The sequence below is a fragment of the Mya arenaria genome, chromosome 10, assembly GCF_026914265.1.
Source record: "Mya arenaria isolate MELC-2E11 chromosome 10, ASM2691426v1".
In the NCBI taxonomy this organism is placed as follows: Eukaryota; Metazoa; Mollusca; class Bivalvia; order Myida; family Myidae; genus Mya; species Mya arenaria.
The window spans coordinates 4414085-4558263 of record NC_069131.1 but is presented as its reverse complement, the minus strand read 5'-3'; the positions used below and the strand labels follow the sequence as shown (position 1 = coordinate 4558263).

The 144179-nt window shown below is 36.3% G+C and overlaps 6 protein-coding genes and 2 long non-coding RNA genes across 8 annotated transcripts in view; 3 read left to right on the top strand and 5 right to left on the bottom strand.

Moving 5' to 3' along the window:
- The window catches only part of LOC128206883 (uncharacterized), a 46236-nt gene extending 705 nt beyond the window's left edge, over positions 1-45531 (bottom strand). Inside the window, exons 1-2 of the mRNA XM_052909591.1 lie at positions 45233-45531; positions 1-873 (exon numbers count right to left, since the gene is read on the bottom strand). The exon at positions 1-873 is cut by the window's left edge and continues 705 nt beyond it. Coding sequence (XP_052765551.1) covers positions 235-870 — 636 coding nt within the window. The 5' untranslated portion in view covers positions 871-873; positions 45233-45531 and the 3' untranslated portion in view covers positions 1-234. The remainder of the gene's footprint in view (positions 874-45232) is intronic.
- A 387-nt stretch (positions 45532-45918) lies between these two features.
- On the bottom strand, positions 45919-49527 carry LOC128205990 (E3 ubiquitin-protein ligase TRIM71-like). Its single transcript, XM_052908107.1, has 2 exons — positions 48851-49527; positions 45919-46828 (listed from the first exon to the last, which is right to left on the bottom strand). Exons 1-2 carry the CDS (start codon positions 49525-49527, stop codon positions 45919-45921), a joined length of 1587 nt encoding a protein of 528 aa, XP_052764067.1.
- Positions 49528-61666: 12139 nt separating this feature from the next.
- Positions 61667-67101, bottom strand: LOC128205989 (C-type lectin domain family 10 member A-like). The gene is made up of 7 exons (XM_052908106.1): positions 67053-67101; positions 66186-66395; positions 65311-65390; positions 64910-65003; positions 64358-64489; positions 62075-62177; positions 61667-61685 (listed from the first exon to the last, which is right to left on the bottom strand). The coding sequence occupies exons 1-7, from the start codon at positions 67099-67101 to the stop codon at positions 61667-61669; spliced, it is 687 nt and encodes a 228-aa protein (XP_052764066.1).
- A 4637-nt stretch (positions 67102-71738) lies between these two features.
- On the bottom strand, positions 71739-92442 carry LOC128205988 (mucin-2-like). The gene is made up of 9 exons (XM_052908105.1): positions 92328-92442; positions 90752-90837; positions 85668-85739; positions 83880-83967; positions 81203-81448; positions 80626-80705; positions 78312-78405; positions 72531-72668; positions 71739-71932 (listed from the first exon to the last, which is right to left on the bottom strand). Exons 1-9 carry the CDS (start codon positions 92371-92373, stop codon positions 71823-71825), a joined length of 960 nt encoding a protein of 319 aa, XP_052764065.1. The 5' UTR covers positions 92374-92442; the 3' UTR covers positions 71739-71822.
- Positions 92443-93580: 1138 nt separating this feature from the next.
- Positions 93581-97902, top strand: LOC128204278 (C-type lectin domain family 4 member D-like). The gene is given in 5 exon segments (XM_052905690.1): positions 93581-93701; positions 94328-94425; positions 96245-96335; positions 96763-96979; positions 97772-97902. Coding segments are annotated over 5 exon segments (489 nt in total). The 5' UTR covers positions 93581-93649; the 3' UTR covers positions 97803-97902.
- Positions 97903-104101: 6199 nt separating this feature from the next.
- LOC128204069 (uncharacterized) lies at positions 104102-105499 on the bottom strand. The gene is made up of 4 exons (XM_052905406.1): positions 105438-105499; positions 104812-104946; positions 104417-104488; positions 104102-104212 (listed from the first exon to the last, which is right to left on the bottom strand). The coding sequence occupies exons 1-4, from the start codon at positions 105469-105471 to the stop codon at positions 104154-104156; spliced, it is 300 nt and encodes a 99-aa protein (XP_052761366.1). The 5' UTR covers positions 105472-105499; the 3' UTR covers positions 104102-104153.
- A 10287-nt stretch (positions 105500-115786) lies between these two features.
- On the top strand, positions 115787-122784 carry LOC128206593 (uncharacterized). The gene is made up of 2 exons (XR_008256511.1): positions 115787-115954; positions 122676-122784. It is a non-coding gene; the product is annotated as an uncharacterized LOC128206593 (long non-coding RNA).
- An 8466-nt stretch (positions 122785-131250) lies between these two features.
- LOC128205212 (uncharacterized) lies at positions 131251-138171 on the top strand. The gene is made up of 4 exons (XR_008256195.1): positions 131251-131359; positions 133449-133600; positions 133817-133991; positions 134782-138171. It is a non-coding gene; the product is annotated as an uncharacterized LOC128205212 (long non-coding RNA).
- The last annotated feature ends 6008 nt before the right edge of the window (positions 138172-144179 follow it).

The window sequence follows — 144179 nt, the reverse complement described above, 5'->3', positions numbered from 1 at the left end:
GTTTCGAGAAATTGGGGCCTAGTCTACAGGTGATACTAACACAATGATATATGTGTTTACCCTCAATAGAAGTTCAATTTAGAAGTTCACAATAAAGTCCGATCTTTCATTAGTTCCACGGTTTCCATCGAACAATTATTTTACCTGTTATAAATAAATATCAACTAGCATCTATAGTTCACACTATAATGGCAAATACGCTATTTATAACAATTATAAATGAGCACATTTTCATTATTGTGTAAAGAATTCAAAGTCATCTCTGTCCATAACATCTTGATCTTGAACGGGCGAATCCACCGTCTCCTTGCTCCGCTTCCCAAGGTCTAGCAGTCTCATTCTGTTGTGAAAAGATTGCGCCTGGACACGACGTCGTCCCTCGGCGGCGAGCATGTTTGCCAGGGCCGATAAAGGGCCGGAGACCGACAGCTGTTGAGTCCGACGTCTTGAAAATGTGGGAGCCTTCGACACGACTGGTTTTCTCAGGAATGAACTACTAAATATTCTGCCAAAGTCATATTGTGGAAAACGCCATGCTCTTTTTGCGTCAATGTGGTCCGGGTGAAAGTCTTCCTTTTTTCTCTGGTTTTGTAATTTTATCATTTCCTGCTTATAGATTATATCCACAAGTGCTTGTATGTCTTTGTCGTATTGAAACGACGGGCCTTTGGTGTTGCCGTTCGTAAATCCAAATTCACTGTCGGTAAAGTCCGTAAATGGGTCGGCGTCATCGGAGCTTAATATCGTATCAGGGATTCCGTCTTCGTTGAGCATGTATTTCCCAGTTGAGAGCGAGATTACTTGAAGGAGAAACATCACAGTCATTATCATGAGCCGGTGTGCCATTGCTGTGTGCATTCTTTCAAACATCCACTGAAAAGATACAAAGAAAGAAATTGTAAAATTAAATAGTAAAAAAAGAACGCATTTTCTATTTATTATAGTACTATTAATGTTGCCACAAACTTCAGTCGAACCCCGTTGGTTCAAGCTCGCTTGGCTCGATTTCCTCGTTGGCTCGAACTGGAAGTAAAGGACCGAATTATTTATACTGAAGGTAATTATTCCCGCTTTGTTCGATTTCCCCGAAACTCGAGGTATTTTAGTCGGTCCCTGGGAGTTCGAGCACACGGGGTTTAACTGTAAATATTTTAGGCTTAACGAAATGGCATAAATTAATTCATTCGAAAATCGCCCACACTTCTAATATTCAATACCAAATCCTATCTCATAAACCAAATCATAAAACCTTAATATAGGAGACGTTAACATAAATATCAATGTCTAGATATTTTAATATTTATTAGATTATCTTTTTGTGTCCTATTGGAACAAAAAGGTGAATTTTTATTCAATTATAAAAAGGGAAAAAAACAAATATGCAAAATGTTGTTTTTCTGTCGCAACAAACGTTATAACGGCGTATAAGAGTCGCTTATTTAAGCTAATTGCTGTGTTTTGTATTTATGTTGCGTAGCAGTGCATACACTGCAAACAGGAAACCATATAAAAAAAATTAAGTCTCCAACGCATTTAGTAAGTTTTTAACTGATCCCAGGGCTTGAAAATAATTGATAAGTATAGATGGGTTGGGTTGGGCACCTAAAATAGAGAAAAAAAGAAGTGTCTATGTTTATTCTATTTTAAAACAGTCACCATTTTTTTCTATCGATAATGAGCTTAGCAAATATCTTGACAATATCCAGTTTAAGAAGGCCATTGTAAAAAATCGCTCTTACACCAATTAATGGCATTTCTCCATTTATAAAATTGTTGTGTTTAATGTACCTTAGACACTCGAACTGACAGTAGCAGCCACGTTTGAAGGGCAGAAGGATGGGCGTGAGAAACGCAAATGAATTTTGGCGTACGAGATTCTCACTTATAGTGATTCGTATTTTGAGGGATTGGGCTCGAAAAATACGAGAAAAATCAAATGTAGTCCTATCTTAAATTGGGGGAAATCCATAACATAATCTGTTCTCGGATAATTTGAGATAGAACTTGTCTCCATGTTTATTGAATGAATGACGGCTTATCAACCTTATGAATAGTGAAGCAACCATGCTCCAGCAAACAAAATTCTGTGTTTATGTATATCTAAATTAGAACGTAGATAGTTCATAATAATGCATTCAAAACACAAGACGGGTTTATAATACATGTACATCCAAAACTCGAGACGGGTTTAAAATACATCCAAAACTCGAGACGGGTTTATAATACATAGAAACTCGAGACGGGTTTATAATACGTCCAAAACTCGAGACGGGTTTATAATACATCCAAAACTCGAGACGGGTTTATAATACATCCAAAACTCGAGACGGGTTTATAATACATCCAAAACTCGAGACGGGTTTATAATACATAGAAACTCGAGACGGGTTTATAATACATAGAAACTCGAGACGGGTTTATAATACGTCCAAAACTCGAGACGGGTTTATAATACATCCAAAACTCGAGACGGGTTTATAATACATCCAAAACTCGAGATGGGTTTATAATACATCCAAAACTCGAGACGGGTTTATAATACATAGAAACTCGAGACGGGTTTATAATACATAGAAACTCGAGACGGGTTTATAAAACATAGAAACTCGAGACGGGTTTATAATACATAGAAACTCGAGACGGGTTTATAATACATCCAAAACTCGAGACGGGTTTATAATACATAGAAACTCGAGACGGGTTTATAATACATAGAAACTCGAGACGGGTTTATAATACATCCAAAACTCGAGACGGGTTTATAATACATAGAAACTCGAGACGGGTTTATAATACATAGAAACTCGAGACGGGTTTATAATACATCCAAAACTCGAGACGGGTTTATAATACATCCAAAACTCGAGACGGGTTTATAATACATAGAAACTCGAGACGGGTTTATAATACAAAGAAACTCGAGACGGGTTTATAATACATCCAAAACTCGAGACGGGTTTATAATACATAGAAACTCGAGACGGGTTTATAATACATAGAAACTCGAGACGGGTTTATAATACATCCAAAACTCGAGACGGGTTTATAATACATAGAAACTCGAGACGGGTTTATAATACATGGAAACTCGAGACGGGTTTATAATACATAGAAACTCGAGACGGGTTTATAATACATAGAAACTCGAGACGGGTTTATAATACATCCAAAACTCGAGACGGGTTTATATTACATAGAAACTCGAGACGGGTTAATAGAACATATAAACTCAAGACGGGTTTATATTACATCAAAACTCGAGACGGGTTTATAATACATCCAAAACTCGAGACGGGTTTATAATACATAGAAACTCGAGACGGGTTTATAATACATCCAAAACTCGAGACGGGTTTATAATACATCCAAAACTCGAGACGGGTTTATAATACATCCAAAACTCGAGACGGGTTTATAATACATAGAAACTCGAGACGGGTTTATAATACATAGAAACTCGAGACGGGTTTATAATACGTCCAAAACTCGAGACGGGTTTATAATACATCCAAAACTCGAGACGGGTTTATAATACATCCAAAACTCGAGACGGGTTTATAATACATCCAAAACTCGAGACGGGTTTATAATACATAGAAACTCGAGACGGGTTTATAATACATAGAAACTCGAGACGGGTTTATAATACATAGAAACTCGAGACGGGTTTATAATACATAGAAACTCGAGACGGGTTTATAATACATAGAAACTCGAGACGGGTTTATAATACATAGAAACTCGAGACGGGTTTATAAAACATAGAAACTCGAGACGGGTTTATAATACATAGAAACTCGAGACGGGTTTATAATACATCCAAAACTCGAGACGGGTTTATAATACATAGAAACTCGAGACGGGTTTATAATACATAGAAACTCGAGACGGGGTTATAATACATCCAAAACTCGAGACGGGTTTATAATACATAGAAACTCGAGACGGGTTTATAATACATCCAAAACTCGAGACGGGTTTATAATACATCCAAAACTCGAGACGGGTTTATAATACATCCAAAACTCGAGACGGGTTTATAATACATAGAAACTCGAGACGGGTTTATAATACATAGAAACTCGAGACGGGTTTATAATACATTCAAAACTCTTGACGGGTTTATAATACATAGAAACTCGAGACGGGTTTATAATACATAGAAACTCGAGACGGGTTTATAATACATCCAAAACTCGAGACGGGTTTATAATACATAGAAACTCGAGACGGGTTTATAATACATGGAAACTCGAGACGGGTTTATAATACATAGAAACTCGAGACGGGTTTATAATACATAGAAACTCGAGACGGGTTTATAATACATCCAAAACTCGAGACGGGTTTATATTACATAGAAACTCGAGACGGGTTTATAGTACATATAAACTCAAGACGGGTTTATATTACATCAAAACTCGAGACGGGTTTATAATACATCCAAAACTCGAGACGGGTTTATAATACATAGAAACTCGAGACGGGTTTATAATACATCCAAAACTCGAGACGGGTTTATAATACATCCAAAACTTGAGACGGGTTTATAATACATCCAAAACTCGAGACGGGTTTATAATACATAGAAACTCGAGACGGGTTTATAATACATAGAAACTCGAGACGGGTTTATAATACATCCAAAACTCGAGACGGGTTTATGATACATCCAAAACTCGAGACGGGTTTATAATACATTCAAAACTCGAGACGGGTTTATATTACATAGAAACTCGAGACGGGTTTATAATACATAGAAACTCGAGACGGGTTTATAATACATAGAAACTCGAGACGGATTTATAATACATAGAAACTCGAGACGGGTTTATAATACATAGAAACTCGAGACGGGTTTATAATACATAGAAACTCGAGACGGGTTTATAATACATAGAAACTCGAGACGGGTTTATAATACATAGAAACTCGAGACGGGTTTATAATACATCCAAAACTCGAGACGGGTTTATATTACATCAAAACTCGAGACGGGTTTATAATACATCCAGAATTCGATACGGGTTTATAATACATCCAAAACTCACATCCAAAACTCGAGATGGGTTTATAATACATCCAAAACTCACATCCAAAACTCGAGACGGGTTTATAATACATCCAAAACTCGAGACGGTTTTATAATACATCCAAAACTCGAGACGGGTTCATAATACATCCAAAACTAGAGACGGGTTTATAATACATCAAAAACTCGAGACGGGTTCATAATTCATCCAAAACAAAAGACGGGTTTATAATACATTCAAAACTCGAGACGGGGTGATAATGCATAAAAAACTCGAGACGGGTTCATAATACATTCAAAACTCGAGACGGGTTTATAATACATTCAAAACTCGAGACGGGGTTATAATACATAAATAAACTCGAGACGGGTTCATAATACATTCAAAACTCGAGACGGGGTGATAATGCATACAAAAACTCGAAATGGGTTCATAATACATTCAAAACTCGATACGGGGTGATAATGCATAAAAAAACTCGAGATGGGTTCATAATACATTCAAAGCTCGAGACGGGTTTATAAAACGTCCAAAACTCGAGACGGGGTTATAATACATCCAAAACAAAAGACGGGTTTATAATACATTCAAAACTCTAGACGGGGTGATAATGCATAAAAAAACTCTAGACGGGTTCATAATACATTCAAAACTCGAGACGGGTTTATAATACATTCAAAACTCGAGACGGGGTTATAATACATAAATAAACTCGAGACGGGTTCATAATACATTCAAAGCTCGAGACGGGTTTATAAAACGTCCAAAACTCGAGACGGGGTTATAATACATCCAAAACAAAAGACGGGTTCATAATACATCGAAAACTCGAGACGGGTTCATAATACGTCCAAAACTCGAGACGGGTTTATAATACGTCCAAAACTCGAGACGGGGTTATAAACCATCCAAAACACAAGACAAATTTACTATACACACCAAAACACAAGACGTATTTATTTTACACTCAAAACACAAAACACACAGAAGACAAGAAGGGTAAACAAAACATTCAAAACACAAGACGGGTTTACCACATTTTAGCCTAAAATGTTATAATTATAGGAACTACTTTTATGCGCAGTCACCCATAGTCGCTTAGGTGTTAATCCGATCTGGTCATTGTTCAGTTTAATTTCGTCCCGTCCATACGTCCAGTTCTTGACTTAAAAAAACAAGGTTTTGTATCCCTGGTATATCTCAGCGCTTACACTGCAAGCGGGGAACCAAAATCGCTAACGTTAGCTATCGTGAGCAACCTGTTAGCATTAACTGAACTCCGGGCTGTGGCCTACAATGTAACCAGTTTGACATATGAGGAAAGATGAAATTGTTATCGAAAAAAACACCTTAAATTAGCATAATTTGTGTTATAAAATTATCAAAGGTGGGAATTGGCAGCCAAAAATATATCGTGGTTCAACAATTGCATAGATGGGCGACACACACTCTCCACCACAGACCGTCACTTTTGTTTAAATGATCAAAATGTAGCTTTGTGTGACATTAATAGGGATGAACGTGATCAAGTTTTAAACACTACATTTTCGCAGTAAAGTAAGAAATGTTCCAGAAAGCGGAAATCCGCTTAATTGTGTTTTGAAACGAGTTAGTTCAGAGGGCGGGCGGGGATGAAAATCAAGCAATTAATTTATAACCGTCTATGGCTACGTAATTAAAATGCATCGCCTTTGCTTCACCTAAGAGAACGCACATTCACCAAATTCAGGTATCAAGTATGGATGAACTATGTCATAAAGAAGCGCATAAACATTCATTTGCTTTATATAATAAATTAAAAGAATATAAAAAATAATCATTTTGGATTTTTTCAGAAATTATTTCTTTAATCTTATTTTTTTTAATATAATTTTTCATAAAATCTGACGTCGCTTGATAATTATCCAAACTGTTCATGTACAGTTAATGAAAAATCTGTGACATTCTGCTTCCGTTAAGTTCATTAAATTCTATTAACATATCAACGACGATTAAGACTCTTCAGCCGTTATCAAAAGACACTCCGTGGGAAGCTGCCTCTTAATGAAAATGTATCACATAAAAGAATCCCGGCGCGTTAACACGCCTTAATGGCCGATTGTGTGTCTACTTCCGGCTTGTGTGGCGAACTGTCAGCTTTACACGCCATCTCTCCATTTTAGCATGTTCTGGGAAAGGCTGACTTTCCATCCTTATTCTAAACTTTAAAAGAACCTTTTTCCAGCATCTCAGAAGTCGGTATGATTTTATAAAATTTCAATGAAAATTAATTTTCTTCTTTTTAGCAGCTTGTTTAACAGAACTCCTTGAAAATAATTCAGAATAATTCATGGCATAATCAAAATGCTCCAAATCCGATACAACAAACAGCCGAAAATCATACATGTTGACATCATCCACAACATCGAATTAGCGTTCCATTGTAAAAAGGTCTCTTCAATCCCCAGTGCTTCCTCAATTCATATATATGTTAGCTAGAAATAAATATACAATCGAACCCCGTTGGCTCGAAGTCCCAGGGACTGGCGAAAATACAACGAGCCTCGGGGAAATCGAACAAAGCGGGAATTCTAATCTCTTTATACAGAATTCGATCCAGAATTCGGTCCTTTACATCCAGTTCGAGCCAACGAAGAAATCGAGCCAAGCGAGTTCGAACTAACGAGGTTCGACTGTATTGTAACACTATAATCAAAACTCACATTATATATAAGCACGTTATGTCCGATTTGAAATTACGTTTGAACACAGCATTCAGTGAAATACCAGTTCACAAAACGAAAATCATCAACACAAGCAACAACAAAATAAGTGAAACGTATAAAATGCTTACGTTTGCTTGTTACGTATTCCGTGTGAATATATAATCCACGACGATGTACTTGCAAATGAACAATGAGTTTATTCACATAAGACAGTTGGCATGCGTTTTTATCCGAAAAATTGCCAATGTGTTATGAACGAGAAGATACAAACTGGCATTTCCACGTATGAGAGTTGTTTGTTTATTTTTTTCACACATACGAACACGATCCTGGATATGGGGAAGTAGTAGTAGTACGGAACGCAGGGGAAGAATATTGTTAGCGAGAATACATACAAACTGTCATTCTACGCTCTAAACACAACGAACGTTTACAAGCACAAGTCTGACTGATACAAACAACCAACACACGATGATGATTCATTCTAAAAGGAAATCTAAAGGAACATTTATATAAGACCATTTGTTCAGTTATATACATTTCAAGGAGAATCTGATGATTTATACAGATACATAGAAATATTCCAATACGCTTATTTTAGGGTTTAAGCCATACTTTACGAAGGGCAGGTGCTGCAGAAGTTCTACAGATTGCTTAGAGCGGGCACATTGTAACTAAGGCCAAATATGGATTCGACAGGTTTCAACTGCCAAATATGTAGAGTTTTGTATGTTTTTATAACGGTGTGTGTACACCACGTGATGAATTGCGTCAGAAATGCTATGTCGGAAGGCAACATTTTGCTTCGAATGAAGACTTTAAACAAAGATAAGTTTTCTATTTCTTCACCATTTTAAATAAAGCATGGCGCAGTCTACGCCGCTGACGGAGCCCCACCTTCAACGTAGCGTCCTAAATAATGTTTTGACTGTGCTCCGTCAGACGGCCGTTTTGTGAAAAGGTTCGTCGAAGTGTTTTAAGAAACTAAACGCTCAATCTAACTCGGGTAAAAGACTGACGGCGGTTCTCCGTAAGCGGCTTAGACTGCGCTATGTTTCATTTAAAATGATGAAGAAATAATTGAGTTATCGTTGTTTAAAGTCGTCATTCGAAAATGTTGCCTTCAGAGTGTATACAGCACGTTCAAGACGTTCACACAGTGTGTATACCTAAATCTTATACATATACACATACGGGTTTACAAATGCATCATTTCATTTTCACTTTTCTTTCAAATTTGGCAATAGACATTTTAACTATTTTATTCCACAGATAAAAAGTATCGTGCTTAATATTTAACCTTTTCAGCGCATTTATCTGACAAATATTACTAAAGTTATACTGCAAAATGAGTAAAACTATTCTTAAGTTGTCTATTAAAGCTATCTGTTATTAGTTCTTATGTAATCTGTAATAGTTAATTGGCTGTTTTCTCACGTTCGAAGTCAATAATTAAAACATGGATGTTGGCCTTGTTGCAAAACAACATCTGCCAGACAAACCGCCTTTCTTAGAACAATACAACGCCGAAAGCGTCTCGTGACTGATTCACAGCGCTTTAATACACAGTAATGACCGTTTGTTATGTATTTCCGGTCTCCACTTAGTGTTGTCGCCATTATACGCACGGCACTTATTCTGGGTCAGCATTTCAATAATTTTTTTCGAGTAAGGATACCAAGGTTAAAGGAGGAAACAATGTTGAACATTGTAAAAGAAACAGACGTAAAAAAACACACAAAAAGACAAACGAAATGGCACGTACGACAAAACCTTTTAGGATCATATTCGTTGACGTTTTAAGCTGCACTCTCACAGACTGAACGTTTTGACAACATTTTTTTCTTGGAACGAGCCATTTTTTTGCGAAAATCCATGGAAACCTGTTATATAAGACAGCTGACAAAAATCATATCGCAGATTTTTATATTTAAGTTCAAAAATGGATGTTTCATGCATTTTTCTTAAACCGTAGGTAACGGTTTAAACCATAAAACATTAATTTACGAACGGAAATATAAAAATCTACGATCTGATTTTTTGTCAGCAATCTTATATCATTGGTTTGCAGATATTTACGCAAACATTTGCTCTTTCCAAGACAAAAAATAAAAAAAAGTTGTTAAAATGGTCAATCTGTGAGAGTGAAGCTTTAAATAAGAATCGTGCAGTTTATTAACATTGTAACAAAACACACCTTTATTTTTGTTATTTAAGAGTGAATCAGCCTTATGACAGACCATAATGGGACTGCATTACTCTGTACTGCTACTGAAGATGTAAACAAACCAATAAACTCTTCTTTCGAATGTCAAAGATAAAAAAAATAAGAAAGGAGATAGCTCATAATTTAACATGCTGGTCTTAAGGGAGATATTAGATTATATTTAGGGCATATTAAAGAAGCAGTTTCGAACGACTTTGAGACGTCTGCCAACGGTTATAATTATATAGATACAAAGGCAAGAAACTCTTCAAAATAAGCTGGACAAAGATTAACTGACGAAAGCGAATAGTTATATAACAATGGGAACTGTAGGGACACGCCCAGCAGACAAACAATAATGACTACCTCGTTTACAGAAAAAGTTATGCCTTACAGAGTCACAAAACACCACACGGTGGCTTTATACAAATATCGTTATCAATAATGTTTTTTTTAACAAATTGGAACCGCCACGACTTTGAACAGCCATACAAACAGGATATTAAACTGTTAAAGGTTTATAATGGTGTAGTGTTAATATATCCACTTGTCACCTAATACATTTTGGGTTTAAGCCCTAACAAGTTATCTTGGCCACTATCACGGATTCATGCAAACATTACCACCGACTACGATGTATCAGTTCAACCGGTTTTGAGTAACTATTCTCGCCATTCGGAACTCCTCGGCCATTTTTTTTTCAAAAACAACCTCGGATGTATGCAGGTACATCAGTTGAAGCAGTTCGTAAAATTTTGAATTATATCATTAATTAATGAAATGTTTTAGAGTTGTATTTATTGATCTAAGTTTAAATTGATTGCCATTGAATTGTATTATTGCAAACATAATTAAGAATCCCAAGAGTCAAGTCACAAAGTTTAACTGCTAAATAAAATTACTACGCGATCTACTTGCAGCGGACTTAAACGTACCACTTTTTAAGTATGTAAACCGTCCAAATACATCCGAGGTTGTTTTCGATAAAATGGCCGAGAAGCTCCGAATGTATTCTCGCACTTTCCTGGTAGTAGTTGATTAATAAAAATAAACTTAAGCGTTTATATTAATTGTTCGGACTTAACCTTGTGCCTTTAACCAGTGCATTGGTTAAGTTCCAGCTAGTGGGCTTGTCCCTGTAGCTTACATTGTATTTTACATCTTGTCGGAACAAACTTCATATGTAACTACATACGAAGAAATTGTACTATGTATTTAGACACTATTGTCATAAAGCGGGAGTAACAGCAGTAGCAGCAGTAGCAGTAGCAGCAGCAGCAGCAGCAGCAGCAGCAGCAGCATGACAGCAATATCATAAGCTTAAATCTTGCAGTATTGATACGAGAACTGTCAGTATAGTCATCTACTGAATAAATATCACGTCAATATGTTACGTTTTTTTAATCTTAATTCATATTATTGATGTACTATAGTATAACAGACTCATAGTATTTGGATTTCGTGCTCGTCAAAGCAGGTTTTGTCTCCATATTGGCACTAATTACTTTCATTACAATGCATACCGTCTCGATTGCATCACAGCACGGAAATTAAATGTTTCTTCGTTTGATCGCACGTGGTTTTCGCGACATATGATATGCTTTCCTAAATATGTTCTTTTACCGTGTACAAGTTTAACGGCATTTTGTGGATATATTTATAACTTGTTCAGCCTATTGTATAACACTACGTCAGGAATTGATTAAGAATAAACCAGAATAAACCAGACTTATTGGTTGAAAAATACTTCATTTTTGAAATCACCCTGGGTAATTCACAGAAATGAACTGAATACGATTTTCATTGGTCATTGTGAAATAAGTCAAATAAAATAAAGGATATCGTAAACGAGCTCTGTAGATCTCTGATTGTTGAAAAATTATAGTATATGTATGTTCTCGCTAAGGATTTTTCAAGAAAAGTGGGACAGGCTATCTTTTAAGGGACAACACAACGAGTAAAACGTTAAAAACGTATAATCACTGTTTTCGGACTTAGTTTGGTGGTAATACGACCCTGCTTTGACTTCCTACCTTGCGCTGAGACCTACTGCTATATATTAAAGTGCTGACCAATGCGCCGACGATATAGAAATATAGTGATACTGCTGACCAATTGCTGACCATATAGATAAAAAGAAGTGACTTACTAGTGAAATGAAAGCAGTATGAAGAGCTATTGTATGTTTAATTATGCACTATTAGTTTGTTCAATATTAATTTTATAATAAATTAATTAATCAAGTTGATATTTGTATATTTGTTTGAGTTCAAAGTTGCAAGACACAAGCAAACTGGCTCACTACCTTCAATGTCGATTAGTGTAGTCTTAGACTAAACGAATGTTCCCAAGAACTCAGTTCATGTTGGTCATATATATTTACGCACTAAAATAATCTAACAATACAGCACATGGCGCTTCGAACCCCTTATAGTGTTGAAAAATGTCCGTATTAAAAAATAACACTTGTTTAGTCAAACATTGCAATACTCTGTAATAGTGTGCATGGCTATGATATGTCTTTTAAAAAGCTCCACTGACTCAGGAATTATCCCTAAAAAATAAAACCAAAACAATCTATATTGCATGTCGAACATTCAAATCATTCGGCCACTAGTCATCCCGCTGGTTTAACACGGCCGAGTATATTTTTTAAAGATACTTCTTGTTTTTATTTCTACTATTTTCACTTTCATTTACACACTACCCAAACAATAGCCTGTGAACAATGATATATCTACCAGGGGCGGATCCAGGATTTGACTTGAGAGGGAGCGTAACTCAGGAGCGTAAAATTTTGACATGCGCCCCTCCCTCCAATTTCTAGTCCAGAATGGCACATTTAATTCCTTTTTTCCTCCTATATTGAAACACAAAATCATAAAAAAGTAAAAAAAAACAACACATTAACGTTGACGATTTTAGAAAGGGAGCTCGCCGGGTCTATAATCTACCAAGCGTTACCGTCTCATGACTGACGTAATAGTTAGATGACATAAGTGAGCGTAGCTGACTTAATATTCAATCTAATTGGCTGACACATTGACAACGCAAAAGTTTGTGTATAGCATTAGTGGCAGTGGGCATATCTGCAATTTTATTGGCTGTAAATAAAGTATGTATTCTAACAACCTTTTGTAAAAAATAATTGTTAGTACATAAATGAATTCGAAAGGACGTACGACAAACTATAAAACGGCAGTTCCAGAACAAACACATGTATATTCATAAAATTCTGTCGTTGACACGTTCTGTCGTTTTTACATTTAAGAGCCGAAAACCCCATTGATTTCAGCATTTCATTCTAGAGTGTCATGTATTTTTACATGTCAACATTTCATGGAGCATAAAACAAACTGAAGGGCGGAAAGCCAGAATATCTTGTGATTCTCATTTTCCATTAAAAATTCATACTCGTAACAAGAAAAGATGGCAAAAGAAGACAACCATAATTAATATAAAAGGACTTAATTTGAAGTGATGGATCTCGTGTAAGGCGTTATAATGACTAACCAATGCATTATACCATTTTCAATATTAAAACAATGGCTTGGATATTCACTGATCACAATAGAAATCCTACAAAGATGTGCGTCAAAACAAACTTGATCAATTATGTTACTTATCCTAGTTTGACCCCCCCCCGGTATTTTATGAAATGATGATTGTGAGCATTCTTTGATATGATCTTAAGAAGGCATTTTGATACAGTTTCTATCCATATCCTTGACGATCATTTGTAGGTAGCAATGCTTTCTACCAAGTTGGTCATTAGTGCGTCTAACTTCTAAGCTAGTAACTGTACGAAGCCTTGCTAGATATGCATTTAATTGAAGAATAGTCAATCAGTATTCTATCATGTTTGATTTTGAAACATTAAATACATTGCCAAAACTGTCACGTAACCGAGGGTAACGTACCAAATACCTCGATATATAGTGTGTGGACAGTTCTAAGTTTGAGAGTAAGGAAAAAGGATCACCAAACTAGAACTTAATATAAAAACGAATCGCTAGGAGCTCATTTATATTAATAAACATGTAGTTATTCTTTATCAAGTTCGGTGTTATCGTGGATAAAAGTGTATTCAAATATATTACATAGACACATTTTGTATAAAATCACCATGTACACTACATGGACAATCCCAGTATTTAACGTAGAGCCTATTTGGAGACTCAATATACACACAACATGACATTACAACGTGACATTACAACGTATGTGACATTCCACGTGATACACACAACATGACATTACAACGTGACATTACAACATATGTGAAACGAAGAGATATACTCAACGTGAAATTACAATACGTGTGACATACTACGAGATACACACAACGTGACATTACAACTTGATTGACAAAACACGAGAAAAACACAACGTGACATTAAGAGATGTGTGACATTCCACGAGATGGCACAACGTGACATACCACGAGATACATTCAACGTGACATTAAGAGATACGTGACATACTACGAGTTACACACAGCGTGACATACCACGAGAAACACACAGCGGGACATTTAAAGACATGTGTGACATACCACGAGATACACACACCGTGACAATATTTTTTACAAAACGAATTCAAACACATAAGTTAATAAATACGTATGTGGGGAAATGCCGACGTAAAAAGGGTTTACTTTAGTGAATAATGAGCGATACTTACAACACAATTCCGATGAGGATTTAAGTGTCATTCAGAACAATTCTCTATATCATTAGCAACAGTAAACCCCGTATCAACACTAACAACACATATCACTTGTCCGTTCTGTGGCCTCGCTGCCGTCGCCATGAATACCGAGGGGAATTCTAACATACCGTTATCTAAACAATTACAGACGAATATTCTTATTACTCCTGGCAATATCATGTTTGAAATATATACATCAAGGTGTGTCAGTAGCATTTTTCTAGATATTATTGCAGCTGCATCAATTTACTAGTGATTAGTCTGACTTTCTGTTGTGTGAAGACGATCTTAGGAAATAGCATCACTGAAAACAATAGTGCCAATGTAGCATATCTATATAACAACGGTTACCAGACACATCAATTGCGCCTGTCCTTTTTGTCCAACTTCTTATAAGATGCATACGATGTCCGTAGCATGAATTTATTTGCAAGAATGTTTGTAATCGCTTTAATTTTGATGCCACTTAAAGGCCTAGTATATTGAATAATATGATACTTTGTCGCCTGTACCGTCAAGCCTATTTGTGTATAGAAATCAAAATCTGATAGGGGAAAATAAAGAAGATAAGGAAACAAAAACAATAATTGTATTGATGTTAGTAACTTCATATCATCACGGACAGATAAACCATATTTTTTTTCACATCAAAGGCTCGGTCGTGATTTTCAATTTATCGATGGTTACAAACAGTACCCCTCCGCCATGTGAATGAGAAGTTAGAAAATACGTGTATACACAACGTCTGTGTAGTGATCTTAATTTAAATGTCCTGTGCTGTCTATTAGATCTCAGATCTGAGTGTCCTGCTGTGAAGTACTGAGGTTTCATTAAGGAAATTAACAAAACATCTTATCTTTTAGTATTATGTTGAGAAAAGGAGTAATGTAGTATGTTATATACAATAGCCCCATTAACATGATTTATATTATAAAACAAATGCAATGAAACACGTTTTACTCTTTTTTATTCATCTGTCATATTAAATATAACATTGGTTATTCATATTGTTTATACAAGAATTTGTTATATTAGTGAGACAATGAGATGATCTACTTTAAAAGTGTCAACTCTAAATGGCGCTAAGCCAAAAAGAACAAATACACACACAATTTGACCCCTGTTGTGACACATTTCAATAAACAAGGGATGCACAGCAGGGAATTGACATGACATACATTCCTTAAACTAGGCCTTTAAGATATTCCCTTCTAAGACATCTTGTTTCTACTACATAGATATATGGCTTCGTTTTTGTACTTTTCCTTCCCTTTCAAAATATTGCAGAACTGTTAACATACTTTAAAGAAATAAGTCCCTGAGAGAATCTGTTTTTATGTTTTATGTTCCTCCTGGTAAATGAAATTTATTTACATTCTTAAGTTTATTTCCATGGCAACCATTACAGCAAATTTGCCTTGATTGGTGTGACCACATTTGACGACAGGTACGTATAAAAATGACACTATCATAGCTGAAAGCTGAAAAATCCTCTCCCGACAGGGACGTTAAATGGGGGTCCCGTGTGACAGTGTTATACACTGGTGCACGTTAAAGAACCAGGGTAGCTCTAACCAGGGTTATATTCTGTCTGTACACTATGCTCCAAAAACCTAAAATGATTATTATTCTTAAAGGAGCACTCGCCGAATAGGCAAGGCCCGAGTGCAAGTATAAATAAGTTTACATACCACCACCACCACCTGAAACCTTTTTTAACTTTCAGTATATACATATAGAGATGAAGAATAAATCTTTACATGGATCTAAAAAAAATAAGCTCTGTATTTCACTCATACATACGCAATGCTCAATGCATTAAACTTAAGTTTCGTTCCGAATTGAGTGGAATAATGATTAATTTATATCGTATTCTTCTAACGTCAATCGCGATGACGAAAACTCAATATCAAATATCATCAGGTAGCTTTAATCAGTGACATTATTCTTGTATTAAAAACGCTATTGCTGAAATCCAACATTTTTCATAAAATACGTGTGATATGATGTCACATGTACCATTACATGTACTATTGTATTACGTTACGATACTGGTCGTTGGTGATCCTCATTCTTAATTAGGAAGAAGTGTAATTGTATCAAATTTAACTATATATATGATATTTCCTTACGCAATGAACTAATGTAGATTGCAATGAAAACGTTAGAATGGTTTAGTGTTACTAATAAATATATAAACTGTGTTTGAACTTTGGTTAATATAGATATAACATATAATTTGGTATAGTATTTTAAAGTGCTGTAGTTTCGTAACGCACTTAAGGTCAACGTATAAACATGTCTTAAAATGTTTATAAGATGATACACTTTCATAAATTCATGGTCCACAAAATTCCACCTAAGGGGGGAAGGAGTGGAAGGCGGTGGTGCAGAACCATTTTCTCTCCTGATAGTCTATATTTAATTAAGGTTGTATTTATAAGAAACATGTTAGAATAATGGTTAAAAAATACCATTCAGAAAATTCCTTCTTATATCATTGTATTCAAGGGTCAAAAAATAAAACCTTATAAAAGGACCAAAATCTTAGGAGAGACAAAGGAGAGAAGAGATATTTGCCTGACACTGACAGCTACTTAATATTTCGTCACTGTCTCAGCAGAGTTTACCCGTTCAAAATAGCGTAAAATGAAATTCTAGTTATATCGAGTAAATATTTAGCATAGAAGAAGAAGAAGAAGAAGAAGAAGAAGAAGAAGAAGAAGAAGAAGAAGAAGAAGAAGAAGAAGAAGAAGAAGAAGAAGAAGAAGAACGTGTATGTAGGTCACGTGATAAGTACAGATACATATACGGATGCTATTTTTAAATTTACTGGGATATACGTGGTAGACAAACCCGGTAAATTTCGAGTTGGAAAAATACGCAAAAACTGTGAAAGATGCGTGTGCCGTAAGCGATGAATTAAGAATATTAAATGCGTTGTTCACAACGCTATCAATTTTATATAAGTGTTTGACAATTTTCTTCTTTTTTTCTTGCAAAGGCATCATCTGGTGTCCAGTCCCTTTCACAATATTACCATGGAAACTATGGGGACAGACCCAGTAGTTAAATAATCAAATGAGTATTCTGTTTAGAAGCACATGGCTAGAGCCCAGCAAACACTTAAATATATATGACACAAGCCGCCACCATACGACTCATATGCATCAAAGCGCCTTTATTATTTACAAGTCAGTAAATGCTACTGACAAAGCTATATATTTCAAACATGATATTGTCAAAACCAATACGAATATTGGCCTGTTACGGTGTTAATGACGGAGTGTTTTATGACGCCCCTGTGTATTCGCGTAGACACTGGGGAGGCGAGATACCACACGTGATATGTATCGTTCGTTTGACATATGGTTTACTCCAGCTAATGATCTAAAAGAACTCTTCTGTCTGCCACTTTTATCCTCTTTGGACATTTCTTGTGGTTATCTATCATAGCTCATTTTACTCTTTGTATTTGGAATACGTAAAAGACCCAATCAATTGTCATCTGTTGTCTGTATTAGTGTAATGAACATTGCATATTATATATCTGCAGAGTAGCGAACTTGAACATGAAGTGCTCATTTTTTAAAAAAATATTTCTGGGTATAATTTGTCCGTTGTCGGGTTAAATAATCGGCTCCTAAATGTTTGAAACCATTTGCAGGCCAGTTTACTTAAATAATCACCAACTCAATATAAAATAGATAGTTTATTTGCGTCTCATCAATACAACATATATACATCACATAATAAATATACCTTAAAACATGCATTGCCACTCAGTGTATGAGTTATAAGAGACTAAAGCACACCAAAAATAAATCTAAAATAGATAAATAAATCTAAAATCGATACATACACATAACACATAGTATTGCACACATATTTGATACCATATATCTATTTACAAGTAAGAAACTAGAAACCCAAGCTAATCTTGTTTTAAAACATAGTTAAATCAAACAAAGTAAAATACTGAAAACATGAACGCGCACAATCATACTTAAGAAATTGGTGTAGAAAATCGATTATCACCCCTGTCAGACCGTAGATGAACTGATTAGCATTTATTTCTAGCTATAGATTCATAAAATACCACAAACATGTATGTTTAAAATAACAACGGCATTACTTACACAAATAAAACATCCTATGATTAAGAATATCGTTGCAGGTTTTGGCACTAAGTCTTGACAACATGTTATTTGCTAAAATATAAGACAACTTAACTATATCGGACATACTTTGAAAAACTGGATTAATTGTGTTCGCCCTTTCTAATAATGGCATTCGTATATTATTATACAACCTACAATATAAAAACACATGAATTTCTGAGTCAATAGAGTTGCAATAAGGGCAAAGTCGATTATGAAGAGCAAGTTTTTCATATCGGCCCGTTTCCACTCGATTAGGGGCTACCCCGCATCTTAATTTACTTCACGCTGCCCTATGTTTTGGTGGCATAATCAATTTACAATAATTTTCAACAGAATAATCAGTTTTATACTTGAAATATTTTCTTAACTTATTTCCACCCCTTCCACGCATACCTTCTGGTCTATTTATAGAATCGAGCCAATCATTGGCAAACGCTGACATCATTTTATCATATAATTGGCTTACAACGGTGGATTTTGGTACATTGTCATTCAGATTAGTATATATATCTAAGTCAAGGCTTATCATTTTCTCATTTACATAAAAAACAAGATTTGTATGTACTACATGCTTTGTTGTTTGCCCAAAATGTTATTCTTTTATTGATACGTGTCTCAGGTGTATTACACAACCTAGACCAATGTCCGACTATAGACTTCCACTGACGGAAAATCGGTGGTACCCATGCCAATTCGCCTGAAACAACATCATTAGGTGTGTATTTCCCAACGCCGAGAAAGAAACGCATGGCTCCATTATGCACGGCGTTGATGCTGGAAAACGATTTTACACACTAGATAGATGCACCGTAACTTATAATTGGTCAAAACAACAGAGTCATATAATTTAGTGTATGCGTCATACGGCATACCACCAACGCTTTTACATTTAGCAATGAGAAGTCCTAGCGCACGGCTAGCGCTTTGAGCAACGGCTTTAGCAGTCACATTATAATCAAGAAATTCAAGTATAACTAGTATGTTATCGAAATTGTTGTAGAGAGCGCATTTTAAATATTTAAACATTTGGACACCGTAGCTATTTTAATAATCATTTTTTTTTTTGGTTGTATCAGTATTAACTTTTAACCCGGAGTTTTGCCGTATATTGCTTAATTTTCCTAATGGGGTTGAATTTCATCAGGAGATTTGCCTACAATGGCCATGTCTCCAGCAAATAGTAATAAAATCAATACAATATCATCTATATGTAATCCTGAATTAATATAACTTTGCAAATATAACTCACTATCTTCTGCGAAGAGTTAAAACAATAAAGGGGACATAATTTCACATTGCCGTAAGCCTACATCCTAGCTTAAATGATCAGAATATGATGGCACAGGTTGTACACATGATTTTACTTTTTGATGCATGTCCCGAAAAGTTTCCCCCGTATTCCACATTTAGACATGTTCAGCCGTTAACAATATTTTGTAAATAGAATCAAACATTTCATTGTATCTTATTTGGAAAGGAAGTGGTTTAAGGCCTAAACCATAAGCGCGTGAATATCTGTTCACAATTTTATTTTGCGGCCATTTGGACGTTGTTTAACAAAAATACACAAAAAATGCACCTTTAAAACACTATGTCCATGTATTTGTTTTTTGTTATTTTTAAATTCAATTGTCTTTAAGATTGATGCATGGCTCCGATAAAAGATACATACACACTCTTTATTTCCAACCGGAGGTGATTTAAATGTTAAACATTTGAAACATACAAAGAAATCCAGGGAAGTGCTAAGTACAGCCTATCAAGTACAAAATTTACATTATTTTATGATCGTAGTATATTTCGTAAACAAGTTCATGTATATAACTAAATAATAATGAATATTTGATTACAGAATAAAGCTTTTTTAGGCTGATAATAGTATCTTTAAAATGAGAAACATACTAAATTTAGCCATGATAAGATAATACAAGATAATTTACGTAATTGTTAAACCATATATAGAAGTATCATTTGCCGTCCGAAGGCGTCAGGCAGCCTCAGCATTTGTAATGAATTGCAACCGCACGCCTTTAGGAGCGATAAACCTGTCATTTTGGGTGCAGACAAACTTGGGAAATATCATGGATGAAAACAATAATTTGTCCGTAACTTAATTCATTTGTAAATACTGCATCTTATTGATAACGATTACCAGACACATTTATTTATTATTTTTCTCATCTTTGTCTTATTCCGAGCAATAGAAGTCCTGTTATGTCCATAGCATTTATTAATTTGTAAGAAAGCAATCTCTTCAAGTGTGTGTCAAGTGTGTGTATTTCGTAGTTTGATATTCGACTTCTTTTATGCATGTTTATTTTCAAAGTGTTTTTAAATGTTTAGCATTTCTTATCTGACAAAAACAAATCTTATCCTGGTTATTTATCAATTATAAAAGAATAATATAAATTATATAAATTGTTTTGACATATTTGGGAATGTTGGTATAAGCCACGTTTTACCTTTCCTTTAATCTCCAAAAACAACAACAATAACAAACTTAATTATAACATATAACAAAAGCCTATACAGCCACAACACCGGATGCAACTATTTCACTTAAGACGGTCTAAAACAGACTGATGAGTTCCTGTAAGAAGTTCGTACATGTATCTTACAATGATATACTTGTGAACATGGATAACGATTTCTCTATTTTGTAATAATTACACAAATAATCTTATTTTAGGTACTAAATATAACAATAATTCCCACGCTTTCAGCTCTCCTAAGATGCTGATTCGCAGCCAGAATTGCCTAATTTGTTTTACATAATGAAAAACAAACACATTACTGGGTATTGCACAATGATGCTACAAAGTACAAGGAACTAGGAGGTTCGAGTCTAGGAGGAATTGCCTTGTAAGCAAACAATAAAGTAGCTCCCTAACGTGCTATCTCCTTAATTGGAATTACCGTACAAAACGCGTTATTTTGATTATATTTCCCATTTTTGAGGGGATTTGCAGTCAGGCCAAATAGGTATTTTCGGTTTGAAAGTGTCCTTGTAATGAATGGCGTCTGGTGTAGTATGAAGCCACGAATCTTATTAACAGTCTTACCAAAATTACCGTTTTGGAGTCTAGAATCAAATCGTCCTTAGCACAACTGTTGACTTCCGTTTCGTCGATACTACAAAGACCTTATTCTTAATTTGTTTCTTTAATATTGATAAAATTGAATCGGTTACTTCGTTATTTTCAGATGGTTGGTCATTTTAATCAAATCGGTGGAAGAATTTCAAATTTTTCAAACAACCTCTATTTATATTGCAAAATGAGGGCTTAAAATGTGTGGGCTTAAACTGGTTTTGAATGTGTGGGTTAAAAATGTGATAAATAAAACAAACAAAACATGGCCTCACGGTTTTCCTTAAACTGGATGGAATACCTATTAAAAGAGACTTCGACCTTTAATTGCTATACTTCCAACGTTGATGATAAGTGTCATTATATTAATGCATTGTAATAACTTTTTATTGGACAAAACATTAATGGAAATACCATGAAGATTGTAAAAACGTAATTCCACAAAAGGACACATTAAGGTTTAAAATAATGTCAAGTGTAAGCCGCATTTCTTTGTCCAATATTGAATTATGCATGTGCACTATGGGGCATTCACTACATCCAGAGAAGGAGAACGAATACGTTTAAAAATATTTCAGGTTTAAATAAACAGCTGCAATTCTGCTTTATAAACTGACCTTTATATATCAGCACATTAAATTGTATTTAATTAATTACTCCAATAATGTACATATTAATGAACCAATTCAATTATAGAATAATTTATCCAATGAAACAGGAATGGTGTTGATAATAACATGTATTATATAAGTGTACATTATAGTATGTGTCTTGACACGTAGCATGAATATATTTCCTTATGAATGTATTGGGGCGATATTCTGTTGCATTAGCTTGAATGAACTGTTTGTTCTGTTCTGTTCTTCTCCCAGTCTTTGCCGAAAAGCGGACACAATATAATAAACCAAACTTTTCTACGTTTAAAACATTGACTCAAGTACCTGAGCAACAATGCAATATTGTTTATTATGCAATGGTAGTATTCATGCAATGTTATCATTCATGCAAAATAAAAGTTACACAGATTGCGATAATGACAGATTGTGAAAAGACGTACACAAGTTTCCAGAGGTGTGCATCGCAAACAAGATCGCGTCTTCTTAATATTGCAAACAAACGGTTTCAGATGCTTTCATATGTCCATTTAAATGCCAATACTGTTTTACTTCTCAACAGAACTGGGAACTCTCTAACAGAAAGCAACGTCAGAAGTAATCTGGATCAAAATGTTGTCTAACTGAAAGTTGGAACCCTTTAAGAGTACACGACCAGCTTCGTTATAATATCAGTATATTAATTTTTTACAATTTATCATTATAACTTGCGGTCTATTTCATCCGTCTAGTAATGTGAAAATGAAGACTGGCGATTTAGATATGTTTAATAAAAGCAAATGAGGACCCACTGATTTTCTCTATTTCTGTTAGTTTTTATAGCAATTGGTCTCGCCTTTTCATACTCAATTATATAAAAACTAAAGGCTAGTTGCAACATATATTTCAAGCCAAAAGTACATAAGTACATCTAGTATATAAAACAGACAACGCTTGTACAGTCGCGTAGATCATTAATACTACGTCGGAACCTGTTTCCAAGTTTAACAATGCTCCTTTAGGCGGCCCTTTTGTGAAAAGATTTGTCGAAGTGTTTTAAGAAACTTAACACTCAATCAAACTCTTGTTAAAGACCGAAGGCGGGGCTGCGTAATCTGCGTTATGTTTCAATGAAAATTTTGAATACAAAGTAAAGTTATCTTTGAAAAAAGATTTTATTAGAAGCAAAATGTTGGCTTCCGACGTAGCATTCATGACGAAATTTATTACCTGGTATACACACATTGTTTGTTATTTGTATTGAGGTCTTATTACTTAAACTAGAATTACTTTTAAGACATTTTCCCTTCTTTTTCGCATTGTATCCAGTCACTGTTAAAAAAAAGAACAATAGCGAATAGCGAGTCAGATTATCACTTTAATCTTTTGCTGTTATATGTTATCAAAACAGGGCAAAATTTGGCAGGGAACATCATTGTATCCACTTTTGTAAATCCATGGTGATGACAAGCTATCTTCTGTTTGATGTGTTATTAGGGAGACACTTAGGCGATACATGCAGACAATAAGCTTGGCTATGTTTTAACCAATATTTTTCAACATCGTACATGAAAGTCTACTGAAAACGCACATGCGCTTCGTTAATCGGAAGGAGCGGTGAATGTCTGATTTTTATAAACATTAAATGCCTCACATTGGTTTTGCAATATAACTGAAATGTCAAGGGACATTGTTTCTGAAACACTAAGGCTCTAGAGGTTTTGTTCCTATAATAAGTCAATGAAGTAGCAGTTACATAAACAATATAATGGATATTGGACGGACAAGCCAAGAAGTCTAAATAACCAGTTAAAATCACTGGGATCCAGTCCAAACAAGCAATGAACAAAAACTAGAGGGAAAGGCCAAGACGAACGAACAAAATTCTATTCAATAAAAGACCTCCAGCCCGTAATACAAGTTACAATGTTTCCAAGAAGTCTAAATAGCCAGTTGAAACCACTGGAATCCAGTCCAACCAAACAGTGAACAGAGACAGTACAGAACATTTATTGTTAACGTTTGTTAACATCACAGTTCATCGTTGTTACAATAGCGTTAACCGTTTGCATGGTTAAATGCACGACAGTGCAATATACATATCGATAAAAGAAACACTTCAAAAAAAAATGAAAAAGGTACGGTATCTGTTCTATATATTGCGTAAATAAAAGGCATGTTTGCATATAAATACAACTTTGGGAAGGTGCAAATACACCTATCCTACTGGATAAAACAACCTGTGTGACATTCATTCATTTCTCCATAAAGCGTTCGTGTATGCTAATCAGCTGATTAATATTCATAACCGGACTACTTTATTTTAACAAGCTATGCCGTCAAGACATAGTAGATAGTAGGAAGTTGTTTACATTAGTTAGCGCATTTAATATGTGTATTTTCTTCTTAAAATATTTCGGATTAAAATAAAACAACAATTGAACAATAAACCTTAGACAAATATTGTTCTGGTTTTATGTTTTATTATTTATAACAATAATTTGATTGCGGAGAACTTTCAGCTTACAGTTCGTCTGCAGCACAGATTCAACATAACGGGTGATCTGTCACATTTCGACTTGTTTAAAGATGTTTCTGGTAGTTTGGAGTTGTAAGAGCCGAAACTGAGTGACGAAACTGCTGATGCTGCTGAGAATCCTCCAGAAATTGAAGAACTGATGAACATTTTTTTGCATGATTTTACAAATAAAAATGAAAGTGAAAATGAAAGTTTAGATCTAGGTCAACAGCTAATTGAAAGTAATGACATGCCAGCTATTCATGAATATTAACAACAGGGCAGTATGTTAATGGTAAAAGTACTGTCTTAGGCAAGGAATAATGGAAGATACATTTTAGAGTTTAAACAAGTCGACTTTACGTAAATATCATACCTGAAAATTGCTGTTAATCCGTTTCGAAATGGTAAAAATGAGGAGTCGGCAGCCATTACTGGTCTCATTTTAACTAAATTTAGCCCCACGTGTATCCAAGTCGACGATGTATTCATACGCGCGGGAAGGCTACATGCTACTTGAGAATATCGAGTGATGAGTTGCGGTTCTTGGATCATAGCAAAATAAAAATGATCTTTTAATTTTTATAGTTGTTATTATAAGTATTGAATACTATTTTTCTGCGTGTCATTGATGTATGAAGTGTCGGAAAAAATTACACCTAATATATACATAAAACCTTCGGTGTTTATGCAGGTGTAATTTTTCCGTCACTTCATACATCAATAAAACGCAGAAAAATAATGTTCAATTCTTAAACAAAGACATGCTGTATATTCAGAGGTTGATGATTCTACAAAATTAATCATATATGTACATGGTCGTGAATAATGCAATTTATGAAAAAAGGGAGATTACTTACATCACATGACAATAAAATAATATATAAATATTGAATATCGCTACAATTAGTTGTCAAAGGCGCACACAGAGTTGAAAGCATTATCATGTTTAACTCATTTGATTCTAATGATGGAAAAAAGGTATGATTTAGGTAAAACAATGAAAAGCTACTGGCATAAGTGTTTCGCCGACAAACCATATTATGGGAAAGTTAAAGCATTGGTGTTGTGTTGTTTTACGCAGAAAATATAATTTGTTGATTTGATCGTATTAATTATGATATGTTAAACATTCGTCACGTATGCGAGAATTATTTATGAACAGTTGGGACATATGGACAACAATACGGTGACTCTGCGAGAGTTTTAAAATGACGACGAAAATAAATGCACACCCTGCAATAAATATGAGTTATCTGCTTCGTGATCTTTGTCATCCAGTTCAGTGTTTGGCAAAACACGTGAAATTATAGAAATTATATTTATTTCTAGTGTGAACTTGGCCTTTTTACTTTGAAATATGTATTCAAAATAATAAGTATATTATAACCTTTGATTTCTTTCATTCAGTATCGTTTAGGCGTAGAACCACTTTCTTAAGTATAGAAAAAAAACAACATAAAAATGCAAAAATAAGAAACAGATTTAAGTTCCTAAAGTAAAATATAAGGAAATTGGTGTACTGGTAGAAAAATTTACTAGTAGGAAATATGCGCCCAAACTTGCCTCTTACAATGTAGCTGAAAATTCTTATCCAAGAGGCATTCCACAACCGGGGTACACTATTTATATATTTGTGTGACTACAAGACAAGACACACTGTTCATCATTTCTTTCTCATTTCTCATTTTACTTCTCCCAAAATCGCCATAAACCAATAGTACGTTAATATCTGCCCAAAAATTATTTTTTGCCTTTCAGGTCATTTGGATGCAGTTTAATTCAAATACGCATTTTGTTGTTAAACGCTTCGTGAAATTAAGAAATTGCATCTTTAAACCTATATGTCCATGTTTTTGCTCTTTCTTATTGGTATACTTATTGTCTTAAAGATAGTATGCTGGGTCCGATAAAAGATACATATATACTCTTTATTTCCATCCGGATATTTTTTAAATGCTTAACAATTAAAACAATGATATGAAATATATCCAGCAATGCCAAAAAATCTCGAGAGGTATTAAGAACAAAAATTACACTATTTCATGACCGTAGTAGTATTTCGTGAAAATGTTCATGTAGAGAACGAAACAATAATGACTATTTCATTATAGAATAACGCGCTTTTTAGGCTGAAAATAGTATAATTTTATGTAATGAGAAACGTAATAAATGATTAAAGATATGATACAAGACAATTTACCGAATTGTCAAACCATATATGAAAATATCATTTGCAGTTCAAAGGCGTCAGGCAGCCCCAACATTTGTTATTAATTGCAACTGCACGCCTTTAGGAGCGATAAACCTGTCATTTTGGTGCAGACAAACTTGGGAAATATCATGGATGAAAACAATAATTTGTCCGTGACTTAATTAATTGTAAATACTGCATCTTGTCGATAACGATTACCAGACACATTTATTTATTATTTTTCTCATTTTCGTCTAATTCCGAGCAATAAAAGTCTTGTTATGTCCATAGCATTCATTAATTTGTAAGAAAGCAATCTCTTCAAGTGTGTGTCAAGTGTTTGTATTTCGTATAATGATAAACGACTTCTTTTATGTATGTTTATTGTTTTTCAAGTTTGTTTATATGTGTCGCATGACTTTAGAAATGCACAATGTATATTTATTTGACAGAAACAAACTTATCCTGGTCAATTATAGATAATAATAGAATTATATCAAACATATGAATTGTTCTAGAATGTTGGTATCAACCCCATTTACCTAATCCCTTAATCGACATTTTCTTGCAAAAAACAACAATAACAAACTTTATCATTTCATGAAATAAAAGTCTATAAAATAACAACAACGAATGTAACTTTTTCACCTGGGACTGTATAAAGCAGACTGATGAGTTCCTGTAATAAGTTTGCACATGTACTTTACCATAGAAAACTTGTGAACATTGAAAAGGATGTCTTTAGTCTGTTATAATTACACAAAGAATCTTATCTTAGGTACTTATAATAACATTAACATCCACCTTAAATGCTGATTCGCAGCCAAAATGGCCTTATTTGTATTACATAATGAAAATTAAACACCTTACTGGTTATTGCAGAATGATGCTACATAGTACAAGGAACTACTCGAGTCTAGGAGGAATTGACTTGTAATCAAACAATAACGTATCTCCCTAACGTGCTATCTCCTTAATTGGAAGTACCGTATAAAACGGGTTATTTTGAATATATTTCCCATTTGGGAGGAGATTTGCAGTCCGGCCAAAAATCCAGTCAAAGATATATCAAGATAGAACAAACGAGATGGACAGATATATTAGTTCGGTTTGAAAGTGTTCTTGTTATGAATGGCGTCTGGTGTAGTATGAAGCCAAGAATCCTACTTAAAGTGTAACCAAAATTACCGTTTTGGGGTCTAGAATCCAATCGTCCATATCATAACAGCTGACTGCTGTTCCATCGATACTACAAAGACCTGCTTTTTAAAAACCTCTCTTAAATTTTGATGATATTGAACTGGTTCCTTCGTTATTTTTAAATGGTTGGTCATTTTAATCAAATCAATGGGAGAAATAAACAACCTTTATTTATGTTGCAATATTTTATTATTTAACACACAGACTAAACTCACGGTTTTTCGAAAACGGGATGGATACGTACAAAAAGATACTTGGACTTGTAATGGCTATGCTCTCAAAGTAGATGATATTTATCATTATATTAAGGAATGGTAATAAATTTAAATTGAAGTTATACATTTAATCAAAAGCATTAGTAGGAAATAGCTTTCAATGGTATGAACAATTTTATTTCATAAATCCAAAGAGTAAAGTTTGAAATATTTTGTCAAGTGTATTCTGCCTTTGTTTGTTTAATATTAAATTATGCATGTGAAGTATGGGGCATTCACTAAATCCAAAGAAGTAAAACGAATACTAAATGATAACATTTCAGCTGCAATTCTGTAGTATGAGCTGTCCTTTATAAATCAACAAACTATGTTGTATTTGATTACTCCAATACTGTACATGTTGACGCATAACACATTCCAAAGACAAAAATATCAATCTTCAATACATACAAATCAAAGAATGAATTTACCAAAACATAAAATGAAATGTAACTCAACATATTATAACAAAAAAACCCGTAAAAACGGTCGCTTATCTTTGTAAACTTTTTCTAAATTTAAAAGCCTTATCTACGTATGTACATATCTTTCTGAGTTTAGAAATATTAGTACTTTCGAAGAGTTGTTTCAGTTTTTGCCATCGACCTGCTTCAATAGACAGATTATGAGATGAAAGAGGTAACCTAGACATTGCGATAGTTAAATTATTATATACGTTACACTTTAAATAATACTGAAAGCCAAAGGAAACAATTGATTTAAAGAAAGTGCTTCTTGGTGAATTTCCAATTCTAGCGTTCAGTTTTGTACATTTGTATGATACAAACGTTGTTTAAAAATACTAACAAACACATTTGCATTACGAACACCTTGAGCTAGCCAAACATCATGAAATCCTTGTGACAATAAATGTTGAAGTAATGTTACCCACGATACCTTATTTGGAAGCAAATCAACATCAGCTTTTAGACAATTTTATAATACTTCAAGCCGTCACTAGTCTTTAGCCAGTACCCTACAATTCTAATATATCTATTGTAGGCTAAATCAAAGCTATCGATTGCACCTTAAACATTCTGAGAGCAGTGTTTTACCTAAATAATGCGTTTACAATACTGTGTATGAACACGTTCGATAGTATTTGCCTGATAAAAAACCCAAACCTCACTAAAGTTATTCAAAATGGGTAAAATCAGTTTGTCAAAAAGGTCGAGTTATAAAATGTTTTATATTTCATGCATATTTCAATAATGCAACTCAAATAATAGGGAAGATTAACAAACTCACTATGACATTTTTGATTTGCAAGTGAATCTCATGAATAATGCATGGTGTGTTTTGTTATTTTGGTTGATTTTGATCATTGTTAAAAAATCTTATGAAGTAGTTTTTATCAATTAGGAAAAGATAAATATATAAATTCTAATTCCACCGCGTGTGCAGCAAAATAATCCGGTTGATTTTTCACTTACTCATAAACGTTTAAAGTTTCAGAATTCAAAGATTTTCATGTAATTTGTACCATAAAAGAGAAAAATAAACAATTTTGCTGATTGTGTCAGCCGAATTCAATAATGAAAATGTTCGATTTTTTTCTTTAAAACGTTTTGTGATCTTGTGCCACTGTATTTCGTTGTTATTTATACTGAATGACTATGACGTTGCTATAACATCAATGCTGTATAGATTCTAAAAACAAAATGGAACGGAAATGGGCGATATAAAGTCACGTCAACGACAGGAACATGCGCAGCTGTAGCTGCGCAAAAACCGCAAGGCTGTTTGTTATTTGTATTGAGGTTTTAGTACTTAATCGTTACTTATTTTTATAACATTGGTATAGTTCCCATCTCTTTTTTTTTGCATTGTATCCAGTCACTGTTAAAATAAAGAACAATAGCGAAAGTTAATACTAGAAATTTATGAGAAATGTTAAATTAAGTTCCGAGTCAGATTATCACTTTAATCTAACTCTATTATGTAATCAAAATTAGGCAAAGTGAATGTTGTACAAAACTTGCTTAATTCGGCAAGGACAGTTAACAATGGAGGATCATTGTATCCATTTTTATAAATCCTAGGTGATGACAAGCTATCTCCTGTTTGAAGTGTTATTTGAGAGACACTAAGGTGTTATGTGCAGACAGCAAGCTTGGCTATGTTTTAACCAATTTTCTTCAACATCGTTAATGAAGTCTGCTGAAAACGCACTTGCGCTTCGTTAATCGGGATGTGCGGCGAATGTCTGACTTTGAAGAACGTAAAAGGCCTTATATTGGTTAAACAATATAACTGAAATGTCAAGGGAACATTGTTTCGGAAACATTAAAACTCGAGATTTTTTTTCCTAAAATAAGTCAACGAACTTGCAGTTACATAAACAAGACGATAGAAAATAAAGGGATAAGCCAAGAAGTCTAGTGACCAATTAAAACAAACAATGAACATAATCTAGAAGGAAAAGTCACGTGGTCTAAATGATCTGTTGAAATCACCAGGATCCAGTCCATACAAACAGTGAACAGAAACTGGAGGGGCACACCAAGAAGTCTAAATATCCCGTTAAACTCCAGGGTCCAGTCCTAAATAACAATGAACAGAAACTGTACAGAACATTTAGTGTTAACTTGAACATTACAGTTCATCTTTGTGAAAATAACGTTTACAAATGACATGACAATAACAGCTATAGACGAGAAAGTGCAATATACATAACGATATTAGGAAAAGTTGAACACTTGTTAAAAAAAAAATGTTCAGTTAAAATCTTCAAAGCGTTATATCGCGTAAGTTAAAGGCATGTTTGCAATGTTAAGATATGGAGTATACACCGACATTAATAAGTCTACAAAATATTTTTACTTGGTCGTGCATTATAAAAATTTATGAATGAACGAGACATTCGTACCGTCACATGACATTACACATTGTACAAATATTGAATATCGTTACTAGAAGTTGTCAAAAGCGCACAAACGGTTGATGTAAAAAAGTTTGTTTGTTGTTGTTTTTTTTTTTTTTTTTTTTTTTTTTTTTTTTTTTTTTTTAATTTGAATGCTTTACCGTGTTAAACTCATTCGACTTTATTGATGCCAAAAGGATATGATCTAGGTACATATATTTTTCAGAACAATTATTAGCCTTCATAAATAAAAAATAAAAAAAATGCTACGATGCCACAAAGTCCCAAGTAAAATAGTGATAAAACATTGCTTATGTTTTTATCTGTACCTAAACAAGATGCATTTTTTATCAATTAAGTCAAATGATCATTATTACGATTTATTTTTCATCAACCTTTAAAGTGCACCAGCTTCAAGGAACTGCATTAGCACGGCCAGTTGATACTAAGTTAGACCTGACCTTAGGGTTAAAAAAATGAAATAAAGGGTATTATCTGTCAAGGTCACAAATAAAAATGATGTCAAACCTTTGTGTAGACATATCATCGTGAATAAACCTGCACTTTTGTTATTAAGGACAAGCTGGTGACTAGCAAGTAAGGAATTAGACCCACACATATGTGAATTTTAGTTGCCTGTGACTATATTCAATATAATCAAAGTGCTGAAAGCATTGATGGACTAGGGCTTCATTTAGGGGAATGTTGACAACCATGTTCTAAGCACTGAAAAAATCGGCTCATATCACAAGGGGTCACTGTTTAGAGTGAGGGGGCGGGGTGTGGGGTTAAAGCGTTAAATCAGATAAAGTCATAGTTCTTTTGAATTTCTCAAAGTCGTTTAATCTGATTGTACAAATTAATTTACGTGTTTGGCGTATGTTAACCAAAGTACACATACTTCTTTAATTTGATCAAATCTTTTATATCAAAGATCTGTTATTTGCAGTTTCAGAGAGGATTTTCAATGATGTAATTATAAACTATATAGAAAACCTGTCACCTCTTTTTCAGGAGAGCTTTAAACCACAGGGCCATACTTTGAACAATCTTTGTAAAAGACATCTACATTGTACACGTATGTCAGACTGCATGCACAATGCTTTTAGGAAGTAGTTTTTATTTGAAAAGTGAAGAATTATTTTCTCCCTCTTAATTAGTGCTTGGTATTCAATTAATATAAAATGTTACCATGATAACTTAGTGCTGTTGATAAATATTAGGCACTGCCTTCTGTCTCATGCTATTCTTATTACTGCTGCAGACTTTTGTACAAAGCAAGTTGAGTAGACTAAGATGAGATGAATATCGTTTATCAAGTATGAAATATTGAAATGTCTTTTAAATACATTGACCATCAAATTTCATAACATGGTGTCAGCAGTTCATCACACTGCTTGTGAGAATGGAATACCAAACATAATCATATTATTTATCATATACCCATCATCAATCCACATGCAATACATATCACAAAATACTTTAATCCATATTCCGCTCCAGTGCATTACGGCCATATACCACTCTTGTGACGTCACGTCATAACAAGTATGTTGCGCAATATTAAATTGACGTCATTAAACCAACGAGTGTATCCTTAAAATGCAATTTATTATGCAAAGATGTGGCTTCTAAGTGATCTAATCAGTAATGTATATAATAAAATGATTATTAGTACTGCGTTTTGATCCGGATATGGCGGTATGTCATATTCGATTCTGTTAGTTTTTTTGTAGATTTTGATTTTACTCGGCTTGTGCCTTGTGAAAACCGAATCTGCAATAATCTACTTGAGTCGAATACAACCTCCTGGATCAAAACGCAGTACTTATAACCCTATTATGTACAAAACCTGTTACCCCATGGACAGAGCATCTTTAACCCACAGGGCCATTGTAATTTTGAACAATCATTGTATGCAGTACTTATAACCCTATTATGTACAAAACCTGTTACCCCATGGACAGAGCATCTTTAACCTACAGGGCCATGGTAACTTTGAACAATCATTGTAAAAGACAACTACATGTCAGACTACATACAAGATTCTTAGGAAGTAGTTTGGAAAAATGAGAATTATTTTCTCCGTCTTAATTTGTATGCATTAAATAAATGTTGCAGTTGACCATTCTTGTATTGTCCTCTGTTACTTTCCTGATAGCTCCCTATCTCAATAGTTGCAAAAGGTTGTAGGTTCATGATTCCCTGGTCAAAAATGTCATACAGAAAGAAGATGTAGAATGTAGAATCAAGAAGCTTTCTTTTCAGGCACTTCGAATTGAATAGTACTGAGACATTTGGAGTGCCTAGAATTTGTTGGATTCGTAGGCAACGTGTATCAGGTGTTGCAGTACATTTGGCAAATACTTTTCATCCGTCCTTGTAAATCTAAAAAAGTTTTCATTTTGCAAAAGTAGTTAATATAACTATAATAAGGTTGCTAAATCAGAGTTTGAATAATTCTGAAAACTAGATGTGCCTTTAATTGCAGCAATTTGAACTCCAACTCATAATGTCAATTAAGCTGGTTAAGCAATACTGCAGTTCCTTGGTATGGGGATTGCTTTATTTACTTGAATAAACAAACATTTCTTGCGTTGGATAGTACAATGTATCTTTGATTTGGATTGTAAAGTATAACTTATATAAATAAATATATATTCTTAACTTTTAATATGTAATTAGACAATTAGTTAATTTTTCAACTGCGCATCAAAACCCTGAATCTGAATACACAAGCTAATGCATCAGTCAATTGTAACCATGCCCCCCCCCCCCCGGTCCCGGAATAGCGGGGACTTTTATTTTCGGTCCAGCCAACCCCAGTTAAATTCCCCGACCTGCGGAGATAATCTGGTGGTTAAGTCCCCACCAAATGCACCCGCACCCAAGGAACATTAGGTTAAGCCCCATCCACACTGTATTTTCCGGGAAGACCCGGCACTGCGGGGCCTACTGAAAGGTAAAAACATGGCCCATTTCGACGGCTATCCACGGTATACCCCCGGATGTGGGAGCCGTGGTTTTAATTGACTGGTGCATAATGATCCTTGTGATCCATTCTCATGCCAAGACGATTTCTGTTCTAACATTGCCAGGTTAGTTATTCTTAAGCATAAAAAAGCCTGGACAGTATTTGAGAAAGACTGTTGTGAGGTTAAATCTTCATTACTTCACTATTCCACAACATTGGGTGATAATGGAACTTTATTGAATATTTTGATTTTAATTTTGTTCCCTAAACGCCACAAGTCAACTGATTAATACAAATTAATTCAATTCTATCTCCACAATATTCGGCACTGCATTGTTAAATAAAACTAAAAAGTTACACTTGTAAATTATATAACCAAATACCTTTTCCTCAAATATTTCACAAATTTATATTGATATATCAACAAGAATGCATCACCATACTGTACCTCTGACTGATTATTGATTTTCATTCTTGGCTAGAAAACAAAAAGTCAGCACAAAGCGTCTTCAGAAAAAGAACTTGTAAAGTATGCACCAGTCAATTGTAACCCCCCCCCCCCCACCCGCAGTGAACAGCAGGTACTTTGACTTTCGGTCCAGCCAGTCCCCGGTAAAATCCCTGCCCTGCGGGAACGAACTGGTGGTAAAATCCCATGAATAACCCCGCACACCGGGGTTTTAAGGTAAGAGCAATTCCCTGATATAATTTGCGGGAAGACGAAACCAACGCAATCTCCCGGCATTGCGAGGACACTAGTTCTGGCTTCCATAACTTTAATGTTGATATTTTTTTATGTTTACAACACATTGAACAAGTCCAAAAAGGATATATATAATGTGTTTGCGGAAGTTCTTTAGCTACGAGGACACCTGAAAGGTAAAAACACAGCCCTTCCACCCCCGGTATATCCCCAAGGGGCCGTGGTAACAATTGACTGGTGCATTATACGAGAGGAAATCAAAATTGAGCCGGCAAGATTGTTTTACCTACGGCGATGGTTTATCACAATGTCATTGAACAAAATGTACACTGAGAGTGGCTCCAAGACTTTTCTATGCACTTAGGTAAACAATCATCTTATTCATAAGCCAGATGCTGTGCACATATTCATACATTTGGCTTCATTTAGAATGAAACTTCATAAATAAGTATGCGCATATTTGATATTTTTTATCCCCATTTTGCAAAATTGAATCACATGATTTTATCAAACGAACTTGTATTGCTTGAAAATTTACGTGTCAAATTAAAAATGCTACCCACGGTAAGATGAAAATAAATCCGTTTGATGGTGGTAATCATTCAATGGCGGCTTTATTGATAAATTTCCTCAATAAAACACGTATGAAATTCACATCATCAACATCCGGAAGTAGTGATTACATACATGTCTGAATCATTCGGCCGCTCTGATCAGAGTAAATGAGGTCAATACAGTAGACTGGTACCCTGATTTACTTTTCCTCAAAAATATAAAGTTACGCGGCATATGGGTTTTAGTTAACATTAATAGTAGTTAAACAATAAAAAACAAAAATCATGTTGTGTTTGAAAAAGTGCTTAGTGCCATGCAATGATTAGTTAAAAAATAAACTTTGTATCGAAAAGAAAATATCACGGAAACATGCAAATTATGTCGAAAAAAAGAACAGGGACCGACTTCGGATTTTTTTATTAACAATGGATATCGTTTTTATAAATAAATACCAACATTCTATACAAAGGATATTAACAATACTTTTTGAAACAAAATTTCCTGGTTGTTTTCTACTTAGACCGCACGCTTTATTCGCTTACGTATGAATTCACAAGACATTTTGAATGCGCGATGGGCACCTCGGTTATCTTAAACTGGTTTCTTTTCGGATAAAAGAGAAAGAGGGTACCAGTCTATCAATACAGAGCATTGAACGGGAAATTTTCGTTGCGTACTTTTCCAATATGTTCATATTCTTATTGCATGTAATCTGACCGTATGCAAGAACATTCATGTGGTTAACCCGATTAACCCACTCGCTACGTATGACTTTCTTGTGCTTCATTAAAAGAACATACAGTTAGCTTGAATTGTTAGGAGAACTATTTTTATTGGATTTTTGTCATTGTTATCAGTTCTGGCACTACTTTGATTATTCAAATTCGCTAACGGCAATCCAATCAAAATACAGCGTATGAATACATTACGTCAGTGAACCCCCAATTGCGGCTTGAGAATGCAGATATCGTGAGTATCGCTATGAACTAGGCCACATGTGCCCTAGTCCAAAAATCATCCTTATCTTTAGACATGCCTTGGTTAAAAAGATTCAGTCCAATCTAAACACTCAGTTTCTAATCTTCAATTTAAGCTGAGTCGTATAAAGAATATTTGAATATCTTACGAAGGAATTATCGTTTTTATCCTTGTAGAGAGCTTTGTTATCTTTGTAAAAATATTAACTATTCAAACTTTTGAGACCAGTTTGATATTGAAGATGAGTTCCATTTTGTGTGTTTATGAACATGTTATATACTAGTAGTTATTAGGCAGAAATATATATTAACAAAAACGTTGTGTGTATATACGCCCCTCTGTGTTGAATTACCACCGACAAAGAAACTCAATTATTAATGTGCGCTGATTGGGATCTTTAAATAATGATAGAAAATAACTGTGTTTTTATAATGCTAATCTTAATAATTCATCTTAAAGATTAGTCCTCGTTACCGCACTGTTTCCCATACTGCAACATTACTGCAGTAAAAGCGTGCATGTATTTATACACTTTACAACAATTTTCCGACTTTGCACTTCTGGTACTACTTCAGTAGATAAAGAACAAACTTTTAAGAATATACGAAAGCGTTATGTCTGTTTTCGTTCATAAATGAACTCTTATATCGTTATGGAAACCGGAAGCCAGATATATTAACGTGTAATAAGTAACGTGTGGGTAATTAAAGCGTTGTTCTCTTATAAGCACGCTATTTGTTGAACAAGTGTCATTGACAAACAATTACTACACCCGCTAGACTCATTATTGAAATTAAACAATTCCAATACCTCCTCTTTGTATCGAATAAATACAACCAAAGTTGAAAGCTTCTACGGTTCAGAAAATGAAACGAAATTACCATGAACCATGATTGTAATAGAAAAATATATTGCCTTTGAAGAACAATATTTCAAGAGAAGGAAACAAATTCAAGGAGACGTGTATAGAAATGTGACTGTTCAACATTCCTAACGTATTAATAGTGCCACACGGATGTGTCATGCTCTCGTATTTATCGAGATATATGTCCACACGATATGCAACATGTCTTGATCAAAATACACTTGTGCGAAATCAAACTCTGTGGTTTTGAACGACATGAAGCAGCAGGGGGGATATGCCATTTTGTGATAAACTTCGCTCTTATTGTTAATTGTTGGGACAAGGGCAAGTTTTTTCGTACCGTTTAATACCCCATCCCCTCTCCCCGGATCTTTTTATTTTACAGACCATGCCAATGCATTGTGAGAGTTATATTGGTTTCATTTTTATACGGCGTTGATTTATCCATGGGTTCAAATCTTTTAGTGTAGTTTCGTCAAATAGAAAATACTCATTTAATGATATTGTATTGTTATACGAATAAAGAATATGTTTGTTGTCTTGTGGCGTAATGTGCCTCAAGTTTGTAAGGCATTGATATCAGTATGCCGTTATTAAAGGTTTGACTAATGGGCGTGTCTCTATAGTCCTCGAAATAGAAGCTGCTTTTTAAATTCAACTATCAATTGAAGATTGATGGAAAACGTGCGTAACACGTGGTATATATCGTGATGTGTTGGTGAATTTCTTACAACCGATTACACGGGACAGCTACAATCCCACAACGAGCGCATACGTCGGTGCTTTCACGTCGTAGACGGTTTATTTTAAGCAGTCACATTATAATAGTCATATTGTGAAAACAAATCCGTTCCTTTGATCAATATTACAGACAAAGAACATGCGTTTTTTCTATTTCATTAAAATACGCTAAAAGTTTCAAGTCAATGAATAAGTCAACGCCATATACAAAAGAAATCAATTATAATCCCCCAAAATAACGGTTGACAGGCAGTTAAACGTGTCCCCAAATGTATGACGTAAGGATTTACCAACACATTACTGAGTATTGCACAATCATCCTGCAGAAAACATAGAGCTACTCAAGTCTAGGATATTTTCCTGCTAAGCAAACAATTAAATATCTCCCAAACGTACAATCTACTTAATTGAACGTACCGACAAAACACGTTATTTTGAATATATTTCCCATTTTGGAGGAGATTTGCAGTTCGGCCAAATATCCGGCCAGATATACGTCAAGATAGAACAATAGAGGGATAGACAGACAAATTAGTCCCGTTGTAAGATGTTCCCGGAATGAATGATTTCAATGTTTTTCACTTTTGGAGATTTTGTGTATGAACAATGCTCAGCTTAAGACACTGATATAAATTCAATTTAAGAATAAGCACTAAACCTAGTATTTCTTCTGTTGTCTAACATTATCAATAATACCAAACCAAACATGAAAGCCCAGTAAGCGTCGAAAGGCTGTAGGCGCGACAAGACTGATTTTACTTTTCTCTAAAAGCCAAAAAATATTTTGTGAGGCCGCAAACTGTAGCCGATGCTTGTCATTACCTAAGAATAGGTTATGTAAATTGTTATGTTTTAAACTCGTTAGTTTCATAGCACTGGCCTATATGTATTAGGACATTTAAGCATTGCTTTCATATTACAAGTGTATTGCTAGTGTCATGAAACCCGATATTGGCAGAGGACGTTTTGACGCTTTGTAGTAGGTAAGGCAGTGTCTTTTGTCAACACGTTACCAATTTCTTGTATTGTTGTCGATACTCTTCTATTCCAATCGGTTCCTCCCAAAGATTTATTTAAGATTCGTCGAGTTGCTTTAAATGTACATATTCATTGCAATCTAATGGTCGTATTTAAACATCAATCATATGTTTGGGGGCAAATTACACCAATGTAGTGAATCAAAGCATGGCTATACCATCACAGACCATTTGCTTCCTTCCACAATTATAGGTTTAGTGCTTTTAAAAACAGGCTAAATATGCTGGATCTACTTCATCTACTTTTTATTGTTTACAATTTCACCGATTTTTTGTCCTCGTACACCGGATATGGTCATTTTACAGAATCTATACAGTGGTTACGTTCACCCAATTTAATTTTCTTAGGAGAAACGTACCTTTTTTCTAAGGTTGTTTAATGTTTAGTACAACAGTGTAGCTTTCTCCAAATATATGGTGTTGGGGGTTGTGAAGCACTAGAAATCAGTGTTATCTGACATGCAAATTGGTCAATTGACTATAGAATATGTAGAACATTATTTAGTGGTCTGTGACCTTAAGGTGAAATGTTGTTTTTCTCACTGAAACTTGGAGATTTGTTTTCAACGGCATTTTTTGTTTCTAAATGTCTATCATTTGACCGTGAAATGTTAGTCATGAAGATATAATCACAAGTTGGCCCTTGGCCAAGCTTTTCACCATTTAAAGAGTATTATTGCTCAAAAAGTTTATATACACATGTTTATAATTTGACCAGATGACGTCTCTGATGTAGAAGATAGCCTTAACTCCCCAAGAATATGTTTCATTATTTGGTATGAAATTATGCTTGAACGTCATTTTTGACCAAATACCGACAATAAAATCAATTTCGAACAAAACTCTAGTCACAAAAGCGATCAGTATAGAAATGACCACTACTTCCGAGCGACCCAAAAAGAAGTAAGCCTACTTTAACACCTGTTTTTTACAACGAAATCCTGAATGACCAATACAACTCCTAGACCTTAATAGCATTCTGAAAATATTATTGCACTGTTCATTTTTGTAAGCACATGCCATTGAATTTACAGTGTGTGTTTTTTTTAAATGAAATTGAATCAAGAAATTGGAATAAATATAATAGACTCTTAAAGCTGCCTGCGTAAAATGATGCAAACTTTTCATACGGTGAATATCCAAAACCAGTCACAATAAATGTCTATGTACAATTATAAATGATGTTAAAGTGATTCAGGTATATTATTAGTATCTTTCGTTTGGCGAGAATGTTAGATAGGTTCAAACCAACCTAAGCGTTGGGCGTTTTGGGGAAACGAGGTTTACCGGCAGATGGTAGATGCTTTTACTACCAGCTCACTTGATCAAAATATAGTTGAAATGTATTTAATTATTTTTTACCTTTGCCCGTTGGCAAGATAAGGATTTCTATCCTGGACAAATTTTGATTTTCCAAAAACATATGCCTGTGTTTTATTATGTGATCTGTATGTACTGTTTTGTATGTGGTATGCCTGTACTGTTTTGTATGTGGTATGCCTGTACTGTTTATATGTGGTATGCCTGTACTGTTTGTATGTGGTATGCCTGTACTGTTTGTATGTGGTATGCCTGTACTGTTTGTATGTGGTATGCCTGTACTGTTTGTATGTGGTATGCCTGTATTGTTTTGTATGTGGTATGCCTGTATTGTTTTGTATGTGGTATGCCTGTACTGTTTGTATGTGGTATGCCTGTACTGTTTGTATGTGGTATGCCTGTACTGTTTGTATGTGGTATGCCTGTACTGTTTGTATGTGGTATGCCTGTACTGTTTGTATGTGGTATGCCTGTATTGTTTTGTATGTGGTATGCCTGTATTGTTTTGTATGTGGTATGCCTGTGCTGTTTTGTATGTGGTATGCCTGTGTTGTTTTGGATGTGGTATGCCTGTATTGTTTTGTATGTGGTATGCCTGTACTGTTTGTATGTGGTATGCCTGTATTGTTTTGTATGTGGTATGCCTGTGCTGTTTTGTATGTGGTATGCCTGTGTTGTTTTGTATGTGGTATGCCTGTATTGTTTTGTATGTGGTATGCCTGTGTTGTTTTGTATGTGGTAGGCCTGTTTTGTTTTGTATGTGGTATACCTGTGTTGTTTTGTATGTGGTATGCCTGTGTTGTTTTGTATGTGGTATGCCTGTGTTGTTTTGTATGTTGTATGTATATGTTGTTTTTATGTGGTCTGCCTTTGTTGTTTTGTATGTGGTATGCCTGTGTTGTTTTGTATGTGGTATGTTTGTGTTGTATTGTATGTGGTATGCCTGTGTTGTTTTGTATGTGGTATGCCTGTGTTGTTTTGTATGTTGTATGTATATGTTGTTTTTATGTGGTATGCCTGTGTTGTTTTGTATGTGGTATGTGTGTGTTGTTTTGTATGTGGTATGCCTGTGTTATTTTGTATTTGATATGTCTGTGTTTTTTTGTATGTGGTATGTCTGTGTTGTTTTGTACGTGATATGTCTGTGTTGTTTTGAATTTGATATGTCTGTGTTGTTTTGTATGTGATATGTCTGTATTGCTTTATATGTGATATGTCTGTGTTTTTTTGTATGTGATATGTCTGTGTTGTTTTGTACGTGATATGTCTGTGTTGTTTTGAATTTGATATGTCTGTGTTTTTTTGTATGTGGTATGTCTGTGTTGTTTTGTACGTGATATGTCTGTGTTGTTTTGTATGTGATATGTCTGTGTTGTTTTGTATGTGATATGTCTGTATTGCTTTATATGTGATATATCTGTGTTGTTTTGTATGTGGTATGTCTGTATTGCTTTATATGTGGTTTGTCTGTATTGCTTTATATGTGATATATCTGTGTTGTTTTGTATGTGGTATGTCTGTATTGCTTTATATGTGATATATCTGTGTTGTTTTGTATGTGATATGTCTGTATTGCTTTATATGTGATATATCTGTGTTGTTTTGTATGTGGTATGTCTGTATTGCTTTATATGTGATATATCTGTGTTGTTTTGTATGTGGTATGTCTGTATTGCTTTATATGTGGTTTGTCTGTATTGCTTTATATGTGATATATCTGTGTTGTTTTGTATGTGATATGTCTGTATTGCTTTATATGTGATATATCTGTGTTGTTTTGTATGTGATATGTCTGTATTGCTTTATATGTGATATATCTGTGTTGTTTTGTATGTGGTATGTCTGTATTGCTTTATATGTGATATATCTGTGTTGTTTTGTATGTGGTATGTCTGTATTGCTTTATATGTGATATATCTGTGTTGTTTTGTATGTGGTATGTCTGTATTGCTTTATATGTGATATATCTGTGTTGTTTTGTATGTGGTATGTCTGTATTGCTTTATATGTGATATATCTGTGTTGTTTTGTATGTGGTATGTCTGTATTGCTTTATATGTGATATGTCTGTGTTGTTTTGTATGTGGTATGTCTGTATTGCTTTATATGTGATATATCTGTGTTGTTTTGTATGTGATATGTCTTCGTTGTTTTGTATATGGCCTGCCTGTATTGCTTTATATGTGATATGTCTGTGTTGTTTTGTATGTGATATGTCTGTGTTGTTTTGTATGTGATATGTCTGTGTTGTTTTGTGTGTGATATGTCTGTGTTGTTTTGTATGTTATATGTCTGTGTTGTTTTGTGTGTGATATGTCTGTGTTGTTTTATATGTGATATGTCTGTGTTGTTTTGTATGTGATATGTCTGTGTTGTTTTGTATGTGATATGTCTGTGTTGTTTTGTGTGTGATATGTCTGTGTTGTTTTGTATGTGATATGTCTGTGTTGTTTTGTGTGTGATATGTCTGTGTTGTTTTATATGTGATATATCTGTGTTGTTTTGTATGTGATATGTCTGTGTTGTTTTGTATGTGATATGTCTGTGTTGTTTTGTGTGTGATATGTCTGTGTTGTTTTGTACGTGGTATGTCTGGGGGGTTTTGTATGTGGGATGTGTATGTGGTGTTTGTATTATTATCTGTTTGGCCACGTTCTTGTGTCTCTAAATGAGGCCATCGTTAGAGGTATGAGTACTGGGCTTGTGCCTGTGGTGTTTTTTGCTTTGTTGAAACATTCAGGCTTTGTGCCATCAGTCAGTAGATACAAGAAACAAACATATGTATTAACACTTTATCAAGTTATTTCGCCTCAAGATACTTTTAGAAAATGTACATCACTTTTTAAAAGCTGTTGTATATCAGAGATACACCAAGCCTTCTTGTCCATAATATAAACCATAAAATATTGGTTGCTTGGACAAATACTGGAACTAAATTTAAACGTCAGACAGTCTGTCTCTCATGTTTACCACATGTTTAAGGATGGAGCATGTAGGTGCATTCCGAAAAATGCTTTTAACATGTTATAGAAACAAAAAATAAATTCTATAAATAAAGTCCTTCAAGAAGCTAGTTTATTTTAAGTCTGGTCTGTTTTCGCCCAAACTATTCAGTGTCATTTATATCAATTAACAAAAATAAGGACGTAGCCATATATTTCAAAACATCACAAATTAACTTGAACAATTATTTCATCTATTTAACTGAATTAAGCAAAACACCTCTAAATAATCAGACCTCTATAATCACAAACGGACCCGTTTCGGGGGTGGGGGGTCTGGTTCGCCCCTTTCCCCCTAAAATCCTCTAAGTTTACGTTTTATTTCTAAATGGAAGAAAAAGCGTAATAAAATACACCCAAAATGCACAATTTCGTACTACAAATTGTTAAAATGTTAATGGGGAGTACCCCGTGAACTCATGCCAAGATTTTAAACCAAATAAATTTTGGTTCGGGGGAGGGGGCGCAAGTCGAAAGCTAACGCCCCTAAATAGAGAAAATAACACAAGTCTTAGTGGTTTATTTCAATATATTACAAAATTAAAGAATTTTACCAGAACTTGTATCAAATTTATTTATCATTTGATAATGACTTGTGCCATACTTCAAGCACGATGAAACTTTAAGCTTCAATGATGTTTAACTAACGATTACAAGAAAACCATGAGTTATTTCTTTTTGTTATTTTCTTTCAGGTAATCTTTGTAAATTCATCAGTGAAATTAGAATTATAGCTCACTGTTTCAAAACAGTATAAATAACAATTTCGCATGTTTAACTGTTTAACCGCTCTCACTTCCAAATCAAACGCACCGGTCTGGTGCACAATTTCAACATACCGTTACGTTTACAAACAATTGTGTCCCTTAATTGTTCTTAAATACGTCAATAAACTGTCATCTTATATCCTATATAGACAAAAAAACAAACAGAAAATAATATTTATTTCAGTGTACGATCAAAATCTAGTTCACCGCGTGAACCCCAAAAGTAATATTTCACTCTTGGCTACGCCACTCATGGAACATAGCATTTTTGGGGCTCTCTCGGCGAATTAGAAAATCGTTCAATTAATCTTAGCTTTCTTTTCGACGCCACTTCACCGCGTGCTATTTTTTTTTTTTTTAAATATTTTAGATAATCGTCTCATTGCTTTTGTTAAAACATAAATAAAACCAACTTTCTTGTTTCACTGAAAATAATTAACCTTTATTTGAGATGATTATTTTCAGTGAGACCACGGAACAAAGGTGATCACCTGGCCTGGCCCGCCTTTAGTAAACCAGAGCTTGCGTACTGCAGCACATATGTTATAAAACCAACTACCCATATTTCCTCCATCCTTTACTGAGTACATATTTTGAAACGAATATTAATACACGTAATCCTTGGAAAATTGTGATTAGTATATAAATATAATAAAACACATTTCTGATATATGCTGTTTTCAGTTGCTTAAAATTAAATTGCAAAGTAAACATAACAAACCCAACCAAACATGTATTTCACAACGATGTACACTTACTTACCAATAAAATGTTGAAAAATTCTTTATCAAAGCTGTTTGTACTGTAAGTCCGTGTGGAAAGCAATGTATTTATGGCTGAATTGTCTTTTACAAATAAAATAAAATAGTTCTATATAAAACTTTCATAAACAAAAATGAAGAACCATTTGAAATAGAAGCTTTAACCAGCCAACGTCAAGATAAACCGTGTACGAGTTTATTGTTATCCATTATCCGGGGACTGCTCATCATTATTGAAGACCTCTCTACGTCATTTCAAGTAGTATTCCTACGCCGAGCGCAGTGCTTGCCACTAACCAATAAGTTCGTTAGCATTGCTAGAATATCCATGCTGGAAAGTGATGCCGGGGCCGAAAGTTGTAATGAATATGGTATTATTTTGTGGCTTTAAACACGAAACACAATCTTACTGCATTACTATTGTTTTTAATGTGTATTGCCTTCAAATTAAAACTCTGCGGGCCTACTTTCTGGAGAATAAACAAGCCACTTTTAACATATGAATTATCATATTATTGATTGCGACAAGAAATTTGTTAAACTGCTTTTAGATGACTTTGGTTCAAACAACACAACTGGTAGCACCTTATGTTGGTTGAGATCGGTCTGTTTCTAGAACAGTTATCACCTTTGCCTTCCAAATGCTCATTTTCTACAGAATTGTTTCATCCAAATAATATTTCGTGGTTACCTCGTAAAGTAAATTTGGAAAACCCTCAAGTCTGTATTTTCATCCCCGATGATAAGCTGGTCTTTTTCATTGTCGTAGCATATTGCCCATGGTCGATTCAAAATCCCGCTCTCTCTGTCAATAATCTGATATATGCTGTTCCGATTACTGTCCATTGCTTGACATAAAGTGTTTGACTCACTCCCACATATATATAATGACTTGTGTCGGTCAAGGCACACTCCGCGGGGAGTTGTTAGAGCAAGATCGTCTTTCAGTCTACAAAGAATATCACCATTCAAATTCAGGCTTGTTATTATATTTTGCTTACAGTCTGATACAACGATAGCTTGAATGTCCGGGTCAAATGTCAAAAACCATGGCGATGTAAACATTGGGTTATTGTCTGATTGTTGACACAGTGTTTTAACGACACCTCCTTCCATATCAATGATTTCTATCCCACTGTTTGGCTCCTCAAACGATACAATAAAGGTCCCATTGGAATACACTAATCCGTAGCAGTGGCTTCTTGTCTCGATTACTTTATTCCTTATGAAGGTACCATCAATGTCAATGTTCAGTCTATGGATAACACGAACGTGAGGGTAGGTGACAGCTATCTGATTGTCAGACAGTGTAGTGACATCCCAGGGGCTCGACTCGGAGGTCAACGTCTTGATGATCCGGTTGTATTTGAGGTCTACCAGTTTCAATGACCGATTTTTACAATCGGCCGCTACAAGTCGATTATTTGAAAGCAAGGTTAATCCCGATATCCACGGACTTGCATCACCAGGCATTCGGACATTGACATTCCCAGCTTGTTTGACTTTATTTGGACGTTCTACTATCTTTGAGATAGTTCCAACCGAATGAAGGTTTTCTAGTATACTGTTAGATTCTTTCGAAGGAATGAACTGGTACCTGAAAGAAACATTTAACGGCATTCAATAATTAATGCCAATGTAAATTTGACTGAAATACTGAATGAAACAATTCTCGCAATTGTACAAAATTACTATGAAAAATACGATTTCAGTAAGACCATTTAAAATTATTTTTATGCAATGTACTTGTTTACGACATTGTGCAATGTATCTGTTTACTACAGTGTGCAATGTACCTGTTTACTACAGTGTGCAATGTACCTGTTTACGACAGTATGCAATGTACCTGTTTACGACATTGTGCAATGTATCTGTTTACTACAGTGTGCAATGTACCTGTTTACGACATTGTGCAATGTATCTGTTTACGACAGTGTGCAATGTATCTGTTTACTACAGTGTGCAATGTACCTGTTTACTACAGTGTGCAATGTACCTGTTTACGACAGTGTGCAATGTACATGTTTACTATAATGTGCAATGTACCTGTTTACGACAGTGTGCAATGTACCTGTTTACGACATTGTGCAATGTACCTGTTTACGACATTGTGCAATGTATCTGTTTACTACAGTGTGCATTGTACCTGTTTACTACAGTGTGCAATGTACATGTTTACTACAGTGTGCAATGTACCTGTTTACGACATTGTGCAATGTATCTGTTTACTACAGTGTGCATTGTACCTGTTTACTACAGTGTGCAATGTACCTGTTTACTACAGTGTGCAATGTACCTGTTTACTACAGTGTGCAATGTACCTGTTTACTTCAGTATGCAATGTACCTGTTTACTACAGTGTGCAATGTACCTGTTTACTTCAGTATGCAATGTACCTGTTTACTACAGTGTGCAATGTACCTGTTTACTACAGTGTGCAATGTACCTGTTTACGACAGTGTGCAATGTACATGTTTACTATAATGTGCAATGTACCTGTTTACGACAGTGTGCAATGTACCTGTTTACGACATTGTGCAATGTACCTGTTTACGACATTGTGCAATGTATCTGTTTACTACAGTGTGCATTGTACCTGTTTACTACAGTGTGCAATGTACATGTTTACTACAGTGTGCAATGTACCTGTTTACGACATTGTGCAATGTATCTGTTTACTACAGTGTGCATTGTACCTGTTTACTACAGTGTGCAATGTACCTGTTTACTACAGTGTGCAATGTACCTGTTTACTACAGTGTGCAATGTACCTGTTTACTTCAGTATGCAATGTACCTGTTTACTACAGTGTGCAATGTACCTGTTTACTTCAGTATGCAATGTACCTGTTTACTACAGTGTGCAATGTACCTGTTTACTACAGTGTGCAATGTACCTGTTTACGACAGTGTGCAATGTACATGTTTACTATAATGTGCAATGTACCTGTTTACGACAGTGTGCAATGTACCTGTTTACGACATTGTGCAATGTACCTGTTTACGACATTGTGCAATGTATCTGTTTACTACAGTGTGCATTGTACCTGTTTACTACAGTGTGCAATGTACATGTTTACTACAGTGTGCAATGTACCTGTTTACGACATTGTGCAATGTATCTGTTTACTACAGTGTGCATTGTACCTGTTTACTACAGTGTGCAATGTACCTGTTTACTACAGTGTGCAATGTACCTGTTTACTACAGTGTGCAATGTACCTGTTTACTTCAGTATGCAATGTACCTGTTTACTACAGTGTGCAATGTACCTGTTTACTTCAGTATGCAATGTACCTGTTTACTACAGTGTGCAATGTACCTGTTTACTACAGTGTGCAATGTACCTGTTTACGACGGTATGCAATGTACAAGTTTACTATAGTGTGCAATGTACCTATTTACTATTATGAGCAATGTACCTGTTTACTACAGTGTGCAATGTACATGTTTACTACAGTGTGCAATGTACCTGTTTTCTACAGTGTGCAATGTACTGTTTACGACGGTATGCAATGTACAAGTTTACTATAGTGTGCAATGTACCTATTTACTATTATGAGCAATGTACCTGTTTTCTACAGTGTGCAATGTACTGTTTACTTCAGTATGCAATGTACCTGTTTACTCTTGTCTGAAATGGATGTACTCCTTGTCCAGTTTCCTTGGCAACAAGATTTAAATCAGTCCTTGATTTCATCATTCGAATAAACAGTTTATTTAAATCAATGTCTGTACCAGGAGAGTTGTTGACTGATTTCCGGACGCTGTCTAAACGTTTGTTCAGGTCAGATGCATTTTCTCGAAGACTTTCATTAACTTGTTCATTTTCACCACTGAACAATTCAACTTCCTTTTCAAGGTCGTCAAACAGTTTTGTAATATGAGCAATTAAACTGTCCCGATGTTTTCCCATTGCTTTTTGTGCCTCGCTCTTGTAAAATGCGATATTGTGTGCTGTAGTATCTAGTTCATTCAACGTGTCCTTCAGAATGGAGGCAGTTTTGTCCATCCTGGTTTTGAACTGAATAACTCTTGGGTCAGAGTCTATATCCTTACATATGTCTGTTATTAGTTTGACATGATGGCATCCTCTGTGTCTAGTACGGTCGCACTCGGAGCATAATAAGGTATCGCAGGATTCGCAAAAATACTTATATTTTCGATTGTCATGTACGGAACAATGATACATGCTTTCCGGATGGACTGACGTTTGATGAGTATTAAACATTCCATTTTCGTCAGCCTCCATTACAGATGAAAAATCGGAGGAATTTTCCAAACTCTGATCTTCCATCATTAGGTCCAAATTTCAAATGTTACTTACTTTAATGACACATACAAATTTAAAGCATCCATATTGTTATACAATTCAAAAGTCAATGTCAATTTCGGTGAGAAGCTGAAATGCGATCCTCATTACTGTGCATATTTATTATGGAGCGACTCGACTCATTTAAAATCAACAAATCATAACCTCATTTTAAGACAATAATTCATTTTATAACAACACATCATAACACCTTTTCTAACCTGATGTTGTCTTATCTACATTAACTGTTATGTACATTAATTACAATATGCAAACAAGTTATCTATTTTCAACCATTGATAAAGGGTAAACCTAAGATTACAGTGTAGTGCAGTATATCTAATTTATAAGTTCATGGCAGGGTGAATAATAGATACAAATGTTATCAATTTTGTTCGTCTTTATACTCTATGATGAATAAAATAATTATGTGACATTTGTTTGTATAATTTATTGTAAAAAGTTAAACCATACATATAAAAGCATAAAATGCTTTTGTGACAAAATCCGAAATCTTTCACCTTAAAAGAAAAAAAACAGCCTGTAAACTGTGGTGTGTTGTTTTACACAATGTCACCCGAACATTTCGTATGTTCGAAACAGAACAGAACAGAACATAAATTTGTTCGATACAACCGGTTGGCATTTGTATTTCAGTGATTTAAATTTGTGTTCGTATTGTGAGCGAAACATGCTTATCCTCAAATAATCTTATTATCAGTTTAACACTTGCATCAAACTTTAAGGGTTTGTCCGAAGGTACTACAGCTATCATAAGATGTAGAGAGATTCTTAGATATGTTTCACTCTAAATGCTAAAACAAATTCAGGCGAAAATGTATGTCTAATCTATCTATTGTTGTTTTTGCATTAAAATGTATAGAGAAAATAGAGGTTTGCAAAGAATGCAATCTTGTGTATTGTACGGCAATGCCATATTAACGTATCAACTGCATTACGTATAATGATTGTGATCATAACTGTACATTTATAGCGTAGCATAACGGTGACATATAGGCGCATGGGGCCGGGTTTTCTACTTTTGTCGTTGTCTTTTTCCATTTACTGATATATGCATATAACTCGTGTCACGACGCACACCTACTTATACATGTTTTTGTTAAGATAGATTTTTCATTAACAAGTTTTGTTTGTCTTTCTGGTGTTGGATCTTCTATTTCACACATTTTGACATTTTTCCTAAAATAATTTGTTTCTGTTTTTCTATCATTACATGGTTTGGATCATACGAGAAGTATGCTGACAGGATTCTTCAAATATTATGTTTTGAGTAAAGATTTGGTCTAATTACACGTTCGACGAAGTTCCATTTTTAGTTTGCAGTACTAGAAACACTATCACCTTGATATTATTTTTATAATAATGCTATGCTAACGCGATACTAAGAGTCTAAACGCATTCGTTACTGCTATTATAACGCGATACTTAGAGTCTAAAAGCATTCGTTAATGCTATGATAACGCGATAATTAGAGTCTAAACTCATTCGTTACTGCTATGATAACGCGATACTTAGAGCCTAAACGCATTCGTTGCTGCTATTATAACGCGATACTTAGAGTCTAAACGCATTCGTTACTGCTATTATAACGCGACAGTTAGAGCCTAAACTCATTCGTTACTGCTATTATAACGCGATACTTAGAGTCTAAACGCATTCGTTCATGCTATGATAACGCGATACTTAGAGCCTAAACTCATTCGTTACTGCTATGATAACGCGATAATTAGAGTCTAAACTCATTCGTTACTGCTATGATAACGCGATACTTAGAGCCTAAACGCATTCGTTACTGCTATGATAACGCGATACTTAGAGTCTAAACTCATTCGTTACTGCTATGATAACGCGATACTTAGAGTCTTAACGCATTCGTTACTACTATGATAACGCGATACTTAGAGCCTAAACGCATTCGTTGCTGCTATTATAGCGCGATACCTAGAGTCTAAACTCATTCGTTGCTGCTATTATAACGCGATACCTAGAGTCTAAACTCATTTGGTAATGCTATTATAACGCGATACTTAGAGCCTAAACGCATTCGTTGCTGCTATGCTAACGCGATACTTAGAGTCTAAACGCATTCTTTACTGCTATGATAACGCGATACTTAGAGTCTAAACGCATTCGTTGCTGCTATGCTAACGCGATACTTAGAGTCTAAACGCATTCGTTGCTGCTATTATAACGCGATACTTAGAGTCTAAACTCATTCGTTGCTGCTATTATAACGCGATACTTAGAGCCTAAACACATTCGTTGCTGCTATTATAACGCGATACTTAAAGCCTAAACGCATTCGTTGCTGCTATTATAACGCGATACTTAAGAGTCTAAACTCATTCAATGCTGCTATTATAACGCGATACCTAGAGTCTAAACTCATTCGTTAATGCTATTATAACGCGATACTTAGAGCCTAAACGCATTCGTTACTGCTATTATAACGCGATACTTAGAGTCTTAACGCATTCGTTACTGCTATGATAACGCGATACTTAGAGTCTAAACGCATTCGTTGCTGCTATTATAACGCGATACTTAGAGCCTAAACGCATTCGTTGCTGCTATTATAACGCGATACTTAGAGCCTAAACGCATTCGTTGCTGCTATTATAACGCGATACTTAGAATCTAAACTCATTCGTTGCTGCTATGCTAACGCGATACCTAGAGTCTAAACTCATTCGTTGCTGCTATTATAACGCGATACTTAGAGCCTAAACGCATTCGTTGCTGCTATGCTAACGCGATACTTAGAGTCTAAACGCATTCGTTGCTGCTATGCTAACGCGATACTTAGAGTCTTAACTCATTCGTTGCTGCAATGCTAACGCGATACTTAGAGTCTAAACGCATTCGTTGCTGCTATGCTAACGCGATACTAAGAGTCTAAACGCATTCGTTACTGCTATTATAACGCGATACTTAGAGTCTAAACGCATTCGTTACTGCTATGATAACGCGATACTTAGAGTCTAAACGCATTCGTTACTGCTATGATAACGCGATACTTAGAGCCTAAACGCATTCGTTACTGCTATTATAACGCGATACCTAGAGTCTAAACGCATTCGTTACTGCTATGATAACGCGATACTTAGAGTCTAAACGCATTCGTTACTGCTATGATAACGCGATACTTAGAGTCTTAACGCATTCGTTACTGCTATGATAACGCGATACTTAGAGTCTAAACGCATTCGTTGCTGCTATTATAACGCGATACTTAGAGCCTAAACGCATTCGTTGCTGCTATTATAACGCGATACTTAGAGCCTAAACTCATTCGTTGCTGCTATTATAACGCGATACTTAGAGTCTAAACTCATTCGTTGCTGCTATTATAACGCGATACCTAGAGTCTAAACTCATTCGATGCTGCTATTATAACGCGATACTTAGAGTCTAAACGCATTCGTTGCTGCTATGCTAACGCGATACTTAGAGTCTAAACTCATTCGTTGCTGCTATGCTAACGCGATACTTAGAGTCTAAACACATTCGTTGCTGCTATGCTAACGCGATACTTAGAGTCTAAACGCATTCGTTGCTGCTATGCTAACGCGATACTTAGAGTCTAAACGCATTCATTACTGCTATGATAACGCGATACTTAGAGTCTAAAAGGATTCGTTACTGCTATGATAACGCGATACTTAGAGTCTAAACTCATTCGTTACTCCTATGATAACGCGATACTTAGAGTCTAAACGCATTCGTTTCTGCTATGCTAACGCGATACTTAGAGTCTAAACGCATTCGTTACTGCTATGCTAACGCGATAATTAGAGTCTAAACGCATTCGTTACTGCTATGATAACGCGATACTTAGAGTCTAAACGCATTCGTTACTGCTATGATAACGCGATACTTAGAGTCTAAAAGCATTCGTTACTGCTATGATAACGCGATACTTAGAGTCTAAACTCATTCGTTACTGCTATGCTAACGCGATACTTAGAGTCTAAACGCATTCGTTACTGCTATGCTAACGCGATACTTAGAGTCTAAACGCATTCGTTACTGCTATGCTAACGCGATACTTAGAGTCTAAACGCATTCGTTACTGCTATGATAACGCGATACTTAGAGTCTAAACGCATTCGTTACTGCTATTATAACGCGATACTAAGAGTCTAAACGCATTCGTTACTGCTATTATAACGCGATATTTAGAGTCTAAACGCATTCGTTACTGCTATGATAACGCGATACTTAGAGTCTAAACGCATTCGTTACTGCTATTATAACGCGATACTTAGAGCCTAAACGCATTCGTTACTGCTATTATAATGCGATACCTAGAGTCTAAACGCATTCGTTAATGCTATGATAACGCGATACTTAGAGTCTAAACGCATTCGTTACTGCTATGATAACGCGATACTTAGAGTCTTAACGCATTCGTTACTGCTATGATAACGCGATACTAAGAGTCTAAACGCATTCGTTGCTGCTATTATAACGCGATACTTAGAGCCTAAACGCATTCGTTTCTGCTATTATAACGCGATACTTAGAGCCTTAACGCATTCGTTGCTGCTATTATAACGCGATACTTAGAGTCTAAACTCATTCGTTGCTGCTATTATAACGCGATACCTAGAGTCTAAACTCATTCGATGCTGCTATTATAACGCGATACTTAGAGCCTAAACGCATTCGTTGCTGCTATGCTAACGCGATACTTAGAGTCTAAACGCATTCATTGCTGCTATGCTAACGCGATACTTAGAGTCTAAACTCATTCGTTGCTGCTATGCTAACGCGATACTTAGAGTCTAAACGCATTCGTTGCTGCTATGCTAACGCGATACTTAGAGTCTAAACGCATTCGTTGCTGCTATGCTAACGCGTTACTTAGAGTTTAAACGCATTCGTTACTGCTATGATAACGCGATACTTAGAGTCTAAAAGGATTCGTTACTGCTATGATAACGCGATACTTAGAGTCTAAACTCATTCGTTACTCCTATGATAACGCGATACTTAGAGTCTAAACGCATTCGTTTCTGCTATGATAACGCGATACTTAGAGTCTAAACGCATTCGTTACTGCTATGCTAACGCAATACTTAGAGTCTAAACGCATTCGTTACTGCTATGATAACGCGATACTTAGAGTCTAAGTGCATTCGTTACTGCTATTATAACGCGATACTAAGAGTCTAAACGCATTCGTTGCTGCTATTATAACGCGATACTTAGAGTCTAAACGCATTCGTTACTGCTATGATAACGCGATACTTAGAGTCTAAACGCATTCTTTACTGCTATTATAACGCGAAACTTAGAGTCTAAACTCATTCGTTACTGCTATGATAACGCGATACTTAGAGTCTAAACGCATTCGTTACTGCTATGATAACGCGATACTTAGAGTCTAAACGCATTCGTTACTGCTATTATAACGCGAAACTTAGAGTCTAAACGCATTCGTTACTGCTATGATAACGCGATACTAAGAGTCTAAACGCATTCGTTACTGCTATTATAACTCGATACTTAGAGTCTAAACGCATTCGTTACCGCTATTATAACGCGATACTTAGAGTCTAAACGCATTCGTTACTGCTATTATAACGCGAAACTTAGAGTCTAAACCCATTCGTTAATGCTATGATAACGCGATACTAAGAGTCTAAACGCATTCGTTACTGCTATTATAACGCGATACTTAGAGTCTAAACGCATTCGTTACTGCTGTTATAACGCGAAACTTAGAGTCTAAACGCATTCGTTACTGCTATGATAACGCGATACTTAGAGCCTGAACTCATTCGTTGCTGTTATTATAACGCGATACTAAGAGTCTAAACGCATTCGTTACTGCTATCTATCTATCTTCTTTATTTCCTCCATTACTGAAGATATACAAGTTATGTACAAATTATTACAATAAACATATTATAAATGGAAGGGTTACATAATGTTTAAATAAAAAAAACAACAACAACAAAAAATAATAAAAAAAAATGGTGATGTACAATGCAGCATACATGTAGTTAACACAATATGTGTACAGCTTTTGCGTGTCGGTCAGGTACATGCATTTACATATGTATACATGTATATATTTCTATAAACGTCAGCAACATGTCTTGCGTGCCCTACGCATTACCTTCCCTAAAGGGGAACTTTAACACAGTCGAAGATGAACTTAAATGATCGTTTGAGGAAAACAAGGTTTTCCTCTTCATTCAACAGTGGTAAGATAGGAGCACCGAGGAGTCTTAGTAAAAAGAAAGTTCCATCTAGATGCAATAAGTCTGCTAGGAATTGCGTCCCAAAAACATGAACGTCACTTATAAATGACGTGCGTAATGTCGATTTCGCAACGCATACATGTACACTATGTACTAGCACATCTGTCATTGGAAAAGAACATTGATCGCAAATATTATGCTGGAGTTTGACGCTGCGGCACCAATGCCTTGCAATAGTGTTCATTATACATCTGTATCCGCTGTGAAAACACACTTTGTATACAATACATGGACGGACGTTTGGGTGAAGAACCCTAAAATATTGAAAACTGTCATCACAAAGCACACGCGAGTTCCACTTGCTCTCTTCAAACTGGTAAACTAAGGTCTTAACGTGGCTCTTCCAATTTGATTTGCATGGCAGCTTTGATGGATTAACAATCACATCGTTAACAGTTGACTGTAAACCATATTTGCATAGGATAAAACATATATCAGGTACAAAGCCATACATGTGAGTTCCAACTTGTGATAAATATAATAGATACCTACGAATAAACAGATTTCTGCTAATGCAGTGGACATTTAAGCTTAGGAGTTTGTGCAAAAACAGAAGCTTTCTAATTTCAATGTCGCAACTAAGCTTATGCAAGCCAACTATCGCTTCACACATATCAGATCTAGTCAATATCGTAAACCCCAGTATCTTTCTTACAATAAAGTGTTGAAATCTATTGACTAAGTTAGCATTTGTCGTAGACATGTTACACCAAAGCTCACAGCCATATAATGCTATTGGTTTGACAATTTTCTTATATAGATCTATAGAGATCAGTGGGTTGATTCCATGGGGACTAACTCCCTGCGCAGCCATAGAATAAAATACGTTTCTCGCCTTCTGTAATCTTTCTTCAATGCGAGTGGTATATTTTAAATTATAGTCCTGCCTTATACCAAGGTGGATTACGTAGCTTGATTGTTCAATGTACATGTTTCCATAAAGTATTCCAATTGGTGGTGCAGTTCGTCGTTTTGTAAAGACAACCGTGTTTGATTTCTTGACATTGACTTCAATTTTCCAGCTCTGGCAATATGTGTATACAATGTCTACTAGGCGTTGTAGATTAAGGGGTGTGACTGATACTAGTGAGATATCATCCGCAAACGATGGATTACCTCCCTTGACTGACATAACCATACTTCCATAATTGCTTCGTTCAAGGTCGACGAGAAGTTGGTCGACGTAAACCAAATACAAAAAGTTGACAGTCCTTGCCTAACAGAACGCAGAACGTCAAATGGCTCTGATTTAAGTCCTTGCACTCTTATTACACATTTCAGGTCCTTGTACGAGCTTATTAAGAGTCTCAGAAATTTCCCAGTGTACCCCAATTTGCCTAACTTGAAGAAGAGTCCCATGTGCCAAACGGAATCAAAGGCAGCTTTCTGGTCCAAGCAGGCAACGTAGGCATTGCTTCCACTTTCAATTTGATGGTAGATCGTCTCTTGAAGGTTAAACGAGGTAGTTATGCAACTGAGATCTTTTTGGAAACCTTGCTGCTGAGCTGATGGAAATTTTTGACTATGCACATTGGTGTTTGTATTTATCCTTGAAAGAAACATCTTTTCAAACAATTTACAAAAACACGGAATTAATGAAATCGGACGATAGCTGCTTGGATCTGTTTTTTCTTTTCCCTTTCCCTTGAAGAGTGGTACTAAAATGCTTGTTTTCCAAGTTCCCGGTACATTTTCATGGAATAGTATTGCGTTAAATAACCGTACTAGCGCTTCCTGGATGATTTGTCCTCCCTTTGAGTACGTGCTCGTTGAGGATATTGTCAACCCCAGGAGATTTCTGTGCTTTAAGCGTTTTGGTAATTTCTTGAACTTCAGTCAATGTAACTTGCTTCGTAAATATATGATTATTGAAGAGTTCGCAACCAGAATACTCGTTAACATCGTCTATTATTGATTTGTCATTTTGCAATGTTTCGTGGGGTCTGCTGAACACAGTCTGAAAGTAATGCCGAAAACCGTTGGCTACTTCGTTGTCTTTATATGAGAGTTTGTCAAGTATTATTTCATTGCATCTTTCGGATTGTTTCCCATTACGTTTTCTAAGTAACTTCCAAAATTGTTTGTAGTCCATTTCAGCGGTTCTGTTTAACTCATCCAACGAGTTATTCTCATATTCATCTTGCTTTTGTCTTTGGATGCGCCTGAAGTTTGCTTTTGCCTTTTTATACAGATTGTATGACGGGTTTCCATGTCCGCGCGGCTGGCCGTCTTCAATCCACAATTGCCGTAAATGTCTAGCATGTGTATGAGCGTTCTTCACGGTTTCGCACCAGTAAGGCTTTGCGCGTTTGTTAAACTTGCTAACTGGGAGGCACTTCTCAGCAGTATACAACGATTGCACGATTATCGAGTTCAAAAAATCAGGGTCGCACTGCTCACTGTTTGTTTCTACAATACATTTAAGATTTTCACACAACACAGCTTGGTATTGTGAACAATGTTCTGCCGTGCATTTGTTCCAGGCTATGGTGGTCCGTGGGGGACTAACTGGGGTGAAACGCATTCGTTACTGCTATTATAACGCGATACTTTGAGTCTAAACGCATTCGTTGCTGCTATTATAACGCGATACTAAGAGTCTAAACTCATTCGTTACTGCTATTATAACGCGATACTTAGAGTCTAAACGCATTCGTTGCTGCTATTATAACGCGATACTTAGAGTCTAAACGCATTCGTTGCTGCTATTATAACGCGAAACTTAGAGTCTAAACGCATTCGTTACTGCTATGATAACGCGATACTTAGAGCCTAAACTCATTCGTTGCTGTTATTATAACGCGATACTAAGAGTCTAAACGCATTCGTTACTGCTATTATAACGCGATACTTAGAGCCTAAACTCATTCGTTGCTGTTATTATAACGCGAAACTTAGAGTCTAAACTCAATTGTTAATGTTCAGATAAAGCAACACAGCGTCTAAGTCCATGTGTTTATGTTGAGATTATAAGTATCCTTTTGTTGTTATTAGGTAAATAACAATGTTGACAAATTCAATGAACTACGTGTTCTTGTATTTCCGATTTATGTCCATGTATTATTCTTCTGATTAAAAATCCGGGATTGAACATAAGCCGCGGATGTGTCAATGAAATTAGAAACGACATACCCCGCTAATTAGGCGTTGGATATAGACAGTCGCGCGGGCACGTACGGCTTCCATGGGGCCTCGAAGCAACCAGATGACATACAACAACAAATATTAACGATAAGAGCTCATGCTGCGAATTACTTCTTGTTAGAGTGGTTTTCCTTCATAGGTATTCGGTGACATTTCTTTTGTTTTTAGTAAAAGATATTTTGCTAATGTACACAATACATTGATACAGTCTTAAGAACTGTGCTGCAAGATTTGCAGTTTGCTTTGCCCAAAGCCTTTCATTTCGATAGAAATTGAAGCATGAAATGATATAGTTCTAATATAATTAATTGTATACTAATTAATGATATACTCTACATTCTTTGCCTTTGTTATTGAAAAAAAAGTTTTCAAAATATTATTTTTGTTTCGTTACTGTTAAAATAATAATATTATGTAAACTATACGGACAAGCCTTTTAGTAAGAAATCATAAATAACCCCCGTGTATGGGGCAATAGGTTAGGGTATACATGGCAATGAACAAGAGATACAGACATACAAATACCACAAACAGATCACACAAGCTTCAATATAGCTTTATTAACAAATTAAGGTATTACCGCCTTGGTACTGTCTGTAAACACCATCCTGTCGGTTTTATTTATAATGAAATATGTTGCAATGTTTTTTTTGTAAAAAGTATTGTCTGTGATTGCAACCTTTTTTGTTGTTTAATACTTCTACTTGATAAAGATTTTAAAAAAGGGAAACAAATCAATAAAAATGCAATTTATTAATGTTTATTCCCCTTACTAAGTTGATTACAAACATTTTACTTTTCAAAATAAGGACTGATATAACATCCAACATTAGCTATCGATACCAAAATTATTTTGCTATGTGCAGTGAAAGCCGTTTTAAGAAAAAAACAAAAAAACAACAACAACATAAAATCACGCACACGCACACGCACGCGCGCGCGCACGCACAGATAAATATGTAAAACACATTTGTTGTTTAATAAGAAAATGCAATTGAAATTTAAATTAATCAGAACGGTTTTTTTACTCTTGACTTTAAACTTATCATTAAACATCCAACTGAACTCAGTGCAAGTTACGGTTATATATTCACTGGGCCCCGTACATTTCTTTTGCGTACGGTGAACAACTTTTTAAGGAAATCAGTGGTATCGAATGTGTCTGTGCCATCATGATAAGTGGTCACTTAGTCCATGTGACCCTCACGGCAACCTTTCAAGGTTTCTTTGCTCTAATCGCGAGGCGCCATTTTTTTAGCCCTAATGGTACCATGATATAATCCTGTCAGTGTGTTCCCCGCACGCCGTCCCTGTAGCGCCGTCCCTGTAGCGCCGTTTGCCAATTTTACCATTGAACGGTGCCCTCGAAGCACTCGCATGGACGTCTTAACATACTTGAGTGATGAGTCTGGAAATCGTTCGGCTGTCTTACAATTTGCGGGTCCCTATTTTCGGCCCAAACTCGTACACCATATACTTGTTACTCCGCATTAATAGCTACCAATGCGCCTTACTGAAAGAACGCAACGGCGCCCGCAAGATAAATACGATACCTTTGCCGCCGCGGTAAGACTTCGCAGATTTTCCACGAAATACTAGATCGTACGGGCGCCATATCGCGAATTGTTCAATATATGACCTGGGTTGAATCAAAACAACAAAGAAGAGGTTCAGACCAAATTATATTTGAATCTGACTGACATAGACACAGTTATTTCGCCCTACATATAACTTTACTGTTTACATTAATGGTCATTATACAACTATGGTGGTATTTAATATTCAACTGAAGTCAACGTTACGGTCATACATCATTGACTTCATTCACTATAATGATTCAATTAAGAACAATATTGAATACCAGCCCAGAACTATCCAACATTTCAACAAACTAGGCCTTAAATGGCTACAAGTTAATCACCTGTAACAACGACTACATTCCCCCAAAGCAGATGTGTTCACCAAGACACAAACACCCAGACTAAGGAAGAACTGATTTAAAACACCGTGCTTTGCCTTCCAATGCAAACAGCTCCAGAACCAGGCTTGTGGTAGCGTTGTCCTACCCAAATGGGAGGCATATAAAGTTGATATCCGTGCGCTTGTATTTCCGTATGTACGTCCCGAAACTTTTTGTGTCAAGACATTTGACATCATTTGAAGAATTTTCTGGCCATGTATGAACAGACTGCATCTGCAGATTGTCTAATAAACTTTGGACCTTTTTATCAACATAAACACCCTTTGCCCCTTTCTCATTATGGTGTAAAGTAAAAATAAAGTAAAAAGTGAAATAGATTTTTGTCAGTTTCCATTACGTATTTGTGTTACTTGGACAAACTTCAAGTTTCTGCAAAATCAACACCAACAATGCTGGCCTTCCTCTCGCAAAAATGGATAAGTATAAAGCTTATGTAAAACATTCAATCTTAGACACACTATATTGCATAAGTTTCAATAAAAATAGCCAGCCGAAAATCTGCATATATTGTTTACTTGTGACTAAGCTATACTAAAGTTTCATAAGAAAACGTAGTTTACACTGCCAGAATGAAAAGAGACTGAAAACACAACACTGGAAAATAAATATAATTATGGTTAAATGGTTTATTAAAATCGACTCCATAGCCATGGAAGCATTCTCTCCCTTTCATTGGCAATGGTTCTCTCTCTCTCTCTGTCCTTGGTTAGGGCAGAGATGGATTTCTGAAATGAAAATATGTGCCGTAGTTTAACGGTATAATATGCATTGAGAAAACACACTTCGCTAACCTCATATCATTTGGTAGTTGAACTATTATCACATGTTAGGGATAGGTAGAGATGTGTTTACAAGATAAGCGTGTTAACACCAGGGGCGTCGTTCAGAGAAAAACACATTTAAGTATTTAGACATAAACACGATAATTATTAAGTGCTCGCTGACGTCACGATTTTCCCATAATTCTTAGGTAATAGCTGGCGCTGTTTTTTAGCGCCAATTTCATTGTTTAGCGCGCCGCCAGCTGAGCGGTTAATGTTTATAGTTTAAATTTAACAATGCATCGCTTGTAGATAAATTTTCATCATGATACACATTCATATCAAGAACTCACCTCATTTCACAGATGGTCTCAGCCATTTCGTAGGGGGAACATCCTTCGTCCCGCCACTTGAATCCCACATAGGGCGACATCACGGCGCAGTTTGCTATGTTGTCTGAAGAAACAACGGTATTAAATTGTTACCAGCATCACAGCACCGTTCCACGGGTTGGGTGTATGATGAAGGTCAATGGTTTGAACTAACAAAGGGCGACATAACGGCACAATTTGCCGCTAGTAAAAAAGCAGATATAGATCACACGTTTTCATAGAACTTCTACTTAACTATATCAACAGATTTTGTCTGTTTAAACAAAAGCAAATACACAATGTTAAAGTACCTATAGCCAGAACTTTTGTAAAAAGGGTTTAACTTTTATTTTATGTTATTTATTTTTTAAATCAGGTAAACGCAAACGTTGTTAATTATTGTTGTTGTTTTTTCTTTTGTAAGTTTCGAATTCACAATTGCATCTTGAAAGCAGTAAAATGTTCACAAATAATGCTTCACAAACGTCTCAGTGATGTGCTTATTTTACACGAGAGAATCATGACTGTCCAAAATCTACTGCTGTCCGAGATCTACACCCCGCCAGGTAACGCAGTGTGCTTGAGTCTTAATTAATTATGTAAAGTTCTTGCTAACATATGATCTGCTTTCACTTAATATAGGTTAGTTCAAACTGAACAAGAACGAACTGTATTTATATAGTATTTAGTATCGAAATACTTTCATAACTTTCATTCGTAGCCTTAGGTTTCATTAGCTTAGGACATTAAACAAGACGTGAACGATCTGTTTTATCTCGTTGCTAATTGAAATGGAGTTGGCATGTATTTTGTTTGCGACCTATTTTGTGGTATTTGTAGTATCTTAAATAAATCACTTCACGGGCAATGATTTTGAATTCATGTTAACAAATTAAATTGTCGATAAAGTTCTTCTTCAAGGCAAGTTTTTATTAACTCTAGTATTAAATTATCTTCTAATGAAACGCATATTGATATAAGGAGAGCATGTACGGAATATAAGGTTAACAACGAAATGGGAACAAGAGCGCCGTGAAGCGAAGATCAACGCTCATCTGTTGATAACGTTTTTCATGCAACAGAGTGCATATTTAACTTGACAATTAAAATCATTTGTTCATACAAATGCATTATTGCGTATAACTCATTTGACTAAAATGACAACAAAAGTGATTATAATTAAGATACAGATAAAAAATTATTATCGATGTTTTGGCGCAAGTTTAACTGGGAATTATGTGGCCAGGTAGCTAGTAATTCAGTAAAATATATAATATTTAAAAAGGCTAATATTGTTGTTTTTGTATTAAATCATATGCTTGCTTTTGTTTTTATGTTTTAAGTCAAATGAGCAATAATGCTAAAAAATAACGTTTGGCATCAACCTGTATTTTGCGCCTTCAAAGCCTGAGTTATCGGCTTTTTACCTATATTTTGCGCCTTCAAAGTCTGAGTTATCGGCTTTTTACCTATATTTTGCGCCTTCAAAGCCAGAGTTTTCGGCTATTTACATATATTTTGCGCCTTCAAAGCCAGAGTTATCGCCTTTTTACCTATATTTTGCGCCTTCAAAGCCTGAGGTATCGGCTTTTTACCTATATTTTGCGCCTTCAAAGCCTGAGTTATCGGCTTTTTACCTATATGTGTTTTATCCGTCAACATTGGTACCAGATTTCGTTTAATTACTCTCAAAAGTTATAATCATGGTTTTATACATTTGCATGTCGACCACGACGTTGATTACATCAATTACACTTTCAACGATTACACTTTCATCGATGACACTTTCCCATCTGTTTTTAATTATAATTTCTTACAATTTTTCTCAGATAATATATTATTTTGATACCTATTATAGCAGAAGGAACGAAAATGAAATAATCAAAACGAAAGAAAACCTGATATTGACTAGCTACAGCACATATAGCATATAAAACCCACAATTGACCAAATATTGATATTGGAGGGCAAGTAATTATTCAAATTATTTAATAGTTATATTTGTTCGAACTTTACTTTAGAGGCATGAAGCTATAACAAAACAAAGTTTACGGTCAATATTTATAAAACTGAGTATTTTTATTTTAATAATAAAAATGGAATAGAAGCAGGATCGGTTGTTAAGAAAGTGAGACATATAAAAACATATGTTTCGATTACTTACAAGCTAAATGTGATTAGTTCTGACTAGACAATTACGCAACACCCACCGAAAAGAATCCGAATGAAATAAAATAATGGAGTGATCAGACGTCAGGTTATTACCGTCTCCATCTAACGTATGTTTGCCGTCCGGTTCATGCGGCGCCCATTCGGCGAACGTTGACGTTACGTTAGTTCCGGTGTAATACCAAACTCCTCCGGATACGTTGATACCAAGCCAATACTGGACCCAGCCTGGAGGGAAGAGAAAGGAATATATAAACCCATTTTTATCAGTGTTTTTATGGCTTTATAATTATTTATATTTGAGTACGTTTAAAGTTAAAATAGTATTAAGTGCCTTTGGAAAAAAATATACTACATTGTATACGATATTCCCTTTAATTGATGTATATGTTATAGTTTTATTTTAATCGTTTTTTAGAAACATGAGAGTAAGCACAGCAAGAGAAGCCTCCTCTGCACAATATGCTATTTTAACTCGAACATTTGAACGCTTAAAACAGCTAAGTATCGTCTCGTTTAAAGGTGAGATAATCATGTCGATAAAGCAATGGTAACTACAGGGATAGGCCCACAAGCCTTAAGGTTATCCAATCTCTAGTTTAAGGCACAGGAATCAAGGCCAAACATTGCGAATAAAACATTAATGACCTTTGTTTAAAAGCTTGATTTTGTTTGTCAGGAACATATTTTCACCGGCGGTGTCAACACGAACTAAATACGCCCGCTGGTGTGCGCAGAACGCCTGAAATAAAAGGGAAAGCTATTCGTATGTGTAACGTTTATACTTGTTAAGATTTAAGGTACGCCTCGAAAACAGCCCTAAATATAACACTCCATTAATTCTTGTAATAGCACTTTTTCATGAAAATAATCATGCACACAGCAATAGAATACCTTTCAAGGATAACTCGTTAAATTTTGTTTCAAAAACAGTAAACAATATAGTTTCGCGAAAACAATCTGCAGATGTTTTTTCCAACCCGGAAAATAAATATCATATGTCAGCGAAGTACGTAAAATGTGATGAATACATTAAATGCAATACATACCTTTGCACTATCAAAACTCATTTCCCTATGCGAGAAGATGTAGCACGATGTTTGGTACGATTCTAGTCTGTCCCCGCAACCTGCATGTTCAGTACATACTCTCTTACATTGAAAAGTAATTGAATGGGGGACCATGGACATTTACCGTCATCATGTGAGTTATATTTGATATGTTTCATTGAGGAACTAGCGTTTAAAAATTGGTAGGTTATTAACAATTGCAAATCTTTAATGCAAAATTTGTTTACTATGAGGTCCTAGGATACTCAAATTTTGAAAAACCAGTTTACTATTTTTGTGTCACTGTTTATCTTTACTGTAGTTTAGGTCTGATACAAGTCAAGAAACGCGAGACAATAGATATTGGAAGAAATATTATAATTGTTTTACTTAGATGCAATGCAGCCGTTGTAGAAGTAGAAGCAACAGAAGGAACATAAGAAGAAGTAGCGGCAGAAATATTGGTAATAGAAGCGGAAGAAGCAGTGGTCGAAGTAGCGTTAGATGTAGCGGTAGGAACAGCGGTTGAAGCAGTGGTTGTAGAAGAAGCGGTAGGAGCAGCCGTATGAGCAGCCGTAGAGGTAGCGACAGGAGCAGCAGTAGAAGCAGCCATAGAACCAGTGGTAGGAACAGCCGTAGAAGCAGTGGTTGAAACAGCGGTAGAAGCCGTCGTAGAAGTAGCGGGAGGAGCAGGGGCGGCAGCAGTGGTTGAAACGGTTGTAGAGGAAGCTTTAGGGGCAGTGGGAGAAGCAGCCGTAGAAGCAGTGATAGAAGCAGCTGTAAAGAAATTATAGAAGCAATGGTAGGATCAGCGAAATCAGCAGATATAGTAGCAGCAGCGGACGCAGCGTTGGAATTAGTAGTACCATCATTACCTGAGGTAGTAGGTACATCAGTGGACAGTGTCGTAGACGGCTTTGTTGGTATTTTTATGTTTGGCGTAGTTGCCGTTACTTGCGATGATGTATCTTTTGTTGGGGAAGGATGCGGTGTTTGTATGGGAGCGCTTGTGACAGTTAAGGATGTCTGGTTACAACCGACGTTACATAAATCTTGGTCGCAGCACTGGACAAGACAATGTCCCTCTGAAGCATACAAAAGTGTCGATTTGAACAAGTTCCAGCAACTGATGTCATATGTTTTAAGAAAGCTGGAAGCAAGGCTAAAATACATATACAACATTCACAAGAAAACTTCTCCGTCGTCCCCCTTTCCTAATGTTTCTAGTACTTACTACTATCATTGATGGTAGCTTAGTTATTGTTCATTACAATATGCAGAGTTTTTTCAGTAAGAAAACATTTTGAATGCTGATATAACCTAACTTTGACACTCTAGCTATCATAAAAACATGGTTGACACCTTATATTGATTCATCCTAGTTGGTATTTCCTACTGTTCACTGTTTACAGAATAGACACCTCATCCATATTAACTTATTAATGAATTACTTATTGGTCTATTGTTTTATGCTTTTATCGCCTTGTAAATGACAAAATACCACATAGACCATTCGTATTGCAGTGAGCATACCATCCGCTTTAGAGTGTACAGGCATTAATCAACATGAAAGGTAGGACCCTAGCCGTAGTGAGCCCATCTAGCGAGAGAAATCATTGCCAGTCACCTTCTACTGTATTTTAACCCGATTCGTGTGTGTGTTTAACTGAATCGATCTTAAATCAGAAGTCAAATCTTTTGAACGAATACTGATTTTAGATGTAATGTGTATTGGAACGTACGGATGTATAAGGTAGACATCAGACGTTTCCGTCCAATAAAGGCCGTCATCGTTCTCGTTTGGTAAGTGTCCATACATGTCTGAAAAGTACTTGTGTAAAAGCTTACGAACGGTTCATAACTCTGTTATTTTATTTTCATAGCTATAAAATTATCAAAGCAATTTATTCACTTCATTCCTAGGGATTGAAATTACACTGTAGAACACTATCAGGCATAGCTTTAAAAAATATTTAATACCTCTAAAGTGCATACATTTTACCACATGAGATGGTTATTCTGTTCGTTGTTTCAATCTATCACTGTGAATGTGAATTTGAAGAAGAAGAAAAAGACTTTATCATGCAAACAAATCTGACAAGATCCATAGCATAGAAGAATTAACAACAAGTATAATAATATACTGGTACAGCAAGATGTCATCTGGAATAGTAAGTTAACATAATAACTTCAAATATCAATATGAGATTTATATACTTGAAGGGAAAATTTCATGTCGGGAGAGACAACATGTATTTGATTCAGTTCATATATGTAAAAGCACGTCAGTCATATACTAAATGACGTCTTATTTCAAAAGCCTTAAAAGTAAATATGTCGAGTTGAATCCCTTGCGTATATTCAATGTTTTGATAAAATTTGCTGGACTTGTATTGGGCGTTTAAAATATGACCAGGTTCTCGACTTATTCTAGTAGACTAATCCGGCGAAAGTGTTGAAATCCCTAGACTCAGGTCTACGATGAACACTTTATGGCCTTAGTGTACTCGTACTAAAGGATCGCACGGAACAAACACGCGGTCCTTTATTTTACCAGGATCGGCAGAAACCATTTATTTGAAGAAATACTTAATATGTTGCATATTAACTACGGCCTTCCAGCTACACACGACCTTCCGCAATATGGCTTTCAGGATAGGCCGCTAATTTATGCCATTTTATAACAGTCATGTCCTTGTATTGTATTAAATGATACGATACATTTTCATATCTCGCAAATTGAAAGGAAGAGAAATGATTAACAACGACTATTGTAAAGGCAAGTAAACAACATACATGGTGGAGTATACATTTAGTCTCGTAGTAGACCTCAGATGTCAGATGACTTTGCATTTTCTGCAGCATGCATACCTGAAATACAAGAATACAAGGCAATATGCAGCTGACTGCTCAATCCTTGCTTATGATTAACAAATGCAAAGATATGTCTGCGTCTGAGTCTCAAATTCGGGCTCAAGACGTCAGTGGATACGGGCCCAGGCCTTCAACATCTATATATAATAAATCTCTAGTTTACATTGATTACGTGAAGGACAAGTATTACGACATATATTTCGATTGCATTACACTCATATTTAACACATGTTGAAATGAACAATATGATCACGTGTTATCACCTCTCCTGGTTGACATGTGGTCGTCTGGTTGCACGTGTCTTCCCCTGAACTGCGATTACAACTATAGCATTCAAGGCCACGGACACCTAAGACATAAGAATAAATGTACTCTTTAAAATTTTGACAAAAAAATCAATATAGGAGTTGTTTATTATTGTTAATATTTTGTACTCAACTTTTTGTATATTTTTTTTCTAAAATAACATGTCGGTTATGACTTAATAAGGAATTCAAAATAATGTGAGGATTGTATATAAAATATTTTAGTATGACCAAGTCGAGTAATCAAAATATACTTATTTGTACTTCAAGGAAAGTAGAAGAGAGTCAAATGTTGTTGTTTTTGGTAGACATTAAATGGACTCGTTCACAGGTTTTCTGGTGGCAACCTTTCTGTTTTAATGTTGTTCAAATCTCACTTATTTTCATGAACGAACACACACCACACAACAAGTGGTAGGTACACATTTGATCAGGTTTATGTTTAAATCAAAGCTTTATTAAATACTTATAATAAGAGCATTTCTGACGCAGTTGGGTTGACAAACTATTTTCTGTTCTGTTTTAACAATTGATACACAAGATCTCTTATCTTAACCGTTAATCGTGTTTGTTATCATTGTTACAAGCATTGCAAAACATAATGTTACTTGCAATCACCTTTATGCGATTTCTAAGCCTAAACAACATTGCACAAGTACCTTTAAGGAATGGCGACCAGCAGCCAATCGAATATAACTTGAAAACTCTTTTGTTTGGTCAAAATAAACGATAACATTGATTGATAAGTCAAAATTTATCCAATAATTTATATTTACCAAAACAATCACTTAATGTTGCACAATAACCAATAATTACATGAGGGAAACTGTTTCAACGTTATCTTCATTTAGCTGCTGTTGTTATCACAAAGCCACAAACTAAACGAAAGTGTGACAAAAGTTATTTCAGACATGAATAAAGGGTGCAACACCGACATTTTATGGCTTAAGTGCTATTCTTTTTTTCAATAATCGTCGTTGTTACTTATCTCATTTTTCGTTTGTATTGTTCAAAAACAAATTCAAAATATACCTTGAAATACCGTTGCCAAAACTACAAACACAAACAAATTAGCGTTTCCAGCTGACATTGATGTCCACAAATATTTAATATCTTATGATAAAGGTCACTTGCCGATGTCGATTATGCGTGTATAGTTGTATATGGTCATGAACTCTTTTGTTTTCTAGTCCATAAGTAGTTCTCTCCTTATCAGCTAACTCCCGTGTGATGTTCAGGTTGCAGGGCCCCGTTCCAATAAGATATCTTAGTCGTTAACTTATCGCTGCTAAATGATCAAGGGTCATGTTGATCTATTTTAATGTTAGTTATTATGTTGAATGTTTTAACTGAAATAAATTTATGTCATGTTCTGTCACCTTAAAGCTGCACTTTCACAGATTTACCATTTTTACAACTTTTTTTTGTCTTTGAATGAGCAAAATTAATAGCTAAAAGCGATACTAAAGGTTTAAGAAAAATGCATTAAAAACATTATTTATTGAACTTACGAGGGCTGTCCCATTAAATCATAAACATTCTATAAGACAATATAAGAATCTTCGATCTAATTTTTGGTCGGCAGTCTTATACGATTAATTTACATGCATAAATTGGCTCGTTCCAAGACAAAAAAAAAGTTGTCAAACGTTCAATCTGTGAGAGTGCGGCTTTAAGAGTGATCGGGTTCAATGTAAAGTTACAGGCAGCAATCTATCCAATAAATGCACGTACGATATTTTTTTGGAAACGCAGCTTACGCCAAAAAAAATGGAGTAACGCAGAGAAAGTTACGATATTAAGCCTTTTGACCTATGTTGAAACCCGGTCCAGATGTATACATCAATTATATTCGTCTTTGATGCCTGCTGACCTCATGTTGCTGTGTTATCATTTAAAACGGCATTATGAGTAGATAACGAACAAGTGTGTGTAACTTATACTGGAAACATACTTTAGATTGAAATATTGCAAAATATTCCGATTTCAGTGAAATAAAGGCTAAAAATATAACTATTTATAACTTTATCCATTATGATTTTTTGTGACTTATTTAACATATTAAAAATATGCATTAAATATCCTTTCAAATTATGCCAACATCATGTAGGTTACCGGGCACCAGAATAGTCCAACCAGTGACGCGATAAAGCGATAAACATCTTTGTATGTCGGATACCTTAAATGACCTGATTTACTTATAGAAACTTAATATCTAGGTTTAACTAGTTCTAGTGACTGTATGGAATCGGTTCAAGATTGACTATCGATAATAGCTTCCACACACGTAACCGATTATCGATAGTGCTGTTGGTTTATGACAATGCCCTATATAATTGTAGTTTTATTATTTTACAATAACAAGTAGTTCATAACTATGGTTATATTATGTGCATGCTTGAATTGATTTTGTGTTGTTTTTATTTTCGACAATTATGTTAACGATAACAAGTGAACACGTCCCAAAGAAAAAATAACACGCCAGTTGAATCGATGATCGATTATAACCCAAAACAATCGATTGTCGCCAATTTCACGCCCAACGAATCAATTTACGATTATATTCGATCATCAGAGCAACATTTACTTTTTCCGTTGTCTATTCTGCATATGCTTAAAACTTAGTTTTGATCGACGAACTATTGCATTACTGCTAAGAATATTATATTCCTTTGTTTGTTTCTTCTTTCCTTGGAGTATTGGCGCATGGCGACATTACACTAGATTTACAAAATACTGCTGCTGAAACAGATGTGACATGTTCGTTTTGAAAAAAGGTTAAAGTGATACGTTTATTTTACTGAATTAATAATGTCAAAATAATAATTTCATTATTTTAAAAAAGGTTCAAAGCCGTTCATTTTCCTTTAGGAGTGTTTTTGAAGATGGAGATAAAATAAAAGCGATTGCTCCTCAGTTCTCTGACCGATAAAACAGGTTATCTTGAGAATAGTTCGTGTCCATGATTAAAGTTTAAAGTATGCTTACATGCATAGTGTTTGTATAGATTTCACAAACATAGCCGAACTAATATACAGGCTATTGGTGCACAAAGTGTCTTCTAACATTCACAGACGTATTATTCTTGCCATTAATACGTGTCATTCATCTGACGTCTGACATCGTGAAGACATTGGATTTGTGCGCATTTTGTTAACATCAAACGTGAAGACATTTCTGAATGCCGTTCTGGTTCCTTTATAGAATATATTTCTCAAGTGGGACCAGATAACATATTTCCTTACGGGCTTTTCAGAATATTTAGACATATTTATTTGCTCTTTATCAAATAATTTCATGCACCGAATACATAATGAATCCACCGTGTACAATTCAATGCCTCTTTTCACAAATGGGCTCGGCCATTTCATAGGGGGAGCAGCCTTCATCCATCCATTGATATTTCACATACGGCGACATAATGGCACAGTCCGCTGTAAAATCTATAAATAAACGAAAAGTACATTACTGTTACCATTGACTCACATTCGAACCAAAATGCACGTGTCTGTTCTGTTCACGTTGGAAATCATACAAACATTCGGGACAGTATTCACAAATATCTTAGAGAGAAATTTCAAATTAGTAAAACATCTATTTATTTACCAAGTTTTTTCAAGGGCACCTTGACCTTTATAAAATTGTATGCATATATTAAACATGTCATTTTTCTTGCTTATATGTTTGATTAAAATATGTTTTTGTATTCTTTTGAGTCATCTTAGAAAACGGTTAATTTGGCACTTACTCAAGAACATTTGTTGCCAAAATGTGTTTATCAAAACAATCTATGACAAAATGTGTTTTTACAAAGAATAAAAACCTAGAAGTGTTTTTGTTAATACATGTACTCGTACAAAGCTTTTTTATGTGGTTATTTGAGGTTAGATTGGGGCTGATATTTGACTTTAATATGGTTTGTTATATTTGAACCTGAAATATCAGTTACATCATTCACTATTCGCCTTTGAATTGTGGCAAACGAAATAGCGTCAACAACATATATAACTTAGTATACTCGAATACAGTATGTGAACGCACCATCCCCATCCAGGGTATGTTGTCCGTTGGGCTCATTGGGAGCCCAGTTTGTGAAAGAAGCCGTCATGTTAGTCCCTACATATTGCCACACCCCTTCATTCAGCTTGTCGTCGATACCAAGCCAAAACATCAGATAGCCTGAAACAATGACAGAGCTGTTATGAAGGAAGATATAAGGTAAAATTGCAGAGCTGTCACACAGACGTCTTATAGGGTAAATCATTGAGGTAGAGTACTTCAAATCCTCCAAAATGAGCAGTTAATCATTTATTAATATATATCGGAATTCTAGGTGCCAGTGTAAAAAAACTGTAAGAGTGTGCGTCATACCAAATGTCTGTAAGAGTCAGCATACTATCAAATGTCTCTCAGAGTTTGCGTACTTCCAAATGTCTGTAAGAGTTTGCGTACTATCAAATGTCTGTATGAGTCTACGTACTACCAAATGACTGTAAGTGTCAGCGTACTTTCAAATGTCTCTAAGTGTCAGCGTACTACCAAATGTATGTAAGTGTCTGCGTACTTTCAAATGTCTTTAAGTGTCTGCGTACTATCAAATATCTGTAAGTGTCAGCGTACTATCAAATGTCTGTAAATATCAGCGTACTACCAAATGACTAAAAGTGTCAGCGTACTACCAAATGTCTGTAAGTGTCAGCGTACTACCAAATGTCTGTAAGTGTCTGTGTACTATCAACTGTCTGTATGAGTCTGCGTACTACCAAATGACTGTTAGTGTCAGCGTACTATCAAATGTCTCTAAGTGTCTGTGAACTATCAAATATCTGTAAGTGTCAGCGTACTAACAAATATCTGTAAGTGTCTGTGACTTTCAACTGTCTGTATGAGTCTGCGTACTACCAAATGACTGTAAGTGTCAGCCTACTATCAAATGTCTCTAAGTGTCTGTGAACTATCAAATATCTGTAAGTTTCAGCGTACTACCAAATGTCTGTAAGTGTCTGCGTACTATCAACTGTCTGTAAGAGTCTGCGTACTACCAAATGTCTCTAAGAGTCTGCGTAATACTAAATATCTGTAAGGGTCTGTGTACTACCTAATGACTGTAAGAGTATGTGTACTATCAAATGTCTGTAAGAGTCTGCGTACCACCAAATGTCTGTAAGAGTCAGCGTGCTACCCAAAGTCTGCAAGAGTCTGCGTACTACCGAATGTCTGTAAGTGTTTGCGTACCACTAAAGGTCTGTAAGAGTCAGCGTGCTACCAAATATCTGTAAGATTCTGCGTACCACCAAATGTCTGTAAAAGTCAGCGTATTACCCAATGTCTGTAAGATTCTGCGTACCACCAAAGGTCTGTAAAAGTCAGCGTACTACCCAATGTCTGTAAGAGTCTGCGTACTACCCAATGTCTGTAAGAGTCTGCGTACTACCCAATGTCTGTAAGAGTCAGCGTACTACCCAATGTCTGAAAGATTCTGCGTATTACCCGATGTCTGTAAGATTCTGCGTACCACCAAATGTCTGTAAGAGTCAGCGTACTACCCAATGTCAGTGAGAGTCTGCGTACTACCCAATGTCTGAAAGAGTCAGCGTACTACCCAATGTCTGAAAGATTCTGCGTATTACCCGATGTCTGTAAGATTCTGCGTACCACCAAATGTCTGTAAGAGTCAGCGTACTACCAAATGTCTGTGAGAGTCAGCGTACTACCCAATGTCTGAAAGATTCTGCGTATTACCCGATGTCTGTAAGATTCTGCGTACCACCAAATGTCTGTAAGAGTCAGCGTACTACCCAATGTCTGTAAGAGTCTGCGTACTACCCAATGTATGTAAGAGTCAGCGTACTAACAAATGTATGTAAGAGTCAGCGTACTAACAAATGTCTGTAAGAGTCAGCGTACTACCCAATGTCTGTAAGAGTCAGCGTACTACCCAATGTATGTAAGAGTCAGCGTACTAACAAATGTCTGTAAGAGTCAGCGTACTACCCAATGTCTGTAAGAGTCAGCGTACTACCCAATGTATGTAAGAGTTAGCGTACTACCCAATGTATGTGAGAGTCTGCGTATTACCCAATGTCTGTAAGAGTTAGCGTGCTACCCAATGTCTGTAAGAGTCAGCGTACTACCCAATGTATGTAAGAGTTAGCGTACTACCCAATGTCTGTAAGAGTTAGCGTACTACCCAATGTATGTGAGAGTCTGCGTACTACCCAATGTCTGTAAGAGTTAGCGTACTACCCAATGTATGTAAGAGTTAGCGTACTACCCAATGTCTGTAAGAGTTAGCGTACTACCCAATGTATGTGAGAGTCTGCGTACTACCCAATGTCTGTAAGAGTCAGCGTACTACCCAATGTATGTAAGAGTTAGCGTACTACCCAATGTCTGTAAGAGTTAGCGTACTACCCAATGTATGTAAGAGTCTGCGTACTACCCAATGTATGTAAGAGTTAGCGTACTACCCAATGTATGTAAGAGTTAGCGTACTACCCAATGTATGTGAGAGTCAGCGTACTACCCAATGTCTGTAAGAGTTAGCGTGCTACCCAATGTCTGTAAGAGTCTGCGTACCACCAAATGTCTGTAAGAGTCAGCGTACTACCCAATGTATGTAAGAGTTAGCGTGCTACCCAATGTCTGTAAGAGTTAGCGTACTACCCAATGTATGTAAGAGTCAGCGTACTACCCAATGTCTGTAAGAGTCAGCGTACTACCCAATGTATGTAAGAGTTAGCGTACTACCTAATGTATGTGAGAGTCTGCGTACTACCCAATGTCTGTAAGAGTTAGCGTGCTACCCAATGTCTGTAAGAGTCTGCGTACCACCAAATGTCTGTAAGAGTCAGCGTACTACCCAATGTATGTAAGAGTTAGCGTGCTACCCAATGTATGTAAGAGTTAGCGTACTACCCAATGTATGTAAGAGTCAGCGTACTACCCAATGTATGTAAGAGTCTGCGTACTACCCAATGTATGTAAGAGTCTGCGTACTACCCAATGTATGTAAGAGTCAGCGTACTACCCAATGTATGTAAGAGTCAGCGTACTACCCAATGTATGTAAGAGTCAGCGTACTACCAAATGTCTGTAAGAGTCAGCGTACTACCCAATGTATGTAAGAGTTAGCGTACTACCCAATGTATGTAAGAGTCAGCGTACTACCCAATGTATGTAAGAGTCAGCGTACTACCAAATGTCTGTAAGAGTCTGCGTACTACCCAATGTATGTAAGAGTCAGCGTACTACCCAATGTATGTAAGAGTCTGCGTATTACCCAATGTATGTAAGAGTCAGCGTACTACCCAATGTATGTAAGAGTCTGCGTACTACCCAATGTATGTAAGAGTCAGCGTACTACCCAATGTATGTAAGTGTCTGCGTACTACCCAATGTATGTAAGAGTCAGCGTACTACCCAATGTATGTAAGAGTCAGCGTACTACCAAATGTCTGTAAGAGTCAGCGTACTACCAAATGTCTGTAAGAGTCAGCGTACTACCAAATGTCTGTAAGAGTTAGCGTACTACCCAATGTATGTGAGAGTCTGCGTACTACCCAATTTATGTAAGAGTCAGCGTACTACCCAATGTATGTAAGAGTCTGCGTACTACCCAATGTATGTAAGTGTCTGCGTACTACCCAATGTATGTAAGTGTCTGCGTACTACCCAATGTATGTAAGAGTCAGCGTACTACCCAATGTATGTAAGAGTCTGCGTATTACCCAATGTATGTAAGAGTCTGCGTACTACCCAATGCCTGTAAGAGTCAGCGTACTACCCAATGTATGTAAGAGTCTGCGTACTACCCAATGTATGTAAGAGTCAGCGTACTACCCAATGTATGTAAGAGTCTGCGTACTACCCAATGTATGTAAGAGTCTGCGTACTACTTAATGTATGTAAGTGTCTGCGTACTACCCAATGTATGTAAGAGTCAGCGTACTACCCAATGCCTGTAAGAGTCAGCGTACTACCCAATGTATGTAAGAGTCTGCGTACTACCCAATGTATGTAAGAGTCAGCGTACTACCCAATGTATGTAAGAGTCTGTGTACTACCCAATGTATGTAAGTGTCTGCGTACTACCCAATGTATGTAAGAGTCTGCGTACTACCCAATGTATGTAAGTGTCTGCGTACTACCCAATGTATGTAAGAGTCAGCGTATTACCCAATGTATGTAAGAGTCTGCGTATTACCCAATGTATGTAAGAGTCTGCGTACTACCCAATGTATGTAAGTGTCTGCGTACTACCCAATGTATGTAAGAGTCTGCGTACTACCCAATGTATGTAAGAGTCAGCGTACTACCCAATGTATGTAAGAGTCTGCGTACTACCCAATGTATGTAAGAGTCTGCGTATTACCAAATGTATGAAAGAGTCTGCGTATTACCAAATGTCTGTAAGAGTCTGCGTACTACCCAATGTATGTAAGAGTCAGCGTACTACCAAATGTCTGTAAGAGTCTGCGTACTACCCAATGTCTGTAAGAGTCAGCGTACTACCCAATGTCTGAAAGATTCTGCGTATTACCCGATGTCTGTAAGATTCTGCGTACCACCAAATGTCTGTAAGAGTCAGCGTACTACCCAATGTCTGTGAGAGCCTGCGTATTACCAAATGTCTGTGAGAGTCAGCGTACTACCCAATGTATGTAAGAGTCAGCATACTACCCAATGTATGTAAGATTCTGCGTACTAACAAATGCCTGTAAGAGTCAGCGTACTACCCAATGTCTGTAAGAGTCTGCGTGCTACCAAATGTCTGTAAGAGTCTGCGTACTACCCAATGTATGTAAGAGTCAGCGTACTACCCAATGTATGTAAGATTCAGCGTATTACCAAATGTCTGTGAGAGTCAGCGTACTACCCAATGTATGTAAGAGTCTGCGTACTACCCAATGTATGTAAGATTCTGCGTACTAACAAATGCCTGTAAGAGTCAGCGTACTACCCAATGTCTGTAAGAGTCAGCGTACTACCAAATGTCTGTAAGTGTCTGCTTACTACCCAATGTATGTAAGAGTCTACGTATTACCAAATGTCTGTAAGTGTCTGCGTACTACCAAATGTCTGTAAGAGTCTGCGTATTACCAAATGTCTGTGAGAGTCAGCGTATTACCAAATGTCTGTAAGAGTCAGCGTTCTATCCAATGTCTGTAAGAGTCTGCGTACTTCTCAATGTCTTTAATGCTCTGCGTACTACCAAACGTCTGTACGAGTCAGCGTATTTCCCAATGTCTGTAAGAGGCTGCGTACTAACAAATGTCTGTAAGAGTCTGCGTACTTCCCAATGTCTGTAAGGGTCTGCGTACTACCAAATGTCTGTAAGAGTTAGCGTACTTCCCAATGTCTGTAAGAGTCTGCGTATTTCCCAATGTCTGTAAGAGTCAGCGTACTGCCAAATGTCTGTAAGTGTCTGTCTACTACCCATTGTCTGTAAAAGTCAGCGTACTACCCAAAGTCTGTAAGAGTCTGCGTATTACAAAATGTCTGTAAGAGTCTGCGTACTTCCCAATGTCTATTAGAGTCAGCGTACTACCCAGTGTCTGTACAAGTCATCATACCACCCAATGTCTGTAAGAGTCTGCGAACTGCCGAATGTTTTCTGGTTTAAAGCCACCTTCTGAATATATTTTATAAAACCAATTAACATGGAGCACCGATAAGAAACTATCATTTCGATGTCAAATGTTTGATCATGCTGAAATGACAAACATCAATTAAAATCATTTAAATTGCTGTCCTTTATAAATTTAACTAAGATCTTACGTTCGTTACCTTTGATATATTTTTCTCATTGTAACAAATTACCTCTTCGAAGTTCTCTTATTTTATTTGCAAGGAAGTCGTTTTCCTCCTTGGTCTCCACACGAACCATGTACGCGTTTTGTCTCTCACAGTATGTCTGAAACAAGTGTAAAGTATGGTACTCAGTAGTTTGAACCGCTTATGTTCTCCTGTAACGCAGAAGACGGTTACCCCAATGTTGGGACAAAATTGAGGTATGGTACTCAGTAGTTGAACTCCTTCTGAACTCCTATATCTCTGACTGTTCCAAGGCAGTTACTCCAATGTTGGGACTAAATTGAGGTATGGTACTCAGTAGTTAAACTCCTTATGAACTCCTATATCTCTGACTGTTCCAAGGCGGTTACCCCAATGTTGGGACAAAATTGAGGTATGGTACACAGTAGTTGAACTCCTTCATAACTCCTATATCTCTGACTGTTCCAAGGCGGTTACCCCAATGTTGGGACAAAATTGAGGTATGGTACTCAGTAGTTGAACTCCTTTTGCACTCCTATATCTCTGACTGTTCCAAGGCGGTTACCCCAATGTTTGGACAAAATTGAGGTATGGTACTCAGTAATTGAACTCCTTATGAACTCCTATATCTCTGACTGTTCCAAGGCGGTTACCCCAATGTTTGGACAAACTTGAGGTATGGTACTCAGTTGTTGAACTCCTTCATAACTCCTATATCTCTGACTGTTCCAAGGCGGTTACCCCAATTTTGGGACAAAATTGAGGTTTGGTACTCAGTGGTTGAACTCCTTATGAACTCCAATATCTCTGACTGTTCCAAGGCGGTTACCCCAATGTTGGGACAAAATTGAGGTATGGTACTAAGTAGTTAAACCCCCAATGTACTCATGCATAACTGACCATTCCAAAGCGGTGACCCCAATGTTGAGACAAGGGTGAGGTATGGTACTTAGTAGTTTGAACTCTTTTTGAACTCATGTATCATTGACTGTTCCAAGGCGGTACCCCCAATGTTGGGACAAGTGTGAAGAATGATACACGTTTGTTTGAACCCACAATAAACTCTTGTATCGCTGACCGTACAAAGGCGTGCAACAATGTTAAGACAAGTGTGAGGTATGGTACACGGTAGTTTGAACCTCCTTATGTACTCCTGTATCTCCGACCGTACTTACACAGTAACCCCAATATTTGGGCAAGTGTGAGGTATGGTACTAGGTAGTTTAAACCCCCAAATGAACTCCTGTATCGCTGACCGTACTTACACGGTAATCCCCAATATTTGGGCAAGTGTGAGGTATGTTACTCGGTAGTTTGAACCCCAAATGAACCCCTGTATCTCTGACCGTACTTACACGGTAACCCCCAATATTGGGGCAAGTGTGAGGTATGGTACTCGGTAGTTTGAACCCCCAAATGAACTCCTGTATCACTGACCGTACTAACACGGTACCGCACAATATTGGGGCAAGTGTGAGGTATGGTACTCTGTAGTTTGAACCCCAAATGAACTCCTGTATCTCTGACCGTACTTACACGGTACCGCCCAATATTGGGGCAAGTGTGGGGTATGGTACTCTGTAGTTTGAACCCCCAAATGAACTCCTGTATCGCTGACCGTACTTACACGGTAACCCCCAATATTGGGGCAAGTGTGAGGTATGGTACTCGGTAGTTTGAACCCCCAAATGAATCTCTGTATGGCTGACCGTACTAACACGGTACCGCCCAATATTGGGGCAAGTGTGGGGTATGGTACTCGGTAGTTTGAACCCCCAAATGAACTCCTGTATCGCTGACCGTACTAACACGGTACCGCCCAATATTGGGGCAAGTGTGAGGTATGGTACTCTGTAGTTTGAACCCCAAATGAACTCCTGTATCTCTGACCGTACTAACACGTTACCGCCCAATATTGGGGCAAGTGTGGGGTATGGTACTCGGTAGTTTGAACCCCCAAATGAACTCCGGTATCGATGACCGTTACAAGTGCAGTAACCCCAATATTTATCATAATGAATGTGATATCATTCCTCATATAGTATTGTGACACTGAGTCTCTAGTGAAGCGTCTTTCATGCGTAGAACCTTAAGGTTTCAAGGATGATCATCGTAAGAACTTTGGCTACTGGGCTTGTCCCTGTAGTCTCTTATGCATTATAATGTTACTGGTAATGTTTTAAAGCAGAAGGGTCGGTTCTGTGTTTAATTGATCAGTATTGTATAAAACAGTATGCAGTTGAACTCTCAATAAGACGTCTTACCTCAGTGATTTCTATTGTGCATTCATAGAGCACTACGTCGAAATCAAGTTATTGACAGTTTGTCGCTGTGTCAGCACTTGTATTGGATATATTACCTTGGCAGTATCGAAGTCCATTTCTCTGTCAACAAAGGAGTAACACGAGCCCCGGAAGTAGTCTAGGCCATGCTCACAACCTGTTCCACAAAAAAAACATAAAACAAGACTACCATTCGCTGTTGGAATACTATACTTATTGGAATACTTTCAGCTGTTTGAATACTGTTGACTTTCAAAGGCCTTTAGCTGTTAAGATATAATACTTTTAGCCGTTGGAATAGAACACTTTTAGACGATATAATACTTCCAGCAATTTGAATACTTTAAGCTTCTTGGGCGTTTTAAGTTCTTCGAATGCTTTTGGCTTTTAAAATCTTATTGGTACTATGTTAGGTATTCGACGATTACACAGATGTTTTGGGAGCCATTTAGCTACGTTTGGATTTCGCCGTACGATTGGGAGTTACTCGTAGCATTAGAAACTAACCGCAGCATCCGATATTCAACCGTCTTCTTTTGAAACCCATCATACAATGGCATTGTGTATTAATTCAATCCAAACCAATTATAATAAAACCACACATATAGTTTGGCTGTGGTTGATTAACATTTGAAGGCTGTATTGAATTCTTACTTGGTGTTGTCGTAGTTGGCGTTGTAGTCGTCGGAGTGGTTGTTGGCGGCGTAGTGGTAGTAGAAGTTGTTGTTGGTGTAGTTGTTGGTGTAGTTGTTGGAGTTGTTGTTGGAGTAGTTGTTGTTGTTGTTGTAGTTGTAGGCGTCGTTAAGACCGTCGTTGGTGGTCTGGGCACTGCTTGATCTGTCATGTTACATCCATTGTTGCATAAGTCCTCCCCACAACATTGCAGCAAGCAATGGCCACCTGAAAACAACAAATATGGCATGACAGCGAATATGTCTAGATAATGTGCCTCATTCGGACTGTTTTTATAAGAATGTATATCAGTAAATTTAAATCAGCTAAAATACATCAAGCGTTAAAACGGCAAATTATGTTTAAAGTGAGATTTCCTGGAGAGTCCCATTATATAATATTACTAAGAAGCACATTTGCCCATCCATTTTTGAAACTGTTTAAAATTTTACCAGCTTCTTAAACAATTTAATGCGTATATAAATCAGCATCAGTTATCTGTTATAAGATATTTTCTGATGAAGAATGTTGCAGGCCTTCTACAAATCCACTCATATACAAAGACATCATGTTTTGTTGCACTACTAACATTTAGTTTTTAATTTGTATGGTTACGTGTTCACGTAAAATTAATTTATTTGAGAGAAACAAAATGGTAGAAACCTTAAACGTTCTGCTGATATCAAAAGCTGGAAAACTGTCAGTTTCATAATAAAGCTTATATGATTCTTATAAAAGAATAATTAAATTGTCTAATAAAACGTGAGCGCGTACGGGACTGGGACACAATTTCAAGGACGTCATTTCCGAAATGACGTTACGTTCGCATACAGTTTGGCGCGCTTTTCTGAATAACTACAATTAACTGTCATTTTATTTCCTTATTTATGGATATAATAACCATCTCGTGAACCCCAAATGTTATTATTTCACTCGTGGCAACGTAAAATACATTTTAGTGCTCATCCGGTGAAATACATTACGATTTTAGAATTAATTAAACAACTATCCTCTATATCACTAGATGGAAATGAAAAAGCAGACATAAACAATATTCTAATTATAAGCACAATGCAATTTTACCATTTTAAGCTATTTATCGTTTCTATTATACAACTATGTAGCCAAAGTTATATATATATAATAAAGAACTTGTTATTTTATCAGTTTGGCAAATCACTGGAGAGCCATTTTGTCTTTGGATTGTAATATGAAATAAATGTAAGAACAATACAGATTGGTTTCAAATTAAATGAAATCATGCAGACTTCACTTCAAGGAATGTTTGTTACCCTGGGGTTAATTCATTCTGATACTGAATACAAATTGAAAACATATCAAATCCACAAAGTCTCAAATCAAACCTACAAAGTAGACTTTGTGTCTGTTTTTAAAAACATTTGTATAATATAAATTGAACCCAGGAACTTCTGTGGAAAGTTCTACTTAATATTTTCATATCATATGAATAGTTTATTGTTTATTTGGAGGTGAGTATGAAAAACCAATGTAGACAACCAATTAGAATGATAACGTAAAGTTGGTTTATAGAGAGTTATCAGTGGAACAAAAAAATCACTGTTTCAAAACAGTCAATTAATATTATATAATAATATTATTGAAATTATAGCCCGCTATCAATTTCAAATCGAACTTCAGCGCGCCCAGGGTATGGCCACAAATTTAACGACGTCATTTTCGAAATGACGTTACGTGGGCATAGAAATTAGTGCGTTTACTAAAAACGTGTAATGAAATGAAACTCAATTCAAATTTAAGGCTTATAAAAGAGAAAAATTGTTTGTTACAGTGTAAGATAGCAATAAATTTCACCACGTGAACACCAAAAAAGAATATTTCTCTATACATCCATCTGTTAATTTAATACTTCATAATCAGTTTTGTGTCCCGAGCCGTTCAACGATTATCATTTTGTCGTACATTCGCACATGATTTCAATATTCGTTTTAAAATAAAAATCGCCATCGTAAAATCATCGGATGCTGCAGTGCGTATGTATACTTAATTTGATTGACTTATGAAATTATGTAAACACTATATATACAGTTTTAAAGGGCTAATAAAAACATTGCCAATGATCCAGACTCTGGCCCATTAAAATTGCTGGGCGTCGGTGATTTTACCCAATGTATGAAACGCTTGTCGTGCAATAAAAATATATCACGTGAAAACTAAACTTTTGTTACTCCGTCTTACGGAAATATTTGTTAACATAGAATATTATCAATTTGGTAGTGAGCGGACGCACATGGTTGATTATTTTTTAGCATACCTTAAATTATGTGGAAAAGTGACATACAAAAACGCTTTATGTACATTTCACCAAAAAGCGCGTTCGATGATGTTTACTGACGCCATGACGCGCAGTAATTTTTATTCACTGCATACGTCAAGTAGTTCCTACAATCTATCGTCTTTTAAGGGTTATTTTGTTTTGTTTTGAAGCTTTACTTTTGTAAAGTTTATGTAAAGGGAAATTATCTATTAGCATTTGCCAGATATAAGAAAGGAAATGCCTATCCGGTGTGCTAGAATGCCTATCCGGTGTGCTAGAATGCCTATCCGGTGTGCTAGAATCTCCCATGCTTTTTAATAGTTCTAGGCCACTTTCACGTTTTTGATCTTAACCGAAGTATACCTATATAATATGAAGTTCTCTTTCCCACCATATGTCCTGTCGTCCCGGAACCGGATAGGCCGAAAGATTTCATTGCATCGATGCATGTCTGAAATTGATATAACAGCGTTTAGATATCAAATAACGTTCCCTTAAACCTGTTAACCAAAACCATAGGTGAACTTGGCCTTTATGACAACAATTGATCGTTACTATCCTGTTCATATTCCCTCGTAAATGTTTCACTGTTTTCTTCTTTATTTCGTCAAAGAACGTGAAGATTGTTATAACTACAATAGAGTATAAAGTTCATTATTATAGTTGTGTATTTATGAAATTTACACAATAACGAAACAGAGCGAGTAAGCAGATAGATTAAATTACAATGATTACTTTTTTCAACATTTCTATACGAACATTAAGTCACCCACTCTTAAAAGAGTGTATGTCCGCCATTCACACGAAGTTCATCATACTCCAAAAAAGCCGCTGGTCCCGGTACTGGGTAATGGCGTCGCCCCAGTATGCGGGCAGTGATCAGTTTGGCATGTTACTGACATAACGTGGGCCGCCAAAGACACTCACCAAATCTAGTCCTAGAAGTGCTTGATATTAAGGACTCTGGGAGCGCGGGGAATGCAGGCCGTGACAACACATTGAAGGTGAATTCACCTGAGTAGCTCATCGTTATCTACGCCAAGTATGGGTCAAGCGTTGTCCTGCTAAAACAAAATGATCTCGGCGCAAACCGTTCAAAGCCGGAAGAGTATGCAGTTCAAATATCGAGTTTGTATACCACAGCGCTGTCAATGTATATCGACCACTACTAGAGGGGTATTCTGGTACTAAGATATGCCTCCTCACACCATTACTCTAACACCGCCACCAACGTTACAATTGACGTACATAGCCGCCTGCGATTTTCCCTCCTGGTCTCTTATTCACCACTTCCATAACACATCTCAATACAAAAAGTGACTCGTCCGCGAAAACAACACATTGCCAGTCTCACTGAGACGAAGTGCATAACGCGTTACGCGTGTCCGTCGTCGCTCAGGTGTTAACACTTTCCCTCGCTTAACACTATACGGCCGTTAGATGCCCTTAACCAATCTTAATCGAACTGGTGAAGCATGCACGTTTTTTTACCCCAATTTTCTCACTTGCAAATTATACGACCATGGAAGTAAACCTCTCACGAAAATGTGTCATACGTAATTGACGGTCGTAACTTGACATTGTCACTCTGTAACGTCTGATCGCCTCTTTTCACGTACAGTGCATTTACAATTATACATGTTAGTTAGGTTGGTACGGTATGTTGGATCATCCGAAATGTCGCCCTATTTCACGTGTATTCGTCCCGATGGAAGAATTCCTTATTGGCTCTCGGCGTGGCTAAGCCGTTCCTATTATATGTTCATATCAAACCTCGATATGTTATAGGAACGGTCAGAATTTGTACTACACATACGAATACAATTGCTTGATTTACCCGTTTAGAAAGTTTTTATACACTCGATGAGCAATCATAACTTTGATCAAATACTAGTATATAACAAAGAGACGAAAAAACAATATCAATATCATTAACCTTACAATTTCCACTACTTGGACATTGTACCAAGCATGAGCTTGTGTTTAATGACATCAGATTAAATGCCTTGAGATTTTAAATCCCTTTTTTATCTCAAACAATTACATCACAAATTATCGTTATTATTAACGCAAGCGTATAAGAATACATAACGATTGTTTAGGACTTTTTTTAATTAGGTCGCTCATAGCAAACACAAACTAAGGACTTACGATTAAAGAAGCACATTTCGTCTCGAACACAGGGTTTCTTCTCCTTGATGACTGAATTTGAAGCATGCACACCTAGAATTAGATAATAACCAACTGATATCGAGCTTACAAATGTAACTGTATGTCGAAACAGAAAACTAAGTGATCAGCTAAATCAAGCGATGCCACAGACACTAGCCCAATAGCAAAGACTCCGCTTGTTATACGATACCACGGTGGCTTACACAATAGCAATGACTCTGCTTGTTATACGATACTACAGGGACTAACCCAATAGCAAAGACTCCGCTTGTTATACGATACCACGGTGGCTTACACAATAGCAATGACTCTGCTTGTTATACGATACTACAGGGACTAACCCAATAGCAAAGACTCCGCTTGTTATACGATACCACGGTGGCTTACACAATAGCAATGACTCTGCTTGTTATACGATACTACAGGGACTAACCCAATAGCAATGACTCTGCTTGTTATACGATACTACAGGCACTTACCCAATAGCAATGACTCTGCTCGTTATACGATACCACAGGGACTAACCCAATAGCAATGACTCTGCTTGTTATACGATACTACAGGCACTTACCCAATAGCAATGACTCTGCTTGTTATACGATACTACAGGCACTAACCCAATAGCAATGACTCTGCTTGTTATACGATACTACAGGGACTAACCCAATAGCAATGACTCTGCTTGTTATACGATACTACAGGCACTTACCCAATAACAATGACTCTGCTTGTTATACGATACTACAGGGACAAACCCAGTAGCAATGACTTTGCTTGTTATACGATACTACAGGGACTAACCCAATAGCAATGACTCTGTTTGTTATATGATACTACAGGGACTAACCCAATAGCAATGATTCTGCTTGTTATACGAAACTACTGGGACTAACCAAATAGCAATGACTCTGCTTGTTATACGATACTACAGGGACTAATCCAATAGCAATGACTCTGCTTTTTATACGATACTACAGGCACTAACCCAATAGCAACGACCCTATTTGTTATACGATACTAATACTACAGGCACTAACCCAATAGCAATGACTCTGCTTGTTATATGATACTAATACTACAGGCACTAACCCAATAGCAATGACTCTGTTTGTTATACGATACTACAGGGACTAACCCAATAGCAATGACTCTGCTTGTTATACGATACTAATACTACAGGCACTAACCCAATAGCAATGACTCTGTTTGTTATATGATACTACAGGCATTAACCCAATAGCAATGATTCTGCTTGTTATACGATACTACAGGCACTAACCCAATAGCAATGACTCTGCTTGTTATACGATACTACAGGCACTAACCCAATAGCAATGACTCTGCTTGTTAAACGATACCACAGGGACTTACCCAATATCAATGACTCTGCTTGTTATACGATACTACAGGGACTAACCCAATAACAATGATTCTGCTTGTTATAAGATATTACAGGCACTAACCCAATAGCAATGACTCTGCTTGTTATACGATACTACAGGCACTAACCCAATAGCAATGACTCTGCTTGTTATACGATACTAATACTACAGGCACTAACCCAATAGCAATCACTCTGTTTTTTATATGATACTACAGGGACTAACCCAATAGCAATGATTCTGATTGTTATACGAAACTACTGGGACTAACCCAATATCAAAGACTCTGCTTGTTATACGATACTACAGGGACTAACCCAATAGCAATGACTCTGCTTGTTATACGATACCACAGGGACTAACCCAATAGCAATGACTCTGCTTTTTATACGATACTACAGGCACTAACCCAATAGCAACGACCCTATTTGTTATACGATACTAATACTACAGGCACTAACCCAATAGCAATGACTCTGCTTGTTATATGATACTAATACTACAGGCACTAACCCAATAGCAATGACTCTGTTTGTTATACGATACTACAGGGACTAACCCAATAGCAATGACTCTGCTTGTTATACGATACTAATACTACAGGCACTAACCCAATAGCAATGACTCTGTTTGTTATATGATACTACAGGCACTTACCCAATAGCAATGATTCTGCTTGTTATACGATACTACAGGCACTAACCCAATAGCAATGACTCTGCTTGTTATACGATACTACAGGCACTAACCCAATAGCAATGACTCTGCTTGTTATACGATACCACAGGGACTTACCCAATATCAATGACTCTGCTTGTTATACGATACTACAGGGACTAACCCAATAACAATGATTCTGCTTGTTATAAGATATTACAGGCACTAACCCAATAGCAATGACTCTGCTTGTTATACGATACTACAGGCACTAACCCAATAGCAATGACTCTGCTTGTTATACGATACTAATACTACAGGCACTAACCCAATAGCAATCACTCTGTTTTTTATATGATACTACAGGGACTAACCCAATAGCAATGATTCTGATTGTTATACGAAACTACTGGGACTAACCCAATATCAAAGACTCTGCTTGTTATACGATACTACAGGGACTAACCCAATAGCAATGACTCTGCTTGTTATACGATACCACAGGGACTAACCCAATAGCAATGACTCTGCTTGTTATACGATACTACTGGGACTAACCCAATAGCAATGACTCTGCTTGTTATACGATACTACAGGAACTTACCCAGTAGCAATGACTCTGCTTGGTATACGATACTACAGGGACTAACCCAATAGCAATGACTCTGCTTTTATACGAAACTATAGGCACTAACCCAATAGCAATGACTCTGCTTGTTATACGACACTACAGGGACTAACCCAATAGCAGTGAACCTGCTTGTTATACGATACTACAGGGACTAATCCAATAGCAATGACCCTGCTTATTATACGATACTACAGGCACTAACCCAATAGCAATGACTCTGTTTGTTATATTATACTACAGGGACTAACCCAATAGCAATGATTATGCTTGTTATACGATACCACAGGGACTAAACCAATAGCAATGACTCTGCTTGTTATACGATACTACAGGGACTAACCCAATAGCAATGACTCTGCTGCTTATTTGAATTCGAGATGAAATTACAGGGACTTATAATTCAATAGAAATAATACTGCTTGTTGTACGAATCCGAGACAATATGGTTACACGGAAATAGTAAAGTAGACAAGCCGAGGAATTCGCACCAAACATTCAACCATTAAAAACTTGAAACAAATGGCTTGTACGTACATTAAGTATAAAGCTCGGGTGCAAATTTGCCATGAACTTACATTTCCGTGAAGCATGTAAAATTATCGCATTTTAAGATTCTAAAATTTGCAAGATCGCGCACAAGCATTCAAAGTTCAAGAACATTTCAATTTGAAAAGTTGTTTTCATTTGACGAATGAGGGGGCAGGATGAAATAAACATGACGCCATAATGCCATGCGGCTTATGCAATATGGCAATCACTATATTTCTAGAGAAAACCCCAGGGAAATGTACTTAAATTTCAAGGCACAGCGACCACATGTGTCTATCACACAGAATGGACAATAAATATACGACGCTGTGGTTTAATTGTTTAAAAGGTAGTTATATGTCATTGCAATGTATAGAAATAATAGACAAAGTCAAAACTTCATGAAATCCCCCAAAAGAACAGATGCCCTAGACAATGTCTTTTTTTTTTGCTTAAATCGTATGATTTTTACACTTCTTGAAACCTTAAACACCAAGCTATATTCACCCCCCCCCCCCACCAGAAAAAAAACGCGTTCAATTCAGACTGACTTGCAGACTTTGCGCATGCATAACAAAAAGTAACATGAAATATCATCCCTCTAGCTGCGAACTCGATGAATAAGACGCGTGATTATCCGAATCGATCTTGTCAATCACCATTTGTTTTGCCATGACCGCCCACTCGGTTTTGTCTTAGATGTAAGAAGCGTTTTAATTGGACGGCTTTCGTTCGACTGTTTTATTGCTGACCAATGAAATCAATTTTTACAACGTTAATGTCATATATTGATGACGGTCAAATGTCGAACGAAAGTGATCGGTCCGATAGATCTGTGGTAGAGCGTTCGCTTCGACTGCGGAAGGTCGGGGTAGCGTTCGCAACGTTGCGGAAGGTCGGGGATTCAAATCCCGGCCGCGTCAAAACCGAAAGATGTTAAAATATGTTACCAGCAGCGCCCTTGCCTAGCTCTCGGCATTTAAAGGCATTTAAAGGGTTGTACTGGGAAATTTTGTGTACTCAATACTGGTTAACCCAGGAGTTGTATCCCGTGTATCGGTGCTTTACACCGAGCACATTAAAGAACTAAGATGTCAATTCGCAAAGAGCTAGGGTATCGCACCTGGATGTCTTGTATCTCACTATGTTTCTTGAAGTATTCCAATGTCTGAATTTGATTGCAAAATGCTGTCACTTCTATCGCATGTTAATTATAGAAATTTAAAACAATTTAGGCCACGGTGGCGTCACGGCGAGCAGCCAATAGGCACGGGCAGACCTTGATAAACTCAAATAAACAAACGGGCGAAAGTGTAAGAAGAACAGCTGTTGTTGTGGGGGTTTCTGGACATTTTTATCTTGTCCTGAATAGATCATATATAGAGAGAGAATCTCTTTTAATAAAACTCGCAGATATTTATGATTTTTTGAATTGTTATTATCTAAACGAAGAGCAGTATTTTGGTGTTCAAGCTATGTGACGAACACCTGTGAGGGAGATCACATGGTCACAACATATTCTACACATCACAATTAATTCACATAAATGCTACCGTCGTTATCATTAATTATATATTTGGTATATGGCCCTGTAACGTTCAGTTGAACCACAGGGATAATTGATGTGCACTTAATGGTCAGTTGAACCACAGGGATAATTGATGTGCACTTAATGGTCAGTTGAACCACAGGGATAATTGATGTGCACTTAATGGTCAGTTGAACCACAGGGATAATTGATGTGCACTTAATATTTAGTGTGCATGCACACATTGTTCAAAAATGCTTTGTGACCAAAGTGACAATATAACCAGTTATGTATACTATAATTGATCGCGGTTCAGTTTGGGAATGTCTCTCCTTACCTCGCCGTAAGCACATGTTGTCTGTTGCGTGCAGCTGTCCGCCGTCGTCTCAGACGCGCACGTGTAGCATTCCAAGCCGTAGATACCTGTTTAATGATTAACAGTATAAGTCTTGAATTCCTCATACACTTGATCAAACTACAGTTACTCTATGTGTACATGTATGTAGCATTGTCGTTTAGCTCCATTTCGAAAGAAAACTGTTCGCTTTTAAAACTGCTGTTGTGTTGTTCTTCCCAATTCATCAAGGATGTTCCTTATTCGCGTCCAAGCCATCGCGACTGTAACCACGAGTAAGATTTTTAAAAGCGCAGTCAATCGAGGTTGATTTGAGGTTGCCCCGACCTTAATATGGTCGATGACGCTGCATGCAGAGTTTGCCACAACTGTTTTAAACGCAACAAATATGTGATGATAGTTTACGCCCTTTGTAATAAGATGCCCATCCCCCATATCAAATTTAAAACCTCATTCGGAACCCTTCGGCCATTTCACATCGGAAACAACCTCGGATGTATATTGACGGTTTATTATGTCAGAAATCTTTACATTTAGCTGCGCTGCAAGTAGATCGCGAAGTTGTTTCAATTTAGCAGTTAAAATTAATGACTTTACTCTTGGGACTCATACTAATTAATGCAGAAAACACTTCACTGGAAATATATTTAAAGTTAGTAAAACAAAATACACGTAAAAACACTACAATGAATTAAAACTTATTTACAATTATAAGTTCTACTTCTACAGATGTATCGGCATACATACGAAGATGTTTTCGGTGGAAAATGGCCGAGGTGTTCCGAATGTCAAAGCCTATGTATTCGGTTCTGGGGGGTGATACTTTTCAATACAACGCAGAGAAAGACTTAGTTCCACCGTTCCAATTCTGGATATTGAATATGTCTTTATATTGACAGGTTGTGTACTTAAGGTCAGTATACTGTTCAGAAGTGTATTAAAGTTAACAACGTTGTTAACGTCATCGTTGTTAACTTTCAAATAGTTTCTGCTGTAGAAGTTTAATGGAAACTCTTTTGATCTGTAGTTTTTAACAAGATTAGGGACATCTAATTCAGCAGAACCTGTTGTATTTAAAGATGCACTCTTACTCCCAATTAAGATTTACCACAATTAATAATATTGTTTTCATATTCCAAAAAGGATAAATAAATGGTTCTTTTAAATGATTTCGAGTTTAATTTGAAATAAATGAGCATTTTAAACACGGTATTTCTACCCTATGAGACTATAGCTGACCACATTAAATCTTTTAGCATTCACCAATCATTTAATATTTTTGCGCTTTCTGCTATTAGATACACGGTTACAATCTTGTTTCCATAAATGCATTATTAGTAAGTAGTTAAATATTTAACATTTAAAATTGATGTTTGTTATGTATGTATATTTTGAATAACAGTGTCACTTTAAATAAATGAGCACAACACCAAAAAATCAAGTTTTATAAATCACAATAATCAACTTGAACAACGTTCTGAACAGTCGACCCAATGTGCTTAACCAATATAACACAGTATCAATGAAGTCTTAATGTGTGAATGTTTGCGTTGCTTACCGCTAGAGAGGGCGGCGAAAATTATTGTTCTAAATATCCAATTCATTTTGCATAGTTATAACATTATGATTGTAGTTATAATATCTATAACTAACGAACGAAAATGAAACCTTATTGTGTAAGCCTTATCTTTCAATATTTGGAATGTGGGTTCAACATGTGATCTAGATAAGTTGACCTTACACAGTAAAATATCATGTCCTAAAAGATGGGTTTAACAATAAATTCGGAAATAAATAATTCGATTTCTGTTATTCATGCTTTCAAATGCAAGCTAATAATATATGCTGTACTTAAATGTTCAAGATGGGGATTTCAAATAACATTTTACACAGATAAGCTGCTTTTATTTTTAGATGATGGACACTTACAAACTACTAGAGACTTATTCTTATCTATTTCAGACACATTCGTCTTAACTTTTCGTTCACTTTATGAAAAACTTAAATGTCCTAAGATAAGAAGCTTTATGAACACCGCCTAAGAAAGGAATGCAAAATGTAAGCGAAGTGTCACATTTAAGCATAAGAAGTTGTATGCCCTGGGGCCGAATACATAAAGCATCTTCAATAATTTCCTAACTTAAGGCAATTTCATAAATGTTTCAAAATCAAATTAATAGAAATGTATAGGATTTTTTAACATTTAAGTTTATTGTTTTTTTTTCAATAATGTCAATGAAAATGATGAGTTTTGGGATTCATTATTTTCTATTTCATAAAACTTAAGAGATACTAGAATTCGAAAAGTGACTTAAGTTAGGAATTACTTAAGGAGTTATGTGAATACCGCACCTGCTATTCTTTCATATGAAATAAAGGTTAAGACTGTTGAACTTTTCAATATAAATTGATAGCATGGTATGTAGTTTACGGAAATGTTAAACCAAAAACTTAATTCAGGCCATCTTATTGATCAAGATAGTTTGTTACTTGCTTGTGGTGCGATTGTGGTATTTGATTTTGTGGGAAACCGGAGTACCCGAATTAACCCACTTGATCGGCTAGATGACCACAAACCAAAATCGGTCCCGGGACGCATCGATTAGAAGAGATCGGGCTAACCACTGCACTATTGAAATAGTGTTGCTATACATGTCACTTGTTTCACAATCATTGTAAGATAAATAAGTGTAATACTGATACTTATTAAGTATATACTTTTGTAGTCAAGGAGGTCATTGAAATGTTGGCTGAGACTGATACCATAGTTGTCGATAGATAAGTCTGCTACAGTGTCAAGATCTATGACAATAAACAGCTATTTTATGAGAACACTCAGAGAATTTACACATATACAAGTCAAGTGTCTAAACTAAGAGGATGTCTTGGCTTGGGATTGCTTTTATCTGTTTGAGTGGCATTTTAGTTTCAGGTTGGTAGTTTTTCCTTTAATTACACTACTTGTCAAAGCATTGGCATGGAATCATTTAAATGTAAATTTTGAGATAAACTATAACTATCGTCAACATATAAAAACTAGTTCATATAACACCATAAAAAACTAGTTCATATAACACCATAAAAAACTAGTTCATATAACACCATAAAAAACTAGTTCATATAACACCATAAAAAACTAGTTCATATAACACCATAAAAAAGCAGTTCAGCGCCATATGCATTAAGAACACTATTTTTATGATTTTAAGAATTTAAATACAAATAACAGTTGCTATATAAATGATTTCCAAATCTTGGTTTCATGTTAAATTGCAATTAAACATTCCATGAACGTGTTCGTTGTGTGTTAACCGTTCCAAGGCAAAAGCCCCGACTTTTATTGATATATGCACATATCTATGCGGACCGATGGTGCTGTCTGTTGAGTCTGTGATTAATTGCAGTTTGGCTATCTGAATACCACAGTAAGAATTGGAATACAAGGCTTGTCCCTGTAGTTTCCATTGTAACATTAGAAAATAACATCAACGTTTTATTTCCAAATTATTAAGACGATTTTTATAACATCTTGTTTTTTAATTGAACATCCGATTTCAGGTCAGAGCCCCAACTGTTGTCCGGATGGCTGGCTGTCATTCCAATCATAATGCTACCATCTCACGCACGACATTTACGAAGACTTTTTTGAATCAGAGGTTTTCAAGTTCTCTGTGTTCTTTGTGACATCGCTTTAACTTAAACGATTATAGTTAAGAGAATGTAGTGTTGGTGATGTTATGCCATTGATGTGACCAAACGCGACAATAATCTAGTTGTCCGCTCTATATAGTGCGCTTTGTTATCAAATATTTACCAAAGTTGATGAAATGCTTTGAGGTATATAATCTTGACTAAGTCTGATAACCCAGCAAATCATACTATTCACTTCGGAATTGTGGACAATGGATTTTTCAAATTGGAACCAAATTCTCATGTCTTGAGCATTTCTTATCCGGTATTTATCAATCATAGTATCAAATCGTTTGGGCATAATATCTTATCGCGCTCGATATAAAACCAAATCGTATAATTCACTCCAGAGATAGGACCATTTAGCTATCAAATATTGACCAAACTGACCTTGCCCGCAGTTAAGATTTTTTATCCAAGCTTTACCAATCTTGGTGAAAATATGCTGAGGCAAATTGACTAACCCAAACCTGATCGTACATTTCACGTCAGAGTTATGGCCCTTGAATTTTCAAAATGTGCCCGATGTTTCATTGTACGATCTATCTTGTGAATGACTTATCAAATCTCTAACAAACTTAATAGCAAAGTATTTCGGAATAATATCATAACCTAGTTTGATAAACAGCCCGGACATAATATATTTATTGCCCTTGAAATATTGACCCGGTTGGATAGAAAGCTAGAACACACTTTTCAGTCCGGTTTTATGGATGTTAAATTTTCAAAACTTGACCACCCTGTATGATAGGTAATTCACGCACTTCTCATCTCATGTTTACCAAACTTAATATCAAAAGTAAGAGACATATTATCTCATCCAAGGCCAATAAGCAGTCAAAACACACTATCGATCCAAGAAGTGTGACCTTTGACCTGTCCAATTATGAACGTATTCATTTAGCTAGCACTTAAACGTTTACGTTAGAATTCCTTACCGATTGTTAACTAAAATTGGTACGTCTTGGGCATACTATCTCGACCATAATCGATAGAAAGCTTTTTTTAAGTATCAATACCAGAGTTATGGTCCTTGTTTCATTGCAATTTGACCATATTCACATTGCACACTCTTTAACTTAAGTACTTATTTAGCATTTTACGTCAAAATACAAGTCGCTCCAAGCTGGTGACGGATTCAATTCGCAAACTGGTTCATCGTAACAAACAAATTATTATTTGTTGTTTGCCTGTTTTTGACGACATCGTTCACGACAGAATCCTACAAAAGCTTTGACGTTTGTCATAATTCACGTGACATTAGAGCTATTTGAGTTGTCTGGTTCTTTTATTAACAATGACTTAACGGATATGTGTAACATGTCCCACAACTCTTGCTAAATATTTGTATATTTATTTCTCTAATTCGACTAAACGGAGGAGTGGCACCATCCGCTTTAGACGTTTTTTTTCAGATTTAATTAATGAATAATTGGTGCAAGTTGTGAGGGCGACGAAAACGTTATTCCAGAGGATTACTGTAGAACCTAGTTTACCTAAGCAACGATCTCCTTTGCAGAAGCGTTTCCAGTTAAAATTATTATAGTTTATCCAATAGCTTAAGAGCAAGAAAAGTAAAGACGAACACCTCCATGAAATTGACTCGGTTTTAACAGTGCATTGTAGTTAAAGAATTTATATCACATAACATATATGTTATGAAAAAAACTTGTTGAGGCAACAAAATTGTATCCATTGGGGATACGAAGGGCTCTCTCGTGACGCACTGCTGCGTCACAGTTGTCTTCAGGTCGGTCTACAGACGTACCTCTTTCCTTCTTTCAGAATTATTGCAGAAACCATGGTGGCCACCTCGTGAATGTTGGAAGCAAAGCCGAAGACGACTTCCTGAAACAGTTCATGGCAAGACTTAACGGTAGGACATCATATCAATTAATGACAGCTTACCCCCATAAACATAAATGCAATAACTTTACGTCAATTTAGCTGTAGGAACTCAAAGAGTAAAAAGCATACGGATGTCAAACCAAACAGTTCAGTTTATCCATTGTTGTTATTCTCATCTGTTTACTCTTTAAGTACCATTTTACATATTAGTTTTGTTAATAAGTTTGTGAAAATAGTGTCCTTTTTGGAAGTGTGAATGGGGTCCTAGTTTAGGCAAAGAAGAAACCCTTTCTATCGAACATGTCGTTCTATACTTGTAAAAATGAAGTATCCGATGGGTATTACGTGCCAGTTCCAGCAGTAGTTGGTAACCTATCTATGGATTCATCGGATACCTTTACATATATCTGCTGGTCTTTGTGGTGGTAGCTTATATTGTTCTTTAATCATTTCAGCGACAATATTTTGGATGGGACTTACAGACGAAATATCGGAAGGGCGCTGGATATGGCGGGACACGGGGTTGGAGCCCACATACACGGGGTGGAGCCCGGGGGAGCCAAACTCGTTTCAGGGGGAGAATGAGGACTGTTCTATCTTCTACGTTACCACGAACTACGCCTGGGCCGACGCCTCTTGTCTTGGGAAATTTCCGCCATGTTGTGAGATAGAGTAAGTTTGTAGTATTCTTATTTTCTATTGTTTAAAAGAATTACCATACTGAAGAACCAATACTGAAAAGAATCAAAAAGACAAATTTTACGTATTTGTTATGTCCAATCCTTACTAAGCATTCATACACATTGTGTCATACATGTGCAGGTGTTATAAATAAATTTGCAAAATTTACATAATACGATTTAAAGTGCCAAAATGTTTCAGACTTATATCGAAACAACAATATCTTTTAGCTTTTTGTTGATAACTTTTATTTTAAAGAATACCTATTCTGGAACATTTTGGCACACAAACATATTCATATAGTCGAAACTCTTTTCCGTTGGAATGCAAATGGGAGCATAACACATCTAAGATAAAATTTTCCTTTGTAAATTTTGCTCATTTCCTTAACGCATCAAAACATTTTGCAAATTATGAACCTTTTACCCTTGCAAATAATTATTCTCGAAAAATTGAAACCTCTTACATTTTGACATTTGGTACTGCGGAAGCCCTTTGACATAGTTTCGTTTGCTTACCTTTAAATCTTACGCATACTCAAAGTAGATAACTACTTCATTATTTTTATAAAGGATTGTATTCGCTATAACAACAGTCTCAAAGCATCGCACTGCTGAATTTACCATAGTAACACACGGCTGTATTAGTCATGACAACAGTTTTGAACAACACACCGCTGTATTAACCATAAATTCAGTTGTCGGGGCAGTGTATAAGGTAAACACAATTGTTATGTTTTCATACTGAACAAACATTAATTTAGTTTTCATTGGAATATTGCAGTTTGAGCAATAGTGGGGGTGTTGTCGGCTAGAACCTACCTTCGTCATGTTCTCGGCTAGAACCTACATTTATCATGTTCTGGGCTGTTATAAACGTTTAGTTCAAGACTAATTAAATCTTTTTCGACCATTCTCTGCTTATTGTTATCGTGCTAATAGGATGTGGTTCTTAAATGCCCTTACATATTGGCGATATTGGTGGAAACTTGAGGTCCCGGAGCAAACACACGTGTCCGACTTCTTTACCACAAACTAAAATCATATGCGCCCGGTCGGGTATTGAACGGGTGTCGCCTAGGCGGCGAGCGAGTGCACTACCCACTGCGCTAAGCGGACAACCGATACATCTTGGGCTTGAAAACAATATGTAACACATCAGCCAATGCGAAAAGTTCATACTTCTGCGTACTTCTGCGTACAAACAGACATGAAATATGCGTTTATACGAACGTGATAGAATACCTTTGTGTTTTACTTCCAATGATTGTGATTGTGGAGCAATATCTGGTCAATGCTTGTCAAATTCAGAAAAAAAATATTCATTTTGACTCTGATGAACACTGATGATTATTTTAAGGTTTGTGTTTAACAGAGCTTTGCACATTTGATTTGTGTTCTTATCAAATTCACCCTAGCCAATATACGACGTGCGCCAGCGATATTTTATTGACGAAATTTGAAGTATTTTTATATAGTTCCAGTAGTTGCGAGAAATAAGGCTAATGACTTATTAAGGGAAGGTGCACTTTCACTTTGACAGGACTTTGTAATGGTTTCGAGTACCTGTTTTGTTTCCCGCGCATTCGACGGGTTGACGTCGTATCGCAGTAATAATACCGATAATGACAATTGGTACACCAGCTGTCCCAACCCGAGCGTGAAGTATTTTGCGGAAACGGGGTTTACCGAGTTTCCGCAGAACACATTGCACGAAGGTTGAGATGAACCTATCTCACACGAGCGGCTATCATGGTAGATGCTTTTTCTCCCACCTCAGTTAAACAAAATATATTAAAAATGTACTTTTTCGCTGGAAGCCTTTTGTGCGTAGTGAAAATAAATGCGTATAGATATGTGATAATTCGTGGTTGTCATGGATATGCGCGCAGTGATTCAGATTATGTTAATAGTCAAATCGTTCTTTAAATAGTTCTGATGAGAGTGCAGCATTATTTCTTGTATGCAGTGTGAACACTTGTTTATGTTGCCATTTGAAGCGAGATATAATTAATTTAATTTAGGATTTTAAATATTGCCACAAGACAAGGTTCCCATAATGCTACAGACGACGGTTTTCATGTTTTCAATACGGCGCTTCCGTAAATCTAAGAATATGAAAACTCTGACATTACCTTACACAAAACAACATGGGCACAACATCAAATTCTGCAAAATATGATTGTTAAGTATTAAGTGCATGAGCATTTTTTAAGTATTTTAATTTATTTGCTAAACACACCCTTTTTTGAAAAGAGTGATTCAGACGCCGCTACCCGTGGGACGTCCCTCACGCAAATTTATAGCTGATGACATAGCTGTCATCCTGTCGCTGTCAGAGACCAGTCTGATTCGCAAGACAGGGTGTTTGTAAACCAAGTAAAGACAATCAGTTAATTGTTCTATGTATTTCCCGGGAAGTTTGTATTACAGAGACAAACAGTCAAAATGATATCTGATCGATGATATAGCATCTTATTTATCGAATGGCATCGAACGTTTAGCTTTAAAGTTCATGAAAACGTTTGATATGAAGGATTATCTTTTTTTACTAAACGATAAGTTGTTCATTTCGAAATATATCTTTATATAAACATAATATGCAAAACCTTTTTAAACATCAAATCATTATTTTTGCAACATTTTCTGTTTCAAACGTGACGTGTTTAGATCTGATCAAGGGGGAGTAAATACAATATATTTTAAACATAGTTCTTAAAGTTGATATGGTCAAGTTTGCAACGAAAATATTAATTTGAAATTTACTGTTGTAATTTAACTAATGACATTGAAGGGTCAGTAGTGCATGTTGACATGACGTTGACATTGAAGAAATCAGTAGTGTATTTTGACATGACGTTGACATGACGTTGACATTGAAGAGGTCAGTAGTGTATGTTGACATGACGTTGACATTGAATGGGTCAGCAGTGTATGTTGACATGACGTTGACATTGAAGGGTCAGCAGTGTATGTTGACATGACGTTGACGTTGAAGAGGTCAGTATTGTTTGTTGACATGACGTTGACATTGAGGAAGTCAGTAGTGTATGTTGACATGACGTTGACGTTGAAGGGGTCAGTAGTGAATGTTGACAAGACGTTGGCATCGAAGGTGTCAGCAATGTATGTTCACATGACGTTGACGTTGAAGAGGTCAGTAGTGTATAATGACATAACGTTGACATTGAAGGGGTCAATAGTGTAGGTTGACATGACGTTGGCATTGAAGGGGTCAGCAGTGTATGTTGACATGACGTTGACGTTGAAGAGGTCAGTAGTGTTTAATCACATAACGTTGACATTGAAGGGTCAGTAGTGAATGTTGACATGACGTTGGCATTGAAGGGGTCAGCAGTGTATGTTGACATGACGCTGACGTTGAAGGGGTCAGCAGTGTATATTGACGTAACGTTCACATTGAAGGGTCAGTAGTACATGTTGACATGACGTTTACATTGAAGGGGTCAGTAGTGCATGTTGACATGACGTTGACATTGAAGGGGTCAGTAGTGTATGTTCACATGACGTTGACATTGAAGGGGTCAGCAGTGTATGTTGACATAACGCTGAAATTGAAGGGGTCAGGAGTGTTTGTTGACATGACGTTGGCATTGAATGGGTCAGAAATGTATGTGACATGACGTTGACATTGAAGAGGTCAGTAGTGTATGTTGACATGACGTTGACATTGAAGAAGTCAGTAGTGTATGTGGACATAACGTTGACATTGAAAGGGTCAGTAGTGTATGTTGACATGACGTTGACATTGAAGGGGTCAGTAGTGTATGTTGACATGACGTTGACATTGAAGGGGTCAGTAGTGTATGTTGACATGACGTTGACATTGAAGGGGTCAGTAGTGTATGTTGACATGACGTTGACATTGAAGGGTCAGCAGTGTATGTTGACATGACGTTGACATTGAAGAGGTCAGTAGTGTATGTTGACATGACGTTGACATTGAAGGGTCAGTAGTGTATGTTGACATGACGTTGACATTGAAGAGGTCAGTAGTGTATGTTGACATGACGTTGACATTGAAGGGTCAGTAGTGTATGTTGACATGACGTTGACATTGAAGGGTCAGCAGTGTATGTTGACATGACGTTGACATTGAAGAGGTCAGTAGTGTATGTTGACATGACGTTGACATTGAAGGGTCAGTAGTGTATGTTGACATGACGTTGACATTGAAGGGTCAGTAGTGCATGTTGACATGACGATGACATTGAAGAGGTCAGTAGTGTATGTTGACATAACGTTGACATTGAAGGGTCAGTAGTGCATGTTGACATGACGTTGACATTGAAGAGGTCAGTACTGTATGTTGACATTGAAGGGGTCAGTAGTTTTGACATTGAAGATATTTCTGATAGAACTCCATATTTTTTTAAAAAGCATTAAAGAAATTATCTTAAGGAAAATTTTGTAATCGTTTTACTTGGTGTCTGTTTCAATTACAACGCCAAGTTAAGTAAAACGAAAAAGCTATTCTGAGACCAATCTCGGAAAGCTATCAACTCATTTCTTTAAAATCTTTCTTGATATTGATCTAAAACTTGATTTATTTGATGCTATTGTCAACCCTACATATTATTGTATAGCTCTCAGGTTTGGGATATGAGGATCATAGTACGGTAGTAAAATTTCAACTTCATTATTTGAAACTTATAATGCATGTTAAAGAAATCAACATCAAATATTATGGTATTTGGTGAATTAGTAGTTCGACATGTTGATAAGCTTATTAAAAGGCACACATTTAATGTTAGGTGTAAGCTAGTTAATAATAAACAAGATAAAAATTAAAAGATAGATTTATGTTGGAGCTTCAAAATAGAATAACTTTAACAGTTGAGAATTTCAGAATTGTGGATAAACAAATCTGTGCCGTCTCCACATATTTTTCAATATACGGTAAAAAATAAAGAATAAATATAATTTATTCAAATGTGAAACGGATCAGTAAAACGCATTAAAGATGCACCCTTACTCCCAAGTAATGCACCAGTCAATTGTAACCACGCCCCCCTCCCACCAGGTCCGGGGGTATACCAGGGATAGCGGGGGAAATGGGCCGTGCTTTTACCTTCCAGGTGGCCCCGCAGTGCCGGGTGAATGCGGTGGTTTTGTCTTCGCGCCAATTATAGCGGGGAATGGGCCTTACCTAGAGTCCCTGGGGTGCGGGGGCATTTGGCAGAGGTTTTACCAGCAGTTCGTCCCCGCAGGGCGGGAATTTTGTCCGGGCTTGGCTGGACCTAAAGTCAAGTCCCCGCTATTCCCCGGAGTATGTCATGGCTACTATGTAACGTAACTTAATTGTTGTGGTGATGATGGTACTAGTACTAGGTAGCGGCTAAAGCAAATTTAAAGTGTTTTATTCTAAAACCAAACAAAGCATATCTAATTAACTGAGTACAAAGATCCAACGCCAGCTTGCGTATTAATTTTACAACATGCGGCTAGCAACCATTGGAGCCACAACTTTTTGATACATGTATGTAGAATTAAAACATAAATCGGGGAATGTAGTTTCATCTAGGATTGTGAACAATGTCAAAGTTTTGAACAAAAATCAAAATCTCAGTGATCGTCTATAATTTGCATAACTTGCAGGAACTTAATGATGACAACGTCAAAATCTGGACGTACGTTTTAGTATGCATGAGGCAAAAACAATAATATCGTGACTCAAAATTACACTATGCCCTATTGACAAATCCCTCTCCCCATTGTACAGTAGTATGTAGATATATTCCCCCCACAAATGGGCAACTATTTGTTCTTATTAGTGCCAGTAAGATACTTCGGGCGCTTGTTTCTTTTTTAATTCCCCACCCCCCCCCCCCCCCCCCCATGATTTAAAAACTATTGGTGTGCCCCTAAGGTTTGTGTATGGAATTCGCGCCATCCGTTTTCCGTACCCGTGTCTGTGTCAAGCACAGAGTAAATTGGTACACGAGTTCGGTACAAAAAGGCTACGTGTCGCGGGCCGCAGACCCACGACCCTTCCTTAAGGTTCAATGAAGTCGCATTTAGAGTTTAATCATTTTGGAATGTTGTATATAATCACATAGGTAAGTATAGTAAGTCGTTTCCAGGCTGTAACTCGATCAGTATCGGTAAAAATATGTCGTGCTGGTTAGTTGTCTAGTTAACAAATATCAATTTTGGACCCATGATAGACAGAGACTTCGAATGATCCTTTAAAGATAGATTTTAGCAGTTCACGCGTCCATGAGCTGAATAATACGGGACCAGTACTTTTGACGAATTTAACTGTTTGTTTTATATTTGAACAATTATTGAGCGCGATATTTATGAAATGTTGCAGATGTTAGCAGCAATAAATTGAACATAATTATAGTCATTGTATACATAAAGGCAGTAGATATATCACTTCATAATGATCCTTTACAACTGTTATTGTATAACCTCAATATGAATTATTGTTTGGTGGGACGCAATTTTGCAATCGATTGTGTGTTGTTTTTTTTTCTTTTACTCATAAATTGTGTTGATTGCATTTATTGTTGATATACAGCTTACGTCTTATTTCAATTAGGATGGATAGTTTTAATCCATCAAAGGTGGACACCCTGTTGAGAGCCGGAGTATGTTCAGTAAAGGTGTTATATTTTTATTGCTCAATATTATCCGCAGAAACAATAACGCTTTAACTAGCTCTTTCATTTCACATTTTATTACTTTTATAATCACCTAAGACTTTTGTTTGAAAAATAACTTATACAAGGTTTGCATTCTTTTGGTGACCAATCAAAAAAACTGATATTAAAAAGGAATATGCCATCTTGTGAACAGATATAAGGTAACCTCAGAGAATGAATGAGTGTCCAGCGGATGATTTCAAACCGTTTTGATTTTGAATGTCCAATGTCCAATGTCGTGCCAGCACAACATTCGATTTTGAATGTCCAATGTCCAATGTCGTGCCAGCACAACATTCGATTTTGAATGTCCAATGTCCAATGTCGTATGTTTAGCTAACTTCACACAGCTCAAAATTTATGTTTGTTATACATGTGCATGTATTGATTTTGAATAAAAGTTTCACGTTAAAGCACAATAGGTTTGGAATAAAACAACAATCTATCTGTCGAAGAATTTATTATTTGACTCTTATACACATAGCATTATTGATGCTACTGGCGTCCACAGTGGCATTCGCCTCCACGGCAAACCGGTACCAGATTTATGGGGCCTGAAAGTAAAGCCATGAATGTTTATCGAGAGCAATCGTCAAATTTCATTGCTGTATCTTCAAAAATAAGAAGGAATATATAACGATTAACGTCAAGGACATCCAGGAAAACCGTAATGTGTTTACAAATTTCAGAGAACAGTTATACATGTAAAATACATTATACACACTATTATACAGCTCATATAATTATTATATACCTACCGATATGAATGTTGCAGTTGATTGATATTCCACCAATGTGGGCATTATGACAATCAGCATTAGTCGCGCAATCTGTATTAAAGCAACAAGAATATTTCATTTTGGCACCAATTTGTACATCGCACGTTGCTACATGTTAATATACCGCAAACTCAAGATAAATCAGCCAAGTAAAGAATACAAACAGTTTTTCTATATGTTCTTGCTTTAATTACCAGTCTATATGCTTTTAAATAACCATTAAACTAACTCCGTCCTAGCGTGTCAAAGAGAATGAAATATGAAATATTAAAAAAAGCTAGCATCATCATGATTATGACTACTACCAATGACCAATGACCAATGGACGATTGATTGCATGAATTGTGTATATATAAAACTTTCTCATGACTCACCTCCAACTGTGCCTCCATGCGTGCAAACACACTTTCCGTCAGCACAATGTAGGTCCCAGCCGTCCCCGGTACACGTGGTAAGGGAACAGTCAGCCGCAGTGCCAGTAGTTGTGCAGATCTCCCCGTACACCGCGGCTGAAAATATTCAGTATTCATACGACCAGCTTAGAGCTGTTTAAATGACAGCTGACATGGGTAAACGTTTAAAGCTTGTCGTAGCAAATCTGATAATAGGATTCCAATCAGGCTGAGTTTAATGATGAGTTATGTCATTTCGTATTTCGTCCTTTCAGGATCGAAAAGACAAAGACAACGAAAAATCAGTGTGTAGCTTTGTTTACCCGAAAGCCGATAATTTGCAAAAAAGTGTGTCTATTTTTCGTGCGTTTTCCCGATTTTCGGTATTGTATGGGACAAAACAAGATTAATTGACGAGTAATTGAATAACCATATAGCCGCCATATTGCTAAGTTCCATACGTCTGATAACGTTTTAAAGAATGCACATTGTGCAACAACAACTAGATATTTAATTAAATAAACTTCGGTGTAATTTAAATTTAACAAACTAGCTAAGTTGTTCAATAGACGATTTCTTGTTAGTTCTTGACGCGAAAAATAGCTTACCAATAAGGCAGGCGAACACAAAGACGGCTTTCATGGCGGTGTTATGTCAGTAAACTAATACGAGACCCCAACATTGATAAGCCTTAAATAGCCCTGTTTTTAGGCCCTCCTCTTAAAGCGCCAGTAACAGTTGTGGTTCAAATAAATGTGTATGCTGTCTTTCTCTTTGTACAGGCAATGGACTTTCAATCAGAACTACATTTTTTGGTTTTGCCGACAATAAATCAGTAACGATCACAACATATCCACTTAATCAGTAAGGTCTATGGGTATACGAATGGTAACCAGATAGCAAAAAAAAAACGCACGGGGTTCCGAAGCGCTACAGTTGCGTGTTAGGCGTTGTATGCGCTACGATGCAAAATGGGTACAAAACAGATAGCTAACGCGAGCTGCAGAGTACGAGAAGTATATGAGAAGGTTAAAGAAGTGACTGTATGTAGGTTGGAGTAGGGACTGCATGGGGTTTGACCTTTATGGGTAGGTTGGAGTAGGGATTACATGGGGGTTTGACCTTTATGGGTAGGTTGGAGTAGGGACTGCGTGGGGGTGACCTTTATGGGTAGGTTGGAGAAAGGACTGCATGGGGGGTGACCTTTATGGGTAGGTTGGAGTAGGGACTGCATGAGGGTGACCTTTATGGGTAGGTCGGAGTAGAGACTGCATAGGGGTTTGACCTTTATGGGTAGGTTGGAGTAGGGACTGCATGGGGGTGACCTTTATGGGTAGGTTGGAGTAGGGACTGCATGGGGGGTGATCTTTATGGGTAGGTTGGAGTAGGGACTGCATGGGGGGTGACCTTTATGGGTAGGTTGGAGTAGGGACTGCATGGGGTGACCTTTATGGGTAGGTTGGAGTAGTGACTGCATGGGGTTTGACCTTTATGGGTAGGTTGGAGTAGGGATTGTATGGGGGGTGACCTTTATGGGTAGGTTGAAGTAGGGATGGTATTGGGGGGGGGGGCGGTGACCTTTATGGGTAGGTTGGAGTAGGGACTGCATGGGGGTGACCTTTATGGGTAGGTTGGAGTAGGAACTGCATGGGCCGTGAACTATACAGATATGTTGAAGAAGGGTTTGCAGTGATGTTGAACCTCGTTGGTTTGTTAAAGAAGGGACTGCATGGGGGACTACATTGGTAGGTTAAAACTTAACGAAGAAACTGCATTTGAACTGAAATTATCTTCGACACGAATGGGATTGCCAACCTTATTATTGAAATAAAGATTTTGAACTGAACCGTAGTTCTGCAACATGTTCTACTTTTTGCAACATGTGCCCTACTTTGAATGTATCACCAACTTTACGCACTTTTCAACTCACAGATAAGCGTCTAAGGTCATCCACGGGCATCCAGTTACAAACTATGCAAACAGGAGTGTCCACCAAAATATATTATTATTGAATTAAGGCTAAAAACTTAATAGTTTAAGAACTTGTTCATTTTTCTTTGGGTTTTTGAGATAAACTCTTTTACCACCGAACAACGTTTTAAGCAAACATCCTTCTCTACATGTTTTAGTGTTAAAGTGTTGGCGAAATTTGGAAAGGTATATTTTATTATAGTTCTTGTATTAAAATATAAATGACGTATGTTCGAAGAGTGAAGATGAGAGCTCGGAAACCGGTTTATCCCTACCACAAGATAGTCTGCCTCTTCGGTTCTACTAAACTCTTCAAGGCTGTGAATTCAGCATTTATTGACAACGTTTTATATTCTGTGATGTGCACTTAACAAGGACATTGTTCGTCCTCCTGTACTTCTATGAGTAAGAAAGTAGAGTATTTTTAATTTCGTTTTAAAAATGAATGGTATGTCGTCTAAACAAATGGGTTAACACAGACTGCCAGGGGCCTTGCTTAAGCCCTCTATTAATGGGGATTCATAAATGTGCTGAGGGGGTGTATGCAAATTTTGAAAACAATGGAGCAATCTGGTGCATACTGGAAAATGGAAAGGTTTAGGATAATAAATCAACAAATAAACCCTTTTCTCGGCAGATTTTTTCTCTAAAATAGGAAAAAATAAGGTCCGATAATGTGAATAACACTCAGATTGTCTTACAGAAATCTTAGTTTCTGTTCTTTTTGCCATTGACCAGTATAATAACATTTTCAATGACAATGTCTCTATGTCTGTTACATCATGTAGTCAAGTAAGCATAGTGATTCTGTAACTTTGGCTGAACTGTTTTATTTTTTGTCAGAATCATATGGATTCAGCCGCGTACTCGCGTATAGGCAGCTACGCGCCTGACTGCAAGTGCATCTCCTCATGATTTCTGTTGCAACGATATTTTTATTCAAAAGCTGTGTTTTTATTTTGTAAATATTTTGTAATGACCTTTTTATATAGTGTATGCGTTCCTATTATATTTGTGTGCCAGGTCAATTCAGTCAATTCAGAGTAGGAAAACGAATAATAATATATAAACTATTCTTCCAAATCTAAGCGAAATGTCATAGATTTTCACAAAGGTCGAGTATAGTCAGCATAAATAAGACATTGTTCCTTTGTCATAAACGTTTATATATAGAAAACGTAAACCACGACAGTAGACGATATCTGGCATAAGGTTGGTAAGACAGGCATGTGTGTTTCTGTTTAAAGAGTATTTGTACCACGATAAAAAAAAACCCATACGGACAAGCCTGGCTAAGATAACGCCCCATAAAGGTGACCGCACAAGCCACAATCAATGTCAAAACTACTAGTCCGGAGTTCCTCGATATTCTAAATAATACAAATATATCTTTTGTAGATCTCACGACTTTTATGTGAACTTAATGAAAGGTAAACTTCCTTATATATGTTATATTCTGAATTATAACCCCGTCGGTATAGGTGTAAAGTGCTAAGGTCAACTAAAAGTTTGCCGTGTTTCAAAAACTGTAGAGACGTTAGTGGGCCTTTAAGTATACGCAATTTTCATTGGCCGGTAAAGTCTATAATACAACTTCTTTGACATAGAGTTATACTGTTTGATCGTAAAGGAAACATACAAACATTGAAAATGAAGGTCGCTCTATGCTTGTTGGCTTTGGGTGAGTTAGCATTTCCCTAACGTTTCCTTATTTGCTGTATATAGTTTACATTTATGATTAGTTCTCCACAAATATGTTCCAAACCCGCCAAAAAATGTAAGGGTTTTCTAAATATGCCGCCATATGGGAATATTTCAATCATTTAGTGTTGTAGTGGAGCTTAGCGCGATATTTGGCATAGCGATATTGCCACGTTTAGTACGAATGATTTAACATTAACATAGAGTTCAGCTTTGTGGTACTGCAAGAAAATATGCAATGTTCGTTTACGATTATTTAGACTTATTTGTGAAACAGATCATACGTCAAATCGATATGTTATCATCTCCCTATATATATATTTAAATGCGCTCAATTTCTCTACTTCTAAGACGTATTCAATATAAATCTTCGCATTATCTTATTGCAAGAATTAAAAATGGACTATTTTGCCTCCTAAAGGGACTGTACACCAGGTTGGAACCAAAAAAAAGTTTTTTTCTGTAACGAATCTCAGGACAATTATCTAATAGAATGTGTTACGCTTTGATATCACAATTGTAATAATAATCGCCAACATTGCAGTCACGCGTCGTATCCACTGAGCTAAGACGGCTGTTACACTGTTAAATGTTCTTGCCGGTTGATGGAGACATTGGTTGCACTGCTAAATGTTCTTGCCGGTTGATGGAGTCATTGGTTACACTGTTAAATGTTCTTGCCGGTTGATCGAGCCATTGGGTACACTGTTAAATGTTCTTGCCGGTTGATGGAGCCATTGAGTACACTGTTAAATGTGCTTGCCGGTTGATGGAGTCATTGTGTACACTTTTAAATGTGCTTGCCGGTTGATGGAGCCATTGAGTACACTGTTAAATGTGCTTGCCGGTTGATGTAGCCATTGTGTACACTGTTAAATGTTCTTGCCGGTTGATGGAGACATTGATTGCACTGTTAAATGTTCTTCTTGCCGGTTGATGGAGACATTGGTTGCACTGCTAAATGTTCTTGCCGGTTGATCGAGCCATTGGGTACACTGTTAAATTTTCTTGCCGGTTGATGGAGCCATTGGTTACACTGTTAATTGTTCTTGCCGGTTGATGGAGTCATTGGGTAAACTGTTTAATGCGCATCCCGCTTGATCGAGCCATTGGGTACACTTTTAAATGTTCTTGCCGGTTGATGGAGACATTGGTTATACTGTTAAATGTTCTTGCCGGTTGATGGAGTCATTGGGTAAACTGTTTAATGCGCATCCCGGTTGATCGAGCCATTGGGTACTCTTTTAAATGTTCTTGCCGGTTGATGGAGCCATTGGTTACACTGTTAAATGTTCTTGCCGGTTGATGGAGCCATTGTGTACACTGTTAAATGTTCTTACCGGTTGATGGAGCCATTGGTTACATTGTTAAATGTTCTTGCCTGTTAATAGAACCATTGTGTACGCTGTTAAATGTTTTTGCAGGTTGATGGAGCCATTGGTTACACTGTTAAATGTTCTTGCCGGTTGATGGAGCCATTGGTTACATTGTTAAATGTTCTTGCCGGTTAATAGAACCATTGTGTACACTGTTAAACATCTTGCCGGTTGATGGAGCCATTGTGTACACTGTTAAATGTTCTTGCCGGTTGATGGAGACATTGTGTTCACGGTTAATTGTTCTTGCCGGTTGATCGAGCAATTGGGTACACTGTTAAACGCTTATGCCGGCTGATGGAGCCATTGTTTTCCACTGTTAAATGTTCTTGCCGGTTGATGGAGACATTGTGTTCACGGTTAAATGTTCTTGCCGGTTGATCGAGCCATTGGGTACACTGTTAAACGCTTATGCCGGCTGATGGAGCCAATGTTTACACTGTTAAATGTTCTTGCCGGTTGATTGAGCCATTGTGTACACTGTTAAATGTTCATGCTGGTTGATGGAGCCATTGGGTACACTGTTAAACGCTTATGCCAGCTGATAGAGCAATTGTTTACACTGTTAAATGTTCTTGCCGGCTAATGGAGCCATTGGTTACACTGTTAAATGTTCTTCTTTCCGGTTGATGGAGCCATTGTGTACACTGTTAAATGTTCATCCCGGTTGATGGAGCCATTGGGTACTCTTTTAAATGTTCTTGCCGGTTGATGGAGCCATTGGTTACACTGTAAAATGTTCTTGCCGGTTGATGGAACCATTGTGTACACTGTTAAATATTCATCCCGGTTGATGGAACCATTGGATACTCTTTTAAATGTTCTTGCCGGTTGATGTAGCCATTGGTTACACTGTTAAATGTTCTTGCCGGTTGATGGAGACATTGTGTACACTGTTAAATGTTCTTGCCGGTTGATGGAGACATTGGTTCCACTGTTTAATGTTCATGCCGGTTGATGGAGACATTGTGTTCACTGTTAAATGTTCTTGCCGGTTGATCGAGCCATTGGGTACACTGTTAAACGCTTATGCCGGTTGATGGAGACATTGTGTACACTGTTAAATGTTCTTGCCGGTTGATGGAGACATTGTGTACACTGTTAAATGTTCTTCTTGCCGGTTGATGGAGACATTGGTTGCACTGTTAAATGTTCTTGCCGGTTGATGGAGACATTGGTTCCACTGTTTAATGTTCATGCCGGTTGATGGAGACATTGTGTTCACTGTTAAATGTTCTTACCGGTTGATCGAGCCATTGGGTACACTGTTAAACGCTTATGCCGGCTGATGGAGCCATTGTTCACACTGTTAAATGTTCTTGCCGGTTGATGGAGCCATTGTGTACACTGTTAAATGTTCTGCCGGTTGATCGAGCCATTGGTTACACTGTTAAATGTTCTTGCCGGTTGATGGAGCCATTGGTTACACTGTTAAATGTTCTTGCCGGTTGATCGAGCCATTGGTTACACTGTTAAAAGCTCTTGCCGGTTGATGGAGCCATTGGTTACACTGTTAAATGTTCTTGCCGGTTGATGGAGACATTGGTTACACTGTTAAATGTTCTTGCAGGTTGATGGAGTCATTGGGTACACTGTTAAACGTCTTGCCGGTTGATGGAGTCATTGGGTACACTGTTAAGTGTTCTTGCCGGTTGATCGAGCCATTAGGTACACTGTTAAATGTTCTGGCCGGTTGATCGAGCAATTGGTTACACTGTTAATTGTTCTTGCCGGTTAATTGAGCCATTGGTTACACTGTTAATGATGGAGGCATTGGTTACGCTGTTAAATGTTCTTGCCGGTTGATGGAATCATTGGGTAAACTGTTAAATGTTCATCCCGGTTGATGGAGCCATTGGATACTCTTTTAAATGTTCTTGCCGGTTGATGGAGCCATTGGTTACACTGTTAAATGTTCTTGCCGGTTGATGGAACCATTGTGTACACTGTTAAATGTTCATCCCGGTTGATGGAGCCATTGGGTACTCTTTTAAATGTTCTTGCCGGTTGATGGAGCCATTGGTTACACTGTTAAATATTCTTGCCGGTTGATGGAGCCATTGTGTACACTGTTAAATGTTCATCCCGGTTGATGGAGCCATTGGGTACTCTTTTAAATGTTCTTGCCGGTTGATGTAGCCATTGGGTACACTGTTAAATGTTCATCCCGGTTGATCGAGCCATTGGTTACACTGTTAAATGTTCTTGCCGGTTGATCGAGCCATTGGGTACACTGTTAAATGTTCTTGCCGGTTGATTGAGCCATTGGTTACACTGTTAATTGTTCTTGCCGGTTGATGTAGCCATTGGTTGCATTGTTATATGTTCTTGCCGGTTGATGGTGCCATTGATTGCACTGTTAAATGGTCATGTCATGTCAAAATACACTACTGACCTGTTCAATAACAGCGACATGTCAACATACACTACTGACCTGTTCAATCACAGCGACATGTCAACATACACTACTGGCCTCATCAATAACAGCGACATGTCAACATACACTACTGACCTGTTCAATAACAGCGACATGTCAACATACACTACTGATCTATTCAATAACAGCGACATGTCAACATACACTACTGACCTCGGCAATAACAGCGACATGTCAACATACACTACTGACCTGTTCATTAACAGCGACATGTCAATATACACTACTGACCTCAGCAATAACAGCGACATATCAACATACACTACTGACCTCGTCAATAACAGCGACATGTCAATATACACTACTGACCTCGTCAATAACAGCGACATGTCAACATACACTACTGACCTCTTCAATAACAGCGACATGTCAACATACACTACTGACCTGTTCAATCACAGCGACATGTCAATATACACTACTGATCTATTCAATAACAGCGACATGTCAACATACACTACTGACCTCGGCAATAACAGCGACATGTCAACATACACTACTGACCTGTTCATTAACAGCGACATGTCAATATACACTACTGACCTCGGCAATAACAGCGACATATCAACATACACTACTGACCTCGTCAATAACAGCGACATGTCAATATACACTACTGACCTCGTCAATAACAGCGACATGTCAACATACACTACTGACCTCTTCAATAACAGCGACATGTCAACATACACTTCTAACCTCATCAATAACAGCGACATGTCAACATACACTACTGATCTATTCAATAACAGCGACATGTGAACATACACTACTGATCTCTTCAATAACAGCGACATGTCAATATACACTACTGACCTCGGCAATAACAGCGACATGTCAACTTACACTACTGATCTCTTCAATAACAGCGACATGTCAATATACACTACTGACCTCGTCAATAACAGCGACATGTCAACATACACTACTGATCTATTCAATAACAGCGACATGTCAACATACACTGCTGGCCTCATCAATAACAGCGACATGTCAACATACACTACTGATCTATTTAATAACAGCGACATGTCAATATACACTACTGATCTATTCAATAACAGCGACATGTCAACATACACTACTGATCTCTTCAATATCAGCGACATGTCAATATACACTACTGATCCCGGCAATAACAGCGACATGTCAACATACACTACTGACCTCGTCAATAACAGCGACATGTCAACATACGTTACTGACCTCGTCAATAACAGCGACATGTCAACATACACTACTGACCTCGTCAAGGTCAACGTTATTTCAACATACACTACTGACCTCTTCAATGTTAACGTCATGTCAACATACACTACTGACCTCTTCAATGTTAACGTCATGTCAATATACACTACTGACCTCGTCAAGGTCAACGTTATTTCAACATACACTACTGACCTCTTCAATGTTAACGTCATGTCAACATACACTACTGACCTCGTCAAGGTCAACGTTATTTCAAGATTCACTACTGACCTCTTCAATGTTAACGTCATGTCAACATACACTACTGACCCCTTCAATGTCAACGTCATGTCAATATACACTACAGACCTCTTCAAGGTCAACGTCATGTCAATATACACTACTGACCTCTTCAATATCAACGTTATGTCGACATACACTACTGACCTCTTTAATGTCAACGTCATGTCAATATACACTACTGACCTCTTCAATATCAACGTTATGTCGACATACACTACTGACCTCTTCAATGTCAACGTCATGTCAACATACATTACTGACCCCTTCAATGTCAACGTCATGTCAATATACACTATTTACCCCTTCAATGTCAACGTCATGTCAACATACACTACTGACCTCTTCAATGTCAACGTCATCTCAACATACACTACTGACCTCTTAAATGCCAACGTTATGTCAACATACACTATTGACCCCTTCAATGTCAAGACACACTACTGACCTCTTCAATGTCAACATCATGTGACCTCTTCAATGTCAACATCATGTGACCTCTTCAATGTCAACATCATGTGACCTCTCCAATGTCAACATCATGTGACCTCTTCAATGTCAACATCATATGACCTCTTCAATGTCAACATCATGTGACCTCTTCAATGTCAACATCATGTGACCTCTTCAATGTCAACATCATGTGACCTTTTCAATGTCAACGTCATGTAAACATATACTACTGACTTCTCTGATTCCAATTTTTATTGTTGCTGTACTTTGCATTTACATATTTTCACATTTTGTTAAAATATATAATAACACATGTTATCAAATATTGTAGCAAAACAAATGCCGATTCCATGAGAAATCAGCTGTATGACGTATATTGTCCACTCTCGTATGTCATATCTATATGTATACACAACTTTGTTTACGGTAGCATTTTCACCCACTTGCCTACTTTAACTTTCCAGTTGTGATGGTGACGTCGGAACAATGCAACAGAAATGAAGATTGTTCGCATACGGCCTGTGCCAGCAACCCCAATTGGACCATAATGTGCGAACAAAACGTGTGTCTTTGTGATATAAGTATGTGTACTTTTTTTAGTCCGACTATTTTCTATCTGATAACCAAAAATTCCGTCGTGGGTCCGCAGTCCAGAGGAATGATGCTCATGAGCTACAGTAAATTCTTAATAACATCAAGTAGCGAGCGAATATACGCCACTCGGGGTTGGGTTAGGATAAGGGTAAGGGTAAGTTTTATAAACAAAGTGGCACTAAACAGCCGCCTATCTTATATGGTTATATTAGTAGGCGTGCTTCTTCCGCCTTCTACCGTATGTTATACATACACCAACCTGAAATAACTAGCGTCTTCCTTGAGGGACATTAAACGGACACTATGTTGGTCGGTGTGTTTTTTTTAATTATTATTTGAGTTTATCAAGGTCTGCCCGCGCCCATTGGCTACATTATAGCTTGACCTCGCCGTGACGCCATCACGATTTCAATTCTGTTTAAATGCCATAAGTGACATGAGATCGAAGTGACAGCAATTTAAAGTCAAATCCAGACATTGGAAAACTTTAAGAAATAGGGTGATATCCAAGAGATCCGTTTGAAAGAGTATTGCATGCCGATTAATATGTAAAATATGTTACCGATAAACACTATACAGATGAAGTTTTGCCGTTTGAGTCCTTGTTCTTTATTTCAGCTGAAATTGTGCGCGAGGCCAAACAAGCTTGTTTATGATATTGTTACGGTACCTGAACATATTGTTTTACTACACACCAAACCAATCAAACGATATCAAAATAATATTGAGTCCCCACTCCAGGCGTCCAACATTCACAAAATGTACAATTGATACCTTAAAGAACCAGGGTATTTCTAACCAGGACCACATTTAGTCTGTGCCATACAATCTAACTAGACTATTACTCTCATGGATAGTGCGTCATAAAATAACGTACACCGCCGCATTCCCTCCATAAGACTAGTGACATTGGATCCCTTTTACATTTCAGATCATCCTTGTGTTGGCGCAGACACCAAAGTATGTCAGGACAATTATGGAAGCTGCTCCGATAACAACTTCCTTCAATCCTCCTGGCATTGCGTTGACGGCAAATGTGCCTGTAGTTATGGCGGATTCGGAAGTTGCTTGAGCCACCCAAATCCTCTACAGTGTTTTGCTGCACGTAAGTTCTAGCGAAGTGTTAGTTTGTACAAATAGGACTTAGTGGAAAGTTGGTGTTTACATTTAGGTCATAGAAAAGTGTTAGAATATACAGGTATGTCGTAGTTACGAGTAAGTTTATACAAATAGGATGTAGTGGATTTTTAGTGTATACAAGTAGGTAAAATTAAAAGCGTTAATTTGTATCAGTAGGTCCTAGTAAAGCGTTAGTATATACCAGTAGGTCCTAGTGAAATGTTAGTTTATACAGGTAGGTCCTAGTAAAGTGTAAGTATATACCAGTAGGTCCTAGTGAAGTGTTATTTTATACAGGTAGGTCCTAGTTAAGCGTTATTTTATACAGGTAGGTCCTAGTTAAGCGTTAGGTTATACAGGTAGGCCCTAGTTAAGCGTTAGTTTATACAGGTAGGCCCTAGTTAAGCGTTAGGTTATACAGGTAGGCCCTAGTTAAGCGTTAGTTTATACAGGTAGGCCCTAGTGAAAAGTTAGTTTATACAGGTAGGCCCTAGTTAAGCGTTAGTTTATACAGGTAGGCCCTAGTTAAGCGTTAGTTTATACAGGTAGGTCCTAGTGAAGCGTTATTTTATACAGGTAGGCCCTAGTTAAGCGTTAGTTTATACAGGTAGGCCCTAGTTAAGCGTTAGTTTATACAGGTAGGTCCTAGTGAAGCATTAGTTTATACCAATAGGTCCTAGTAAAGCATTAGTCTATACCAGTAGGTCCTATTGAAGCTTTAGTTTGTACCAGTAGGTCCTAGTGAAGCATTAGTTTATACCAATAGGTCCTAGTAAAGCATTAGTTTATACCAGTAGGACCTAGTAAAGCGTTAGTTTATACCAGTAGGTCCTAGTGAAGTGTAAGTTTATATCAGTAGGACCTAGTAAAGCGTTAGTTTATACCAGTAGGTCCTAGTGAAGTGTTAGTCTATACCAGTAGGTCCTAGTGAAGTGTTAGTTTATACTAGTAGGTCCTAGTCAAGTGTTAGTTTATACAGGTAGGTCCTAGCGAAGTGTTAGTTTTTACCTGTAGGTCCTATTGAAGCTTTAGTTTATACCAGTAGGCCAAATTGAAGCTTTAGTTTATACCAGTAGGTCCTGTCGAAGCTTTAGTTTATACCAGTAGGTCCTAGTGAAGCATTAGTTTATACCAGTAGGTCCTATTGAAGCTTTAGTTTATACCAGTAGGTCCTATTGAAGCTTTAGTTTATACGAGTAGGTCCTATTGAAGCTTAAGTTTATACCAGTAGGTCATTTTGAAGCTTTAGTTTATACCAGTAGGTCCTAGTGAAGCATTAGTTTATACCAGTAGGTCCTATTGAAGCTTTAGCTTATATCAGTAGGTCCTAGTGATGCATTATTTCATACCAGTAGGTCCTAGTAAAGCTTTAGTTTATACCAATAGGTCCTATTGAAGCTTTAGTTTATACCAGTAGGTCCTATTGAAGCTTAAGTTTATACCAGTAGGTCCTATTGAAGCTTTAGTTTATACCAATAGGTCCTATTGAAGCTTTAGTATATACCAGTAGGTCCTAGTGAAGCATTAGTTTATACCAGTAGGTCCTATTGAAGCTTTAGCTTATATGAGTAGGTCCTAGTGATGCATTATTTCATACAAGTAGGTCCTAGTAAAACATTAGTTTACACCAGTAGGTCGTATTGAAGCTTCAGTTTATACCAGTAGGTCCTAGTGAAGCATTAGTTTATACCAGTAGGTCCTATTGAAGCTTTAGCTTATATCAGTAGGTCCTAGTGATGCATTATTTCATACCAGTAGGTCCTAGTAAAGCATTAGTTTATACCAGTAGGTCCTTGTAAAGCATTAGTTTGCACCAGTAGGTCCTATTGAAGCTTCAGTTTATACCAGTAGGTCCTAGTGAAGTGTTAGTTTATACCAGTAGGTCCTAGTGAAGCGTTAGTTTACACCAGTAAGTCGTATTGAAGCTTCAGTTTATACCAGTAGGTCCTAGTGAAGTGATAGTTTATACCAGTAGGTCCTAGTGAAGCGTTAGTTTATACCAGTAGGTCCTAGTGAAGTGTTAGTTTATACCAGTAGGTCCTAGTGAAGTGTAAGTTTACACCAGTAGGTCCTATTAAAGCTTCAGTTTTTACCAGTAGGTCCTAGTGAAGTGTTAGTTTATACCAGTAGGTCCTAGTGAAGCGTTATTTTATACCAGTAGGACCTAGTTAAGTGTTAGATTAAACATGTAGGTCATAGTGAAGTGTTAGTTTATACCAGTAGGTCCTAGTGAAGCATTAGTTTATACCAGTAGATCCTATTTAAGCTTTAGCTTATATCAGTAGGTCCTAGTAATGCATTATTTCATACCAGTAGGTCCTAGTAAAGCAATAGTTTATACCAGTAGGTCCTTGTAAAGCATTAGTTTACACCAGTAGATCCTATTGAAGCTTCAGTTTATACCAGTAGGACCTAGTGAAGTGTTAGTTTATACCAGTAGGTCCTAGTGAAGCGTTAGTTTATACCAGTAGGACCTAGTTAAGTGTTATATTATGCATGTAGGTCATAGTGAAGTGTTAGTTTATATAGGTAGGTCATAATAAAGCTTAAGTTTATACCAATAGGATCTAGCTAAGTGTTAGTTTGTACAAAAAGGACTTAGCGAAGTGTTACTTTATACAAGTAGGACCTAGTCAAGTGTTAGATTATATAGAAGGACCTAGTTAAGTGTTAGATTATGCAGGTAGGTCCTAGTGAAGTGTAAGTTTATACAGGTAAGTCCTAGTTAAGCGTTAGTTTATACAGGTAGGTCCTAGTAAAGCGTTAGTTTATTCCAGTAGGTCCTAGTGAAGTGTTAGTTTATTCCAGTAGGTCCTAGTGAAGTGTTAGTTTATGCAGGTAGGTCCTAGTTAAGCGTTAGTTTGTACAGGTAGATCCTAGTAGATCGTTAGTTTATACCAGTAGGATCTAGCTAAGTGTAAGTTTATACAAGCAGGACCTAGTGAAGTGTCCGTTTATTCAAGTAGGTCCTAGTGAAGTGTTAGTTTTTACCAGGAAGACCTAGTGAAGTGTTAGTTTATACAATTAGGACCTAGTGAAGTGTCCGTTTATTCAAGTAGGTCCTAGTGATGTTTTAGTTAATACAAGGAAGATCTAGTGAAGTGTCAGTTTATACAAGAAGGACCTAGTGAAGTGTCAGTTTATACAAGTAAAACCTAGTGAGGTGTTAGATAATACAAGGAAGACCTAGTGAATTGTCAGTTTATACATAGAAGACCTAGTGAAGTGTCAGTTTATACAAGAAGGACCTAGTGAAGTGTCAGTTTATACAGGTATACTCTAGTGAAGTGTTAGTTTATACAAGGAAGACCTAGTGAAATGTCAGTTTATACATGGAAGACCTAGTAAAGTGTCAGTATATACAAGCAGGTCCTAGTGAAGTGTTAGATTATACAAGTAGGCCCTAGTGAAGTGTTAGTTTATACAAGTAGGACCTAGTTAAGTGTTAGTTTATACAAAGAAGACCTAGTGAAGTGTCAGTTTATCCAAGTAGGACCTAGTTAAGTGTCAGATTATACAAGAAGGTCCTAGTGAAGTGTTAGTTTATACAAGTAGGCCCTAGTGAAGTGTTAGTTTATACAAGTAGGACCTAGTTAAGTGCTAGTTTATACAAGAAAGACCTAGTGAAGTGTCAGTTTATCCAAGTACGTCCTTGTGAAATGTTAGTTAATACAAGTAGGACCTAGTTTAGTTTCAGTTAATACAAGTAGGTCCTAGTGAAGTGTTAGTTTATACAAGTAGGACCTAGTGAAGTGTTAGCTTATACAAGGAAGACTTAGTGAAGTGTCAGTTTATACAAGTAGGGGTTAATGAAGTGTCAGTTTATAAACGGGTAGACCTAGTGAAGTGTCAGTTTATACCAGTAGGTCCTAGTGAAGTGTTAGTTTATACTAGTAGGACCTAGTTAAGTGTTAGTTTATACAAGTAGGTCCTAGTGAAGTTTTAGTTTATACAAGTAGGACCTAGTGAAGTGTTAGCTTATACAAGGAAGACCTAGTGAAGTGTCAGTTTATACAAGTAGGGGTTAGTGAAGTGTCAGTTTATACAAGGTAGACCTAGTGAAGTGTCGGTTTATACCAGTAGGTCCTAGTGAAGTGTTAGTTTATACAAGTAGGACCTAGTGAAGTGTTAGTTTATACAAGTAGGTCCTAGTAAAGTGTCAGTTTATACAAGTATGACCCAGTATAGTGTTAATTTATACGAGAAGAACCTAGTAAAGTGTCAGTTTATACAAATAGGACCTAGTGAAGTGTCAGTTTATACAAGAAGGACCTAGTGAAGTGTAAGTGTAATATCGTTAGAGCCATCTCTCTTTTCACCTGTGTCTATAGAATACTCGACTTAAACTTTCCTCTTGATGTCGTACATACCATAACCGTTGACTAATAAGTCTTTGTCCGAGTTTCTCGAAAAAACCTAAGTGATTACTCGATAAATTACTCAAATATTCACTTATTTATTTACTCAACCTAATTAACCACTTTACATCCTAGCATGGTTCAAAAGTGTTTTACTATGTTATGATCATATTATCTCAAAGATTATATTGATTTAGGTGTCTGGAAAGGATTTGTCTAAGAGCACTATATTTGCTTGAGTAATTAATTACTCAAAAGTCATAAGTGCAATAATTATCTGTTTCCTTTGCAAATTTTAAAGAAGATTATTTACGCACAAATTTTGGTTTGATTATTAAGAAATACAACAGGAGTCAAAGAATTTAAGAACGAAAATGTTTTATTTTTATTTTTATTCACAGGAAGTTAATTGTGTTGGGCAAGAATTGTAGCTTGTATGACATACAACACCCATGTTTACATGTCTTACATATTGACTCGACGCTTTATAAATTGTTCACAAAATACACGCATACATGTAAAACTTTCACCGACAAAACAGTTAACTGGTTCTCTTACTCGACCTAGTAGGGCTTCAACCTCTTATATCTATATGTTAGTGCGTCTATACCACGTGACAAATAACGTCACAAATGCTACGTCGGAAGCGGCGTAGACTGCGCCATGTTACATTTCATAAGATGAATGAATAGTAGAAGTCTTCATTCAGAGCAAAATATTGCCTTCCTACGTAGCATTTATGACGTAATTTATCACGTGGTATACACACACTGTATGTGATGTCAGGAATGACAATAAGCAGACATGAAGCTGATCCCGTCAGTGTGGGTGACTGGTTTTGAGTTAAATATGATCGGATATTTAAAGGCGATTGGCGTACGGTTGCAGGGCCTTCGTTCAGGGGTGGTATTTAATATGCGACTTAAGTCAGTCTTATGGTCATACATCATTGACTGCTTTTACTGAATAGGTCCGTTATTCAAATCGAGTAATCCGATTAGCTACATCGTTCTTTGATCCAATCAAGCCCAATATTAAGTTGTAAAATACAAGACGTGTCGTTGTCAAGGAAATAAGTCATGTGGCAAAAAAGTGACGATTTTTTTTCTTGCGAGGTTTCGTGCCACATGAACACGCAATCGTTACTATGTTTACAATTTTTCAAAATGATTCTTAAATTTAATATTACACAAGTTGGTTTGATATCTGTCTTTACGTTTAAACTTTGTTTTAGTTGTTAAAGGGACTGTCTCACATATTGGCACCAAAAAACGTTGTTGTTTTTTTGTAACGAATCTCAGGACAATTATCTAATAGAATGTGTTACGCTTTGATGTCAAAATTGTAAAAAAGGTACCAAAATGTTTAAAAAAAAATGTGTCGGAGCCCGGGTTCGAACCCGCGTCGCCAAAATTGAAATCTAGCGTCTTCCATACTAATCTATCAAGGCTTTTACATATAGGGTGACATAATTAAGCTATAGACCTACCTCCGCAATATCACGTGATAACGCCAACTAGCCAATCACGCAAAAGGAATGAATTCTACCCGGTAGACATACCCAGTAACTTTTTTATGGAAAAATACGAAATAACTGCTAAACTTAAATAAATTGTAAACTATGTGGTACTTCAATAATTAAGTTTCAATGCATTGAACACATCGATGCCAAGTTTATGTCATTTTTCGACAATTTTTTTTCGCTATTTTTTCATCTGTGAGACAGTCCTTTTAACAAGAATACATCAACATGACTTATTTTCGCAGACGACGTTACATAGGACAAAGTAGTACCTCCGGTATAGCAGATGATGCAAGAACACTTATGTATTCATGCATTGTGTCAAGACTAAATATATAGTCCCCTAGTCGTAAAACTGACTTTTGAGGAAGTGCTGTACAATAACACTTCAACAGTCAGGTTTTGAAATTAGTAAAACATAAAACAAGAAAATAGAAACTAGAAGTAGCAGTAGAATTGGGGGAAAGGCAGGGTGAAATTATTATTTTGTCAAGTCGTTTACAAATGACAGTATTTCTTTACTTATTTCGAAAATATGTTGTTTTTTATATACACGCAGCCATCAATTTCTCCCTCTATATATATAAATATACCATATGTCTGAAAATAGCTCATTGAGCTTATGTTTCTTGTAAGCATATACTCGTCTTTAAATAAGGATTCTTGTGTCTTGAATGTTCCTAACAACGTTTTAGTCAATAGAAATCAATATGATCTTATAGTGATAATTAGATACAAATTGCTTCTTCGGACGGTAGACCGACATTTAATTATACTCTTTTTTAGTGTTTCGTTAAACAAATCATATTTTGCGTTTATATTTTCAGTCGGGAAGTAAACACGTCAGGAGACTTACATATGCAGACCACATCGCTTTTGGACTGAACTGTTTCTTGGAAATATGCAAAAATAAAAGTGATGTAAAGTTGAAAGAAATGTTCTAACTGTATTTTTAATAACTTTGGTGGGCAGCCCCAACTTCTCGAAAGATATTAAAGCTGCACCCTCACAGATATACCAGTTTTACAACTTTTTTTATTTTTTTGTCTTGGAAAGAGCAAATATTTGCATAAATTTCTTCAAACCAATGATATAAGATGGCTGATTAAAAATCTGCGCTATATTTTTTGTCAGCAGTCTCATATAACTGGTTTTCATGGATTTTCGCAAAAATTGGCTCGTTCCAAGACAAACAATTAAAAAAGTGTCAAAACGTTCAATCTGTGAGAGTGCAGCTTTAAGCGTAATAAGCTTTAGTAACGTATTTCGTTTAACCAAAATTATGGTGACATAAAACCGCCGTAAGATAACCTGCTAACGTTCGCGAATTGTTTCGTGTTCACCACTTAATTTTCGCGATAGTTATCTAGATATCTAGATAATATTCGCGTTACGTTTTTGGTAACGTAACTATCATTAGACTTATAAAAACAGGCTTAAAAGTGCCCAGAACTGCCACCTTTTTTAGCTGTACAACAGTAACAGGTTATCTAGTTATGGTTTGCGAATTATACTTAATAAGTAACATACTAACTGGTTAACGTAAAAAGACTCGTGTTACCATTTAGCTATAAATGCATTCCAGATTCAGGCGCTAACAGAATTTCACTTCGTAAAGGGTAACACGAATCTTATTACGTTTATCACAGTGATTTGATGGGAATGAACTCCTGCTTTGGTGTCATTTGACCTGTAGAAAATTTAGTGACATTAAACCTAAAATATTTATTTTTATCTTCAGGCTTATCAAAGGGGTCACTCCTACCAACGATCTAGCATAAAATGACTATGAATTACTGCAGTTTAACAATATCAGAAAATCTCGAAATGACTAAATAGAGTCCTCTCTATCATTGAATATGTTCAAGACTGGAGATGGAAATAAAATCAACAAAAAAACAAAATCTTGTTATTTTTGGTACAACAATAGTTTTCTTCCGATCACTGACCAATTACTGCCTGAATGTTGTTCACATCATTAAATCTTAACAGCAATTCGATATTGATCAATATTATTAAGTTTCATTTAAATTATCACATGATGGTTAATACTGCCTAGGTACTGTTCACAATCTTAACCTAAGTTTTATATTAAACACTTAAGTTTCATTTGAATTATCACATGACTGGTAATACTGACTAGATGCTGTTCGCAATCATAACACTGTTCACATTATAAACACAAGTTAGCTCAATTTGGTCCCAAAATGACTTTCAAACACCATTTCAGACCAAACCATGAGTCTGAATACTGTTATAAGATGGCCATGCTAGTCCTCCGGTAGTTATGGGTTCGAATCCCAAACCAGGACACACTTTTCTTCCCAGGTTTATACACAGCAAAAGAAAGTAAAAACTATTTTGAACTTATTATGTGCAGCGTTTTTTTATATATGGCGCAAACACGGAATATAATAGGTCCGTGGCACCGGCACAAATAAAAACATTTAAGTCAGAGTAAAAAAACGCCAGAATAATATTTTTCAGGAGGAACTCAATCAAATTTCTTTGTCGACTGTCGTGGACATCATTATATCAAATGAATTGACAGTCTTTGTCTCTAGCACGTTTTTTACTTCTGTTTTTGACAGAACCTCTATGACATTGAATTTGACCCCGAATTGTATCAACACGTAGCCCGGCATGTCAATTGGTATGATGTCGATCTCCCTTCATGTTTACATGCATTTCGAGCTGTTCGATATGCACATACATTCTTTATGAAAGTATTAAAGGGAATTCTTATGTTAATAATATCGGAGGCAGTATCATTTTCATCTATTTTAACATATATATATACTGTTTTGTTGTCCAAGAAATAGTTTAACTGTAACCAGTCTGCCATGTATCTTCGAGCGTTGTTGTCCAATCAAACGTCTGGATAAAAAAATCAGCGCTTACGATTGGACGACTGGCTATAGAAACGATGAAAAGTGTATATGGAAGAAGTTGTCTTTCTTTCCCCGACGTTTTATTTCAATCGACGAGTAAAAGAGCAGAGTTAATAAAACAGTTTGAGATTTTCATTTTTTTTTCTGAAATCGCGCTTTTTTGAGCGGCGGGTTTGTAAAACGAACAATAAAATCAGTGGCCTTATTGCCATTAACTAAATGATTGAAATTTCACAAACCCGTTATTCTTCAGGCGCTGTTGTATTCTGGCGACACGGTCATTTTGCAAAGGATACCTTCTCAAGGAATATAAAATGCGTTTAAATAATAATGTATAGTTTTGAAACTTAAAATTTATTAACAAAAATAAATACAATGTATTGGTGTTTGGAGTAGACAAGACATACAAATTCCCTTTTAAAATAGAAATAAAACAATCGAAATGGTCAGAACATATAGATATAAATACTGAGGCACATTTTCCCCAAGCTGTCAAGTTAAACCCATCCTATATAACCTATATGATATCATATAGGTCATGATACGCTGAGGTGCCGAGGATGGTTAAACCGAGAAATAAAGCCATGCTTCTCCATCTAATCCTAGAAGAAATTTAAATATACCAATTAATGTTCAACTTATTTTTTCATTCTACTTCAGAATACAACCTACATTTACAGCCAATGAAATTGCAGATAGGCAATCAGGAATTACTAGGCTTAATCATTAAGACTGATTCCATTTTGTAGGTCCGCCCACTGCCACTCGATCCTATACACAATCCCTGCGTCAGATTTTGCGTTGACAATGTGTCAGCCAATGAGGTTGATTTCTAAGTCAGTTATATGACCTGAATTAAAATCTTAGTAATTAAAAAGGGCTCGTTCGCCCCGCTCACTCCGCCCATTCTTAATCATTAAGATTTTAATTCATGTCATCTTACTATTACATAGTTACCTATACTTACCTTGGATCAGATATTTGAGGATATGAATTTCTGATCAAATAAAAAAATACAAAATGACTTCCTTAGACATATAATAAATAAGAGAAAACACTCCTCTGAATATAATAGGGCGTTTTTGTTGGTTATAAACTGGTTTCATTTTTAGATCGGTTTCACGAACTGTGCATTTGTTGTTACAGTTTCAAATAAAACCAAAACCAGTTTTATCGTTTTTTTAACGAAAACCGAAACCGGTTTTCGAAACTATCGAAACCCCAACATGGCGGAAAGTGATGAACCACCTTTGTTGGAACTCAATCCTTTTGATAACAATGCCTTACAATGGGCAAATGAGCTAAGTGATAAAGGTTATATTTATAACTAGAAATAATGGCTACATGCAGTAGCTGCACCATGTTTAAACTGTACACAAAACCATGCGTTTAATTGTTACTTTTAGCCAAACTATCAAAAACCAGTTCGAAACTGCTGAAAGCATTGACACCAAAACTGAAACTGGTTCGGTATCAACAAAAACGCCCATAGTATGCCGAGCTCACTGCGCATTACATATTATTATAAAGGCAAAAATGATTGAGTAGTGGGCAAAAATACTTTCATCACATTCTTATTAACTACATGTACATGCATCAGTTTGTAATGGAGCAGGCCTTGATTGATTTAGTCCCCTACTCAAAATGGCTGCTATATGTTTTACATATCCTTAATGGATGCAGACTTTATTAATGTTGGGAAAACGAATCGTCTAGCTGTATATACGGAAAAACTTGTCAAAGAAATTTTAAAAAGTCAGAAAAAGGACATGGCGCGGTAGTGTATTTCCGGATCAAACAAAGCGAAGAACGACATGCATAACCTTTATATGGAAGATTGCGAAATTCCTCCATAAAATATCATATATAACTTTAAATTAAGCACGAAACCTTAACTTTGTTCCAACTCCACTTTCAAATCTTAAACAATTAATAGAAATAATATAGTGACAAAACTCTTACAAACAATACAACGCATATGTACGGTTGCTTTTTGTTAAGAGTCTGCGGCACAAGAAGAATTAACTTTAAAGGAAATACGTGAACTTGATGTTGGCATCATGGATAAGTAGTGGAAGACAAAAATAACAGAATGTGTAATATTTAACTCATTCCTACAAAATATCAATTAATATATCACGGTGGAGAACCCAGGTGACTTATTTGGTAAAGTGCACGGCAACAAATGTCAACAAGTCTCGATTCAGGTAAGGTTTTTAAAGATAACTTTCTTAATATTTGGAGAATTTTTGTGAAATAAAGACCATAAACCCCACATTTAAGAGCTCCATCCACGGCAATAAAGAACGTTCTCTAATATCCTAAAGTTTTCCTGAAAATCTTGACCAACTGATTTCTCAGAGTTGAAATCTAAGGCAAAGTACACGGCTTTTGACAAATCTATCGGTTTACTTCATGCTATCCGTAAATAATTCATACAAAAATCTTATTTTAAGCAAATTTTATGTATTTTAAAGTTTTCAGCGTGTATTGTTGAACTTCTTATAGTTATTTCAAAGTCGAAAATGAACTAACACCAAATTGATAAAGTACACGGACATTTTAGGTTTGATAAAGTACACGGTCGTTTACAACCTTCAGTGTATATACTCATTATTTCAATGGCTGGTGCTAAAACGAGTTATTATAAATATTTTTATTATTTCTATTCTTCAAATTCATTATTGAACATTGCTCCATGTTTGAAAAGACGCATTGTAATGGAGTGGCAAGGGAAGAATGAACGCGTTTTAACAGTTAGACCGACAGAGTCGCCTAAATGATGGGCTCATTTTCATGAATCATGGAAACATGTGTTATCACACTAAAATTCAGTCCCGTATTTTAACAATATATTCGCAATTGACATATAAAGGGCTTGAAGTTTTTGTAAAGGGTGTTCCACTTCTTTTTCGTATCGTATATGTAAAACGTGTTTGTATTCATTTTACATGGTAAACAGTATCACATAACTGCTTAATAACTCTTCATTTTGTCAATTTTGAGAAAGAAAAGTATTCTTGTACTTTTAATGTCTTCGATTGCTAGCTGATTTGAAAGACTTATAATTTTGTGATATTTGTTTCATTTCAGAATATGAAGACTCCGACTTTATGCAAAGAATGCGGAATGGCATTTCAAAAAAAAAATAAAAAAACATCTAGTAGACCACGATAGAAGGCATTCTGGTCGATTGCCATCGTTTTTGCGGGAAAGTGTTTACACAGACAAAGGTTAGTTTTTAGCTTTATTTTTTTCGCCGAGAAATAAGAATATACTAACAGTTATACTTTTATTACGACTCCCCTCGTGTAGAGGTTAAGATTTGCCGTCGTCTGACTGTGTTTTCAACGTTTTTTAGGGGTGGCGTTTTTCACATACCGGGTAATAATGTGGTCCATGTTTCAGTGGATAGGGTCGTTCAGTTTTATGGTGCTGATTACACAATCAAACACTCATTGCGTGGCAGTAATATAGTGTTTTTTATAAATTATATTCAAGTACTGACATTGCCAGCAATTCTCGCTAACTTGTGACAGTACATGTCTTTTTTATAGGTGCAGCAATCACGGCGAGACAAAGTTGCACGTTTGCAAATAGTGTGGCAAAACTGCCCTTGCAAGACTTGAAGATACACGAAAGACGCGAAAGCGGCCAATTGAAGCTAACCTGTGGTGTGTGTGGGTTCAACTTGGGTGACACGACCAATCTCAGTGACCAGATTTCTGCTAGACACAGGGGTATGACACGTCACAAATGTCTAGTGTCGCTCAGCATTCAAGTTCAAATCTGGACTCAGCAGGCAATTTAAGGCGAAACACACCTAATCATGACACATTGAAAGATTAAAATGGTCTAGTTAGAAGTGTATTCCAGTATGTTGCCGAGTTAAAATAACGTTTTCATGAGTTTAACATTTTATTAAGATAAATAGCAAAACGTACTGTTACCAAATGGTGCTCTTTCAAAATGTTCGTTTGTCTTACAGTACTGAAAAAATTGCAGTGTAAAAATAGTATGAAAACGGATTGAGCATAAAACATTTTCACAAGGTTTAGAGATGCATTGTTGTCATTTTCCCATTTATTTCCTATAAACTCTTAACTGCATGTATCTTATATAATTCAGCAAGCTTTGAAACACAATTATTTTGTAATCACATTTCAGCCTTTAGTCTAGAACATTCTTATGTTCCATGCTCAGCTCTTATCTAGATGTTCAAGTCTTAGTCCTAGCCTGTAAGTTGGTAATATAGTGTGCTCTCATTCCTCCTTGCTGTTTACCATCTAACTCCGAGCCTCCATCTTTACAATGAGTTCCTGTCTGTATTGTTCGAACGACCGCAGTTTTACTGATGTAGATCAGATAATATTTGTTCAGACTGAACCAAATAAAAGATTCAGCGTTACCTGAAAGGTATGAACAATATGCTTTAAATGTGGAAATATATATAAACTAATTGTGATGTGCAAAACACATCAAAATAGGAACATTCATGAAATTTATAATCACCACAAACGGGCCGCTAACTACAGAGATGTTTTATTCGCCGACAGTCCAGCTTGTAATTTATAAGTAAAACTATCAGATTTTTGAAGAAATGTATGTATGATTCTGTATTGATCTGCATATTTTAAAGTAATCGAACTTATAATGGCAGACTTTCTCTTAAATTATTCCATAGACTATCTTTCAACTCCTCATTAAATATGATTGCTAAATATTTAGTTATTTAGGTGTGCGTTATAATGCAAAATTTATTGTTACAACTTAGATAAAAACTAAACAATATACATTCTGACTTCACGAATAGAAAATGCTTATATAACGATTAGTTTGTAAACCGCACTCTACTTTCAAACATAAACTAAAATGACCGTGTACTTTATCATCCTAAAATGTCCGTGTACTTTATCAATTTGGTTTTAGTTCATTTTTACCTTTGAAATAACTAAAAGTTAAACAATACACGCTGAAAACTATAAAATACATAAAACGTTTTAAAATAAGATTTGTGTATGAATTATTTACGGCTTACATGAGGTAAACCGATAGATTTGTCAAAAGCCGTGTACTTTGCATTATATTTCAACTCTGAGAAATCAGTTGGTCAAGATTTTCAGGAAAACTTTAGGATATTAGAGAAAGTTCTTTATTACCGTGGATAGAGCTCTTAAATGCGGGGTTTATGGTCTTTATTTCACAAAAATTCTCCAAATATTAAGAAAGTTATCTTTAAAAACCTTACCTGAATCGAGACTTGTTGACATTTGTTGCCGTGCACTTTACCAAATAAGTCACGTGGGTTCTCCACCGTGTATATGTAACATATTAAAAGCAAATAAGATTGTCAATTTTGTTTAACAAAACGGTTTGCAACACAATCCGAGGCCTGAAGCCTTAAATTATTTCAATATATATGGACCGATAATACGGCGTGAGGCCGGGAAATAGTATATTGCCCAAAATATTCACTATTTAAAAACTTTAACTTTAAAAACACCCAAAACGTTCAATGTCCACAACCGTTTTGTTAAGGAGACTTGTTTTCCGATTTTAATCTTAATAAAAGTTTGCGTGTCATTTTACAATATGACTTGTAGAACAAGAAACAACTGTCAATTACTCATTTGAACACGTTAGAAAATGTCATCAATTTCTTAACATGACCAGTATAAGTACACAAACTATACATGACGGTTTCGCAAACCACTTGTATGCAGACAATTCAAATAAATCAGAAACAAATTTATCCAATTCATTCAACATTACCAACACTATCACATGCGGCTCAGGGGAGGGGTACCCGATGCCCCACCCCCTCCCCAAATAGTTAAAGATTACTTTTTATAGCTATACAGTAGGAGAAAAAAGGTATTTACGCCCAAAATGCATCCGATTTCAGACTAGAAATTGTTACTTGCGGGGCAAGTCAAACGGTTACGCCTCTAAATGATGCCCCTCTTACGTCGAAACCTGGAACACCCTTGATTATTAAATTCAAAAAAATAATGACGTCTTCTTACTGTTGGTGACATTAAAGAGTAATGTAATTAAGGTAACCGCTGCTAGAATTATAGTTGAGCTTATTGCCGTTTTGACTATGCAAAAAATACCATTCGGAACTCCTCGGCCATTTTTGTTGTTTTCGATAAAATAACCGAGGATCTCCGAAAGACAAAAATACGATTATGAGACAAACTGTTAATACGTTGCTTTACTTTTGAATGAGTAAAAGTAAAACATTTAAAAGACAATCATAAAAGACGTTGAACACTAAACAACGCTTTTCAAAATGTATAGCTGGCTCTTTTGTCTGGTATTTTCATACCTGCACACCGGTTACCTGACTAATGGTCACGTGACAAGTTTGTGTATACAATCGGATTTCACCGTAAAAATTAAATACAGTATGGATTTTGATAAACGACAGTGCGGATTTAGGCAGGTGCGTGTTTACACAATTACGTCATTGATATCTGTGTAAAACACATGAGTACACCACAGCGAACAAAAATGCTGGTTTGTAAAACCTTGAAAGAGGCTTCAAGAAAAATCCAGGAGCTGGAAATGCAAGATAATTTGTGCCTGACTCTAGTACGAAGAATTTTGGGAAGACGGTATTGAATATTTCCATAATTTTATGCATTATTTAACTATTGATGCTTGCAATTTGTTTTCAGCAAAGTACATCCATTTTACTGATTTAGGTGTACTGTACCCATGTAGTCATTCTAAAATGCCGTCCAGGCTTTTTTTTTTAATGATGATTGATTTTTTTGCTTTAAAAACATTTCAAAAGCAGTATATAGATTAATAAATGACCATATAATTATCTTATTACTTGAGTAGTCGTTCTAATTACTTGACACCAGAGATGCTCGACAGGTTCTAAAGCAGTGTAGTTAAACAAATGACAATTGGCTTTATACTGGTAGTCATAGCTGGGGCTCGCATTCTAAAGCACTGTAGGTTATCAAATGACCATATATATCTTAAACTGATGACCGAGGCTCGGGGACACGTTCTAGAGAACTGTAGTTTATCAAATGACCATATATCTTTATACTGGTGATCATTGCTTAGGGACACGTTCTAAAGCACTGCAGTTTATCAGTCGTCCATATATCTTTATACTGGTAGTCATAGCTTGGGGACATGTTCTAGAGCACTGTAGTTTATCAAATGACCATATATCTTTATACAGGTAGTCATAGCTCGGGGACACGTTCTAGAGCACTGTAGTTTATCAAATGACCATATATCTTTATACAGGTAGTCATAGCTCGGGGACACGTTCTAAAGCACTGTAGTTTATCAAATGACCATATATCTTTATACTAGTGATCAAAGCTGGGTGACACGTTCTAAAGCACTGTAGTTTATCAAATGACCATCTATCTTTATACTGGTAGTCATAGTTGGGGGACACGTTCTAAAGCACTGTAGTTTATCAGTTGACCATATATCTTTATACTGGTAGTCATTGCTCGGGGACACGTTCTAGAGCACTGTAGTTTATCAAATGACCATCTATCTTTATACTGGTAGACATAGCTGTGGGACACGTTCTAGAGCACTGTGGTTTATCAAATGACCATATATCTTTATACAGGTGATTGAAGCTGGGGGACACGTTCTAAAGCACTGTAGCTTATCAAATGACCATAAATCTTTATACAGGTGATCGAAGCTTGGGGACACGTTCTAAAGCACTCTAGTTTATCAAACGACCATATATCTTTATACTGGTGACCATAGCTGGGGGACACGTTCTAAAGCACTGTAGTTTATCAAATGACCATATATCTTTATACTGGTAGTCATAGCTGGGTGACACGTTCTAAAGCACTGTAGTTTATCAGTTGACCTTATATCTTTATACTAGTAGTCATAGCTGGGGGACACGTTCTTAAGCACTCTAGTTTATCAAATGACCATATATCTTTATACTGGTGATCATAGCTGGGTGACACGTTCTAAAGCACTGTAGTTTATCAAATGACCATATATCTTTATAGAGGTAGTCATAGCCCGGGGACACGTTCTAAAGCACTGTAGTTTATCAAATGACCATATATCTTTATACTGGTAGTCATAGCTGGGTGACACGTTCTTAAGCACTCTAGTTTATCAGTTGACCATATATCTTTATACTGGTGATCATAGCTGGGTGACACGTTCTTAAGCACTGTAGTTTATCAAATGACCATATGTCTTTATACTGGTGATCATAGCTGTGGGAACCGTTCTAGAGCACTGTAGTTTATCAAATGACCATATATCTTTATACTGGTGGTCATAGCTGGTGGACACGTTCTAAAGCACTGTAGTTTATCAAATGACCATATGTCTTTATACTGGTAGTCATAGCTGGGTGACACGTTCTAGAGCACTGTAGTTTATCAAATGACCATTTATCTCTATACTAGTTATCATAGCTTTGGGACACGTTATAAAGCACTGTAGTTTAACAGATGACTATATATACCCCGGTACATATCTATACATAACACTGTTTGATATGACAGGAAGTATATTGTCTTCAGCCGTGTTCTTATTCCACTGACCTTACACATGTATATTAGGGATTTTGACCACTTTACCTTAAAAGCTCTGTTTTTTAATAAAATTCTCTTACCATATATCTCTATAAAGGTGACTTTCTCATGCACTGAGGGTCAATTGACAGATGTTCATTTTTTTTAGGTTTGACCTAAAAAGACCTGTAGCAGTTAACAAGATGCACAATAGCACAAAATGACCACCACCACTTTCACCATAAAGTGTGTGCTTGGTGTCTGTCTGCACATGCTTGCTTCTGGAATGTTGTAGAACAAACTGTGTTGAAACGCCAACTGGTAAGACTGTGCTTCGTGTTTGTAATTTTGTATAATATATTGTTTCTGCCAGGCCTAAAGTAAATGCCTATGAACAAGTACAGGATTGAAATATAAACAATGATTTAAAGAGCATTGAGTTGATGAGTGAGAACAAAAATGATATACCCATGTACATTTATATGCTTAATAAATAATGCATCTCATACTCTGAATAATAATTCATTTTGCTATTAGGAGCTGGTTATGGACCTTTGCCGCCCTTCATCCAGAGCCTTCCACAGCGATGGCCGATACATCGCTGCCTGGACCAACAGTTGACCATGCCGTCCATGATATCAGTAGCAGCCATGAAAACATCTACAAAATTACATCTGCCTATTAATGGATACATTCTGCACCACTTCCATGTGTAAGAATAAAACTTTCCAAGTCCTCAGCATCAGCATTTCTGTATTTAAAACTAAAAATAATTATTTATTTTTTTTAAATAAAAATATAGTTTTAAATAATTATATACAGACAAAGTAAATTATATCATTTGTTTCATGAATGTGTTTTTTTTAAATGCTGTTAAAGCAACTGAGCATTTGATCAAATTGCAAGAAAAAAAGAAAATTGTCGAAAACTGACATAAACTGACATGACTGGTATTAATGTGTACAATGCATTGATACTTACTAACTGAAGTACCACATAGTTTACAATTTATTAAGTTTAGCAGTTATTTCATATTTTTCCATTCAAAAAGATTACTGGGTATGTTTACCTAGTAGAACTCATTTCTTATGCGTGATTGGCTAGTTGATGTTATCACATGATGTTACCAAGTTAGGTTTATAGCTTTAATATACCTCTTGATTGAAGTAAGCCTTCGTAGCATAGTTGATACAACACTGGACTTCAATTTTGGCAACAGATTTTTTTTTACATTTGTACTTTTTTTACAATTATGACATAAAAGCGTAACACATTCTATTAAATAATTGTCCTGAGATATGTGACAGAAAAAAACTTTTAGTGCCAATCTGGTGTACAGTCCCTTTAAGGCCTTATACTTGTAGACTTATTGTTTATGATAGTCTGTTTAATCATTTTATTGTATATGGGCAACATTTTATGTAACATTACTTTATGTAAAAAGTTTATAAAAGGTCACTGTGAATATAAACAGTTTTCAAATATGTACATTAAAATTGCAGGCTGTCAGTTTGAAACGTCTCTACTCTGACAGAAGGAAGGGAATGAATCCCCAGGATTGTTCCTCAGGAAAATCTCTTCAACAGGCTGTTGTCAGTTTGCATGCTCTTTGGATGGAATTACCCAAGCTTGGCTTGCAGAGGATCTGTGATATAAAAGACCTCTTTTGTGCTTGCATTGTGTCATTGATTTATTGACCTTAAAGATATTTAATATGTATTATGTGACTATTGTAAAAACAAATGGGCTTATGTTTTAGCATATGTTTGCAAACAGACACATTATATTTTTGAATAACTTGAAAATACATTTTGTAGGTTGACTTCACACCATGAAACATTAATGGTAGGTTATATTTGACCAGAACATGACAAGTATTGTTTTCGGAGTTTGTTGGTCGAAGTTGAAGGTCATGGCAAACAGTGGTTATTCTGCACAATGACCCTTGAATTCTTTGACCTAGGACCATTAATATTTAGTGATTGATATATCTCTCCAACTCATATGTGAAAGGGACATGACGAAATTGAGCAAGAGCTTATTAGCATTGCAAATTATTATTTGTGCATTTTTAGCTCGACTATTTGAAGAATAGGTGGGCTATACTATCGTTAACAATTCTGCATTAAAGTTTTAATTTTATGTAATAAAATCAAGAGTTTTTATCCAATGGTAATCAAACTTGGTCAGACTATTTGTCGGCATGTTATCTTGAAGATATATGAATATGGGTCATCCCTGGTCAAATTCTAGGTCACTAGGTCACATCTTAGAGAAAATATTTCCATGTCACAAATTCAACATTTTTTGTCAACTCTTTATGAAACTTGGTCAGAATATTTGTCTGCATAATATCTTAAAAGTTCTATAATATGGGTCACCTCAGATCAAAAACTAGGTCACATGGTCAAATCTTAGGAAATATTTTTCTGATGTCATAAAAAAATCTATGCTTACCAAAGCTATCCATATCAGTTAATAACTAAATTCAATTGTTATTTATAAACACACATCCCAATCATGAATTTCAGATCTAACCATATTTTTCAAAAATTTAAATTTTAATTAACTTTAAAAATATTTGTGTACATGAAATCTTAGATGATATAAAGTGTGTCGTCTAGGGTCAAAAACTAGGTCTCTGGACAGATCTTATTGGAAAAGCTGATGTATTTATCTATAAAATGTTCGTTTTTCCTCACAAAAATGGAATAGTTTCTGTTGATCAGGTTATTTGTATGAATGATATCTCCGATAAATATAAATATGGGTCTTTTTGGTTAAAGTACTAGGTCACTAGCTCAAATCCTAGGTTTGCAAAATTGCATCGTCAAATAAAAAAACAGCTTTATGCGGCGTTGCCGCATTGGCGTCTTGTTATTTTTTTTATTTTGAAAGGCACATTTTTATTGCTTTTTACAGGCACATATCACACTATTATTGTATTCACGTCCAAGAGGCGTAGTAGAGCGCACTGTTTTACGACAGCTCTTGTTAACCTGTCAAGTGAAACCTGATTATAAAAATGACATGACTGTGTCATTGTGTTGGCTGGCCAGGAGGAGGGCAGCATCAAATACATCTACAAACTTAGTATACAAAGTATTATAGAGACCTCTCATGGAATTGCTTTCGGGGCCCATAGGATCAAGGTCACTAAAACAAAAAAAAACTATTGAAACTTAATCGCACACCAAAGGCTTAATTAATTAGGGTTTTCTGTCAATCACTGAAAACTTGTTTTTTTTGCATTGCAGCATTTCTTGCTTAATTCTTATTTTGTCTCTTTATTGCATATTACCTTTATCATTATTGTATTCATTTCTAAGACAAAGCAGCATATAGTTGAGGGCACTGCCCCATGACAGCTCTTGTATATCCTAAAAAGAATACAATAGTGATATACCCTGATATAGGTAGTTTTGGTACATAATCACGGTTTAAAGTCTAGCTTTACTGGCCAAAGATCAGAAGATCTGATGTGATGGTAATGTGTACGTAGTATGTGCTTCCGAACGCCTGTAAACAGTTGCTTGTGAACACCATACAGTCTTTAGTTATGATTGTATCTCAATAAAATAGTATTTAGATATCCAATAGAGCTCGGTTCCTTTCGAAAACCAGTCAGATCTGCCAATGCATGCCTAGATTATGGGCCTTGAACGTCTGTGCGTCTGTAAACAATTGCTTGTGAACATGATACAGTCTTCAGTTTTAATTGTATATAGATGAAACTTGTACAGTATTAAGATATCAATTAGAGCTTGGTTCCTTTCGAAAACCAGATCCGCATGTGCATGCCTAGATTATGGGCCTCAAAAGTTAAAAAAAATGCTATTTTTAGGTTAGTCTATTTTTAGCCAAGTCTACATGAGCGAAGTCTGTTGTTAGACAAGTTTACATGTAAAGTCACAAATTCATGTGAAAAATTGTTCAAATTAGGTCCCTGGGGTCATTATTGGCCACGCCATTGCGTTCACAGGTTTGGTATACTTAAATTGAGAAATGTTTGAATATCTTTGTCTGAAACAACTGTGCAGACCCTTGTTATTTTGAATAAGGATTATTTTAGTGGTCTGCTACCATGGTTGTTCAAATTATGCCCCTAGGGTCAAAACTGGCACTGCCCCCCGGGGTCACAAGTTTTTTAAGAAATATTTTCAAAATCTTCTTGTTTCAAACCACAAGGCTCATATCTTTGATATTTATTGTGGAGCATTGTAATATTATGTAGACCGTCTAGCAAAACAGCTGAAATTATGTGCCCTGGGCCGGGGCCAAAGCTGGCCCAATCCCTTTTGTCCTTTTAAAGCTACAAAAATGAAATTTTGACCAATAGTACAGTTTTGTAGCAAATTTTATTCTCCTCAGATGACCTTTACTTGGCACATATTAGAATACTAGTAGTTCATGCCATTAATATGCTTACAACACTTTCTGTTCTCAGATGTTGAATGTGCAATGTTTTAAGCTAACCCAAACACAAAATGTGAACAATATGTTTGTTGGCTATTACTCATACATACACGCTCTGGATTAAAAATAACCACATGAGCCATGCCAGTAGAGCATAGGCACTCATGGGCCTCTTGTTTTTTTTAGAAAAAAAGCATACTGACCAACCCTATTTATTTTAGAGAAGTTAGCTGAAACTAAGAACTTTTTTTACCTTACTTTTATATTAGATAGTGTATTGAAAGATTTTTGCTTAAAGCTCCATTTAAGGTAACTGTTCATCTCAAATGTAATAGCTTTTGCCTTCAAACTTTTAAAAGTTCATTGAACCAGTGGGTTCATCAAGATGTATATCTGTAAATGTTTCTCCCTAATATGGGCTTTTATGTATGCGAACAGAACATTGAACAATTGGCTTTCTGTGTAAAGTAAACCCTGTCCAGAACATTTGTCAAATTGCTGTGTCAGCACTTGTTTAAATGAATTTATTTTATTTTCATATTATGATTTCAAATAAAGTATTTAAAAATGTTGATTTCTTGTATAAAGTGATTACTACAATCCTTATAACGTCAACAGGAAGCTTGAAAAAGTATCTGTTACATGATTAAAAGCATTTTTCCATTTTGCAAAAAGCAGATGGTTAATTTATACCACCTTCAGGTAGTCATGATGAACTCTTCAAAGATATCCCAGGTAAAGGTAATCACGATAAACTCTTTCAAGTTATCCCAGGTATGCATGGTCACTTCTTAAAAGATATCCCAGGTATTCATGATCACCTCTTCAAAGATATCCCAGATATTCATAATCACCTCTTCAAAGATATCCTAGTTATTCATGATCACCTCTTCAAAGATATCTATCCCAGGTAGTCATGATCACCTCTTCAAAGATATCCCAGGTAGTCATGATCAACTCTTCAAAGGTATCTCAGGTATTCATGATCACCTCTTCAAAAATATCCTAGGTAGTCATGATCAACTCTTTAAAAATATCCCAGATATTCATGATCACCTCTTCAAAAATATCTCAGGTAGGCATGATCACCTCTTCAAAGATATCCCAGGTAGTCATGATCAACTCTTCAAAGATATCTCAGGTATTCATGATCACCTCTTCAAAGATATCCTAGGTATTCATGATCAACTCTTTAAAAATATCCCAGATATTCATGATCACCTCTTCAAAAATATCTCGGGTAGGCATGATCACCTCTTCAAAGATATCCCTGGTAGTCATAATCAACTCTTCAAAGATATTCATGATCACCTCTTCAAAGATATCCCAGTTATTCATGATCACCTCTTCAAAGATATCCCAGATATTCATGATCACCTCTAAAAGATATACCAGGTAGTCATGATCCCCTCTTTAAAGATATCCCAGGTAGTCATGATCAACTCTTAAAAGATAACCCAGATATTCATGATCCCCTCTTCAAAGATATCCCAGGTAGTCATGATCAACTCTTAAAACTAAAAAGATAACCCAGATATTCATGATCCCCTCTTCATAGATATCCCAGGTAGTCATGATCAACTCTTAAAAGATTACCCAGGTAGTCATGATCAACTCTTAAGATTTCCCTTTATAACCATGCAGTTGTTGCAAGCATACTTTAAAGCCCTGTTCAAGGGGAGATCAATGCAAACTGAACATGGATGGTTTGTGTGGAAATGAGCCCACATCTTTGCAGATGATGTTAGCAAAATGATGCATGAAGTTAAATGACAGGCCATAGCTGTCAGACTTGAAAGGAAATTCACTTGGTGGTTTAAGCGTGAACAAAAGCCAAGATCAATCAATGCTTCAGACCCTTGATCTATGTATTTTAGCTGATTTGCAAACAAAAGTGTATTATAGTTACTGTGTACTTTCAGAAGAATTAATTTGTGACACAGTTCACATAAGTTCCGCTTATGTTGATTGTTCCATGCAGATAAGTAACCATACTTGTATGAAAAATTATTTCTCAATTTCACCAAGCATAGAAAACTACCTACAATGGAAGTGTTTTTGTTACAGACTCAATCATGTCATCTAAAATCCACACAATTCTTTCATATTATTTCAATCGTCTCTTCAACTTTGGCCCATTTCAGATGAACTTTTTTCAAAGCACAGTAAAAAAGACCTTCATCATATAGTTTCTTGTAGTTCCTCAGGTGAATCCAATTCTGTTTATCTTGTAGTTTCTTCACATAATCCAACCTATTTTTGTAGATTTTCTTAATCCAATGTTCTTGTAACTCCTCAGGTGAATCCAATTGTTGAGCTAGTAGTTTTCTTCACATAAACCTTTTCTTGTAGATCACTTTCTTAATCCAATGTGACCTTTTTTCTCTAATTCCATTTTTATGTCTCTTCACTAAACCAAAAGTTACCTATTTCTTAACACATCCAGTGAAGACTTTCTTTTAAGTCTTTACTAATTCTAACCACATTTCTTACACTTGTATAGATCCTGAGTTTTATCTGTAGACTTCAAATCAAACAACTTTTTTTTCATAGTTTTTCAAACTTAACATCTCTTTGCTCCTCAAGTGTATCTAGGTGAAAATCCAATCCAATGATTCCAGGTGATCAGTTGATAAACTGCATTGCTTAAGATTTAGAACTTCACATCAGCTGTCACAGTCATAACTACTCATATGAAACATTAAAGGCTGGGCGTAGCCAGCGTTATGCACTTACGCATGTGTGTAACATCAATTTGAAAAATGAAAAAATAAATATGGCAAAAAATGGCATCAAATTCAAGGGCTAAGCTAAATATTGATATCAGAATAAAGGGAAGATCAGCTATAGTAAGTATTGTTTCTCTGTGTTGGATAGCTTACTGAGCCTAAATCAATCACTTGGTTACTACAAAGTCGGCGGCCCCGAACCTATAAATCCCTCCAAATACACATCAATGCCCAACATGTTAGTTCTATACTTCATTTTTTTCCTTGGGGAGGCCCCCTGCGGCTACAGTGATATTCCTCCTTCAACACCATCCCCCTTTCATGCGTAACATTCAGTAAAGCCTGACTACGTATCTGGAAGGCATATACCAAGTAAACTTAATGCAGTACTTAAAAGTGACTCGCTTTTGTTTTTGGACCAAATATTACTTTTCCCGGTAATGCATCTGAAAAAACTATTTTTATCATTATTTTATGTTATCAATAATGCAGAAAAAAATCCAGTGAATAAAAATTTATTTTGGTTTTTGTGGGGTTCAAACCCATGCCAAAAAACCCCAAGTAAACAGTAAAAAAAACAGCTGGCTAGTCAACACAGCCACCGGGACTTTAACAAAAATGGTGGATATGTTTGCCCCTTAAGGAAACATCCATTTTCTCCCATGATAATGTCAATCAACCAATCAAGCAACACTACAGCTGTAATTAATTTTGAATACAGGTTTGAAATTGTGGTCTTCAACATTATTTTGCTAAACGGTTCCAGCTTTTGTTATTTTTGTTTTAACATTCCTTATGATTTGACACACTTTGCATTTAACAAATTATGAGCTTGTCACTTTTAAACATGTCCCCTAGCAAAAGTCACCAGTTGCCTAACTACAGCACTTTAAAATGTGTCAATCAACTATGAACATAAGTAAAAATGGTCATTTGGTAAACTACAGTGCTTAAGAACGTGTCCCCCACCTATGATCACTAGTATAGCTAAATATGGTCACTTGCTAAACTACAGTGCTTTAGAATGTGTCCCCCAGCTATGATCACCAGTATTTAGATATATGGACATTCGTTAAACTACAGTGCTTTAGAACGTGTCCCCCACCTATGATCACTAGTATAGCTAAATATGGTCACTTGCTAAACTACAGTGCTTTAGAATGTGTCACCCAGCTATGATCACCAGTATAAAGATATATGGTCATTTGATAAACTACAGTGCTTTAGAACGTGTCCCCGAGCTTTGTTAACCAGTAAAAAGATATATGGTAATTTGATAAACTACAGTGCTTTAGAACGTGTCCCCCAGCTATGATCACCAGTATAAAGATATATGGTCATTTGATAAACTACAGTGCTTTAGAACGTGTCCCCCAGCCATGACCACCAGTATAAAGATATATGGTCATTTGATAAACTACAGTGCTTTAGAACGTGTCCCCCAGCTATGATCACCAGTATAAAGATATATGGTCTTTTGATAAACTACAGTGCTTTAGAACGTGTCCCCCAGCTATGATCTCCAGTATAAAGATATATGGTCTTTTGATAAACTATAGTGCTTTAGAACGTGTCCCCAAGCCATGACCACCAGTATAAAGATATATGGTCATTTGATAAACTACAGTGCTCTAGAACGTGTCCCCCAGCTATGATCAGCTGTATAAAGACATATGGTCAACTGATAAACTACAGTGCTCTAGAACGTGTCCCCCAGCTATGATCACCAGTATAAAGACATATGGTCAACTGATAAACTACAGTGCTTTAGAACGTGTCCACCAGCTATGATCACCAGTATAAAGATATATGGTCATTTGATAAACTACAGTGCTCTAGAACGTGTCCCCCAGCTATGGTCACCAGTATAAAGATATATTGTCATTTGATAAACTACAGTGCTTTAGAACGTGTCCCCCAGCTATGGTCACCAGTATAAAGACATATGGTCATTTGATAAACTACAGTGCTCTAGAACGTGTCCCCAAGCTATGACTACTAGTATAAAGATATATGGTCAACTGATAAACTACAGTGCTTTAGAACGTGTCCACCAGCTATGGTCACCAGTATAAAGACATATGCTCAACTGATAAACTACAGTGCTTTAGAACATGTCACCAAGCTATGATCACCAGTATAAAGACATATGCTCAACTGATAAACTACAGTGCTCTAGAACGTGTCACCCAGCTATGATCACCAGTATAAAGACATATGGTCAACTGATAAACTACAGTGCTCTAGAACGTGTCACCCAGTTATGATCACCAGTATAAAGACATATGGTCAACTGATAAACTACAGTGCTCTAGAACGTGTCCCCCAGCTATGGTCACCAGTATAAAGACATATGGTCAACTGATAAACTACAGTGCTTTAGAACGTGTCACCCAGCTATGACTACCAGTATAAAGATATATGGTCAACTGATAAACTACAGTGCTTTAGAACGTGTCCCCCAGCTATGATCACCAGTATAAAGATATATGGTCATTTGATAAACTACAGTGCTTTAGAACGTGTCACCCAGCTATGATCACCAGTATAAAGATATATGGTCATTTGATAAACTACAGTGCTTTAGAACGTGTCACCCAGCTATGATCACCAGTATAAAGATATATGGTCAACTGATAAACTACAGTGCTTTAGAACGTGTCACCCAGCTATGATCACCAGTATAAAGATATATGGTCAACTGATAAACTACAGTGCTTTAGAACGTGTCACCCAGCTATGATCACCAGTATAAAGATATATGGTCAACTGATAAACTACAGTGCTTTAGAACGTGTCACCCAGCTATGACTACCAGTATAAAGATATATGGTCAACTGATAAACTACAGTGCTTTAGAACGTGTCCCCCAGCTATGATCACCAGTATAAAGACATATGGTCATTTGATAAACTACAGTGCTCTAGAACGTGTCCCCCAGCTATGATCACCAGTATAAAGACATATGGTCAACTGATAAACTACAGTGCTTTAGAACGTGTCACCCAGCTATGATCACCAGTATAAAGATATATGGTCAACTGATAAACTACAGTGCTTTAGAACGTGTCACCCAGCTATGATCACCAGTATAAAGATATATGGTCATTTGATAAACTACAGTGCTTTAGAACGTGTCACCCAGCTATGATCACCAGTATAAAGATATATGGTCATTTGATAAACTACAGTGCTCTAGAACGTGTCCCCAAGCTATGATCACCAGTATAAAGATATATGGTCAACTGATAAACTACAGTGCTTTAGAACGTGTCCCCTAGCTATGGTCACCAGTATAAAGACATATGGTCATTTGATAAACTACAGTGCTCTAGAACGTGTCCCCAAGCTATGACTACTAGTATAAAGAAATATGGTCAACTGATAAACTACAGTGCTTTAGAACGTGTCCACCAGCTATGGTCACCAGTATAAAGACATATGCTCAACTGATAAACTACAGTGCTTTAGAACATGTCACCAAGCTATGATCACCAGTATAAAGACATATGCTCAACTGATAAACTACAGTGCTCTAGAACGTGTCACCCAGCTATGATCACCAGTATAAAGACATATGGTCAACTGATAAACTACAGTGCTCTAGAACGTGTCACCCAGTTATGATCACCAGTATAAAGACATATGGTCAACTGATAAACTACAGTGCTCTAGAACGTGTCCCCCAGCTATGGTCACCAGTATAAAGATATATGGTCAACTGATAAACTACAGTGCTTTAGAACGTGTCACCC

Excerpts from the sequence above, each read along its gene's own strand:
- LOC128205990 (XM_052908107.1), bottom strand. The coding sequence starts at position 49,527 with ATGGAAGATCAGAGTTTGGAAAATTCCTCCGATTTTTCATCTGTAATG. Across the intron at positions 46,829-48,850 it reads TTTCAGACAAGAGTAAACAG|GTACCAGTTCATTCCTTCGA; the intron begins GTACATTGCATA and ends TGTTTCTTTCAG.
- LOC128205989 (XM_052908106.1), bottom strand. The coding sequence starts at position 67,101 with ATGACGGCCTTTATTGGACGGAAACGTCTGATGTCTACCTTATACATC. Across the intron at positions 66,396-67,052 it reads GATGTCTACCTTATACATCC|AGGGACATTGTCTTGTCCAG; the intron begins GTACGTTCCAAT and ends TGTATGCTTCAG. Across the intron at positions 62,178-64,357 it reads ACATACGTTAGATGGAGACG|ACAACATAGCAAACTGCGCC; the intron begins GTAATAACCTGA and ends TTGTTTCTTCAG.
- LOC128205988 (XM_052908105.1), bottom strand. The coding sequence starts at position 92,373 with ATGAATTGGATATTTAGAACAATAATTTTCGCCGCCCTCTCTAGCG. Across the intron at positions 85,740-90,751 it reads CAACATGTGCTTACGGCGAG|GTGTGCATGCTTCAAATTCA; the intron begins GTAAGGAGAGAC and ends ATCTAATTCTAG. Across the intron at positions 71,933-72,530 it reads ACATACCCTGGATGGGGATG|ATTTTACAGCGGACTGTGCC; the intron begins GTGCGTTCACAT and ends GTTTATTTATAG.
- LOC128204069 (XM_052905406.1), bottom strand. The coding sequence starts at position 105,471 with ATGAAAGCCGTCTTTGTGTTCGCCTGCCTTATTG. Across the intron at positions 104,489-104,811 it reads GCATGGAGGCACAGTTGGAG|ATTGCGCGACTAATGCTGAT; the intron begins GTGAGTCATGAG and ends GCTTTAATACAG. Across the intron at positions 104,213-104,416 it reads CAACTGCAACATTCATATCG|GCCCCATAAATCTGGTACCG; the intron begins GTAGGTATATAA and ends CTTTACTTTCAG.